General features: G+C 47.5%; 2 protein-coding genes across 4 annotated transcripts; both read right to left on the bottom strand.

Annotated features, from left to right (window-relative positions):
- Positions 1-37,739: 37,739 nt before the first annotated feature.
- UBE2V1 (ubiquitin conjugating enzyme E2 V1) lies at positions 37,740-69,289 on the bottom strand. Of its 3 annotated transcripts, none has more exons than XM_049868936.1 (4): positions 69,220-69,289; positions 51,411-51,559; positions 42,543-42,668; positions 37,740-41,301 (listed from the first exon to the last, which is right to left on the bottom strand). In XM_049868936.1, exons 1-4 carry the CDS (start codon positions 69,239-69,241, stop codon positions 41,155-41,157), a joined length of 444 nt encoding a protein of 147 aa, XP_049724893.1. In that variant the 5' UTR covers positions 69,242-69,289; the 3' UTR covers positions 37,740-41,154. The 3 variants fall into 3 exon arrangements, with proteins under 3 accessions (XP_049724893.1, XP_049724894.1, XP_049724892.1); XM_049868937.1 differs by lacking the exon at positions 69,220-69,289 and adding an exon at positions 68,767-69,192; XM_049868935.1 differs by lacking the exon at positions 69,220-69,289 and adding an exon at positions 65,434-68,742.
- A 10,263-nt stretch (positions 69,290-79,552) lies between these two features.
- PEDS1 (plasmanylethanolamine desaturase 1) lies at positions 79,553-115,337 on the bottom strand. Its single transcript, XM_049868931.1, has 6 exons — positions 115,148-115,337; positions 102,252-102,371; positions 88,487-88,578; positions 86,910-87,054; positions 86,392-86,604; positions 79,553-84,105 (listed from the first exon to the last, which is right to left on the bottom strand). The coding sequence occupies exons 1-6, from the start codon at positions 115,269-115,271 to the stop codon at positions 83,984-83,986; spliced, it is 816 nt and encodes a 271-aa protein (XP_049724888.1). The 5' UTR covers positions 115,272-115,337; the 3' UTR covers positions 79,553-83,983.
- Positions 115,338-143,745: the final 28,408 nt, after the last annotated feature.

The following is a 143,745-nucleotide window of genomic DNA, read 5'->3' as shown; positions in this document are numbered from 1 at the left end:
GCCTGTGGAGGGTAGGGTGGGAAGACCCCAGTTCAAACACAGCTCCCAGCCACCTGCCCCAGATGGCACCTGCTGGGTACACATCATGGTTTTCGGAGGTGATTCTTGGGTGTTCCACCCATTCTGTTGAAGCCTAGAGGGCCAGCCTGGCTCTGCTGAGTTGTGTTGGGTTGTCATGGTGTATCATGTCCATCCCATTGCATTGTTCTGCCCTGTTGTGTGTTCCATTCTGTTTTAGGGCTTTCTATTCTGTTGTGTCTATTCATTTATTCATTCGACAGGTCTTTATCGAGTACCTACTATGTGCCAGGCTCTGTTGTTGATGTTGGAGTTATAACTTTGCATAAAACAAGATCCCTATGTCCAAGCAGCTCATGGGGAGACTAGCAGCAAACAAAAGCACTACATGGTGTAGTAAGGGGAGCTGAGAGAACATCAGCAGCAAAGAGAAAGACCAGAGAATAAAAGGGGTGGGGAAGAGGGCAGGGCTGCTTTCTGAGGGGCAGGGTCATGGGGTGGGGGGTGGGCTCACTGAGAAGGTAGCATTTGAGCAGAAGTTGAAGGAGGGAGCTGTGCAGACATCTGGGGGTCTGGAAGATCATTCTGGGCAGAGGGAACAGCAAGTGCAAAGGCCCTGAGGTGGGAGTGTGCATGGTGTGTTCAGGAACAGCCAGGAAGCCCATGTGGCTGGAGCAGAAAACCAAGAGGGGGGCAGGAGGAGAGATGAGGTTGGAGAGATGGGGTGGGGGACAAGTATTCTGTGCCCGTTGGGCTGTTTAGGGACTTCCGAGGAAATTTTTGCCTTTACCACTGAATTTAGCAGCAAACCCCACCACTGAGCTGGGCCTGCCAGGCATTCTGACTCAGGCCTTCCTTATTTGGGGCCTGTTCTTGTCAAATGGTCTTCCTGCTGTCATCTTGAGCTGGGCCTGCTGCAACAGGGCCTGGGACTGGTTCATTCGTTTGCTCACTCTTTCATTCATGTCTTCATTCATTCTGCCAACATTTATTGAGCACCTTTGGTTTTTGCTGGAACTGCAAGGAATGGGACAGAACCGATCCCTGCCCACAGGAAGCGCAGAAGCCCAGCAGGGAAGGTGAAGACAAAGGATCTTCTTTCAGAAAGCGTGGGTGAAAAACCTGGAAACTCAGCTGTTCCAGAAGGGAAATGACACCCACCCCGGCTCTGCAGGAGAAAGACCTGGTAATCTGCTCTCATAAAGATTACAGCTAAGAAACCCTATTAATAAAAAAAAACAACTGTTGCCTTCGAGTTGATTCCGAGTCATAGCACCCTACAGAACAGAGTAGAACTGCCCCATAGGGTTTCAAGGGAGCTGCTGGTGGATTTGAACTGCCAGCTTCTTGGTTAGCAGCCTTAACACTTAGCCACTGTGTCACCAGGGCTCCCTATGGGGAAGTTCTATTCAACTAGGCACCTAAAAACAGGAACAACAGTAAGGCATGAGTATGGAGGGCCTGGCCCTTTTCTGAGCCTTTACAGGAATTAACTCATTAACCCTCACATCTGTGTTTGTCTCCATTTAGCAGCAATAGCACTAACAGCTAACATCCTCTGTGCTGGGGAGTCAGCACGTGGTCCCAGGAGCCAGACAGCCTGAGGTCAAGTCCAGACTCTGCCCTTTCTGGCCCTGTGACTTTGGACAATGTGCTTCTCTGTGTGTAGGTCTCCATATCCCTTAACTTGTTGGGCTGTTATGAGGACTGAAGGTGTTAATGTGTGTCAAGCGCTTGGCTTTACATAAAATAGTAGAAGTTACACCTATTACTCCCGCCTGCTGCCCGCACTAGGCTCGTTTTATAGACGACAGAACTGAGCCCAGAGAGGGTAGGGCCCTTGCCCAGGGTCACATAGCCAGGAAATGGTAGATCCAAGATTGGAGTTCCCCAAAGGGCTGACTTCTGTGCCCTCTTCCCACCACGGTCTGCAAAACGTGCCTATTGGACCCACAAACAAATCCGACTGGGAGAGGCCCAGGACTCTGCCCACACACAGGGGCGTGTAGGGTCCTGGCCCAGGAAAGGCTTTTCCAATCGGTGGATCAGCTGAGCCTGGAAAGGTCACAGGGGAAGTTCCCTCCTAGGCAGGGGTCACAAATTCCAGCGCCTCAGGGGCTGCATGTGGGAGCCCAAGTCCTTTGTACCCTAACCCTGCATGAAATCCCACCATTTGTTCTTTCTCTTGCTTTAAGCAAGGGTCAGATGACTCAAGTGCCCACAGATGCTAGCCAGATACTTAAATGAGTAAAGAGTGAGGCGATAGGGCTTGGCGGGGACTGTGATGGGCGGGCTTCATTGCTGGCCCATTGCCATGGGAAAACAGGAAGTCTGGATTTTGATGGAAATCTTGTGGGCAAAGAATTCCAGTTGTTTCAAACTCTGTGGGGGCCAAACATGACTCCTCTGTCCCTCTGTAGGTCTGACTTTGTCTAAGGGCTGCCAGTTTGCAGTCTCTGCCTGTTGGTGAAGGCCAGAGCCTGGGTGCTGGCTGTGCGCCCTGGAGAAATTTCCTATAGCCAGGCCTAGAGCTGGGGCCCCCGGGGGAGTCTGACCTGGACAGCAAAGGAGGGATTTTCCTGCCTGCAAAAGACATTTCTCACCCCCTACCCCGCCCATCTCCTGGCGCCTGGCAGGACCTTAATGAATAAAACATCCTGCTAGTGCCTGAGTGTCCCCCCTCCCCCTGCCCCCAGCATCCCAAGCTGGGCATCAACTCCAGACAAGTGGCTTTGGGCACCTGTAGGTGGAGGGATTGGGTATCAGAGTTGGCCTAAGGAGTCCCACAGCCAGGCAGGTCCCGGCGGGCCAGGGTCATCATGGAAGGCTTCCTGGAGGAGGTGGAGGGGGAAACCTGGAGGTAGCTCTGCAGCTGCTGGCCTGGGAGTCTGGAGACCTGGGCTCAAATCAGGCCTCCACAAGGTCAGGGACTGTGTCATCTCAGTCACCTATGTGTCCCCAGCTCCCAGACCAGAGCCTGGTATATAATAGGTGCTCAATAAAGATTTGTAAAATGAAAGAACAGAAAACAATAGCTTTAGAAACCACTTACTCTGTACCAAGAACTGTGAACAACACTATGAGGTGTGTGTTATTATTATCTCCCATTTTTCAGGTCAGGAAACTAAGGCACAGAGAGATAGTGTTTGCCCAGGCCTGTTGGCAAAGCTTGGTACATGTGACTTCTTTTTTTAAGATAGATTTTTAAAGTTTTGGTAAATATCTGTCATGTGACTTTTTAAATGGTTGGATCTCCCGCACAGGACTGTGAGGTCCACAAAAGTGGGCTTGTCTGATTTGGTCCCTGTTCCTCTGTTTTGACCTGGCACACAGTAGGTACTGAATAGTTATTTGTTGACTGAATTATGAATAACCTGTCTCTTCGAGTTCTCAGAGAAGTCACTTATGTCTCATCTATGCAGTGGGCACACTCTAAGTACCAACCCCACTGGGTTGTTTTGACAATGAAATGAAATAATGGAATGTGGTGAGGTATTGTGGCTGAGTAGGGAACATTCCAGAGCCAGAGCAGGGGTTAAATCCCTTCCTGTCTGTGTGACTGCAGACAAGTTCCTTGCCCTCTCTGAGCCTCAGTTTCCTCCTATGTGCAATGGGGCAGTTTGGATGCTAGGAACCTGGGTTCTCCCAGGCCCCTGTCTGGGTGGAAGTGACTGGCCCTGGGGCCGCCCCACTCCAGATCTCAGGGCACAGCAGCTCCAGCAGCAGGTGGCCTTTGGCTGTGTCTCTGGATCTGACCCAGAGCTAAGAGCTTTCCAGCTGGGGTGTGAACAGAGCCTGGACCCACAGGTCCAGGCCCCCAGGAGGTGTGAACTTCTATTGGATTAAGCAATGCCCCACCCCACTCCATCTCGAAGGAAGGAGGAAATGGGAACCTTGCTGAGTGGCAGACACACCCTCTGAAATCTTGTAACCTCCCCTTGAGGTGGGGAGCAGGCTTGTGCCCATTTTACAGATGCCAAAACTGTGGTTTCCAGAGGGGCAACAACTCACCCAAGATCGTAGAACTCAGTTCCTCCAACTCTGAGCTCTTTCCTCTGCCTGGTCCTTTTTAAGCTGGGGAGGGAGAGGCACAAGAAAGGTCTCCCAGGGCAGGAGGGGGCCAATGACCCCCAGCTGGCAGGAATGGCAGTTTCCACTCTCTTCACAGGCCCAGGGTCTTTTTGCAGCCATGGGAGCCACTGGGAGCTCAGCCTCAGTTCTGAGATGAGAAAATAGGGACCCATCTTCTGCGTAGGGAGCACCTCCTCCCCTTCCCCTTCCCTTCCCCCAACCTCCCGGGCCCTACAAGACCACCTGCCCCCTGCTCCTCTCCAGGACAGGGCCTGGCTATTCCTCACACACACCAGGCACCTTGCCGCCTTGGGGCCTTTGCATCCACAGGTCCAGCTGCTTGGGATAGCCTTTCTCCTCTCACATGGCAGCCCCTTCTCCTTCAGGTCTCAGCTCAAACCTGTCCTCCTCAGAGAGCCACCACTCTCACCGTCTGAAGTTCCCTCCATCTCATCGTCTGCATCACATTTGACATGACCTCGCTGGCTCGCGTTGCTTGCGTATCCTCCGTCTCCCCTGTTAGAAGCGCAACTCCACAGGCGGGGTCTGTCTCATTTGTGGCTGCACCCCCAGACCTAGCACAGAGCTTGGCAAGTGATAGGTTTTCAAACCACATCTGCTGAATGTATGTCCTGAATGAACTTGAGCCTGGCTAAAGCCTGGCACATAGTAGGCTTTCATCGAAGGCTGTAGTGGTGTCAGTTGTCGAAGGAGAGACAAGTTGGAGAAATAGGAAAAGCATACAAACTTGAGTTCAAATTCTGCTTGCTGTGTGAACTTGGGCAAGTGCCTTGCCATCTGTGACCTGCATTGCCTCAGCTGGAATAAGGAATGAAACAGCCACTGCCTCAGGTTTGCTGGGAAGAAGTCTAGAGAATTCTGTGAAAGCCGGAACCAGCCTTCCCCCAGCAGGTGCCCAGATGCCCCCACCCCACCCGGCCCCCTGCACCCTGCAGTACCCCATCTGGCCAGGTTGAGCTGGCTGGGGAGACTGCTGCCAATGGTGTCTTCAGGGAGATGGATGGAAAACCCCACCTGCTGTGCCCTCCAAGGCCAGAGCATATAGTACACCTGCCCCAGGTCACAGAGCTGGTTAGTGGCCGAACTCTTAACCACTACGCCACCAGGGTTTCTGTCCTGAGGGAAGAGGCAGAAAACCCACAGGAGAAAGAATGAGCAAGAAAATTCCAGAGAGTGACAGGGGCAATGAAGAACTAAGTCTGGGTTGTGGTAGAGGGTGACTGGGGTGGAGGTTGCTTCAAATGAGGAGGTCAGGGAGGAGGAGCAGCTGTGGAGCTGTGTGACCACTGTGGGCTCTGGGCAGCTGGCACAGCATGGGCAAAGGCCCTGAGGTGGGACTGAGCTGGCTGTTTTGTTTGCAGAGGAACTGCAAGGAGGCCCCCCAGGAGGGGTCTGGCCTAAGAGGGTTCTCTTGGCCTGCCCCTGCCCCTGCCCCTCCCTGTTCCCAGGGGCCGAGACCCGGGGGCAGGGCGAGGGCCAGGCTACAGGAAATGGGACCAAGACCCCAGCAGGCAGGCTCTCCTGGGACTGCTAATATCCCAAGTGCTGGTGACGAGACACAGTCCTGGGTGGCAGGGTGTGGGGGCGGGGTAGGGGCCGGGGTCTCCATAAACAGCCATGGCTCATAAAGCTGATCAAAGCAGCAGACATGTCCCAGCCCCACTGCTTCCTGCAGGGCCCACCCGAGGCCTCCAGCTTGCAGGGGGTGGGGTGGGGGGACCGAGGAACAGACTCTCAGCAAAGACTCACTTCGGGGTCTCTGTGTGTCTAGTTCCTGGGCTTGCCTGGGCATCAGTTTCTCCACTTGTCTCACAAGGGGAGCTGACTGGAACCTCTGGATGGCCTATTTCATTCCATGCCTTTGACAAGAGCTCAGCCTCTGGACCCAGAGGTCAGGGGTTTGAATCCCAGTAGTGCCACTGTGTGACCTCAGGCAATGACCGCCCCCCACCCCAGACTCTGTCTTTAGCTCTAAAATGGAGGTAATTATAGTATCCACTGTAACATCCTGAGACCATGTAACTGCACTTCCATAGTTTATAATTATAATTTATTAATTAGCTAATGATAATGGCAGTGAAAATCAGACACCCTGGGGGAGAAGCTGGCCTGAGCGGGGAGTGGAGCCAGAACGTGAGGGCTATGGGAGGATCCTGGCCCCTCACCTGCTCTGACCAGGGCAGGTCTGAACCAGGAAAAGCGCTGGAGGCGAAGGATTTCCTGTTTGAGTGGAGGCTTGTCAGTCGCAACCCCAGGCTCCAGGGTGCAGCAGTGTTTCCCAGGCCTAGGAGCCTCACTCTGACCCTGGGTGTCTCACCAGCTCTCTCTGAGCCTCTGTTTCCTCAGCTGCTAAATGGACATCAAACTCCTCCTGATTGAAAACAAACCCAGAATTCAATGAATGCTGTCTCTCACTTGCCCTACCACTCTCCTGGTCCAGCCCCATCTTATCCCTTCTGGATCACTGCAGTGGCCTCCTTCTGAGCTCCCAGCCTCCCCTTCATCCCCCACAGCCTGTTCTCCACACGTGGCCAGTGGAGTCCCGTGAAAACCTAAGTAAGACCATGTCCTTCCTCTGCTCAGAATTCTCCACAGCTCCTACCTCACTCAGAAAGCCCACCTCCCGCAGCCCACGAGGCCCAGAGTGGCCTTCCCTCCTCCTGCATGAGACCCAACTTCACTGCATAAACCTAAGATGATGTCAACGAGGGCAGCTCCAGGCGGGGCAGAACTCCTATACCCTCCCCTGCTCTGCCTTTTTCCCCCTTTTACCACTTTCTAATATACCTCAACATAAAGAAAACAAAAATCTTCACAACTGACCAATAAGCAACATCATGATAAATGGAGAAAATACTGAAGTTGTCAAGGATTTCATTTTACATGTACCCATAATCAATGCCCATGGAAGCAGCAGTCAAGAAATCAAATGACGTATTGCATTGAGCAAATCTGCTGCTACTCTGACACGCACAGGGTTGCCAGGAGTCAGAATTGATTCTGACTGGTTTACTACGCTATAAACTGCACATGTGAAGAGTGTTGAAACAGTAAATGTTCTGTTACATATATATTTACCACAATTAAAAATTTAAAAAGCACAAAAAACAAACAAAAATATGCTATATTGAACACCAACTTCTTTTGTTTACTGCCTGTCTCTGCCACAAGAATGTGAGCTCCCCTAGGGCAGGGATTTTGTCCATTTTGTCCCTAGCTGTATCCTCAGGTCCTAAAATGGTGCCTAGCACACAGTAGGAGCTTAATAAATATTTGAAAAAATTCATGGAAGGCACAAATAAATCCTTACCCAGCTCTGGGAGGCAGGTGCTGTTGTTATTTCCATTTTATGATGGAGGAAGGTGAAGTTGAGCGAGGTAGGAAGCATGGTGAGTTGCTCAAGATCTCAGCTGGGAGGTGGGAGAGTCAGAGCCTTAACGCTAATAGTAATAATTATGATAATAGTAATAATAATTTCACCTCATATGCATACGAAAGCTGGATGATGAATAAGGAAGACCGAAAAATTGATGCCTTTGAATTATGGCGTTGGAGAAGAATATTGAATATACCATGGACTGCCAAAAGGACTAACAAATCTGTCTTGGAAGAAGTACAACCAGAATGGTCCTTAGAAGCAAGGCTGGCAAGACTGCATACTTTGGACCTGTTATCAGGAGGGCTCAGTCCCTGGAGAAGGACATCAAGCTTGGTAGAGAAGAGGGTCAGCGAAAGAAAAAGAGGAAGATCTTCAACGAGATGGATTGACACAGTGGCTGCAACAATGAGCTCGAGCATAGTAAGGGTTGTGAGGATGGCACAAGACCAGGCAGTGTTTCGTTGTATTGTACATAGGGTTGCTGTGAGTCGGAACTGACTCCCCAGCACCTAACCAACAGCAACAACAATAATAATGATATCAATAGTAATAATAATGATATCAATATTAATCATAATGATAACAATGTTTTTGTTAGCTGCCATGAAGTCAGTTCCAACTCCTGGCGATTTAATGTATAACAGAATTTAACATTGCCTGGTCCAGTGCCATCTTCACGATCATCGGTATGCTTGAGTCCAGAGTTACAGCTATTGTCAGTCCATTTCACTGAGGATTCCCTTGTTTTTGTTGGCCCTTTACTTAATTGAACCTGATGTCCTTTTCTAGGATTGGTCTGTCCTGATGACGTGTCGAAAGTAAGTGAGTCAATATCTTGCCATCCTCGCTTTCTCAGGAACGTTCTGGTTTTATATCTTCTAAGTCTGACTTGTTCATTCTTTTGGCAGTCCATAGTATATTCAATATTCTTCGCCAACATCACAGACATAATAACAATAGCTAAGACATGTTGAGGCCCCACTGTTTGCCAGGCACTCTTGTAGATGCTGCAAGATAATGAAAGACAAAAGCAGGCACCCAGTAAGTGCTTTACATGGGATAACTTCTTGAATCCTCAGTGGTACCCTGTGTGGAGGGAACTTTTATTATCCCCATTTTACAGATGAGGAAATGGAGGTCCAGAAGGATTAAGTCACTTGCCCCCGTCTTTGACAACAACTGCTCCAATGACAGCCACAGTGTGCTGAGCCCTGTTCCGGGCACCAGCTTTACAGATGGTACCTCTCACTCCTACCACGGCCCTCACCTGTACTTTGCAGGAAAGAGACCCAGCCTCCGAGATTTGCTGTGACTGTATAGGATGGATTGAGGGAGCCAGAGCCCATTTTCCACTGCACACTGGGTGCCTCAAAGCCAAGGGACCCTCCCTGGCTCCTTAGTTTACCCAACTCTCTCAGGGGTCTGGGCCCCATGCTGCTTACCAGCATAGAACTGGCAGGTGGCTGGGGAGGGACTGAGGAGGTGGTGGTGACTCTGTGTGTGACCTCCTCAAGTCTCCAGCCTCACTGATTCCATGGGGCCAAGGGCTTGCTGAGAAGGCTCTGGGGTCTGGGAAGAAGTGAGGCTACTCACAAAAGGCTGGACACCGGGAGTACCTGCTTCCTGCCTGGAAAGGCCACAAAGAGGTGGCAGAGCCTCCAGCCTCACCTCTGCCTCAGGCCTGCTTCCTCTTTCCACTCTGCCCCCCATGACGCTCTGCAAGCCCCCAAGAGATGGGGTTCAGGCCTGCCTACCCTGTCCCACCCTCTTCGGGGCCTGCCTCTTCACACTGGGTAATAGAAGTAAATGACCAGGAGGCCCTCCACAAGCATCCAACACATCTCTTGAATCCACCCTCTCCCCCTGGGGACAGCACTCACTGCCACCCACCCCTGCATTCCCTTCTCCTGTCGTCCAATCCCCGCAATAACCAAGGATTCAACCAGTGTCATGGCTGTGCCTCTTTTACAGATTGGAAACTAAGGTTCCAAGAGGTATCTGGAGTGGTCCTGAGTCCCAGGAAACCAGGGATGTCAGACTCAGAAGACCACAGTAATCTTTCCAGAAGGCCAGGCTTCCCCATGGTGCCCTTGCTTGGAATAATAATGGCTCAGTTGATGTGGTATGTGCCGTGTGCACTGCCCTCCATCTGACAAAAGACAGAGCTGAGCTTCAGAGAGGGACAGCCAGCTGCCTGAGGTCACACAGCCAGGAGGTGGCAGAGCTCTTCCTCGCCCAGAGCCTGTGTCTACAGAGGGAGAGATCGAGGCGCAGAGCAGGGGAGGGCCTTGCCCAAGGTCCCACTGTCCTCAGGGGCCCAGATCCCCACCAAGGCTGTGCTGTGCTGGAAGCATGGAATTCAAGCCCCAGACTTCCCACGGCCATGGGGGTGGGGATGGAGGACTGCCTGGCATTTCCTGTTTGTTTGGGCAGGACCCAGGGCACAACCGACCGGAGTGGGGACATGGAGGGAAGACTTCCCATGGCCCCTCCCTGCTCGCAGGAAATAACCCAGCCTGAGAGGCCAGCCCCCACCTCCCCCCAGGATGCAGTGAGGGGCGGGGCCCAGCTTCCCGGGTTCCTGGTCCACTCTCCCCTTGATTATTCATGTGTGCCCCACCCCAGAGTCTTCCCATTTCTGGGTGTCCCCATTTTGGGAGCTCACCAGTCAATGAACAGGCCTTAGGAGAGCCCACGGTCAGCTCTGTCATGTATAGCCATGACCTTGGGCCAGGGCTGGATTATCCAATAGGCAAAGTAAGCACAGTGCTTCCCTTGCTTCCCAGATCATCTGTAGTGAACAATTTCACATTTTTCACCACATCAAAGATTCTGTTTCTAAGATATGGCTGGCATTTGTCTGTCTCCCAACCCCACAGCATCCTCCTACGGAATCAAAGCCTCTTTTCAAATTTACAGTCCCTGTTAGGGGTGGATGACCTAGAAACAAGGTAAGTATGGGCTTACTTGTGCTTACTTACTAATCTGTATTGAACAATTTCACCTGTTTTTTACCTTATCAGAGATGTTCTGAGACTTATATGAAATTATTCACTAGAGATTAGTAAGTACGCACAAGTGAGCCCGTGCTTACCTTGCTTGTTGCGTCATCCGCCCCACCTCAGACAGTCACTTCCCTTACCTGAGCCTCAGTTTCCTCCTCTGTCTAATAGGATTATTGTGAACGTGAAATAAGGTGGTGCTTGGGAACTCCACCACTCCACACCCTGAGTGAGGGGGGCCTGGAGCCCTGACACTGGCCTTGTGTGTCACTTCACAGAAGACGAACTGAGGCAAGAGAGGTCAAGGGACCCACGCAAAGGCATACAGCCAGGTGAGACCTCTCCACTGCCATTTCCTAGAAGGCAGTCAGACAGTGCTAAGAGGATACATTGTAGTGCCCAACACCTGGGCTCAAGCCCTGTCCCTTCCTCTTGCCAGCTGTGTGGTCTTAGGCAGGTCGCTCTACTTCTCTGAGCCTCAGTTTTCTTTTCTGCAAAATGGGGAGGAAAATAATCTAATGGCAGGACTTAATGAGCTAGTTATGCATGTAACCAGCAGTGGGGGGCCTGGCACAGGTGGGCCTTTCATTCACAGTAGGATGGTAGGTTCTCTTCCCTGAGGAGGAAGCTGTGGTTAGACATCTTAGGTCCATTCAGGAAGGAGGAACGGCCCCTGGCTGGGAAAGGTCAAGAGTCCAGCTGGGGTTGGTGGCAGGGTGAGGAGCAGTCGCTGACCCACAGCTCTGTGTAAACAGGACCCGGCTCTTCTGCATCTGACCCTCCTCGGAGCTGGCTGTGGCCTCGGCCCTGTTTATGTTCTCGGGTCTCTGGCCCTGAGAACCTTTCCCGCCTTACCCCCCAACACACTTGCTCGCTGCTGCTCTCTCCAGCATCACCAGCCTCCTCTGCGCCTCCTTCTCCAAGCTCGTTCCAGTCTCTGCCCAGATCAACCCCCTCCCTCATTTTTTCCCTTTTTTAACAGAGATTTTATTTTAACCTCTTGTTTCCCACGGAATCATTAGAACCTAAGACAAGACCTAGAATGTATTAGGCACTTAATAAATATTTGGCCAATGAATAAATGAATGAATTTTGATCTAATATGAGTCTCTGTTTTTTTAATAGGTCCATTTAACCCATTTACATTTATTGCTTAAATGGGTACATTTGGCCTTGTGTCACTCGGTGTTATCTTTTCTGTTGACTGATTGAATGAAGGAATGAACAAAGGAAGCAGAGTAAATTCCAGGTTGATGGGCTGGGCCAGAGGCTGGGGTTTGTCTAAGCTTCCCTGAGCCATCCAGGGTAGAAGGAACATGGGACTGATTCCTGACCCTTTACTCCTGCAATTATTTATTCTGCAGCCCTGGTTCCTCCGGATGAGGGCTATGTGCACCCCTCATCTCCAGTCTCCTCCTAGGTGGCCCTAGTCTCCCTCTCCCCACACCAGGGAGCGCCAGACTTCTGATCCTGGGTTCTGAAGTTAGGTCTGCATTCTCATCCCAGCTTCCCTGTTAACTGGTGGTGTGGCCTTGACTTACCTCCCAGAGCCTTCAGTTCCTCACTTGTAAACAGAGATCATAGCCGTACCTTCCCTTGCTGATTGTTGAAAGGATTAAATGAAATAATTTGGGTCAAAGGGCTTAGTGCAGTGCCTTAGAGTAAATGCTCAATAAATATTAGACTTTATTTGTTTTTATTACTATTGTTGTTGTTATTGTACCTCAGTTTCCCTCAATTGTAAAGGAGGCTGATTTGTCATTTCCTTCTAGTTGGCCTCACCTGATTCAAAGTCTGAAGTCAGAAAACGGCTTCAACCCATCTCCTCCCCAACTTCCAGCCCCTAGAGTGGATAATTTTTGAGGACTCTAGGGGTCTCCAAAAAAGCCCTGGTGGCACAATGGTTAAGCACTCAGTTGTTAATTGAAAGATTGGCGGTTTAATCCCCTGCAGTGGTTCCTTAGAAGAAAGACCTGGCGATCTGCTCCCATAAAGAGTACAGCCTAGAAAACCCTATGGGGCAGTTCTACTGTGTCCCATGGGGGCCCGTCCGTATGAGTCAAAATCAACTCAAAGGTACCACCAGCAACAGGGGTCCGCAGAGGCCTGCCCTCCCACAGGGGAGGGTGAGGAGACAGCGTGAACACTGAACAGCTTCTTCATTCCTTCCCAGCGGCCACATCAGCGATATTCCCACCACACAGACGAGGAAACTGAGACTCACTCCTCTGAGCACCTACTGTGTGCCCGGCTGTGCTGGGCCCCAGGAGGCGCCATGGACACGACTGACAAGGCCCCTCTCCCAGAGCGCAGAGCCTAGCACCCATGGAGGGCTGAAATCAAGTGACACGTCCAGAGAATTTTCCAGCATTCCTGCCTGCTAGGCAGCCTTTTTACAAGGGAGAAAGTGAGGCCAGAGAGGGGCGTTCCTGGCTGAGCCACCAGCTTCCTAAGGGTGGTGAAAGCCTTCCTGCTTGTGCACAGCGGTGGCCCTGCTGGGAACGCTCCTCCTCCAGCCGCAGCAGGTCCCTCTCAGGGTTCCGGGCACACACAGACGTCACTTCCTTAGGGTCCTTCCTGGCTGGGAGGGCGAGGTCAAGCTCTGGCACTCTTGCTCAGCCCCCAGGGGTTTCCTCTTTCGAAACGTGCTTCCTACTCACTCCTGTCACTTGCTGGTCCCTGGAGACTCCAAGTTTCACTAGGACTTGTAAGACCAGTCAGTATGTGACTGCAGGTCACCTCCTCAGGCTCCTGTAGGTCCAGTGGCTCTGCTCCAGGCACTTCCGGTAGTTGCAGCTGAGCGTTTTGTTGTGGATTCATTTCGTTGTTGTCCAGCCCCCTTTCTAGAACATCTAGCTTTATGAGAGGGACTTTTGTTTCCTTCATTGTTGTCTCCTCAGTGCCTAGCACGATGCCTGGCACATGTTGTTATTGTGTGCCATTGAGTCAATTCCAACGCATATTGACCCCATGGGACAGAGTAGAACTGCCCCATAGGGTTTCCTAGACTGTAATCTGTATGGAAGCAGATTGCCAAGCTTTTCTTCCACAGAGCCGCTGGGTGAGTTCGAACTGCCAACCTTTTGGTTAGCAGCCCATCACTTAATTGTTTGCACCACGAGGGCTCCTTGCCTGGCACATACTAGGTACTTAATAACTATCTGTGGAAGGAATAGAGGGAGAAAGGGAGGAAGGAAGGAGGGAAGGGAGCGGGGGTGGGGAGGTGGCAATTCATTTATCCAGTTTTTATTTGTTCAGTCAGCAAATATATATCAAGTGCCAACTACATTCTAGTTCCGGGGAGAGAGTGGTGACAAAAATAGACACGATTCCTGCAGCAGGGGGCTGACTTCTGGGCTAGTGAGAAGGACTTTCATGGCAAAAAGTGTCAGGAGGAAAGGTCAGGCTAGGTAAGTGCAACTTGGGCACCTTGGCTAGGCTGCTGGAAGGAGGAGTCCACTGGCAGAGGCAGGCAGCCCAGAAGCCCAGCATCCCCCTCCTGCCCCACCCACAGCTGGCAGATGTGGGGCTGTTGTAACTTGGGGCAGCCCAGGTTGCCAAACCCCACCACAGCTGCGTCACTGGGCTGGGGAGAGCCGAGGAGGTGGTGGGGCAGGGAGGGGACCCCACATCCGCTTCAGGCACGAGTCAGAGGGAGCGGGGTCAGAGGTCAGCCGGTGTACACTGACAGTCACTCTTGGTAATGTGGCTACTTGCTGGTGTTCATAGCTTATTTTTGGTTTGCAGTAAGAGTTCAGAAATGGGGCCTGAGCATCCATGTTCCTACCTCCAAGAGAGAAATAAAGGTAGTGGAGGCTGGGGAAGGCCTCTGAGCACCCTCCCATCTCAACCCTCCCTCCTCCTGAATTTGGCATCCATGGCCCTGAGCATGATTTCATGATGCTACCTTCCTGGCTTGATCGCTGAGAGTCCTGGGGCAAGTCACCAACCCTCTCTGAGCCTTGGCTTCATCTGTACAGTGGGGATAATAACAGGCCCCACCTCAGATGGTTGTGGTGAGAACTAAATGATTGAATCTGTGTAAAAGGAGCCCTGGTGGTACAGTGGTCACTACTCTGTCATATAGGCGTTGATTTGAGTCAGAATCAACTCCATAGCACACAACAACAACAACAATCTATGTGCTTGGACAACGGTCTGGCACACAGTAAGTGCTACATAAATGTTAGCTGTTATCATTACCGTCATCGTCATTGTTGTTGAGCACTTAAAACTGGAGGCGGATAGACATCCTTGTGTCGGGAACACAACCTTCAATACAAAGCTCATTTGTGGTGGTGCCAGGTTCATGCCAGTGGCTGGCTTCGGAGTGATGCTGCTGAGGTGCCGGGGCGCTAACTCTAGCTCCTTCTGTTCCACTTCCTGTTTGGTTTGCCTCCTCCATCAGACCATCAGCTCTGGAAAAACCAGGGTCCGTGCCTGGCTTGTTCTCTGCCATCACCCTTGCCCCCAACCCAGGTGAAGGCTCAGAGAAGACTCACAGGATGGGTTTGTGGAAGGAATGAATGGGGCTCAGTTTCCTCATCTGTGTGATGGGTCTGGCAGGCTACAGGAATGAGAAAGTGCCCTATGCGCGGCACGTGCTTTACAAGCCTTTCCTCATTTCCTTCTCTCCTCGGTGTACCCCTCCCGCCTCCCCCCAGGGCTAGGCCTGGACCCCGCTGCCCTCAAGGGCAGCCTGACCACGCTCTCAAAAGTGGTCAGGCAGGCAGCCCACTGACTGATTCATTCATTTGCTCATTCATTCATTCACCCATTCATCCACTCATGCTCTGCTTTAGGCCCTGGGGATACAGAAATGAACAAAATGCAAAAATCTCTGTCCTCACAGAGCTGACATTCGGGGGCACAGGGGGTGGGGACTGATGTCAGGCTGTTAAGTCACAGCGTGAACAAAGCTAAGATTTGGAGAGACATCTCAGGGGCCTGGGCAGGACGAACCAGAAGAGACACCTGCCTAAGCCAGTCTGGGGGCTTGGGGAAGTCTGTGAGCCCAGGCCTGACAAATAAGAAGGAGAAGTTACCAGATGAGGGTGGGGAGGGTGTTCCAGATGGAGGGCTAGGCTGTGCAAAGTCCTGGAGGTGTGAGAGAAGGCAATTGGGGAACGTGCCAGTGGCTCGGCCTGCGTGGAAGGGGAGCAGGAGGGAAGACCACACAGGACCTCGTAGGCAGATGGAGGGGTTGGACCTTATCCTGGGCATGGGGGGGCGGGGGGAAGGGGGTGTGAATGGGAGAGGCCTGCCTAGATTTGGGTTTACAAGGTTGACTCTGGCTGCAGCAAGGGGCGCAGGCTGTAGAGGGAGGACCAGAGGGGAGACTGGAGGGCCTGTCCACCCACCAGAGGAAGCAGGCATGCATCCTGCAGACTAAGGAGACGTGCTGGGCCGTGCTGGGCTGCCTGGGTTTCTCTGGAAACAGGCTCAGGATGTGGTAGGCACTTCTTCCTTCTCTCAGGGGCTGGATCAGGCGTCAGCAGCACCTCGTCCACCACAGAGGACAGTTGGGCAACAGCCCGAGGACAGCTCACCCCTGTGACCAGAGAGAACCCTTCTGGGAATGGAACCCGCCTCCTACCATGCAGGATGACCTCCCACTGGGGTGTTCACGGGGCACGGCTGGTGAGGGAAACAATCCAACAGCCCCTCACCAGAGGGCCCGTCAAATGTACCAGATCCAGCCATACAAAAGGAGCCCTGGTGGTCCAGTGGCTAAGCACTCGGCTGCTAACTTAACGGTCAGCGGTTCAAACCCATTATCGGCTCTTCTGGAGAAAGACCTGGAGATCTGCCCCCGTAAAGATTACAGCCTAGAAAACCCTATGGGGCAGTTCTACTCTGTTACATGGGTTCGCCATAAACTGGAATCCACTCAACAGCACCGGACAACAGTGGCCATATGACAGCACATTCTGAAGCTGTCTGAGAACGAGGATGATACAGAGGTTCAGAGCCCAGACAGGGGAGCCCATTCACTGGCTGTGTGGCTCTGGGCGGGTGCCTTCACCTCTCTGTGCCTCGGTTTCCTCATCTACAAAACGGGGTGATGATGATAGTAGAAGCTCAGTAGTAGGATCGTGTAACCCCCACAATTAATGGGTTAATCTATGCGAAGCATTTACAGCTGTGCCCAGCACACAGTAAATTCTACTTGGTTGCTGTTAGTGTTGTTGTTAAGGATTAATCCAAGGGAGAAATAGGAAGGGGTGCAGGATGGATTGGAAAGTAGGCTGCCCCTTGTAGAAAGACAAAAAGAGTAACGGAATAGATGTGTGTAGATCCTTTTAGACCCTCTTGAAAGGAGACCCAAGGAACTGGCCACAGTGGCTGCTGCTAGGGGGCGCGTAGTGGGGAGACAGGGCTGGGGAAGGGACACTGGCTTTTCTCTCTTCTCTGCTGCTTGAGTTGGTTTTTTTTCCCTAGGCACTTGTATGTATGTTCAAAACCAAACACACCAGAAAGAAATTCTAGAGGTTTTCTTCGGGAAGGCCCCAGATCTGCCCCCGCCCCCATGCATACTGGCCTGTGTGTGGCCGCGCCGCTGCCGGTTTTCAGAGCTCCAGGCCTTGGAGCAGGTCCGAGCTGGAGTACCCTGCAAGAAAGGGGGCTCCTTGGAGACCCCCAGAGCAGCCTCGGCTCCAGGCGGTGCGAGTGTGGGGGCTGGGGGAGGCCCGCTGATGAGAACTCCAAATGCTCCCCAGCCTGGGCCGCTAATCGCTTCCAGATTGGCCAGGTCAGGGCCAGGGCCGCCGCCGCCTGGTTCCATAAACAGCCCGTCGCTCCAGATGGTGGCTGGCTCCAGCCTGGCGAGCAGGTTCATGGGGGCCTGGGGGTGGCAGCAGGTGGAGGACCCCCACCCGACATCGTCGGGGCAGGGAAGACCCCTCCAGTGGCCTCAGGTACCTGCTCACCCATGCCACCCTGAGTCGGCAGAAGGGATGCTGGGCTGGAAGGGGCTGATAAGGTCGAAACCATTGATCAGAGGAGGGAAACTGAGGCTCAGAAGGGCAAGGGACGGTTCAAAGTTGGTGGTGAACAGAGATGTGAGGAGAGGTCTCCTCAAAAGTTGAAAACTGGGTTGGATTCTTCTCTGGGAATCCAGCACACAGAGGCACAGCAGAAATTTGAAGGAGGGAAGAAAGAAGGAAGGTAGGGAGGGAGAGATGGAGGGAAGGAAGGGTTATTGCCTCCTGGGTTCAAAGTCTGGCTCTGGCATTTACTCCCTGAGTGAATAAATGATTTCTGCTCTCTGGGCCTCAGTTTCCTCCTCTGTAAAATGGGGACGCTAGAGCATAGACCTCATAGGACTGCTGAAAGTTTCTATGATGTGGCTCATGCAAAGTGCTCAGCACTGTGCCAGCCGCCCATGTCACAGGTGCTCACTCTGCCCTCTCCTCCCTCTCCCTGCTTCTCCTCCCACTGGAGAGCTCAGTGGCCTCCTCCAGGAAGCTGCCCTGAAGTCAGCTTTTAATCAGACCTCTCCCCTCCCATGGCCTCTCTCACGGAGTCTCCCCAACAGCCTGACACACTGGTACAGAGGCTATTGCCCCCCTTCCCTTCCCCCTTCCCTCACAGATGAGGAAACCAAGGCTCAGGAAGGCAGCAGGATACGCTGAGGGTCCCACAGTCAGGGAAAGTCAGAGCAGGGTGTGGATCTAGAGCTGTCTTTATGGTGGCGGTGACATGGAGCCTGGCCCGGAGTCAGGAAATCCGGGTGCTTCTCCTGACCTCTGCCCACCAACCCCAGAGCCCACATCCTGGCACAGGAAGGGAGAACCCAGGCCTTCTGCTCCTAGGCTGGTACTGGGTCATGGGTCCCCAGCCTGACTGCCTGCTCCCACACCTGTTTCCAGATGGGGCTGGAACCTGGCAGTCCCCGGATGTCACTCGGGGCGGCTGGACAGAAGCCTTGTCCAGGGAGCTGGCTTCAGGGCTGGTTCAGGGTCCCCTCCTGATCATTCATTCAGCTGGTCAGGGATGTAGCTCCTCCAGGGCTGAGCCTGGCAGAGAGAGGCCCAGCAAAGCTTTGTTGAATGAGATAATGAATAGTCATAATATTGAACACTTGTGGGCCAGGCACTGTTCCAAGTAATTTGCTTATAGTGACTTGTTTAATATTCACGTAAGTCTCTGCATTTGGGGCTATTCTTACTCCTATTTTACAGATGAGCAAAGTCAGGTTCAGAGAGGTTGAGTGCCTGGCCCAAGGTCACACAGCTGGAGCTGGGATTTGAACCCAGGCCTTCTAGCTCCGGAGCCTACACTCTTAACCAACACATACCCACTCCCAGGGCAGCGGTGAACGAGAATACGATCAGCACTTAGCACGTAGTAGGTGCTTTTCCAGGGCTACCTTTTACTCTGCCCAGCGCCTGGACTCAGATTTCGGCCCCACCTTGGGGTCAGTGGCGTGTTCTGCCCTATGCCTGGGAGGAATTTTCATGGCAGCTTCGGCCCGGGTCCGAGAAGAAAGGCAGCCTTGTGGGAGAAAGGTGAGCCTCTGGGTGGGCGCAGGCGTGTTTACCCAGGGCCGGGCGTGTGGCTCGGGGTGGCGCCGCTGTCAGCCGCGCCGGCTGCCCCAGGCCTGTGCTGGCCTCCAGATGTGCGCTGGCTCCAGCCGGCCGGGCCCCCCCACCCCTTGCACAGAGGGACTTTATCAAAAGCGGCTGTGAGGAGGCCCGGGAGGCCGCCTGGCTCCAGCCTGCTGGCTCCGGGCCCCGGGCCTGCAGGAGCCGGGCGAGCTGCGCTCAGGCCTTTGTGCCTAGCTCTGCATCTGTTCCACAGCCCAGAGCCTCTGTTCTCCCTGGCCCCCCGGGCCCAGCAAGGGGTGCAGCCCCCTTTTCCAGGAAACCAAAGCTCCAGGAGCAATCTGGAGGGATGACAACACAAGAAAGCCCCCTTTTTATTTATTTTTCTACATTCCTGGGGGAAAGGTCACACGCACGGAAGAAAAGTGCAAAACTCAACACAATTTAAGGAGTGCAAAGAGCATGTCAAAGTGAAGACCCCTGTGGGAACAAAAAACTGCAGATCCGAGACAGTGGCTCCTTTGGGTGGTGTGGAAAATAACTGAGGGGGCTCACAGGGCCTCAGTTGTCTCCATACTTTTCCTTTCTTAGGTTGGGGGGTGGGTATGCTCTTCTCTCTGTTTTCTTTGTTGGCCTGAACTCTTTCATAATGATAAATAATAATAACTATAAAAAAGAAAGGAGGAAAAAACCGTCCTGCTCCTGACCCTTGGCCCCACCCTGTTAACAGTGTCTCCCTATACTTTGTAGAGATCATCTTCGAACCCACAAACCAATCCATGTGCATTCTCTTCCCTGTTTTTGGTTTTCATTTAGAAATAGTAACAAAATGTACTCTGTTTGCACCTGGCTATTTTCATGCAACACTTTATTAGAGAGTACTCTCTGCATCACTGCAGAGAACAGCCTGTTATTTTTCATAGCTGCATAGTATTCCACATGTGTATACACCATAGCCTACATTCCAGGCCCCTAAGTGTTGATGAAGGAGCGCTGGTGGCACAATGGTTAAGCTCTCATCTGCTAACCGAATGGTTGGCTCTGCAGGAAAAAGACCTGGTGACCTGCTTCTTCCATAGATTGCAGCCTAGAAAACCCCATGGCGCAGTTCTTCAGTCACATTGGGTCACTCTGAGTGGGAATCGACTCGATGGCACCCAACAACAACAAATGTTGATGGACAGTTAGGTTGCCCGTGGTTTGCAACTACAGACCACACCGAGTAGAAGCCCTGTGCATGTGCCTTTGTGGACTCAGGCCAGTCTGTTCTAGACGCCGATGATCAAGTCTTAGCAGTAGGTCTGCGGGGAGGTGTGTTTGTTTCTCTCACAGCCATTGCCAGTGGGCCCTCCCAAAGCTTGGTCCATGTATTGTCTGCCCCCTGCCCCCGCCAGCAATGAGGCTGGCAGGGAAACTGAGGCACAGGCCAGTCAGCAGTTCATAGGGTAAGCAGGAGTACCTCCTCAAGGAGTCACTCCTGAAAGCAAGCAAAAAAACTCTTCCTTGGTTTTGCTTCTTTGTAGTTGCAAAAGAGAAATACGTTTGTTGAAGAAACTTTAGAAAATACCTCCCTCCACACACATACACACACACACACGCACACACACACACACACACACACACACACACACACCCATCCCACTACCAGGGGCTGAACACAGACCCCAAATCTGGGCTCAGCCCCTGGCATGAGCTGCCCAGCTTCCTCTCCATCCCCGTGCCTGACTTGCTGTATGACCTCAGGCAAGTTACTCAGCCTCTCTGAGCCCCTCTGTCCTCATCTGTTAAGTGAGGCTTCTAACGGCACTTGTGAGAATAAAATCAGATCACAAGGGTGCAAGGGTAGCTGACAGAAAACGCTTCACAAGGGGAGGCTATGATTGTTGGTAAGTCCCCTCCTCTGCCCCCTCTGCCGTCTGGGCTGCTGAATCCAGAACATTCTCGTTGACTCTGTCCCTCACAGTAAGGTCAGGCGTTTTATTCCCTGCTGTACTGTGGCCCACACCCCAGTGACTCCCAAAACTCCTCCAGATACAGCTCCGCCCCCTCCGCCCCTCCACAGCTCTCTGCCAATCACAGAGCTCCTGCCCTGCTCCATCTCAGCTAGGGCCGGTCCTCCCAGTGGCTCAGGCCGGAAACGCTGGAAGTCAGCTTGGACTCCTCTTCCCTCTCACACCCTGTGTCCACCCAGTCAGCAAGTCCTGTCAGCTCCGCCTTCAGACTGGCTCCAGAGCCTTCTGCCTCTACCACTGCCTGCTACCACCATCCTTGCCGGGACCATTGCAGTTCCCTCCTCCCTGGTCTCCCGGCTACTCACCTCTTTCCTGATAGTCTCTGCTCCACAGGTGGCCAGAGCAGTCCTGTTGAGCCTAGCAGGTTCTCAACTGTTCTCAGCTGTCCCCCCAGGGAACACTTGACAATGGCTGGAGACATTTTTGGTTGTCACAACTGGGGGCGGGGAGTGATGCTGCTAGCATCTAGAGGGTGAAGACCAGGGATGCTGCTAAACACACTGCAAAGCACAGGTCAGGCCCCACAACAGAGAATTATCTGGCCTTGAATGTCAGCATTGTCAAGGCTGAGAAGCCCTGTGTTAGACTCAAGTCAGATCATACCCCTCTCCTCTCAGAACGCTACATGGCTCCCACCTTCCCCAGAGAAAAGCCAGTCCTCACAGCGACCACAGGCCCTGCAGGACGTGCCCCAGGGCCTCCCTGCCTCCACCTCCTCCACTCCCCGGCACACTCTGCTGCAGCCACCACGTGGCCTCCCTCTTCCGTGGGCCTGCCCCCCCCCCCCCCACAGGGCCTTCCTCTCACTGTTCTCTCTGTCCGGAAGTTTCTCTTCCCAGCGCCCTCCCTGTTGTCCTTTCTGCTCAAATGCCACCTCCTCCCTGAGGCCTCCCTGGCTCCCTACTTAATATCTTCCCTGCCCCACACTCCCTGACCCCTTCTCTGCCTTGTTTCTCCACTGCACTCGGCACCCCCTCTGCCCGACATTTTACTGATTATGTCTGTCTACCCACCTAGAAGGAGGGAGGGTCAGGACCTGTCTTATTCACTACTGTGCCCATAGTACAGCCCCTGGCACACAGTAGGTGCTCAATAAATGCTAATGGATTGACCAGTGGCCCCCAAGGTCCTGATGTCTGGGCAGTGGCTGATGACAGAAAACTTGTTTTTAATTGCCGTCGAGTCAATTCCAACTCATAGCGACCCTATAGAAGAGAGTAGAACTGCCCCATAGGGTTTCCAAGGCTGTAATTTTTCTTGGAAGGAGCCCTGGTGGTGAAGTGTTTAAGCACTCGGCTGCTAACTGAAAGGTTGGTGGTTCAAACTCACCAGCTGCTCCTCGGGAGAAAGAAGTGGCAATCTGCTTCAGTATAGATTACAGCCTTGGAACCCTATGAGGCAGTTCTATTCTGTTTTACAGGTTCGCTATGAGTTGGAATAGACTCAACGGTAGCAGGTAATCTGTCTTGGAAGGTAATCTGTGCAGCCAGAGTGCTCCTTAGAAGCAAGAATGGAGAGACTTTGTCTCACTTATATTGGACATGTTATCAGGAGGGACCAGTTCCTGGAGAAGGGCATCATGCTTAATAAAGCAGTTGTTATAGGTGCCACTGAGTTAGTTCTGACTCATAGTGACCCTATTGTACGACGTAATGAGACGCTGCCCGGTCCTACGCCATCCTCACAATCATTGTTATGTTTGAGTCCATTGTTGCAGCCACTTTACCAATCCGTCTTATTGAGGGTCTTCCTCTTTTTCGGTGACCCTCTACTTTACCAAGCGTGAGGTCCTTCCTCAGGGACTGGTCCATCCTGATAGCATGTCCAAAGTACGTGAGATGAAGTCTCACCATCCTTGCTTGGCAAGGAGCATTCTGGCTGTACTTCTTCCAAGACAGGTTTGTTCATTCCTCTGGCAGTCCATCGTATATTCAATATTCTTTGCCAACACCATTAATTCAAAGGCATCAACTCTACTTTGAACTTCCTTATTCATTCTATCTTTCACATGCATATGAGGTGATAGAAAATATCATGGCTTGGGTCAGGTGCACCTTAGACCTCAAAGTGACATCTTTGCTTTTCAACACTTTGAAGAGGTCTTTTGCAGCAGATTTGCCCAATGAAATATGTCATTTGATTTCTTGACTACTGCTTCCAGGGGCGTTGATTGTGGATTCAAGTAAAATGAAATCCTTGACAACTTCAGTATTTTCTTCATTTATCATGATGTTTCTTATTGGTCCAGTTGTGAGGATTTTTGTTTTCTTTATGTTGAGGTATAATCCATACTAAAGGATAAAGTAGAGGGTCAGCGAAAAAGAGAAAGACCCTGAACAAGATGGACTGACACAGTGGCTGCAACGGTGAGCTCAAACATAGCAACAATTGTGAGGATGGTGAGGGACCAGACCTCGTATTATTCTGTTATACAGTGGGTCGCTATGGTCAGAGCCGACTCGACACCACCTAGCAACAGCAATCTTTAGGGGAGTAGATTGTCAGGTCTTTTCTCCGGCTGAGTGGTTGGTGGATTTGAACCACTGATCTTTTGTTTACTAACTGAGCACTTAACCAGTGTGCCAACAGGGTTCCTTGACAGAAGACCAAAAAACCCCAAAACCCAACCTGTTGCCATCAAGTCAATAACAACCCTATAGGTCAGAGTAGAGTTGCCTCATAGGGTTTCCAGGAAGCGGCTGGTGGATTTGAACTGCCCGCCTTTTCGTTATCAGCTGAGCTCTTAACCACTGAGGTACCCGGGCTCCTGACAGAAGACCAGCTGGCTGAAAACTGACCTCCAGCGATCCTCCAACCACCTCCAGCATTTATGGAGCACTGACTGTATGCCCCACTCAGGGTTGGGCAGATGGAGACTGTACCTTAGTGAATTCCTGGGGATTGGGGCAGTGACCTAATCCTTGCTCTGTCCCTGGGGCCCAGCACTGGCCATTCATGTATTAAACACTTATGGAGCACCTACTGTGTAACTGTCACTGTGCTGAGTATGTCTACCTGTGGAGAAGGATGACTTATGGTCAGTGGATTTAGGGAGGGGAGACTGTTCAGGCATTTTTTTTTTTTTTTACAGAGAGCATTCCTTTTGTAAATAAATAAAACATAAACAATTCCCAAATAAGGAAAATACAACCCTACCACCTGCTGCCGATGGGAGGAAGTTCAGGGGGTCTTGGGAGCAGAGGAGGCAGCAGGCGTGGGTGGGGGGTTCAAGGGGGTTTCCAGGAGGGGGGAGGGTTGACCGAGGCCCCAGGACAAGCCACCCCAGCCCAGCTGAAGGCAGGGCCCCTCCATGGGCATATTCTCAGAGATACTTACGGTAGCCATAATGAAACTGTCATACCCACATTTATTTCTTTCTGTCCCTCTGAAGCCCCACCCCTGAGCTGGATCTCCATGAGAGCTCAGCCTGCCCCGTGTGCCTTGTTCCCCACGGCCTGAAGCACACAGTAGGTGCTCAATAAGTATAGGAATGAGTGAGTGGAGTGGAATGAATGAACCAAGAGCCCCGGCTGGTCGAGAGTGGTAAGCGTTGCCCTTACCCGAGGGCCATGGGGAGCCATGGCGGGTGTGTACTAGGACATGGCCTGGTTTGCATTCCAGGGCATTTGCTCAGGCTGTGGCCTGAGGAGGAGCTGGAGGTGGCCTGGCTGGTGAGGGAGTGGGTATGAGGTGCTCTTGAGGTCATCTGTCCTCACTGAGGTGACAAGGAGATCAGGCTGTGTGGAAGTCACGCCTCCCCTGCCAGAAGCCCGCATCCACACCTAGCTCAGATACCCAGGGCTGAGGTTTTGGGGACCACGGCTCTCCTGTCACCTTTCAAACACGCCACAGCCGGCTCTGGTCCCCAAATCCTGGATGGTCCTCAGAATGTCCACTCAAGTGGTTCCTACCACCTTCAGTTAGACCCAAGACAGGTAGTTTAGAGGAAGTTCTCCACTTGTCTGCCCTTGGTCCCTCTTGCTGTGGTGTCTGGAGGTCAGGAGATGGGAGAATGCAGGAGAAAGGGCCTTAATCCCGGCTATGTGCTGAGCTCCTACCCGAGCCTCAGTCTCCCCATCTGTAAACGGGGAAGTCACCTGACTTGGTGAATTGTTGGGGAGAATGGAGGAGATACAGGGTGTCAGGGGCTGGCCGAGTACCTGATACGTGTAGTAGGTGCTCACCAAGAGGAGGTTCTGAGGTCCTGATCTCCCAGGACCCAGTCCCAATTACAAAGGAGGGGTTGCACTTTCCTGGCCTCAGAGCATTTTAGAGCCTGGTCTCATCTCTGGAGCTCATCCAGTGGCCCTACAGGCCTCCTGCCCACCCCCCAAGGAGCTCCTGACACCCTTGGAGGCACCAAGGCTTGGATTTCATGCCCATAAAATGACTGAAATCAAAGCAGGGTTTGCAACATGGACGGTTTTGAAGTCGGCTCAAGGCAGGAGGGGCGTGACATTCCCGGCTGCCTTGGGCCCTCTCTGAGGAACCTGCCGTAAACTGGGGCCATAGGCAGAGTGTCCTGGTCAGGGAGGGGGTAGTGGCTGGGTACAGGGGGACCTGCCATTTTAGCAATGATCTGAATTCCAGCAAAGGCTTAATCATCCCAAGGTTTAGATAAGATACACGGGGAACACTCGGGTAAAAAAAAAAAAAAATCCACCTTTACCTGGTGTTCCCACCACCCACCTCTCTCTTGTACTTTGGTGGCTTGCATGTTGATGTTGGAAGCTATGCCACCAGTATCTCAAATATCAGCACCGTCACCCATGGTGAACTGGTTTCAGTGGAGCTTGCAGACTAAGACAGACTAGGAAGAAAGGCCTGGCAATCTACTTCTGAAAACCAGCCAGCGAAAACCTTATGGCTCACAACAACAGAACATTGTCCAATTCACTTGCTTTGGACATATTCTCAGGAGGGATCAATTGCTACAAGAGGACATCATGTTTGGTGAAGCAGAGGGCCAGTGAGGGTTGGGAGACCCTCAGTGAGATGGATTGGCACGATAGCCACAATGATGGTGACTGGGAGGATAATGCAGGACAGGACAACGTTTCATTCTGTTGTACATACATAGATTGCCAGCAGCTAACAACAACCTGGTGTTAGAGGTGGTGAGGGAGCCCAGTGGTTGGAACGTGGGGGGGGTCAGGCCCTGAAGTGAGGATTCCAATCCCTACTCTTCCACTTGCTTGCTGTGTAATGTTGGGCAAGTTACCTAACCTTTCTGTGCCTCAGTTTCCCCATCTGCCAAATGGGCATAATAATAGTCCCTCCCTTAAAGGGTTGTGGCGAGGGTGACCCAAGTGGCTTTATGTGGTGTGTTAGCCCAACCTCAGCGACCAATTCCTGACACAGTTACCACTATTTTTTCTAACAACACAAACATTAGTGTCCCTTTGAATAGAGGGCTTCCTGTGAGCCCGGCTCTTCCCAGACACCATCTCCCTGAATCCCCCCACAGGTTCATGAAGTGGCATCAGAGAGGTGAAGACGCTTGCCTGGCTGCACAGGCGTGATAGACAGGGTTGGGGATTTGAACCTCAGTCCATTGGGCTACACAGTCTTTGCTCATAATCACGGGGCTCATTCAGTCAGTCAGTTCTTGATGATATCAAGTGATTCTCAGTCCATGGACGCCTTACCCCCCTGAGGACCCCAGGGAAAGCTCTGGACTCAGATAGTGCCAGGTGCTGACAGTCTGAGGTTCACACCCAGCTCTGGTGAGTCACCCTGAGCTAGTGGCTTAACCTCTCCGAGCGTTAGTGTCCTCGACTATAAAATGGGGCACCAACAACTCTGTAGGATGGTTGGGAAGAAAAGGCAGCTCGTGGGTGTGAAGCACCAAGGCCCCTTTTCAGCGCTGCAGAAAGTGACTCAGCAAATGGTCCAGGGGCTGATTAATCGTTGTGGTGGTGGGGGGGGCAGGCAGTTAAGGGCACTGGTTCGGGGTCATAATGATCAGGGTTGAACCCAACTTTGTGACTCAGAACTGTGTGGTCTTAGGCAAGTCACTCAGCCCCTCTGGGCCCTGGTTTTTACCCTGTTAACACTGGAAGACCCACAGGCCATACAGGGGGCTGAGTCAGCAGAGTCTAGTTCTTTCTGTGCCCTCATCAGGAGAGACGGGAGGCTGCGGATGGCTGCAGGCCCCCTGTCCTGGTGGGCTGGCTTGCAGGAGAGAGACCTTTTCCTAATTGGAATGGAGTCACACGGGTAGCCGAAGGCCGCACCCAGTCTGGGTTCCCTTCTCTTTCCATCCACACCCACTCCTGGAGAGCTCAGACATAAACTCTATTTCCAGCTGGCCACTTTGTGTCTGTCCCCAACTGTGTGTCTGTCCCCAGCCCTGATCTGTCCCCAGCTCTATGTCTGTGCCCTGCTCTGGGTCTGTCCCCAGCCCTGTCTGTCCCCCACCCCATGTCTGTCCCCCACCCTGGCTCTCTGATGAGCTCTGGACATCATTCCCTCATGCCTCTGCTTGGGGGTCTCGTAGGCATTGCCATTTAACCAACTCATACCAGCACCCAGAGGCTCCTCCTGAGCCTCCTGGGGGCAGTGAAAGGCCTTCTGGGGCTCCTCTCCTCTCTCACCCCACATCCACCTCACCAGCGAGGCTGTGGCTCTGTCGTCTGAACATTCTGTATCTCACTGACCCTTAAGAGACCATGGAATATGATGTCAGAGACGTACAATGTGAAAAATGTGCATCCTAGAAGCGGGGAAATACCGTGTCCAGCATCTGCGTGCTTCTTACCTCTTCTCCTGTGGCCGCCTGGGCCAGCCCCCACGTCATTTCCCGCCTGGTGCCTGCTTCCACCCTCGCCCCCTGTGGTAGATTCTCCACAGGCAGTTGGAGGGACCCTGTGAAAACCTGAGTCACACCATCGCTCCTCTGCAGCGGCTCCCATCTCCCTCACAGAGAAAGTCATCTTTATGAGGCCCCCCTCCTGCCCTGCACAGCCTGCCCCTCCTCTCTCTGACCTCATCCTTCCCGGCCCTCCCCCTGCTCACCCTGCTTCAGCCACACTGGCCTCCTGGCTATTTCTCAGACAAATCAGGCCACTCCTGCCTCAGGGCCTTTGCACTGACTTACTCTGCCTCGAACCTTTTTCCCCCAGATGCCCACGTGACTCACTCTCTTACCTCCTTCAGCTGTTTGCTCAAATGCCACCTGCCCCTGCTCCAATTTTAAGTGGCACCCCAGGCCCACCCCAGCACCCGCAACCAGTTCCTGGCTTTTTTTTCTTCCAGAGCATTTATCACCATCTGACTGTCTACATAATTTACTTTTTTACTGTTTATTGTCTGTTCTCCCCTGCGCTGCCCATCACCACCCTCAGAGTATCGGCTTCACGAAGGCGAGTGTTTTGGTCTGTTCTGTTCCTTGTTATATCCCCTGGGCCTAGTGCAGTGCCTGGAACCAAAACCAAACCCATTCCCACTGAGTCAATTTCAGCTCACAGAACTGCCCCACAGGGTTTCCAAGGTTGTAACCAGGTCTTTTCTCCCACAGAGCTGTGGGTGTGTTCGAACCACCACCCTTTCAGTTAGCAGCTGAATGCTTAACCACCTGCCACCAGGGCTCCTGGGCACACAGCAGATGCTTGTTAAATAATAGCTGAATGGATGGATCTGAAAGGGTGGGTGCTGACATGTCCCTGGCCTCCCCGGGAGGTTGTAGGGGGTCCTAGGGTTTGGAGTGACCCTATAAGCTGTACACTGCAGTGTAACTGGAAGCCATGCTGGGTCAGCATGTTCTCAGCTGGTGTTTGTGGGAGGGGGCAGCGGAGGGTCCTGGGTGTTTATAGCCAGGTTCCCAGAGCTAGGCACTGAGCAAGGGGCCAGGCATGGGGGAGGCAAGGGGGTGCCTGGGCTTGGCTCTAAGCCTCTGACCGCCGTGTCAAGTTTGTGGCGTGAAGAGTCAGCAAGGCAGTGGGGGCAGAGGGGCCGGAAGTGGCTGACCGTCTTCTGGCCTGAATTATCTGGGAAGAAAAATAATCACATTCCAAGGAGCTCATGGCTTGGGCGTCACAGCCACTAAAGGGGGTGAGGAGGAGGGGCAAGGCTGGCCCAGGCAGGAGGTGGCCCTGCCTGAGGCCCCAAGACAAAGTCACTAGATCAGGGTGAGCCAGCAGGGGTAGGATTAGGACCCAGGCCAGGTGAGGTACTCCCAAATTGTGAATAGTGGGGGCATGGGGACCAGGCACATCTGCTGCACTGGGGAAGCGAGACCGCCGCTCTGGGGCTGGGCCCAGCTTGGGGAGCCTTGGAGCTGGGCCAAGCCACCGCCCTGTGCTAGGCAGTGCCCACTCCCATCCCCAGACCACAGGGACGCTGCTGATGCTGCATGCCACAGACAGAACTGAAAGGACCCACCACCCCTTCCTAGGATGGTTCTGGTGCCCAGACTTCCAGGATAATGACAATAATTGATAACAGTAGTAACAGTCAATATTGTGTGCCACTGTCCCAAAACACCTTCCTATATTTGCTCATTTAATCCTTATACCACCCTATGACCTGGCCACTATCATTGTTCCCATCCAATGGCCTACAAGACCCTGAGGGGTCTGCCACCTTCTTGCCCATCTCACTTCCTACCACAGATCCCCTTACATACTCTGTTCCAGCCACACTGGGCTCCTTGCTGCTTCTTTATCCCACCAAGCTCATGCCTGCCCCAGGGCCTTTGCACTTGCTGCTCTCTTTGCCAATCCCTTCTCCAGTCAACAGTCAGCTGAGATGTCACTCCTTTAGGTCTTCCCTGACCACCCATCTAAAGCAGCCCCCACCCTCTCTCTTCTCCATCACATCAGCCCACTGTTTTTTGTTGCACCTATCCAGTTATAAAATTATCTTGCTTGTTCTTTTGTTTCTTTACTGTTTCCCACACCTAGAATGATGGCAGTGTGAGGGAAGATTTTTTTGTCCTGTTCACTGTGGTGTTGTCCTCAGTGCCTGGCACAGAAGAGGGCTTCATGAACGTTGAAAGAGTGAGTTAGACAGACAGTCCTCTGTGTGTGCCATCCGTGGCTGGACGTACCAGCTATGCCACCTTTCAGGAGAAATCTCATCTCTCCCAGGCCTGACTCCCTGGGTGCTCCAGCCCAGGAACTGGGCGGGGGCTGGGGAGGGGCTTTCATAGCCCCCAGATCATCGCCTTCCTCAGAGGAAAGGGGTGATGTTCCTGGAACCTCCCGCCCACCAGCCTGCCCTGGTCCAGGAGCCCAGATACCAGCTCAGCTCCCGTCCCTCCACCCCGTGCCTCTGGACAAGCCACTCAGACACTGAGAGGGTTTCTGGGCCCTAGAAAACAGGGCTTAGACCTGAATGTTGGGTGGGAGAGGTCTGAAGCTGTGCAGGGCCCTTCCAATAGGAGATGGGACCGGAAACTCATCCCAGCCAGGCATGTGTAAGGCCAGCGCGTTTGTGAGGCCAGGACGCGTGCACGCGAGGCCTAGGAGCTAGTCAAAGAAACGGGGCAGCAGCAACTGGCAGCAGGCTTCCAGGCCTCAAACATACAGGGCTGTGGAGAGAGGAGCTGGGTCAAGGTTCACAGCTGAGCTGTCTGTCCATTCATTCATTCGTTCATTCATTCATTCATCAGGCATCGCTTCCCCTGTGCCCAGCACAGGGCTTGGCCCAACACATTCATGTGTACATTTATCCATCAGTTCACAGAGTGCCTACTGTACACCAGGTATGGAGTGACTTGCACACCCCCTCCCCGTCTCCTGCACACCCAGGCGCCTGGGAGCCCAGCTCAGATGCAGTCTCTCGCCTGCCCCAGTGGCCACCCTCAGAGCTGGGGGCCTGCTGGGAGCTGATGGATGGCCCCGGGCGGCGCCTTGGTCCACAACGTGCGCGCGCCCTCTGCTGGTCTAGAACAGGCGCTCAGGCCAAAACCAGAACAGGGAACCCTGCATACCAGGAGATTGGGGAGTTTTACTTTTCTCTTTAGTGAAATGGGGTGATAACAGTAGCTAACATTTACAGAAGGTTTACTGTGTGCCAAGGACTGGGGAAAGCCCCTTACACGTAAAAACTCATGTCATCCTTAGAACAATTCGGTGAAGTGGTTACTGAAAGGCAAAGAGAGGTTAAGGAAGCTACCCCAGGGCCACACTGCTGGTAAGTGGAGGTGGGGTCAGCCGGCCTGACTGGGGGCCTACGCTGTGATCAGTAAGGTAGACAGAGGCTATTGGAGGTCTCACCTCCATTTCCTCACTTGGTGTGTAGGTTCTTCCATCCACTCAGCCATTCAGATGTACCTACTGAGCACCTCCGGTATGTCATGTACCGTGTGGCACAGCAAGGGCAGGCAGTGAACTCCACAGGCCCATCCCCGTCCGCAGGCAGCTGACCTCCATGTGTCCGTGTGCGCGCACGCACACGCACCCGCACGTAGATAATAAACACAATCAGTAAACAGACCATTATGTTATGATAGAGACTAAAAGATAAGCCCACATGTGGTCCCCCAATTTCAGTGATGCACCTACCCCCATGTGACTTCTGCTATATCTGGGTCCCATCTGTACTCTTACTTACTTGGCATTTGCTTTTAGACATTGCTTTTTGACCGTAAATGTATCTTTTTAAAAGCAATTCCACATCGCTACTGCATCTGGCCAACCAGTCTCAATTGCCACCTGTTAGTATCTTGGTGGTGTTGACATAGCTATTAAAATAAAGCCATGTCCTTGGGCATGCCACCTCAGTTCCCCTGGTGCCCAGCAATGGTCTTCCAACCTGCCTCTGGGAGCCCAAGACGTGGCCGGCCCCAGCGAGCTTCAGCTTCCTCCTGAATGTGTGTAACCGCCAGGCTTCTCTCTGCCACTGCTGCTTGTGCCTTTTCTGGATTCTGCTGGTGACCCTCAAGAATTTAGAGATACAGGTCTTCCCTGGCCAAGTGGAAAGCGGTGGCTGTCATGGCTCCAGTAGTGGCTAGCAAGGGGCCCGTGGAGGGGGGCGGGGGACTTGCCCAGACCTGACTCAGAATTTCTGATATTGAAGACCAAAACCCTTAGCCAGTCTATCTGCCTGTCCCGCCACCCACCCACCCAGCTACCACGTGGCCGGGTAATCATCTAGTGAGCACGTGGCAGAGGTGGCAGGAGGCCTCACAGGGCCACAGGGACCCTTCCTGTATCACTGCTGATGGCCTGACGTGCCCAAGCGACCTGGAGAGGAAGGCCCAGGCCCAGCCCTGGGAAATCATTTATTCATTTAACACATGGGGACAGGGCAGTGAATAAGCCAGATGAGGTACCCTCCTCCATCAGGCCCACAACTCACTGAGGGAGAAAGAAAAGAAACAGCTAAACCACTAGGACTGCCATGAAGAAAATAAAACCAGGTTATGTGGACAGAGAAGGACAGGGGAGGCTACCGGAGACGGGGCTCAGGGAGGACCTCTCTTGGGAGACGGATACACGAGCCTATCCTGGTGATAGGGAGCCAGCCATGCAAAGACGAGAGGAGAGGGAAGAGCATGCTAGGCAGAGGGAACAGCAAGTGCAAAGGCCCTGACATGGGAGTGAGGTTGCTGAGTTTAGCAGGATCCCTCTGGCTGTGTGGAGAATGGCCTAGAGGGGGTGAAGGTGAGGCCAAGAGATCAGGGAGGTGACAGTGATGGGCTCAGATGGTAGCACGGGTGAGGACTGGCTTAGAAAGCAAGTTTTATAGCGTCACCTTACAGCAGCCACTTTCACGGCCTGAGTTCGCATTTTCAGAGCACTGCCTCACGGAACAGATTTCCTTATTGCCCGGCACACATCAGAAACACAGGGAAGCTGCATGCTGTTTTCCACATGGACTCACCCAAAGACCCTGAGGTGCAGAGGTAACTTTCCAGCTTCTCGAGGGAGGGACTGAAATGACCCCCACTCACCACAGGGGAGAATTTCCAACTTGAACCCACTGAAGAACCAAGCAGTCTGTTTCAGAACCATTTGATGGCTGGTAAAGATGGCCACGGAGTCCCTGGGTGGTGCCAACGGTTAATGTGCTCGGCTGCTTACTGAAAGACAGGCGGTTCAAGCCCACCTAGAAGCACATCAGTAGAAAGACCTGGTCTACTTCTGAAAATCAACTACGAAAAACCCTGCAGAGCCCCCTTCCACCCTTGACACACAGGGGATCACCGTGAGTTGGCATCGGCGCAATGGCAACTAGTTTTGAAGGATGGCCACGGATCCCTGGCCCCGCCAGGCCATTCACGAGCCATTTATTTATCCTTCAAAATGGCCTTCTCAAACAGAACTCCTTCATATAAAGCGCTCATACAAATCAGTCAGAAAAAAATAAAAATGAGCAAATGAAATAGCTGAGAGACAAAGGAACGACTTTTAAACATGAAAAATGAAAATCTACCTCAAACAGTGGAAAATGCACATGACAACTGAAACGCTACGCTCAGCTGGAGGGTGGGCAGACAGAACAGCTTGAGAACAAAGGAAGGGAAGAGAGACGGCTGCTCTCCTGTGTTGTTGGGAAGAGGCAACTGGAAAATGTCAAAATTTAGAATGTCGTGTCCCGGGACCAGCAAATCCGTGCCTAGGGCTTTTCCCCAGATACACGCACACAGACGTGCCCGAAGGCTGGTGAGTAGTAGCTAAATGGAGGAGGCCCCTCGCTGTCCGCCAGTGACGGCCTGGTCTCCTAGATGGGTTGCATCCATGCTCTGGGGGCTCAGCAGCCGCTAAGCACCACAGGGCAGTCTGCCAGGAGCACTGTGCTCTTTTAAGGACTATCTATATGGGATCAAACTGACAACAGTAACTCAAAAGGGTAGACAGAATTTTAGGGGGCAGTGAATTTGTTAATGGGGGAGGAACAACTCAGAAAAGGAGGGTGAGAATGGCCGCACAACTTGAAGGATGTCATCAATGTTGAGGAATTGAACATGCAGAAACTTGGAGTGTTTTTTGCTGTGAACAGTCTCAACCGCGCCCACCCCCCCCCCGCCCCCACACAAAAGAACCGCAGGGAAGACCTCTGGCGCTGCTCGTGGAGGTCCTGTGAGGGAGAAAAAGGTCCTGCGCAAAGTGGGAGCCACATTCCCGCTTATGGTTTAAAAAAAAAAAAGTGGGCGGGGGGAGGGGAGGAGAGGTGTGTGTTTGTTGCACACACACACTCCATGTCGGGAGGACTCCAAGACCCAGTACTCGCCTGGACACAGACACAGCGGGGTCAGAAGCTGGAGGGAACACTCCCTCCCCACTACCTCAACTTTCTACATTCAAGCATTCTCCACTTAGAAAATTAAAACGTGGTCTCCAGCTCAGATTTAGTAGGAATCCACTTGAAGGCAAGGGGTTTTAGGGTAGGGGCAGATTAATTTAAGAGGGGCTCTGATTGGTCTCTGTCCCTCCTTACTGCCAAGGTGTGGCTGCCACCTCTCACTCCTTACAGAAGCTGACAGATGCCCCCTGCTTTTCACTGGTCCTGGAACGGACATCTCTTCACGTTAACCCTCCTGGAATTGGGGTGTCTCTTACAATCGATATTGTCATCTAATTGGCAGCACGTTTTCTTTGTGGCGCATTATCCAGTGGTGTACCTTACAGAGGATGGCATCTCAGATCCAGTGCGATGAAGACTATTTCCTGAGGACTCTGTGCTCCTCAACACCTTCCACCTGTAACCACGGGCTGTGCCACCCAGGCTCAGGCCTGCAGCATGACCCAGGGTCGAGCTCCCAGGACCACAGGCCTCCTGGAGGTCAAAGGCCACTGCAATGACAATTTCGGGAAGGCCAGGGTGCAGCTAGTGACAGAGTGCCATATATGGAATCCCTGAGTGTTGTAATGCTCAGGCGTTAGTTGAACCCACCCAGAGGTGCCTCGTAAGACAGGCCTGGCAATCTGCTTCTGAAGGGCCACAGCCTCGAAAACCCTGTGGTGCAGAGATCTACTCTGCACACATGGGGCTGTCATGAGTTGAAACTGATTCGATGGCAACTAGCAACAACTGTGGTCTGCTAGCTGTGCGTGGGCCACGGGTGGGTTTACTTTGTTCTGTACGTGGCATGAACACGTCTGCGAGCTGCCACATAAATGTTGGGAGATTTCATAGGAAAATCTGCATTCATGGTGTCTCTTGAAAAATTCTACTGATCTGAGCTACTGAGCCCATGTTGCCAACACTGAGGGGCATCGTCACACTCACTGTCCCCACTCACCTGCATGGCATCACACCAGAGCCCCAACAATGTGTCCAGTGTCCAGTTCGTGGTGACAGGACCACCAGCAGCTCGGAGACTGGCCCTTGCACTGAAAGCTTCTTGTCAGAGGTCACCTCCAGCCTGGATGTGACAGCTATGACTAAATACAACAGCAGCTAACCTTATTAATCAAGAGACAGTCTCTGCGGGAGACCCTGCGATCACCACACAGCTCCGAGCTACCTACAGCCCATACTGCCATCCCAACATCTAACTTCTCTCAGGAAACAGAAAGAGTAAATGCAAGCTGCCCCTCCTAAAAGGATATCTTCCCCTGCTGAATAAGGAAAAGTACGGCCCTGATGCTCTATTCAAGGAGCCCTGGCGACACACTGGTTAAGAACTTGACTATTAACAAAAGGTTGGTGGTTCGAACCCGCCAGCTGCTCTGCAGGAGAAAGATGTGACAGTCTGTTTCCGTAAAGATTACAGCCTTTCACTAAGAGTAAAAAGAAAATCTACTGACTGGGAAAAAATCTTTGGTCCGCCAGCTGCTCTGCAGGAGAAAGATGTGACAGTCTGTTTCCGTAAAGATTACAGCCTTTCACTAAGAGTAGAAAGAAAACCTACTGACTGGGAAAAAATTTTGGTTACGACATATCCAACAAGTGTCTAATTGCTAAAATTTATAGAATACTTCAACTCAACAAAAATACAAATAATCCAATTAAAAAAGGCACAAAGGATATAAACAGACACTTCACCAAAGAAGGCATTCAGGTGGCTAACAGACACAAGAGCAAATACTATCACTAGCATTAGAGAAATGCAAATCAAAGCTACAGTGAGATACCATCTCACCCCAACATTACTGGAACTTATCAAAAAAACAGAAAATGACAAGTGTTGGAGAGGCTGTGAGGAGACTACAGCTCTTATACACTGCTGGTGGGAATGTAAAAAGGCAGAAATAGAAATACCATACGATCCAGTAATCTCTAATCCTAGGAATATATCCTAGAGAAATAAGAGCCTTCACACTAACAGACATATGTGCACCCACGTTCACTGCAGCATTACTCACAATAGCAAAAAAAAAATGGAAGCACCCTAAGTGCCCATCAACACATGAATGGATAAACAAACTATGGTACATATACACAGTGCAATACTATGCAACAATGAAGAACAATGATGAATCCTTGAAACATCTCACAACATGGAGGAATCTGGAGGGCATTATGCTGAGTGAAATAAGTTAATCACAAAAGGACAAATATTATATGAGACCACTATTATAAATACTGAAGAAAAGGTATGCACACAGAAAAAAAACAGTCTTTGACGGTTATGAGGAAAGGGATGGTGGGGAGGAGAAATCACTAACCAGATAGTAGACACGCATTAACTTTGGTAAACGGAAAGACAATGTACAATATAGGGAAAGTCAGCACAACTTCACAAAGGCAGTCATAGAAGCTCCCTAGACACATCCAAACACCTTGAGGGATCAAGTTACTAGGGCTGAGGGCTGGGGACCATGGTCTTGAGGGACATCTCGGTCAACTGGCGTAGCACAGTTCATACAAAAAATATTCTATTTCCTACTTTGGTGAGTAGTGTCTGGGGTCTTATAAGCTTGCAAGCAGCCATCTAAGATACACCTATTGGTCCCATTCCATCCAGAGCAATGGAGAATGAAAAAAAACCAAAGACACAAGAAAGATAACAGTCCAAAGGACTACCACATGAACCACAGTCTCCACCAGCCTGAGCCCAGAAAAACTAGGATGTTGTCCAGCTACCACCACCAGCCTCTCTGACAGGGATCACAATAGAGGGTCACAGCCAGAGCAGGAGAAAAATGTACAACCAAATTCAAATTCACAAAAAAGACCAGGTAACTGACAGAGGCTGGAGAAACCCGAGACTATGGCCCCCAGATGCCCTGCCAACTCAGAACTGAAGCCACTCCCGAAGCCCACCTTTTGGTCAGATTAAACAGGCCTATAAAACAAACAATAACACATGTGAGTAACATGCTTCTTAGTTCAATCAAGTACACAAGACCAAATGGGCAGCACCTGCCCAAAAGCAAAGACGAGAGGGCAGGAAAGGATAGGAAAACTGGACAAATGGACAAGGGGAACTTGAGGAAACGGGAGAGTGCTGACACATTTTGGGGCTTGCAACCAAAGTCACAAAATAATTTGTGTAGAAATTTTGAATGAGAAACTAATTTGCGCTGTAAACTTTCCCCTAAAGCACACACACAAAACAACTACAGCCTTGCAAACCCTATGGGGCAGTTCTGCTCTGTCCTATAGGGTTGTTATGAGTTGGAATCAACTCCACAGCAACAAATTAATGTTCTATCCAGAAAGCCCATGGCTGACTGCAATCAGGAGCTTCCTGCATGGGGTTCCACGACCAGGGAATGACATGAAGTAGGCAGAGGGCAAGAGGCAAGGAACCATCGGCAGGGCAGAAAGAGGAGCAAAGACACTTGTCAGGGTCTGTTCCATTTATTTGATATCATCCACATCTCTGTACAACACAATTAAAGGCAGCAGTGCAGTCCACAACACCCCCACCCCAAGGGCCCTGAACTTCTTGGGTGGGGACACAGCTCGGGCCTGCCCTCATCCCAAGATAGGGAACGTCTGAGGTCACTGGGCAGTGGAGGCCTGTCACTCGTTTGCTGTCAACCAGAGGGGCACTTTCTACACTCACTTCCTCACCCAAGTGTCAGGTCACCAATGGAGATCTCCTCAAACCCTCACCTCTAAGTTCTATGCAGTGAAAAAGAATAGCGCAAACATCTTCTCTCAGGAGCAAAAACCTGGCAGGGGGCTGGGGGCCGGAGGTGGGACTCAGGGAAGTCCGCTGGGCAAAGTGGCACTCTCTCTGACCCTCAGGCAAGCATTCTCTTCTCTGCCCTAAATTTAGGCCTAAGTCCCCTCTACAAACCTTTGATGGCCTAAAAAACCAGCACTAAGGATAACTGTGGGACGATAACCACAAGGTCACAGATTCAAACTGTTGCCAGAAGAGGGCTCTCTTCGGGTGTTAGAGATTCGGGAGTCCTGAACTCAGTTCCACAGTCCCCTAAGGTAAGAAGTGTGAAGATCTGAGACAGGACTTCCTTTCCTCTCTGGAGGTCACTTAGCACAGAAGAGGTGCCACCTTTAGACTTAATCCTGAATTTGCTTGGGGGCTTCCCAGCAGCATTTTGAAATATTTTTAGTACCTCACCTGTCCTCTGTTGGGAGTGTGATCTTGGGTGGCAAAAACCCCACAAATGTCCCTGGCCCGCTCCCTTTCAGGGGCACTGAGGGTAGCCATTCACTCCAGAGGGCTCAGCGGGAGAAATGGGCAGGAATTCAGGTGGAGTTTTCTGGAGGGTGGCCTGTCAGGAACAACCTGGCCCTGTCCTTGCAGTCAGTTCTCTGCCATCTGAGCTGGCCCTCCACGGCTGGCTACGGCCCCAACAGTCAGAAGGGACCAGCCTAGCTTCTGCCACAGGACACTAGGTCGTGCCTGTTGGAGGTTGGGGCCATAGCTGGAAATCAGAATCCTGGGTCAAAACAGCCAGACACATTTCCACTTGTCACTCAGTAGACGGTAGACACATTTATCAATCATGGATGGGAATTCTTCTTTCAAACATCAGAAATACATGGGAAAAACCTATGATGGCTTTCCTTTCCTAACCGGCTACTAAGTCCAGCTAATAAACAGCTTTTAGTGGAGACTGAATAGCTAAAGAGACCCACAAGGATAGTTAAACCAAAGGAAGTACCTTTTTTTTTTTTTTAACTACAATCTTTTAGGTGAGGGGTTGGCAAACAATGTATGGCCCAAGGGCCAGCTCTAGCCTACCACCTGTTTTTGAACAGCCTGGCAAATGAAGATCAATTTTTACGGATGACCATCTGCAAATGATCTGATAACAGGGCAGTCACTTTGAACTCAATTAAACAAAATGTTATTTAAAAAAATCCATTCTTCTTACTACAGGCCTGTATGTAGCATTACAAAAAACAGTACTCAATTATTGTATTTTGAATTCCATTAGACATTGGTAGAAATTTTTCTTCTCTCGTTATATATGTACTTATACAATAGCCTCAACTTGGCCTCTTGGCCCACCAGGCCTAGATATTTGCTAATTTAGGCCCTTTCCAGAAAAAGTTTGCCAACCCTGCTTTAGGATAATTCATCACGAAGCATCCAGAACATTAAATTCTGTCCCTAAATTAACATGCCAAGAGGAAGAAGAGCAGAGCCTCTTAAATAGTAACGCACACTTTTTTTTTTATTATATTAAAATCAGGCAATGGTCTGACAATAAAAAGGCTGCTTATGGAATACTGTTAGGTTCAACTTCACTTACAGGACGTTAAAACCTTAGAACTAAGGTTTCCCCAGAAAAAGATTAAAGTCGACATCAATTGCTTTTCAGACTTGAGAGCTGCTGCTTCAAAAGGTGCTTTTACTCAAATACTAAATTAAAAAAAACAAAAAATAAAACCTGTAGAACCAATGAATTGCTTTTATTTCCGTATGCATCCACATTTCAGCATTTAGTGGTCCTGAACAGAAAAGTGGACAAACGCAGCAATTTGCCAGGAGGCCAAGCCCGCCCATCTTGGGGTCTGCCGTGCACACCGGGTTCTTTCTTAATCCCTGCTGAGGATCGTGAGAAAGCCGCAGCACCGAAATCAAAGTATGCACCGAATTCAAGGTTCTTTTTGTTCCAGTTGTCAGACTCCAAACTAGACCCAAATGGATTGCAAGGATGACCAAATGAGAGCCCTGCTGGTTTAAAACTTCTTCAATTTTTAAAAGCAAAGAAATTACAGGAAAAGAAAACATTCAGAGGGATCGTATGTGCTTACAGGTGTCTTCCTGTGGCCTTTCTCCAAGTTTAACCATCAAGGACTCTGAGAGCTGGCAGGTCTGGTAACCCTGGTGACTGTTCTGGTCACCACCATCAAAACCTGAGCTGAAACAATGCATCAACTAACAGTGACAGCAGAGGGTGGCAGGGCTGGGGACCTCATAGTCGTGTCCCAGGCTGGTAGAGAGTAAATCAACGTGGTTACAAAACTAAATGAAGGAGGTCTAAGCCTCTTTCCAGCCATACCTGATGGCTCCTGGCCAAAGCAAGGAAGTGTCACGGACAGTGTGGGGTGGTGACGGTGCAGGAAGGGGCTTTGGGAGGAGGAAGGAAAAAGCAGCACCCCTCGATCAGGTGGTGGGGCGGGAGAGAAGATATGGGGAAAGCCCTGAATTCCTCACCAAAGGCCAATTTCAGAGGGGAGCAGCAGAGGGGATTACAATCTATGCTTCGGCCAAGGGCAGCAGTGGCAGAGAGTGGGGAAGGACAATGGCTTGGAATGGGGGGCATCCTTTAAGACTTAAGCACCCCACACACCCAGCAGTAGTCCCATAGGCTGTGACTCGAAACCTTCACATCTAGTCTAACAAGCCACCCCAAGCTGGAGGGCTGTTGCAGGGAGAGAGGGATGAAGGCAGGGGGAAGGGAAAGGGGAGAAGGCAGAGACCCCAGGCCATGTAATCAGCAGCAAGGTGATTGTGTGATGTGTCTTTTCACAGTTGAGTTAGATGTGCCCCACCAGTTACGATGGGGATCAATTTAAATATACTTTCTTGATCCCAGGAGTTCAGCTACGTGGACAGTGGTTACACCTGACAGGATGATTTGTTATAGCACAACTTATATGTTTCAAATGGACACAAAATTAGTATCATTTACAGTATCTTAAGATAATTGCATTTGAATGGGAGCTTCCTTCCCAGTACTTTGAGGTCTACAAGACGTAATCTAGAAAATTTACTACTGTGGAAATGAAGACTGCTTACATCGAATGGGGGGAAGGGGAGGGCCTGTGGTTTTTCTTTTTGATTAATTGCTGTAACACTGTCCTTCAGGCGGCTGGGGGAGTTTCATATTTTCTTTAGACATCATTAGGCGCCGGAGCTCTTGCAGGACAACTTTGATGCTATATGAATTCTGCCATTTTGCTAGCACTGATATGGCTCTTGGGTCCACCTATAAAACAAGACAAAAACACATGACTGTCAGGCTCCCAAACAAAAGAAGAGCTGCCTACCAGGGTGAAGCTCCAGTACAAACGAGTCAAATGCATCTGTTCAAGTTGAACATGCTAATCTCACAACTGGTCTCTGCATGCAGAGTCCTTGCATATCCCCTCCCTTCAGTCGTCCTGTTTGTCCCCTTTTGTCCCCCAAATCCTCACTGTTTGGGAAAAGTACAGTCACCTTTAGAATTTTAGAGAAATGGTCCTGACACCTGGTAAGACTTAACCCAACTCAATCTGGTTCTACAACAAGGACCCGCTGCCCCTGCCTGACTGATGACAAAGATATGCGGTGGAGGGTGGCCAAGGCGTGTGGTGGCCGGGACGACACTGTAGTGACAAGGGCCTGCATAAGCTACATGCTCTCAGGTTAGTGAAGTGCTTCCAAAGCTTGAGTCATGTTCTGGGTTCCTGACTTTAGGTGGCCCCACAGAACAGAGCAATGAGGCTTAGCTCTTCCAAATATCTCAAAGACAGAGGCTCAGTGTGACGCCAGTGTGTCGCCCCCCCCCGCCCACTGGAGGAACCCTGGTGGCGCAGTGGCTAAGTGCTCAGCTGCTAACCAAAAAGGTCAGAGGTTCGAACCCACCAGCTGCTCTGCTGGAGAAATGGTGGCAGTCTGCGTCTGTAAAGGTTTACAGCCTAGGAAACCGTACGGGGCAGTTCTATTCTGTCCCATTGGGTCACTGTGAGTCAGAATCGAGGAAACACGACACTTGTTGATCTCCCTTTTGAACAAGAAAGAAGCAGGCCTCAGGCTGAAAGCCTCTGGCAAGCAACATATGGAGTAAGAATTTGTTTGTTTTTGTAACATTTATCCTTGCCTCCTTATGACAAGTGATACTGGTTTTCTATTTACAGTAGTGAAAATAAATTTAAAAAGGAAGGCCATTAAAGGAAAAGATATTATGTACCAGTGGTATACAAATAAGGCTGAGGAGGTAAAGGTGACTAACACTAGTTAGCTATGTGACCTTGGGCAGCCTGGTGCAAGTGCTGTCTGAGTGGTGGTAAAACACAATTAGGAAACAGGTCTACACCTCAAATCTGCTAACATACGTACTGCGATATATTTTATCATGAAACAACCAAGGAACATATATATGGAATCAGGCCCAAAGTTCCCCTGATGTTAAAGCACAAAGTAATTCTCAACCCCAAGGAACAAGTGGGGCCAGAAAAAACAACTTACCACTCCATTAGAACTATTAACTCCATTCATATTAATTTTTGTTACAAATCTTACAAAGGGGGGTGCTTCTGGGTATTTAGGTCCACATTCTATTTTAAGGCTGTATATCCGGTTTTCATAAATCGTCTGGGGAAAAAAAAGGGTACAGAGATGTCAGACAAAGGCTGGACTACCAATTACAAAGAATTCATAAAGGTAGAGCTTTGAAACCCTATTCCTGACTGCAGGACTGGTGCATGTGCTTCCATTATATAAACCTGTTATTGATCAGTTATCATGAACTAGTCCTCACACCAGCTACGTGGCTTCTGGGCCTTGGGGGAATAAAAAGAAGACAGAAAATTTTAAGCCAGTATCCCTGAAGTGTCCTGTGCGGCACAAAGAACTGTTCTATGTAGACAGTGACATCTAGTGGTCTTTGGGGGAATAAACCGCAGTGGCCTGTTCCCAACAAAAAGCTGGAATGTATTTTAAGATTCAGATTGCGTTCGTAAATACCCATAAAAACCTTTACTGCCCACTTAGCAGGGATCCCAAACTGTAACAAGACTCAATTCAACGATAACCAAACTCAACTCTGGATTTCCACCTACCCTCAACCTGCTCCTCCTGTTCCTTGCCAGGATGTGGTACCACCATCTACCCAGTTGGTTAAAACAAAAATCCAGAAGTCGGCCATGATTCCCTTCCCTTCGCTCCAACCTTCCAACCATCAGAAGGTCCCACTGCTTCTACCTCCAAGAGAGCTCACATCCATCCAATTTCCTCCATCTCTTCAACTTCCAACCTCCTCAGTGCCAGCCACCACGGTCACCTCATCCCACAGCAAGTCTCTACTTTCTCTCTTGCTCCCTTACAGTCTGCTCTCCACACAGTAGCCGGACTGGAAACTGTCTCTGCCAGCTTATCCCCTTGTTCAAGCTTAACCCCTCCAATAGCTTCCTGGTGACCTGAGAAAGAAGCCTAAGTTCCCAGATCTGACCCTGTCAACCCCTGACCCTTTCTCCTTCTATTCTCTTCCCTTCCATGTTCCAGCTGTCTGGACCCCTTAATTCTCCTCAAACATGCCAAGACACCAGCTGCTCCCCATGCTCTGCAGCTCTCTGGCTCAAACACACACCCTCTCAGAGGAGTCCAATTGACAAGTATTAGTCCTCTCTCACAAAACACAAAACAAGGAGGGCAGGGGCCTCCACACAACTAACATTCAGAAGTTTGTTGAAGGAATGAATATTACTCTTGATACTTTTATAAAATGAACACCTAGTTTCAATTAAGGTGTTTCATCAGAGAAAAAAAAATCACCCAGTAAACAGACTAAGTAGGAAACAAGGTGGTGATTTACATACAAATTTACTGAAGGTATTACAGAAGGTCTATCTTTAGCACCTAGCACAGTCTCTACCAACTTCTACATACTCAGTATGTATCTGAATGACAGGCCCCACATTCATTTCTGGGTGTGTCCAGCATTCATGCTCAATGACTTTATCACAGAATTTCTTAAAAAAGCCAGGCATAATTACTCTTTCTGGGATGTGGGCTCGTGGTAATTATCAAAGTCATGAAGACTCTGACATCCTAATTTATTCACCTGCCAGGATATTATGTTGCTTATCTTTGTTGATAGGATTTCACTGATCATTCTATTAACGATAGTGTCAAAATGATTAAGAAGGTGAGTGGTTTATCACATACACTAAATGTTAACAAGACTCTCAACACCATAAAGACAAACTAAAAACATCTACGCTCTGACCAATTAAAGAGAAAAAAGAAATGTCAGGAATTTCTGATCAACTGGCAGTTTCACTGGCGCACAGTAAAAAAATGTGTTAAGCGATCAGACAGACACCTGAAGGGTCATTAAAAGGCCCATAACAAGACTTTCTTTTGTAGAAAACAGGGTTTCTGGTTTTTGTCTTTTATTTTGTTTAGGAGTGCTCCAGGATCTGCTAAAAAGGTTTCAGTGAAGAAAGGAAATGTGCCTGCAGGAGAATTGCTGGAACATTCTGTCTCTGTGAGGAACACTGCTCTTAAAATTCATTATTTGATCATGAAACAAGTATTATCCACTTTTTTACGTGGCTTATGCTTCGTGGGGCAATCTGGTAGTGCCTATCAAATGCGCCACAGGCGTGCTCAGACCAGACTCAGACAGACTCCTATCTGTGTGTATAAACGTGAAGCATTGTCTGCCACACACACACACACGATACAGCTCTTGGTGAAACAGCGAAGTTGCAGGATCTGTTGCAAAAGACCTCCTTAAAGTGTTAAAAAGCAAAGATGTCACTTTAAAGACTAAGGTGCGCCTGACCCAAGCCATGGTATTTTCAATCGCCCCATATGTATGCGAAAGCTGGACAATGAACAAGGAAGACCAAAGAATTGATGCCTTTGAATTATGGCATTGGCAAAGAATGTTGAATATACTTGGACTACCAGAGGAACGAATAAATCTGTCTTGGAAGGAGGACAGCCAAAATGCTCTTCAGAAGCGAGGATCCTGAGACTTTGTCTCACACGCTTTGGACATTTTATAAGGAGGGAACAGTCGGGAGGACATCATGCTTGGTAAAGTAGAGGGTCTGCGAAATGGAGGAAGACCCTCAATGAGATGGATTGACACAGTGGCTGCAACGATGGGCTCAAGCATAGCAACAATTGTGATGATGGCACAGGACCAGGCAGTGTTTGGTTATGGTGTACGTAGGATTGCTATGAGTCAGAATTGACTCGACAGCACCTAGCAACAACATCCCATTTCTATAAGGGGTAGACACCCTCCTCCAACCCTGGGTATATTTATGCATACATAGGCTGTTTTATCCATTAGGTACTACAGGCCCAGGATCTAGAGATTACAAGCTTTTCCTGGGCCTAAAAATATATGAGACAAAGGAAAAAGGCAGTTCGCAGAGTCCCAGCCCCAGCACCCAAAGCAAGGTGGATTTGGAGCTTAATACCAAGCATAGTCTACTCCTCTGCCTAGTCAGCACCTGGACACCCCCTTCTGCACACGTTCCAATGTACAACAGTAGTACCTTTTGCTTCTACCTGACAAGACGCAACCATCCTCTTCCTAGCCGCCGTGGTGTCCTTCTCTGAGTGAGCCCTAGTACCAATCTCTAGGCAATATTAATCATTCAGCTCTCTAATTCTATAACCTAATGACAAATTTGCCAAGTTAAACACACCATCCTAAGGTGAAATAAAAAGGGCAAAGGAGGCACTTGCTCCTCCCCGTCTGCTCGCCGTTCCTGTCAGTGTAGTGTCACTGCAGCACTGGGCCCTCATCTAGGTGGCAGCAGCAGCTGGTTCAGGTCTCCAGCATCTCTCAGCACTCTCCCAACTGGCCTCGCTGTGCCCCCACAGGTGCCAGCGGTAGAGGGTGGGCGACTCACTCCCCATCAAATGCCAGGTTCTCCCAGCACCAGGGGTGGTGACTGTTTTCTGCAGTGTTATCTTTGTCCTCCCTCAGGGTGCCCCAATTTGACCAACTTTCTATACTATCTCTGTTGAAATATTTAGTATTGTTTCTCTTGACTGATACAAAGAATTATGGAAGACTCTTATTCTATACACTCTGTATTGTTTGTAATTTTTATGAGAATATGCAGGTAGTCTCTGACTTATGATGTGGTTCTGTTCTGACGATTCCGACATAAATCAGTTCTGAGCTAAGTCAAATACCTCTTCTTTTTACATTTTCATTATTATTGCCTTTTATTATCAGTATCTCTATAAATCTGATCTTTATTTGTCTTTGGGGGTTGGACACATTACATATAAACACCTGAGAGTATCTGAGAATAACATCAGCAAACTGCACTGCAACACTGTATGTAGTATGTGTTACTGACGATAAGATGCACACACACAAAAAAAAGCCAGTCGTAAGTGTGGTTCATCGTAACTCGAATACATCCTAAGTCGGGGACTACCTGTATTCACATATCAGTCATATAACTTAAAGCTTTTAAAAAAGACACAGGTCAATATGCGCTGATAAGAAAAATGTCCACCATTAACTGGAATAAAAAATGGAACACAACATTATACACAGCAAGGTCTCATTTTTATTAACTAAACATACATACTTATGTTTGTGCAGCCACAGCAAAAGCCAGGGGAAATATACCGCATGCCAACTTACCAGTTCTCATTCTCTGGGGAGTGGAATGAACTAGAGAGATGATCACTTTCCTTTTACTTCATATACTTCTGTAATTATGTTTCGTTCTTTTTAAGCAAGTGTGAGGTACTTTTGGGCAAGTATGTGTTTAAACGCTCACATATAAAACCACTATCTCAGGGAACCCCAGAGGCATAACAGTGCTTCTCAACTGGGGCAATTTCTGCCCTCCCCCTCCAGGGGACATTTGGCAATGTCTGGAGACATCTGTGGTTGTCACGACTGGAGTGGTGGTGGTATTGCTACTGGCAACTGGTGGGTAAAGACCAGGGATGCTGTTAAACATCCTACAATGCACAGGGCAGCCCCGCTCAACAGAGAATGATCCAATATGCCAATAGTGCAACTACTGAGCAACACTGTTCTATAACCTGACTGCTGCCAGCACCCCTAGAGTCACAGTGCAAATACTGCATGTCTAATGCTGTGGAGAGCGGATGTTTACCAGGAATTCTGTAGGGGGCACCTGGGTGGGAAGCTTTGTTTTTAGGTTTGGAGGACTTCCTCTTCTTTAAAAAAGAAGAAAATAAGTATTCCGATAACTAACACACACAAAGGGCACAAAAAGGGATATGGTTTAAGAAAAAAAGTCTCCTTTCCACCTCCACCCCCAGTCAGCCAGGTCCCTTCTGATGAAGGCAATCACTGTCATCAGCTTCTTTTATGTTCTTCCCAAGGTATTCTAAGCACACAGAAGCATACGTTCATATATAATCTCTTTCTTTCCCCCTTCTCTTCCTCTGGCCTCAAGCGGTAGCATACCATTTATATCTTTTTTTTTTTTTTTTCCACTTAAATGTGATCATGGAGATCATTCCATTCCAGGACATATAAATCTGTCTCATTCTGTTCTGCTAAACAGTACCTAATATGGTCTATTGACAGACATAAGGTTGTTTCCAATATTTCGCTACTAGTGAAAATGCTGCAGGAAGTAATTCTGTGCACAAGGCCGTTGGGCAATACACTCAAGAAAAGCTGGAGAATAGATTCCTAACAGAACTGCTGGATCGTATGGTATACACCTTTTAAATTCTGAGGGAAGATGATTTTCTCTTGAGTAAAACAGTAACAAAAATCTATTAGGGAGACTACTCGAATGGCCCATTTAGATACTTCAACGACTGTCGATATCCCAGATGCGTGCACAGCATATGCCTTGTATGTGTTAATCATAAAAAAGCCTGGTCACAGGAAGCTCCTAGAAGCAGAAAGTCCCTCTTATGACTGCTTTTAACCCTGAAAAGTTAGGGCAGTCAAAACTCTAAGGGTAAAAAGACAGGCAAGAACAAGTGTTAGCAAAGATATGGAGAAATCAGAATCCTCATATGTGGCTGGTGGGAATATAAAATGGTATAGGCACTTGGGAAAACAGTCTAGCAGATCCTCAAAACGTTAAACATAGAGTTATGCGACCCAAGAGTTTCACTCCTAGGTATATACCTAAAAGAACTGAAAACATCTGTCCACACAAAAACCTGAACACAAATGTTCTCGGCAGCATTATTCATAAGAACCAAAAAGTGGAAACAACCTAAATGCTCACCAGCTGATGAATGGATAAACAAAATGTGGTGCCTTTACACAATGGAATATTGTTCAGCCATGAAAAGGAAGGAAGTACTGATACACGCTATTAACACGGATGAACCCTGAAAACACCATGCTAAGGGAAAGAAGCCAGTCATAAAAGACCACCTACTGTATTACTCTATTTACGTGAAATGTCCAAAAGAGGCAAATTCAGAGAGACAGAAAGCAGATCAGTGATTGTTAAGGGAGTGGAAACTGGGAGTGACTGCTAGTGGGTCCCAGGTTTCTTTTGGGATGATGTCATGGATTGAATTATGTCCCCCCAAAAACGTGTGTATCAATTGGGCTGGGCCACCATTCCGGGTATTCTGTGATTCTCCTATATGTTGTAAATCCTGCCTCTATGATGTTCATGAGGGAGGATGGGCAGCAGTTGTGTTAGTGAGGCAGGACTCAACCTACAGGATTGGATTGTGTCTTGAGGCAATCTCTTGAGATGTGAAGGACAGAAGCAAGCAGAGACAGGGGACCTCATACCACCAAGAAAGCAGCACCAGGAGCAGAGCCCATCCTTTGGACCCAGGGTCCCTGCACCTGAGAAGCTCCTGGACCACGGGAAGATTGAGGACAAGGACCTTCCTCCAGAGCTGACAGAGAGAAAGACTTCCCCTGGAGCTGACGGCCTGAATTTGGACTTGTAACCTGCTAGACTGTGAGAAAATAAATTTCTCTTTGTTAAAGCCATCCACTTGTGGTATTTCTGTTATAGCAGCACGAGATGACTAAGACAGGTGATGATGAAAAATTCCTGAAATTAACGATGGTCGCACAACTCTGAATACTCTAAAAAAATCACTGAGCTAACCGTATGCTTTAAAAGGGTGAATTATATGGTATGTGAATTACATCTCCATAAAGCTGTCATTTTAAAAAATGTATGTGCATCTCTTTGTATATTACAGCTACTTATTACAAGTTAGGCCCCTTTGGAAAGAGACAAACTGAAATTTGGGGTAACCCAAGGTGTTTTAAATACAACAGAACTCACTAGTTCATGCTTAATTTGTTAGAACCTGGCAAAAAGTAAGTTGATCAACAGATGTACTGAACAACTACCCTGCTCTGAATCATTTCCAGGTGCTCTGGGGACTAAGGAGGTAGGAAAGGACAGTTCTCACTTTCACAAAACCTAAACCGTTTTTAGGGAGAAAGGAAATCAAGTGAATGAAGCCATCACCATCCAGCGGGCTTTCAGAGACAAGAAAGAAGAGTATCTCCACGGAGAAACAAGATTCCTAGGTTGGGCTTTCCTCAATATTTAACAGATACAGAAAATCCTGGTTTTCAGATGAAAAAAAAAAAATTTTGAGTAAAAATCGATGAACAAAAAAACCCTCCACATAACTACAGGATCACAAAAATGACTCCAGAAGCAACGTTAAATGGCAAAGCCAGTCATGTTCCACGAGTGTTAATGACGGTCTAAAAGGAACATGAGGTTACCCTAACACTTACTGAGTGCGACGCTCTTCCTGGGTTCAGCCAGGGTCATGTTCTGTGTGTCTACTTCCCACAGCGTGTGCAGAGCCTTGCACGTAGTGAGAAAGATGAATGGACTCCATCAGCGTTAAATGCAAGCAGGGAAACAGGCCTGTGACACTCAGGCCGACTCTCCTACTGCTTGCCTGAAACGAGTGTCACATTATGGGATTCTATTTCTTGACTCCTACATACAGTTACCACTTAACACTGTGGCCAACCCTGTAATGATAACAAACGAAAACTCCAGATGTAAACAAAAGGGAGGCAGTGTAGCATGGTGGTTAAGAGCACAGGCTCTGGAGTCAGACAGACCTTGTTTGGGAATTATCAGCTACGTGACTTTGGGCAAGTGACTTCCCGTCTCTGAGTCTGTTTCCTCATCTGTAAAATGGAATGCAACAACACAACAGTAGTAGCTAACAATGGGTTCTTGTGAGAATTAAATGACATTTCTTGAGGGCCCACTATTACCTGTCCTCAAAAGAAGGCTAGCTAGCATTAGGAAGACTAAGAATGCTCACAAATCACAAAGCTCTAAAAGAGAGGTCAACTTTTCCATCTCCATTGTCTTGGTCTTCTTTGCAAAGGCCTCTGGGCCTAACAGGCCAGAGCTGACCAGGCAAGCAATAAACCTTTGCTGTACTTGTAGGGCTTGTTCTGGTTTCACTGAAATGCCATCTAATTATAAATTAGGCGCTTTTGATGAGATGAAATGTGCATCTGACAGTGGGAAACTTCATGGGCTTCTATCATGTAGATGATAATATATGGATACCTTTACAAGGTAAGAAGAACAGAATATTTTTCTCCTTTGACTTGGGTTTTATCCCTGTATACTGCACAAATGAGAAAATTTCCATATCTCCATCAGAGTAATATACTTGCTTTAATTCTTAAGCGTAAGTGAACAAGATATAAAAATATACACTAATTACTTGTGAGAGATGTTATTTAAAGCTATTTTAAATGTGTTTTTATTTGTAAGATATTACTCATTAAAGAAATTGGCTATTGTACTATTCTAATCTGGTGGCAAAAGAATTCTTAAGAATTTGCAAGCACCTTAGATTTTCAAGACTGAATGAGAGAGTACACTGTATAACCATCCTGCGGTTCCTCTAGTGCAATACAATAAAACCCTGGAATTAAAAAAATAAACCTTTGGTGAAAGGTTCAATAAATGAGGATATAGGTGCATGGCAGAACTGTGGGACAGTGAATAAAAACCACAACCGTGAAGGCTTTGGAGACTGTCTTCAGGAATGCTGGCTGTACCTGCAGCCTTGTTATTTGATAAGCCCAAGAGATTATTCTAAACTACATCTGAGGATGCAATTACCTCAAACCTCACTGTCTACACTGTCATATAAATTCACACTAGGAGTCTAAATAGGTTTTTGCTTACCATTTAGAGGGGTTAAACAGCATCAGAGGAGGTTCAAATATATAAACTGAAACTGGTCAAAAAAGAATAGCCACATTTCAGAAAATATACCATTGGTGAACTTTTCCGTGATAAGGCTAATGTTTTTTTTTAAAAGGAGGCACAGTGAATTTTAAGACATTGACATTTATAGCCGCAGCTCGACGCTTACTCTTGGAGGCCCAATTATCATCCCTGTCCATCTTGTAAGTGTCATGTCTTCGTCATCTTCTAGACCCCAGCTAACTGTGCCATCTCCTACTCCTTTCTGGCCTTCTTCGAGTTCTTCCAACAGTCGGAAATTGCGAGGGACTTTTACTCCTAAAATAAATGGAAAGAAATTCAAGATAACTAGCGACTCCAGGGGAACCTGTAAGCCTAGAGCTAACTGCTAATGATTACTACCTGAGAACAGAGATGCTAACATGCAAAAAAACTGCTGAAACCTGTCCCACCACAAACTTGCTGCTTACAAAGCTCTCTGTATCAATCACCCAACCAGTGGAAAGGGGGCACACGGTATTGTTATAGGGGAAATGACTATTAAACCAGAGCTAGATAAACTTAAAAAAAAAAAAAAATTAGAAAGACACTCCATCCCACACCCCAACATCTCTGACAAACTTAACAAAGGGTTTTACATTTCTAAATGTTGATTAATTTGGGTCCATTTGAGATGAAAACCAACACTATCAAGTGCTAACAAAAGTACCTTGGAACAGAACAGGCTAGTGCCTTTGTTTTTCTATTAAGGGTGTGCTCATTTGTTGGAATGACTCTCAGGCTACCTTAGGTGGCTTTTTTGTTTGTTCGATCAACTAAGAGTCAGCTGAAGGTTGTCAAAGGATAAAATTTACTTCAAGGATATATTCTTAATACACAGTTAATATTTCAATGATTAAGCCATAGTTTCTCTCTTAACTTGTGAAAAAGTTAAAAGATGATAGCTGGCTCTCTGATTTACATGTTCCCAGAAATCCCAAAGCCTTGCAGGTGGCTCATGAAAGCAACCATGCCTCACAGGGTCAAACCATGGAACCTGAGTTCAGGCTGAGGCTGTGGGAGGCAGGGAAGACCAACTTTCTTCCTATTTTGGGGCACAGAGCCTAGGGTTGGCTCTCCCAACCTATTCTGACTGTCCCTCTCTCTTCCCCTCTTTCCATGGCATTAGGATTATTGTCTCTGGAAAAAACTCAGGATCCAGGAGTTACAAGCTCCTTTTGCTTTAAATGCTGAACCCCACGTTCCCAGACTCTCAGAGGCAAGCAACACGACCATGTGGACTGTGAAGAAGACCTACTGAGGGGCCCAAGGCTATAGGTGTTCTCAGTGTATCTCAGTATTTCCCAAAGTGTGGGACACATGCCACCCTTAATGCAATCAGATCAAATATCTGAGCGCCTACTATATGTCAGACACTCTTCCAGGCACTGGGGAGCAAGCAGTGAGCAAAACAAACAATGCCCTCATGGAGCTTACATTCTAGTGGGAGGGATATAATCTACAAAATAAGTAAGTTATGTGACAGATCACGGTGTTCTGAGGCAGAGCGTAGCGAGGGGTGGGACAGGGGAGGTACGATTTTAACTAAGTTGATCAGGGAAAGCCTCACTGAAATTCAGTGTCAGGACTAGACCTGAAGAAGGTGAGGGAGCATGCCTTAAGAGATGTCTGGGGGAAGAGTCTTCCAGGCAGAGGGAACGGCAAGTGCAAAGCCTATGAAGTAGGACTTTGCCCAGAGTGTCAAAGAACAGCAAGGACGCCAAATGAGCTAAAACCAAGGGAGCAAGATGAAGAATAGGAGATTAAGGACCCTGCCTGTAACTGAGTGTGACAGGAGAGTCCACTGGAGTATTGAAGAGAGGAGTGAAATGATCTGACTTGTTTGTAATTGGATCCCTCTGACTGCTGTGTGAAGAACAGGGAATAAGGGCAGAAGCACTTAGGCTACTACAACAATCCAGGCAAAAGAGAATTCTGTCTTGGACCAGGGTAATAGCAACGAAGGTGGTGAGAAGTGGCACAATTCTAGATATTCTGGAGGTCTGAGCCAACAAGGTTTACTGTCAGGTTGGCTATCAAGTGTGAGAGAAAAGGAGTGAGCTATAGCTCCCAAGTTTTTGGTCTGAGCAACTGGAAAGATGGAGTTGCCAGTGGTACATCAGATGATTTAATGTGGTGCATGAGTGAATATTTTACAGTCCTGTATTTATTTTTGTAAGAGTAACTTGTTCAGGGCAAGTAGTAATACACTAACTTCTTATTTACAACAATGGTAGAAGTTTTCTTTTAAAATAAATTCAAGCAAATCAATCAGCTGATTGAAGAAAAATTATTAGTAAATAACAAACAGCACAGATGGTGCTTGAAAGAAAACAATAAAAACCTAAAAGCACACTTGAATGACTTGTTTGGAAAACACTGACATTTTTCAACTACAGAACAGCCAACTGGATTATCCAGCTATACTGGATCAAGACTCCTCTAGCAAACACAAAACTGAGGAATGTTTGTAACGCTATAAGCAAAAAGCCAGCCAGCAACATGAGGATTTCGGTAGAGAAAGTTAAATCTAAATCTTTAATAATCCTAGTTTGTCTTAGGGAAAAAACAAACCACTGTGCATTGTTATTGCTACTACTGTTGGTAACTCAAGTTGATTCTGACTCATAGTGACCCTACAGGACAGGGTAGAACTGCCCCATAGGGTTTCCAAGGTTGTACCCTTTACGGAAGCAGACCACCACATCTTTCTCCCACAGAGCGGTTGGTGGGTTTGAACCTCCAACCTTTCAGTTAGTAGCTAAGCGCATAACCACTGTACGACTGGGGCTCCCTGGTAATTTATTAATCTGCACTAAGAAGAATGAATACCAAAAAGAGCACAGGATCATACTGATTGGAAGCTGATGAATATCTGAGGTACTCATTCATTATGACATCTTAAGAAGCTTATGAAGTTGTAAAGGATATAGACCAAGATGTTAATGGCGGTTATTGCTAGGTGCAAGGGTTATGTGTGATTTTTTCCCCCTTTTCTATATTTTCTCATTTCTTTTACCAAGATTCTACAGTATTTACATAACAAAACAGGAAAATTTAGGAACTATGTCAACTACACTCTAGGCAATGTACCCAAGGGGCCTTTGTACTTGCTGGTCCCTCCTTTTCCAGCTATTCACAAGTCAGGGTCCTTCACCTTCTTCAGGTCATATGACACCTCACCTTGATAAGGATCAAGGATTCTCCAAGAGTGGGAATCTCACTTAATGGTATTCCCTCAGTGACTAATTTTGAGTGGCCTGTTTTTTTAATGTTACTAAAACTTGCTCAGGCTGTTGAATGAATAATGTCAAAGTTCAATACCTTCTATAGCTAAGCCCCTCATTACTGCATGGAAGTTGTTGCATGTGTGACCTCTATTTTGAGTTCTTTTCGGTAAGATAAAAAAATGTGCTGCTTTCATGTGTCAGGTATTTAAAAGTCAGTAGGACTATTCCACTTGTAAACTTTTAAGCAAAGAACATCCTTATGGCTGCAAATATTACCTCTTCATCTAACAGCCAGATCTGAATAGGAAATCCTAACACTCAAATATTCCAAACTCATTGCTGTTAGTTTCAAAACACAAAGTGAATTCAAGTTACATTTTTCTGATAATTTGATTTTTATTTGTAAAGCAGGGCAAAATATTATATTAGGAATTAATTACATATTTTCAACATACATTTCCACAGGATCAGACATTCAACTACTTAAAAATGAAGTGTGTAAAACCCACGAATACAAATGAACCAAAGAGCTAAGGAGGTCAGTTCAACCTATTTTAGGTTAGTACTCGGAACCCTCATGACTCAGAATCAACTTGACAGCAGTGGGCTTGGTATTGGGAACAGTAACAAAACACAACAGAGGAGCAAAGTTAGCTTTTTGTTATTATTGTAATGTTGGCATTATAGGATGATTTAATTTTGGTATAAGTTGTAAAACAGGCATTGGAGATAGCTTAACAAATAGGCAGTCTAGAAATATTCCAAGCAGGAGTTAGAAGGTGGATATATATAAATACCAGAATAATTATACTGGCCCTATAATAAACCAAAAAACCAAACCAAACCCAGTGCCATCGAGTCAATTCCGACTCACAGCGACCACACAGGACAGAGTAGGACTGCCCCATAGAGTTTCCAAGGAATGCCTGGCGGATTCAAACTGCCGACTCTTTGGTTAGCTGCCGTAGCGCCTTATCACTACGCCACGAGGGTTTCTGGCCCTATAATAGCATTAAAATAATTACAACAAGTATTTCTTTTGAATGACAATTCTCAAACTTTTTTGGTTTCAAGACCCTTTTACACTCTTAAAACTTACTGAAGACCTCAAAGAGCCTTTCTTTACGTGGTTACGGCTATTAATGGACATGAGGTGAACTGGAAATTCACATCTTGTCTAAAGGGGGTGGTCACTCCTTTGCTCCGGCTAAATGTCTGTGGACTAGATTCAGCTCATGGAACACCAGTGCGTAACATCTGGGGTAACCTATTCACTCCCCCAAATCCCTTTGAGACCTGATACTCTAGGCTTAGCACAGAGAATATTTAAAACCCTTTCTTCTGTCAGATGGGTAAGTTAACGACTGGTAAATGTGATTATCTGGCATTAGACAGCTGAGTACTCTGTTAACCTTGATTTAACTAAATCTTGAAGAACTTAAGTCCACAGACTTTGGATAGCTCCTCAAGCAGACCGCTAATCTTTCTTTTTTCTAAGTCATAAACTTTTACCCAAAAACAGATTAAAAGCAAAGTTTGGGGGATAATAACAGCTAGCAGAACTCAGAAACTATTAAAAAAAAAAAAAAAAAAAAGATTTACAAATTGCAGTGTGGCTCATTTCATTTTTCCTGATGTACAAATAACATAATTACCACCTGGTTAGCTGGTATACCGAACTCTATTGTGCTTAAGAACATAAACATCTTGGTAAGGGGCCGTTCTGGGGCTCATCGTATTTAATGTGTGTAAAACGACTTATCCAAGGACTCCACATTTACAAGCAAAAAAAATCTACACACTTTAGAACTGTAATTAAAAAAAATTTGCTAGACTTCTCAACTGTTCGTCAACATTTCCCTATACATAAATTTATCAGTAACGTATATGCACACACACACTCTTCTTTCAATGCAACAATTATTCAACACTTATTTAGCACTATGCTAGACATTATAGAAACTATGAAAGAAATAAGAATGGGAGTCTTGCCATCAGAGTATAAAGTCTCACTGTGGAAACAAGATACACACATACCAAACCACTTCCCGTCGAGTCGATTCCGACTCAGTGATCCTATGGGGCAGAAAAGAACTGTCCCACAGGGTTTCCAAGGAGCAGCTGGTGGATTTGAACTGCCAACCTTTTGGTTAGCAGCTGTAGCTCTTAACCACTGTACCACCAGGGCTTCAAATACACATACAAAATCAAATAAAGCAACAGTATGAGAGAAATGTTCCTACCATAGGACATTTCTTAGCCTTGAAGGGGTTATGGACCCCTCTGAAATTTGTTGAAAGCTAAAGATTTTATTTCCCAGACAAATGCAGAGGTATAAAATCTTACATACCATTTCAAGGCTGGACTATCCTGGGAAAACTATAGGCCACCACCACCACCAGAATCTCAGAAAAGGGAGAGAATATGCGCTTTATCTTGTTTGTGCCTGTCAATCTTCAAAGTACGATATTATGACTTCCACGTAGCAGAAGAAATTGAGGCAAAGAGAGGTTAGGACATTTACCCTAGGTCACCCAGCTAGTACTGGGATGCCAGGATTTAACTAGAACTGTTCAGGTCCAAAACACATTTTCTTATTATTTCTTCTTCCTTTCCTCCATATGAAAATAATGCAGACTCCAGCAGGTGGTGAAAGCTTTGGTGTTATGAATGAACTGTGTTCCCCAAAAATATGTACTGTAAATTTTAACCTCTATGTCTATGGCTATAATTCCATTTGCAAATGAGTTTTCTGTTATGTTAACGAGGCAGGATTAGTGTAGGGTGTGTATTGAGTGACCTCTTACAAGAGATAAAAGGAGCAAGCAGAGATGGGGCAAGAGAGATGCCAAGCCAAATGAAGACAGCCCAAGAGCAGAAACTCAAAGAGACAAGGGCCTTCCTCCAGAGCCAATGAAAGAAAGCCTTTCCCTAGAGCCAGCACCCTGAATTTGGTCGGACTTTTAGCCTCCTGAACTGTGAGCAAATAAATTCCTTTGTTAAAAAGCCACCCACTTGTGGTATTTCTGCTATCACAGCACTAGATAACTAAGACATCTGGGGAACAGCTAAGATCTGAGTAAGCTGCTGGAAGACTGTATGCTGGGACAAGGGGAGGTGAAAGGCATTCTATTCTGTTAGCACAATTGCCTCCTTCTGGTAGTAAGGCCTGACTAGTTGAGAGAGAAGGCCACGGTTGGGAAGCTAAGTAGACAAGGGGTGAGGCCTATTATTAAAAGGGACTAGCCTTTATCCCGAAGGAAACCAGTAGGGAGCGCTGCAAAGGCTGAGTAGGGCAAGAGATAAGACAAACACAAGTCAGCTGGGTAATGTTCACGATGGACTGACTGGAAGGGCTAGAGGTCGGGTTAGGGATGTGCGGCCACTAATATATCAGGATATAAAACCAGAAGCATTTGCTTACAGCAAATACTGTGAAAGAACACCTGATATCAAACTTCTTATAGACCCGAGTGGTGGGAAGCAAAAATGTCAAGAAACTTAAAGGAGCCCGTATTAATTTGCACAACTGTCGTGGTACTTACTATTTTTACAATGTGACATAAAAACGTTTGGTCTGTGTACAATAAAAAAAAAAAAAAATAGGCTTTAGATAAATATTTGTGGAAAAGTAAAAAAAAATTAAGCAAAGAAGGATAAAAAGGTTTAAAAATTCCTTTTAATAGAAAATAAACATGAAGTCTACCCAGTTCCCCGTTATGTGTATATTCACATAAATGATTTTTGGATGCCCTCGATGTAGAATCACAGAATTTAAGAATATATGGTCTACCACTCTATTTTAAAAAGGTGGGTTATCTCCCACAAATAAGAATCAGAATATACTTTAGAGAAAATTCTGTAATTTTTCAGCAGAGGATCAAGAGTATAGACCTTGGATCAAGTTTTGGCTCTGCAACATCCTAGCAATCTAGTTGCATGATTCTCTCCAAGTTACCCTGAGCCCCAGTAAACCAGGGATTACGATGCTTCCTGTCTCTACAGGTGGTCAGAAGAATAAGTGAGGTAAAACCTGTAAAGCACTTTGTATAATACCAGGCATATACTACAGTCCCCTGGCCTCTGCTTTTCTGTCTGCTCTGCTCCCCAAGTGATTTTGCCAGATCAAAGCTCCAAATAGGCTGATGACTCCAATCTGCATTTCCATATCTAACTGCCTAACATCTCCATTTAGATGCCTAATGGGCTCTCAAGGGAGCCCTGGCAGCACAATGGTTAAGTGCTCAGCTGCTAACCAGAAGGTCAGCAGTTCAAACCTACCAGTTGTTCCACAGGAGAAAGATGTGGCAGTCTGCGTGCTAAAAATTAAACTCAAAAAAAACCAAACCCATCACTGTCAAGTCAATTTTGACTCACAGGGACCCTACAGGACAGAGTAGAACTGCTCCATGGATTTCCAAAGAGCAGCTGGTAGATTTGAACTTCCGACCTTTTGGTTAGTAGCCGAGCTCTTAACCACTGTGTCACCAGGGCATCCTATCAAGTTACAGCCTTGGGAGACCCCATACCACCAAGAAACAAGAGCCAGGAGAATAGAGCATCCTTTGGACCCAGGGTCCCTGCACTGAGAAGCTCCTCGATCAGGGAAGACTGATGACAAGGACCTTCCCCCAGAGCAGACAGAAAGAGAAAGCCTTCCCCTGGAGCTGGCACTCAGAATTCAGGCTTCTAGCCTCCTGGACTGTGAGCGAATAATTTCTCTTTGTTAAAGCCCTCCACTCGTGGTATTTCTGTTACGGCAGCACTAGATACCCCAGGCACATGGTCTGTATCATTCACTGCCGAATCTCCAACGCCTCAGGGTGCCTTACCAGACAAGAGTATGCGCTCACATGCTTGTGGAATGAATGGCTGGCTGGAAGTTAGCTAGGGATATTATTTCAGAATGAATAATCCTCAGTGTCACAACGTGCTAATTCTGGTTTATTTCTGAAAATACAGCAGGGAAACATTCACGCATCACCGAAAGGGAGTCTGGTATTATGATCAAAGGGGCTTAGTATGTTCTTTAAATAGCCCAAGAAAAGGTTTACACTAAAAGTTGAATATAATGATCTTAAAAAGGAACGTAAAGTTTCACATAAGTTAAGCCAGGCAGTCTGCAGAGGTGCTCTTGGCGCCCCCTCCCCCACGGGGACCTTACTCCAGCACAATGCCTATGCTCTACCTTTTCCTTTTCTTCTCCTTTTTTAATTGTCTGACTCCCTCTCTGAGCTTTTCAAGTCAGGACTATGACCCATCCAACCCTGCCTCCCCAGCATCTGGAATGCTGCCAGGCACACAATAGTACTCAGTCAATGCTTCCTGGCTGACCAAGCAGCAGTATCTTGCTTTTGCTTATTGTAAACTCTAACACGGTCTACTTGGCCAAAATACTGGTCACCGATACCATATTAACTGAGATACCTAAGGTTTTTTATTTTGAGATAACTGAATTTTGATAACTAAGTTTTAGTTTTTAATGAAATGTAATTGAGACTTTTAGGGAAACCTTTATTTTTCAGGAAAAATAGGATTCTTATCTAAATCACATAAGCAAAAGGATTCTTCACTATAAAATGAAGCTTGTTTCATAAAATCTGTAGAAAGCACATTGCTAATACCCCCAACCATTTAGAAACTGCAAAGTTTCTACAGAGTTTCAATATTTTCTACAAAGTAAAAGAGCATTTAATTCCAAACGGCCTGACCATGCCCTAGGTCTAGAACTTCAGTGGCTGCTCCAGGGACAAAAATCCAAATATCGGTGGAGTTAAGAGATCCTGCAAACCTGTGGGCATTATCAGTACAAAAAAAAAAAAATACTATCAGTACAAGTGAAGACCTTATTCTAACCCAAACGGAGAGTGTAAGTTCAAAACCAGTGAATATATTAAAAATTTATATATATTTAATATATTAAAAAATTAAATCCAGATATGCTAAAGAAGTGAAGTAGATGAGAAGAACCCAAGGATACTCAAACATATGTTTTATTCCCATGGCATTTTAATCCAATGAATTAACCGAAAGTTTAAGACTCCCCATATTTCTGCTGAATCTGACACTGAAAAGGCAGCTGGAGAAAAACGAGACAACATGGAAGACAAAAAAAACGAACTCATGTAATCTTGTAAAACCATGAGAACTACAAATTTTCCAATAGCTAGAAAGTATTCTAGGAAAATCCACATCTAAGAATTAAATATAATTAGATAGGCTAAAACTATTACAATGTTAACCATGAAGATGTTAAGATAACTTCACCAAGGTGCTAAAATATCACAGTTATCATGGTAATCCAAGACTTTCTGTTACTTCGGGATTCTTCTTTCTAGAAGAATTTTTCCTGGATCTGTGTCAGTACTGAAAGTCAGCCAGTTATTCTCTTGGCTAAATATAAACTGAAAAGTCAGCAGCTGTAGGATATTACAAAGAAAATATGGACTTAGGGTGAAAAGCATGAATATTTGATAGGGTTTTACACTATGTCATAGTAAAACATTTAATGCAGTAACTTGGAACAGTACCATATGAAAATATTTGTAGCACAAAAAGCATTCTGAAGCCTTCTGAAACAACTTTTGGGAAAATCACAGCCACAAAGCAGCAGCTATTACAGCATGCCAGCCCTGGGAAACCCTAGCCTGGCCTTGGTCTTTATTTAAAATGACAGAGCCTCACAGGTGTCTCCTGAAAAGAAAGCTGCTAGTAAAAACTGGTTTGGTTGCCCATTCAGAGAAGACAGTGAACTGAGCTAGAAATCTGTGGCTGTTCCCACTTCTGTGGATAAAAGGGACTGGAAGGTGACGCACAGGGACTTGAGGCTCCCGAAAACTGGATAGAGTCAGGGCCAGGAAATTTCTTTCTGGGCAACCTACTTAGTGCCTGCCCAGATGAGCTGATCTTTTCTCTCCTTCCCAGAACAGTGGTTCTCCAAGTGTGTCTCCAGACTGGCAGCCCTGACATCACCTGGGAACTATTTTCAGGCCCCACCCAGACCTACTAAATCTGAAACTGAGGGTGGGACCCAGCAATAAAGCAAGTCCTCCAGGTGATTCTGATACACCAGTCTGCTAACTACTGTCCAGGGGAAGAAACAGTAGAAACCTGTCATTCTTTACAGGTCCAGACAGTGTGACAACAGGTGGTGACAGAATGCAAGTACTGTGTGCTCCTGTGGCAGGAGTGGAGACAAAGAATAAGACGCGGGAAATAAGTCAGGGAGGCTGGGGTAGGAGGCCTAACCAAAAGTCGATTCCGGCTCACAGTGACCTTATAGAACGAGCAGAACTGCCCCACAGGGTTTCCAAGGAGTTGCTGGTGGATTTGAACTGCCGACCTTTTGGTTGGCAGCCATAGCTTTTAACCACTGTGCCACCAGGGCTCCAGGGGAAGTAGAGGACACAGTCAATTCTATGGTAAAGTACCTCTATAGCTATCAACTAGGAGTCCTGGTGGTGCAGTGCTCAGCTGCCAACCAAAAGGTTAGCAGTTTGAACTCACCAGCTTCTCCCTAGGAGAGAAAGATGTAGCAGTCTGCTTCCGTACAGATTACAGCCTTGGGAACTCTGTGCGGGCAGTTCTACTCTGTCCTATAGGATTGCTAGGAATCAGAATCTACTCAAGGGCAATGGGTTTTTTTAATCAGGGTAAGACCTTTCCCTTTTGAAAGGCTGGATGGCTACTTTTGTGCCTCCCTCTTATCAGATACATTGTTTCCCAAATATGTCAAATTTATATATTTGGCTACATAACATGGGGCCCTGGATTAATTTATTCCAACATTCAACAAATATTTATAGAGTACCTACTACGTTAGGGACTGCTGGGTGCTAGGGACGTAGCAGAGAACAAGACAGGATCCTCCTCTAATCTTTCTTGAAGAAGACAAAAAATTCTCAGACAGTAATAGGTCCTTCAGAAGACAACAAAACAAGAAAATGTGATAGTGACTGAGGAGACTCTTGAAGTGGGTGGTCAGGGAAGGCGTTTTTTGGGAAGCTGAAGGAGAAGCAGTCAGGCAGGTGAAGATGTGGGGGCAGGGCATTCCCGACAGGGGAAGAGCGAGAGCAGAGGTGTGCCAGAGCAGAGATGTGCGTGATACCTTGAGAGGTCAAGGGGCAGGCAGGGGCCAAGCCACAGAGGGCCTAGTACCAAACTAAAACCAAACCAACTGCTGTTGAGTTGATTCTGGCTTATAGCAACCCTGCAGGACAGAGTAGAACTGCGCCGTAGGGTTTCCAAGACTATAAATCCTTCTGGAAGCTGACTGCCACATCTTTCTCTAGCACAGCAGTTGGTGGGTTCTAGCTGCCGACCTTTTGGTTTGCAATCGAGCTCGTTAACCACTGTGCCACCAGGGTTCCCAGGGCCTAGTAGGCCACGGGAAAGAGACTGGGTTCTAACCTAAGTGCAGTGGGAGAGTTTCTGCAGGGAAGCGGCAATTCCTTTTTTGTCAGTAAAAGAACACTCTGCCTGCCGTATGGAGGATGGAGTGGAAAGGGCAAACCTGGAAGCAAGAAAATCTGTCAGGAGGCTTCTGCAGTCTTCCAGGCAAGAGAAAGACAGTTCTATCCCTGATGGAGCAAGAGAAAAACGGGACACAGGACTCAAATTCTAGTAAAAAGACCAGACTCAGTGCTCTGACTGAGGCTGGAAGGACCCCAGAGGTCATAGACCCTGGACTCTCTGTTAGCCCCAAATTAAAACTATTCCCAAAGCCAACTAACCCTTCAGACAAAGATTAGAGTGGACTATAAGACATAAAATGATACTGGTGAGGAGTGTGCTTCTTAGCTGAAGTAGACACATGAGACTACGTGGGCAGCTCCTGTCTGGAGGTGAGACAAGGCAGAGGGGGACTGGAGCTGGTTGAATAGACACAGGAAATACAGGGTGGAGAGAAGGAGTGTGTTGTTGCATTGTAGGGAGACCAACTAGGGTCATATAACAATGTGTGTGTAAGTGTTTCTATGAGGCACTGACTTGAATTGTGAACTTTCACTTATAGCACAATTAAAAAAGAAAGAGAGAAAGATGGCTTAGACCAGGATGACAACAGTGACGGAGACAGTAAGGAGGAGGATTTGGGATATATTTTGGGTATACTCATAGGATTTGTGATGGGGTGGATATGGGGATAAGGGAAAGACTCCTACTTGAGGGTCACTACTAATGTACCCATGAATGAACTAAGTCCCCTTCAACCAAGGCAGAAGTATCAACAGACATGCCAAGGGTTGAAGGAACCTGAGATGCGCAGCCTGGAGAACAGGCAATGGAGGCTGGAAGAATGATAATATGGCAAACAGCATGTGTCCTGCAGTAAAAGTGTCCCGGTTCAGCACCCTGGCTCTGCAACTCACTGACTCTGAGCCTCAATTTCCTCATCTTCACAATAGATACCTGCCTCAAAGGTATGTATTGTTGTGAAGAGTGAGACGATGTATTTAATATGTCTAGCACATAGTACATAAGTCCTCTTAAGTGCGGCTGAAAAAGAAGTCTGAAAGGTTTACATGTAAATGAAGATGAGGACTGTTACGGATTGAACTGTGTTCCCCAAAAGTATGTGTTGTAAATCCTAACCTCTATGCCAGTGGTTATAATCCCATTTAGGAATGGGTTGTCTTTTTACATTAATGAGACAGGATTAGTGCAAGCTGTGTCTTAAACCAATCTCTTATGAGATATAAGAGATTAAACAAGCAAAAAAAAGTAGCAGAGATGGGGTTAGAGAGATGCCAAGTAACATGAAGATCACCCAGGAGCAGAACTCAAAAGGGACAAGAACCTTCCTCCAGAGTCCACAGAGAAAGCCTTCCCCTAGAGTCGCTGCCCTGAATTTGGACTTTTAGCCTCCTAAATTGTGAGGAAATAAATTTGTTTGTTAGAGCCACTCACTTGTGGTATTTCTGCTATAGCAGCACTGGAGAACTAAGACAAGGGCCTCCTCTGACATGACATGTGGGGGCCCAAGTCCAATGAGTGTGAGTTGTTCAGTATAAGGTATAAGCAAGGTTTTCATTAAAAAATGGCCCTCACTCTCGTTGGCCCGTGTGTTATCCAGAAAGGTCCAGAGTGGTCAGGGAACATAAAAAGGGTTCCTGCAATGGGTGGCAGGTGTGTCTCTTTAGTCCTTTTCCTCACCCAGGGTGAATGCTCCAAGACCTAAGACAAGCATATGCTGCAACTCACATCTTCTCCCTTTCCTTCCTAATGTACTGTAGCAGGCTGGGGAGGGAACTGGAGTCAAAACCTCTGAGCATCACCACTCCCTCAGCCAGCCACCAATCTCTCTCAGCTTTTGGCTCTCCCCTCAGTCACACTGTGGTGACAATACTTTGCCTGGTTAGCTCAATAGGTCCTGGAGAGTTAGATGAGATGATATGCAGGTAAGTTAAAGTACTTGAAAAACTCTAAAGCACTATACAGAAAATAGTATTAAAATATTTACTTCACTGCGGACTTTCAGAATTAAACAGGATTTCTGACTTTACATTTTGTATTCCACTTTTACCAAAATTGTAGAACTAAAATTCAGGTGGAAGAAAGGGAGGGAGAAGGTGAAGGTGATAGAACGGAAGGGGAAGGAGAAAGAGGGTAGGGAACAAGGGAGGGGAGAGGGGAGAGGAAAACAGAGGGGGAGGAAGAAAAGGAGAGAGAGGAGTCGGGAGAGAGGAAAAGATGAGGGGAGGGGAGGAGAGGGGAAAGGAAAAAAAACCACAGTGGTGGGAAGAGAGTGGTTTGAAAGTGATAGAGAAGGGGAAAATTGACCTTGGCAACTCTTTAGAGGAGCACTAGGTTATACTAGCCCAAAGAGTCAATCCCCCTCCATCATAAGTTGTTGTTAGTTGTGCCGGAGTGGCAACCCCATGTGTGCAGTGTAGAACCGCCCCGTAGGGCTTTCAATGCAGTGACCTTTTGGAAGCAGATGGTCAGGCCTGTCTTCTGGAGTGCCTCTGGATGCATTTGAACCTCCAACTCTTTCAGCTAGTAGTTGAGTGCTTAGCCATTTGCACCACCCAGAAACTCCTTCCGTCATTAGAGCAGACTGCTATTTCTCTGGCTGAAGCACTTCTCTTGAATGTAGGGCCCACGATGTTTAAAAGAAAAAAAAAGGGCACTTAACTACGATCGCACAGAAGATGCTCACATTGTGAAACAACACATGGGCACTGAGACCAGCTAAAGGACTGCAGGTTCTCACCTCCCATCTCCAGCTGTCACTGGGGAACACCCTAGAATGGAATGGAAGACTACTTAACCTCTATTGCTCATGGGGTTAAATTCCCATAAGTTGAATGTATATATGAGGCCACTCTGATGTACACAAATTTAAAATCATGCCCAACCAGGGTTTACCCTTCTGGCACTTGGTTTCTGATTAACTGTCAGGGAAGTCCAAGGGATGCTGGGTGAGAGGAAGGTCCTGGCATCCAAGGGGCACTTTTTGGGGTTCTACAATCCTGGACAAGGCAGAAGGAAGTCACCTGTGACAGCACGGGCATCCTGAGGGCTTCTGGTGGGCTTTTCACAGTACCACCCTCTAGGATCTATGCAGAAATCACACACTGTAGAACCACAGGAGGTGGGGGAAGGTGTTGCCGCCAAGTGCTGGAAGCGGTGACCACAGAAAACTAAGTTCAACCCTTACAGGAACTCAAAGGCTTCACAGCTGTTTCCTGGCAAGCAGGAACACAGATTAACCAAGAGGCTTACTCTAAACTCAACTAAGGAAGGTCTCAGGGCCTGACCACACCTGAAATACGGAGGGTTAGAAAGTGGAGCAGTGTCTGTACTCATTTTACTCAGGTCTCTCTGCTTCCACTCTCAAGACTCTGTACTCATTTAACTGCCTAGGGGCACAGTTCAGATCCTGTCACTCCTCTGCTCTTTAAAACTCTCATTCATTCATTCGACAAATATTTACTGAATATCTACTTCGTACTGGGTGCTGTTCAATGGCTTTCCCTCACTCTCTCCAATGCATCTCCTTTTCAAGCCTTCCTTGCATGTTACAGCTTTTTGGTCTGTTTTTTCAACATGTCAAGCTCCTTCTTACCACAGGGCCTTTGCACTCACTGTTCCCCCTCCCCCGCCTGTGACACTCTGTAGGTTGGCTCTTTCAATCACTGTCTCAGTTCAAATGCCGACATGTTCTCAAAGAAGCCTTCCCTGACCACCTCTCTAGACACCCTCTATCACACAACACAACTTCTTTCATAGCACTTACTGCTATCTGAAACATCTTATTTTCTCTTCTAAGGCCTTCTTGCCCCACTAGAACGGAACCTCCTCAAGGACAGGGACTATGCCCCTGTTGTTCACTACTCACAATGGGACCTAACAGGCCCTCAGTAAATATTTGTTGAATAAACAGACAAAGGAGTTATGGGAAGCCCATTTTAGGGCATCTCCAAGCCTGTTCTATGTTACCTAAGCCACACCAAGTACTCTTATATTCCACTAGACAGCTGCTGACACTGTTTCATCTGACTGCCACAGCATTCATGAAGCACTCTTCAACTGGCAGGGCCTCAAGAAGTTAGAATTAAGTAGCTGTTAAACCGGATAATAGGAAGCCAAACTCCAGAGTGACTGCAAACAGGGCTGGGTTGTGATACCACCATAACTAGCTGGCTGCCACAGGCACCACTGTACCCCCAGTTCATAGCAACCTGGCAGGGGCATTATTCTGATGAGAAGTTATCCACAGCTGTCTAGCCTGACCCAGCCTCCCTCTCCTGGGAGTGTCTGTTGCTAGCGTCTTGATCAATGAATTGACTCAGCACTGTTCAAACTGAAACCAAAAGCTAGGAAAGGATGTGCGGTATCCTCTATCCTCCAGGGAGACCCGAAGACCCCCCAATGCTTTAAGTGTCAAGGGCAGCTTGTGATGGGTCACTTCAGTTAGATTCCCTCCATCCAATTCCTTCTACTCTCCACCCTAACTATCAGAGAAGGATGGCTTCCTGGAATACTAGAGGAGCTTGAGAGAACAGCAACATCATGGAAAGATGGACTCCCCCACACTGTTCCACTTAGGTGACCAACCCTTTCCCAATACTACTGCTGCTAGTGCCTTGAACAGCCTGAAGATTTCAGTAACCATGCTGCAGGCCTTTAACTCCCTTCTCTCCTGTGGCCCTCTTTGCCACCTCTATCAGGGGCCTTCCAATCTCACCCCATGTGGGAGAATCTCCTTGGACAACTCCTCTACCAGGCATCTCAGGGTACAGCCTCATCACCCTAAGGGGGTCACTGAGTCTCCCCCAAAGCCTGCACTTTCACAGTCTGACTCTCTTGCCTCTGGAGAATCTTCCCTAGTCACTCCTTACCCCATGTTAACCCTGAAACAGACCCTTTGGGGCCTGATCCTCTGGTTTATCTTAGAGTAGTACAGCAGGAAACCCAGTCTCAAAATAAGTGCTACTTCCTTTGACCTCTCTAGGGACTGAAACACTTTTGTTCCACCCATAAAGTGTAGCCCTTATTTCTCTCCTGTCCTTCCAGAAGAAGTGGGGGTTTGCTTAGCTTCCCTTCCCCAAAAAGCCACCACAGAGCTCCCATTTCATTTATTCCTCTCCCCACTTCCACCTCCAGCCAATGGGGGAACTTCCAAGCTGAACCCATATCTGTCCCCAGTATCCAAAGATGTGGAAAAGAGTGACGCACAGTCTCCACAAAAGACACTTCTAGGGTATACTTCCCTCACCCAAACAGGGAAAGGTTTTTCTTCTCTAAAGGAAACATCTCTGGAACCTAACCTTTTCCCATTCTCACCCGTTGCAGAGAGGCTCCCCTCAGGTGACAATCCCCCAAGCAGGTACCCCAGAGCTCCCAACTCACTTGTTCTCCCCGACCCGATGTTGGAGGCTTCTAACTCCAACTCAGAGCTTACCTCCTAAATTCTAACTTGGAGGAACCCATTTGTCTCCTCAAATAGGTGTCTAGTAACGATGGGGCCATTTCGTATCAGTCGCCTGGACCAGATTCCTCTGGAATCTGACTCCGTTTCCCCCTCTCGTTCATCCTGTGGCGATGCCCTTAATCCTCCCCAAAAGCGGCCAACCCAAGGCTCCCTCTTCTACTCAACATGGAGATTTCCTCTGCTAATCCTATCCCCAAAGCTGACGCTGGAGCCGTCCCCCTAACCAGTAGGGTATCCCCTCAGTCAGTCCCTCAGGATTCTGTTCCCTCTTCCCACCCATCCTGAGGGGCTTCTTTGACGTCCTCCCCAAACAGACATACCAAGGCTTCCCCCTCACCAGGACCTCCCGCACCCAGTAGTGGACTTCCGTCCGCCCTGGGGCGCCTCCTCGTCCCCTAGGGAACACCTCGATCTCCCCAAAAAGGCCGCCAGTCTCGGCTTCCTCAGCAGTGCCCTCCGGGCTCGCCCGTCATCCCCACTCCGGCTCTGAGCAGCGCCGCAGTGCACCGGCAGTCCTCCGAGCGGGCCCCTCACGCCACCCGGGGGAGCTTCTGGGTCTGGCCGCGCCGCCCACAGGCCCCTCAGGCCCCCGCCCGTGCTTCCGGCCACCGCCTGCTCCTCCTCCCCATCAGGCCTCCCCGTTCGCCGTCGCGAAGCCCGGCGGACCGAGGCAGCGCAGAGAACCTGGCCCGGCCGCGAGGACCTTTGCGGGTCCTCGGTCCCGGCCCGAACCCGCGCGCCCTCGGCCGGCCGGGCCCGGCACCCCAGCTCACCCGAGCCCGTGGTGGCTGCCATCTTGCGTCGCTGTCGCTCGAAGGCCGGCCCCTTCTTCACCCCCCAAACCCGTCCCCTGGCCCTTATGCGCAGGCGTGCGCGCACGCGCAGACGCCGCCACTGACGCCTGCTCGTAGGACCCGTGCGGCCCTAAGCCGGGAAGATTTTTTTTCCCTTTGCTTTTGCTTTTAGAGAGGAGTTATTTGCTTGGGCGACGATTCGGGAACCTTCAAATCCCTCCGGGCTATGGTGCGAAGGAGGTATTGAGGTGCTTGGTGAGAAGGCCAAGGGGGATCAGACTTAAGACAAAAAGTTAATTCCTATTTGTTTTCGAACATTTTCCTAACTCTTTGGATCCTTACATCTATATCGGGTGGGGGTGGATGTAAAAAATGAAGCTGAGAGAGGTTAAACGATTTATCTATTCAGCTGTTAAGTGGTTGAGTCAGAATTTGAACCTAGGTGAGATTTGCTTCCAGGGTCGGTGTTTCCCCGGCAGAGGAGGCTTGTAGAGAAGCAGCTAAATGCTTTTCTGGGGGCATTGAGCTGGCAGATAAAGCATTCAATTACCTATCCATTCAAACGCTATTAATAAGCACCTACTATGTGGCCGCCTTGCTAGACTTTGGGGATGGACATACATCCCTGAAGAAGCAGGTCACTGCTCTCAAGAGGATTACGCTCTAGTTAGAGGAGACAGCAAGTAAATAAACAGAACATTTCTGCTCTTCATAATTATGATAAACCAGGGAAGGGGAGCAGGGAGTGGTCAGGGAGGGCCTCCTGAAGAAGTCACATTTCAAGTGAGATTTGAATGATAAGGAGATAGAGGAGACAGCAAAGGCCCTGGGGACGTATATTTGCAAATAAATACTGAATCCCAGAGGCTCCTCCTTTTTCAGAAGCCCTTATATGGATGTGCAAACAGGCTGAGAGGTGAAGGGACTGGCTCAAGGTCACAGCTAAACACTGGTGGAGCAAGGACCAGGACTCTACCGAGGAGCAAGGAAGCTGGAAGAACCTCGCCCAGCACAGCCACCTTGTCCTGACAGCAATGTTTCCTGAGCCTCTCTCTACTCCATCCATTTCTCCCATTCAGAGCAGGCTGCCCTTGTCTCCCACTTGGAGACAAGGCCTTCATGGTCCATTCTCCATATGGCAGAAGAGTTCTGCTAAAGCTTTCAGTGGCTCCCCATTCCCTCTGGATAAAAGACACTACAAGTTGAGTGACCATAAAATTAGTTTTCAACCAAGACACTCATCAGAATGAAATGGGGCCTATTATAATCTCATTGGCACAAGCAGGAACCCCGACTCTCCCAGAAAAATGAGGATGGACGTCCACCCTACCCTCAAGGGCCAGGGGACGAGGGTGTAGCCAGCAAAGACCGTGCTGTTGTTAGGTGATATCAAGTCGGTTCCGACACATAGCGACCCTATGTACAACAGAATGAAACACTGGCTGGTCCTGTGCCATCCTCACTATCGTTATGCTTGAGCCCATTGTCGCAGCCACTATGTCAATCCATCTACCTGAGGGTCTTCTTTTTTGCTGACTCTTTACCAAGCATGATGTCATTCTCCAGGGATTGATCCATCCTGATAACATGTCCAAAGCACACGAGACTTAGTCTCCCCATCCTTGCTACTAAGGAGCATTCTGGCTGTATTTCCTCGAAGACAGATTTGTTCGTTTTTTTGGAAGTCCGTGGTATGTTAAATATTCTTTGCCAACACCAAAATTCAAAGGAGTGAGTTCTGTCTTCCTTATTCATTGTCCAGCTTTCATATGCATATGAGGTGATTGTGAAGATGCTAGGGTGCCATATTTAAGAAGGCCGTCCCTCTCAGGTCTTGACCCTGCATTTGCATGACCCCGAGAGTGAGTGCCTCAAAGTTTGCACCCTAGGCTCCTCGCCTTACCCTAGCTCCGGCCCTGCCTACACCTGAGTCTTGCTGGACTTCTCCAGCTACATTAGCCCTTTCGGAGGTCTCTGGAACACAACATGTCTTCTCCTTCCTCAGGGCTCTTTGCCTGTGCTATTTCCGCTCTTGAGTTCTCAGATCCAGCATCCCTCCCTCAGAAAAGCCTTCCTGATTTCTCCAACCAGGTCAAATTCAGCTATAATTGGCTCAGAGCACCACATGAGTCTCCTCCCCAGCACTAGCCACACGCAATGCAACTTAATGGTCATCCATGTATCACGTAACTCAAGCCTCCCTTGCCCTAGACTTTGAGTGACGCCAGAGTTTCAGCAGGGAACAGAAACATTGGGCTTCTAAGGTGGACTCATCTCTGGAGTGAAATTGCCAGAGTTCGAGTCCTTCGCCCCTCCCTTTCCTGTGTGACATTAGGCAAGAGACTTGAACCTCTCCTGGACTCAGTTTTACCATCCGAAATGGAGGATAATAGTATCAACCTCATTGGGTTGATGTTGAAATAAAACGCTTTCACGTAGGGAGGGGGAGGGGGGCCACTAGAAGAGTTGGCATTTACCAAGCCATTATACTATGCCGCTTTTGTTGCTCACAAGAACTCGATGTGGCAACTCCTAGGAACATTCCCATTTTAGAGATGAGAAAACTGAGACTCAGCACTAACAGGTGAAGTGAGAATTAAAACACAAGCCACTTATCCACGATAATCATAAAGGTCTACTCGCGGAGAATCCTTGGTTCTTGTAGATTTCCCGCAAGCAAAATTAAGAGAGAATTCCTGTGCAGGGAATCCTACTAGCTTGTTCCCAAAGGCTGAGGCCTTCGCAAGAAGAGGTTAAGCGGGACGCCCCGAAGCATGCTGGTTATTGTAGTCCATCGGCGGCGCGAAGCCTATTGGGAGTTGTAGTCCTCCATGTGCTCACGCTCACTCGGCAAGGCTCCGCCCCCCACCCCAAGCATCTTCAGCAGTTCTCAGAATGGGATTGCTTCTCGGCGCGTGTGGCCCATCACATCTCTGCATTTAGCCTGGTAAAAGTAATGAGGATAACGGAGTTTTGCATTTAGCCTGGTAGATTTAGTAATGAGGATAACGGAGTTTTGTTTTATCGGATTGTAGGGAGGATTAAAATGGTTAATAGAACTAAAGAATTTTGAAGAGGGCTTATTTAATCCTCCATGACCCAAAGTACCTGTTATCATTTCCATTTGTCAGATAAGGAAACTGAGGCTCGGAGGAGTTGGAAGACTTCCCCAGGGTCACACAACAAGGAAGGAGTAAAATCAGGAATGGAACTCAGTTCTCTTAACCCTGGGGCACCACCTGTGGGACCTGGGAGGTTGCAGGCAGGACATGAGCTGGTTTGCGTTTTTTAGAGAGTACAGCCTGGCTGCCTCAGGAGACTGGATCAGGAGGCTGAATTGGGCGGCAGGCAGCAAGTGGAGGCGGCGAGTCCAGAGTGGAGGTGTGGAGGTCGTTGACTGCCAGTCTTAACCGCCACATGCCTGCCCTCCCTCCCTGGTTTTGTTCAGGAGGCAGGTCCCGCTCCAGGCACGAGTCACGATTGGTCCAAGCCAATTCCCGCAGTGCCACTCCTTTCGCCAGTGATTGGTCCAGTGGTATGCTTGTGACCCAGTTCTGGCCAATGGATTGGGGAGAGAGCAGAGGTTGGAAAATTTCCCTCCCGAAGATACAAAAACAAAACAAAAAAACAACAAAAACCGTTGCCATAGAGACCATTCCGACCCTTGACCCTTAGTAGCCATATATGGGAGGGTAGAACTGACCCATAGGGTTTCCAAGGAGCCGCTGGCAGGTTCAACTTTTGGTTAGCAGCTTGAACTCTTAACCGCTGTACCACCAGGACTGAGAGAAATTCCTTCTTGTCCCCTTCCATCCTTCCTACCATATAAAGTTGTGATGCTTGGAGCTGTGGCAGCCAAACTGAGACCATGAGGTACAAGCCTGAGGCCAAAAAGATACACACTGAAGACTGTAGCCCAGAAAGATGGCAAGAGCCAGGTCATGGATGATGTGGTTAAACTACTGAATTAATTTTGGGACTGGCTTCCTAGACAGGTAATGTCTTTATTGCTTAAGCTGCTCTTAAAGGTAGGTGTTACCTTCAGCCAAAAGCATACCTAACAGATACAGGAAGCTGGCACATTGAGGCAGTGCAGAGAGACATACAGGCCTGGACTGTTCCAAGGTATTCATTCAAAAAGTCTGTTCTCAACGAGGTGGGAAAATACCTGGCTGTTCTGGAATCTCTAGGGTCGCTATGAGTTGGAATCAACCCGACGGCACTGGGTTTTTTTAGGATGTGAAAGGCGTGAGTACTTTGAAAAAGTATGTTCAAAACAGAAATATATTCGCTATATTTGTATTATAAAAAAACCCAGTGCCGTTGGGGCGATTATTTGTATTATAGTCTACATAATCTTCAATATAGTTTATAAAACTTGTATCTTATTTTTTACAGCAATGGTTTCCAAACTCTGTGCACAGCAATCACTAAAATGCAATTTTTTTTATGCAGATTTTGATTATGTGTGTGTGTAGAGGAAGGTCGCTGAGACTCTGCATTTCTAACAAGTCCCCAGAGGATGCCAATGTTAATCCAAAGATTGCAAGGTTATGGATAACATCATATAATTTTATGTTTATATTTTGTATTTATAGTTAAGGGAGGAAAAAAAAACCCAATGGAATGCTCTGGCTTTTTAAATGCAAACTAAAGAAAGTAAAGCTGACAAACTGTTGACAGGAGAGGTCACGGGCACCTAGAAGACCAAGAGTAAAATCCCTGGGAGGGGGTCTGTGGTTGTTAGGGTGTGTGACACATTTGCTGGTAATACCTTATGGCACACTCATGGAGCCATGTATGCCTGGGGTGTGTCTGATCCACAGCATTAAACATAAGTGTGATTTTCTCTGAGAAATGAGTAGATATTTTATTTGAAGTTAGATCTTGTCATTGTGAAAATATACTACTGAAGAAAGTTGGGAGTGTGTGGGTAGGGGGTCGTGGTACAATTCATTTACTCACTCCCCTCTTGAGGGACATCTGAGTCCTTTCCGTTGTCTTCTTCCTATACAATTTATTTCTGTAATATCTGAGTTTTGTTCCATCTGTTACTTTTTTAACAGATGGCCAGAAAAAAAGGAATAAGAACCAGGGATGGGGGGGGGGGGGACGAGAAAAAGAATAAGTTTCCTTAATTTATAAAGAGCTCTTGCAACTTAAAAAAAGAACAGCCCAAAAGAAAGTGACAAACATTTATTGAGCATTTTCTATAGTCTAGGCACATAGTGTTTTGCACATATTAATTTATTTGATCCTCGAAACAATCCTATGAGGTAAGTATCATTATTTCCATTTTACAGACGAGGAAACTGAGGCACATAGAGGTTAAGTAACTTGCCCAAAGTCATGCAGCTTGTAAGTGGTAGAGCTGGGATCTGAACCCCAAGCTCTTAACCTGCTTCCAAAGAATAAGCAAAGGACATGAACAGAATTAAGAAATTCAAATGCCTTTTAAACTCACAATAAGCTACCCAGTCTCATTCAATGTGTTGTATTTCAGTGATTCCAAGATGCAAATTTTTATAAACATCTCTGAAATCAGGATGCATCTTACAACCGATGACATCTTGTTGTTATTGTTGCTGTTGTTAGGTGTCATCGAGTCTGTTCTGACATACAGTGACTCTGTGCACAACAGAGCAAAACACTGCCCGGTTCTGCGCCATCCTCTCGATTGTTATTCTTAAGCCCATTGTTGCAGCCAGTGTATCAATCTATCTTGTTGAGGGTCTTCCTCTTTTTCACTGACCTTCTACTTTACCAAGCATGATGTCCTTCTCCAGGGCCTGTCCCTCCTGATAACATGTCCAAAGTATGTGAGACAAAGTCTTGTCATCCTCGCTTCTAAGGAGTATTCGGGCTGTACTTCTTCCAGGACAGATTTGTTCGTTCTTCTGGCAGTCCATGTAATATTCAATATTCTTTGCCAACACCATAATTCAGATGCATCAATTCTTCGATCTCCCATATTCAACATCCAGCTTTCGCATGTACATGAGGCAACTGAAAATACCATGACTTGGATCAGATGCGCCTTAGTCCTCAAGGTAACATCTTTGCTTTTTAACGTTTTAAAAAGCTCTTTTGCGGCAGATTTGCCCAGTGAAATGAGTCATTTGATTTCTTGACTGCTGCTTCCATGGATGTTGATTGTGGATCCAAAAAAATGAAATCCTTAGAGTAAAATGACATCTTAGATCCAATGAAATACGGTAAGAGAAATGCAAATCAAAACCACCTATCAGAGTGGCAAAGAACAAAACATTCGATAACACAAGGTGTTGACAAGGGTGTGGGAAAAGTTACTCTCAAACGTTGTTGTGAGAGTACAACTTCTCACAGCTTCTGTGGAAGACTATTTGGCATGAGCTATCAAAATTTAAAACACAAACACCCTCTGGCCCAGCAATTTCGTTTCCTAGGCACTGGCCCTTTAGAATCTGCTGGCCCTTATGAGTGAAGACTTAAGCTCTCTGGTGCACATAATAGCAATTTATAATACCTGAGCCTGAAAAAAACAATATTCAACAAGAGATAGGTTAAAAAATGATGTTCCATCCTGAGGTGGTTATGCAGCTGTCAAAAAGAATAAGGAAACTTTCTGAGCATTGATAAAAAGATATCTCCAAAATATAAGTGAGAAAAGGCAAGATGCGTGTCCTAGTCATCTAGTGCTACTGTAACAGAAATACCACAAGTGGATGACTTTAACGAACAGGAATTTATTTTCTCACAGTTTAGGAGGCTAAAAGTCCAAATTCAGGGCTCTGGCTCTAGGGGAAGGCGTTCTCTCTTCTGGCTCTGGAGATAGGTCCTTGTCTCTTTTCAGCATCTGTAGACCCTGAATTCCTTGGTTCCTTGGTGATCTTCATGGGGCGTAGCATATATCAAAAGAGATTGACTCAAGACACATTCTACACTGTCTCGTTACCATAACAAAGAATACCCATTCCCAAGTGGGATTATAACCACGGGTATGCTGTTTTGTTTTTAGATGCTGTCCAGTTGACTCCAACTCATACTGACCCTACGTACAATGGAAGGAAACACTGCCTGGTCCTGTGCCATCCTCACAATTGTTACTCTGTTTGAGGCCATTGTTGCAACCACTGCGTCAATCCATCTTATTGAGGGTCTTCCTCTTTTTTTTTTTTAATAATTTTTATTGTGCTTTAAGTGAAAGTTTACAAATCAAGTCAGTCTGTCACATATAAGCTTATATACACCTTACTACATACTCCCATTTACTCTCCCCCTAATGAGTCAGCCTGATCCCTCCTTCCAGTCTCTCATGACCCTTTTGCCAGTTTCTAACCCTCTCTACCCTCCCATCTCCCCTCCAGACAGGAGATGCCAACACAGTGTCAAGTGTCCACCTGATACAAGTAGCTCACTCTTCATCAGCATCTCTCTCCAACCCATTGTCCAGTCCCTTCCATGTCTGATGAGTTGTCTTCGGGAATGGTTCCTGTCCTGGGCCAACAGAAGGTTTGGGGACCATGACCGCCGGGATTCTTCTAGTCTCAGTCAGACCATTAAGTCTGGTCTTTTTATGAGAATTTGGGGTCTGCATCCCACTGTTCTCCTGCTCCCTCAGGGGTTCTCTGTTGTGCTCCCTGTCAGGGCAGTCATCGGTTGTGGCCGGGGACCATCTAGTTCTTCTGGTCTCAGGATGATTTAAGTCTCTGATTCATTTGTCCCTTTCTGTCTCTTGGGCTCATAGTTATCGTGAGACCTTGGTGTTCTTCATTCTCCTTTGGTCCAGGTGGGTTGAGACCAATTGATGCATCTTAGATGGCCGCTTGTTAGCATTTAGGGTCTTCCTCTTTTTTGATGACCCTCTGCTTTACCAAGCATACTGTTCTTCTCCAGAGACTGGTCCCTCCTGATACCAAAAAAGCAAACCTGTGGAGTTGGTTCCGACTCACAGCGACCCTATAGGACAGGGTAGAACTACCCCATAGGATTTCTGAGGAACATCTAGTGGATTTGAACTGCCGACCTTTTGCTTAGCTGCCAAGCACTTAACCACAGCGTCATCAGGGCTGCAGGTCCCTCCTGATAACATGTCCAAAGTACGGGAGATGAAGTCTAACCATCCTTGCTTCTAAGGAGGATTCTGGCTGTACTTCTTCCAAAACAGATTTGTTCATTCTTTTGGCAGTCCATGGTATATTCAATATTCTTCACCAACACCATAATTCAAAGACATTAATTTTTCTTTGGTTTTCTTATTCATTGTCCAGCTTTCGCATGCATATGAGGCACTTGAAAATACCAGGGCTTGGGTCAGGCGCACCTTAGTCCTTAACGTGACATCCTTGCTTTTTAACACTTTAAAGAGGTCTTTTGCAGCAGATTTGCCCAATGCAATACCTCATTTGATTTCTTGACTACTGCTTCCATGGGCATTGACTGTGGATTCAAGTAAAATGAAATCCTTGACAACTTCAGCATTTTCTGCGTTTATCATGATGTTGCTTTTTAGTCCAGTTGTGAGGATTTTTGTTTTCTTTATGTTGTGGTGTAATCCATACTGAAGAGTATGGTCTTTGATCTTCTTCGGTAGGTGCTTCAAGTTCTCTTCACTTTCAGCAAGCAAGGTTGTGTCATCTGCATATCACAGGTTGTTAATGAGTCTTCGTCCAATCCTGATGCCCTTTTCTTCTTCATATAGTTCAGCTTCTTGGATTATTAGTTCAACATACAGATTGAATAAGTATAGTGAAAGGATACGTCCTTGATGCACACCTTTCCTGATTTTAAACCACGCATTATCCTCTTGTTCTGTTTGAATGACTGCCTCTTGGTCTATGTACAGGTTCTGCAGGGGCACAATTAATTGTTCTGGAATTGCCATTCTTTGCAATGTTATCTCTAATTTATTATGATCCACACAGTTGAATGCCTTTGCATAGTCAACAAAACACAGGTAAACATCATTCTGGTATTCTCTGCTTTCAGCCAAGATCCATCTGACATCAGCAATGATATCCCTGCTTCTACATCCTCTCTGAATCTGGCTTGAATTTCTGGCCGTTCCCTGTGGATATACTGCTTTAGCCATTTTTAAATTATCTTCAGCAAAATCTTACTTGTGTGCGATATTAATGATATTGTTCAGTAACTTCTGCATTCTGTTAAATCACCTTTCCTTGGAATGGGCACAAATATGCATCTGTTCCAGTTGGCTGGCCAGGTAGCTATCTTTCAAATTTCTTGGCAAAAACAAATGAACACCTAGAATGCTGCATCCGTTTGTTGAAACATCTCAGTTGGTATTCTGTCCGTTCCTGTAGCCTTGTTTTTCACCTGTGCCTTCAGTGCAGCTTGGTCTTCTTCCTTCACCATTGGTTCTTGATCACAGGCTACCTCCTGAAATGGTTGAACTTTGACCAATTGTTTTTGGTACAGTGACTGTATGCATTTCTTCCATCTTCTTTTGATGCTTCCTGTGTTTGTTCAATATTTTGCCCACAGAATCCTTCAATATTGCAACTTGAGGCTTGAGTTTTCTCTTCAGTTTTTTTAGCTTGAGAGATGTTGAGCATTTTCTTCCCTTTTGGTTTTCTAATTACAGTTCTTTGCACATTTCCTTATAGGGCTTTGTCTTCTCAAGCTGCCCTTTGAAATCTTTTGTTCAGCTCTTTTACTTCATCATTTGCTTTAGCGATGCTACTTTCAAGAGCAAGTTCCAGAGTCTCTTCTGACATCGATTTTGGTCTTTTCTTTCTTTCCTTTTAATGACCTTTTGGTTTCTTCATGTATGATGTCCTTGATGTCATTTCACAACTTTTCTGGTCGTCAGTCATTAGTGTTCAGTGCTTCAAGTTTGTTCTTGAGATGGTCTTTAAATTCAGGTGGGATATACTCAAGGTTTTACTTTGGCTCTTGTGGACTTCTTTTTTTTGGTCTAAATTTTATTTTGTTGCTGCTCTTGAGAATATACACAGCAAGACATATACAAATTCGTTTCTACACGCACAATTTAATGACACCGATTACGTTCTTCGAGTTGCACAACCATTCTCACCCTCCTTTTCCACGTTGTTCCTCCCTCATTAACATAAACTCACTGCCCCCTAAGCTTCCTATTTAATCTTTCAAGTTGCTGTTGTCATATAGATCTTAAAAGAGCAAAATGGCAACTTGAAAGATTAGATAGGAACCTTAGGGGGCAGTGAATTTACGTTAGTGATGGAGGGGTAACTCAGAGGAGGGTGAGAATGGTTGCACAACTCAAAGAATATAACCAATATCACTAAATTGTACATGTAGAAATTGTTGAATTGGTGTATGTTTTGCTGTATATATTCTCAACAAAATAAAATTTAGGAAAAAAAAAAGAGCATAATGCTCAAGGCAGACCTTTTTTAATAGTTAAGCTAAACTATTGTCTAGTTTTAAGATGACTCCAGGGGATATTTTTGGTTTAAGGTTTAAAGATTATCTCGGGGCAGTAGTTTTGGGGGTTCATTCAGCCTCCATGGCTCCAGAATTTCTGGATTTCATGAGAATTTGAAATTCTGTTCTGCATTTTCCTCCCATTTGATCAGGATTCTTCTATAGAATCTTTGATCAAAATGTTCAGTAATGGTAGCTGGGCACCATCTAGTTCTGGTCTCATGGAAAAGGGGACAGGAACTTCCAAGGGTCTTCTTGTTATGATGGCCCCCAGGGAGGGGAACTGGGCACATATGTAGGAGAGAAATTCACTTTTCACTCGAGACCCACCCAAAACCAAACCCACTGCCACCGAGTCAATTTCAACTCAGAGCAACACTATAGGACAGAGTAGAACTGCCCCGTTGGGTTTTCAACATTAAATCTTTATGGAAGCCAACTACCACATCTTTCTCCCATGGTGCGGTTGGTGGGTTTGAACTGCCAACCTTTTGGTTGGCAGCTGAGCACTTTAACCACTGCACCACCAGGGCTCCTCACTGTAGACCAGAAGGTGGTAAACCTTTTTCTGTAAAAGGCCAGACAGTAAATATTTTAGGCTTTGCGGGCTATATGGCCTCTGTTGCAACTATTCAGCTCTGCCTGTGTATAGCAGCCATAGACAATACATAAATGAATGGGTGTGACCGTTCCAATAAAACTTTATTGATAGTTAAATCTGAATTTCATGTGCCATGAAATATTTTTTTTTTCTCAACCATTTAAAAATGCTTTTGGGCCATAGAAAAATTGGTGGGCCAAATTTGGCCACTGGTCGTCGTTGGCTGACCCATGTGCTAGACCATTGTGTACTGTTTGAGGCTTATTCTTTACCTTATACATGCACTACCTATTATGAAATGATGTTTAAAAGGGTAGCTTGAAATATTTAGGTGTATTAAAAGGGGTGTGGGGGCTAAAGTTGGGGGCAAGTACCCTGAGGCATGTGCCCTGACCTCTCTGTGATGGCTAATTTTATGTGCCAACTTGGCTAGGCCATGGTATCCAGCTATTTAATCAAACACGGATCTAGGTGTTGCTCTGAAGGTGTTTTTGTAGATGTGGCTAACATCTACAATCAGTTGACTTCAAGTAAAGGAGATTACTCTTGATAATGTGGGCGGGCCTTAAGAGCAAAGTCTGAGGAGGAAGGGATGGCTCCCAAAAGAAAAACAAAGGTGTTGTTACCAAAAGACATTCATGGCCATGGGACTGACAGCCAGGCTCTTTGGAGGGCCAGATGGGTGGCTTGGGGCTGCAGGGGTTGCTTTGCAAATAAATTCTGCCTCAAGTCTCCTTATTTAAGATGCCATCAACTCCCACGTTTCCAGCCTGCTGGCCTGCCCTACAGATTTCAGACTTTCCAGCCCCGTCAATCTTGTGAGTGAATTCCTTAAAATAAACCCTATATATGTATACGTGTGGTGTGTGAATATACACATACATACACACACCACACATATACATCCTATTGGTTGTGTTTCTCTGGAGGACTCACTCTGGCTGATACCCCTCTGAGAAGCAGGTCCCAACGGGGACATGTGACATCCTGTCTGGAAGTCCATCCGTGTGCCTTCCACCTACCCCGCTCAGTCACCAGACAGCAGCAGAGAGCAGCACAAACTCACCTAAATCCAGGCCAGCCCTGCACCTGGGGGGAAGTGCTGGGCAGAATTCGAGCCATACCCAAAAAACCCATTGCCTTTGAGGTGATTTTGACTCATAGCGACCCTATAGGTCAGAGTGAAACTACCCCATAGTTTCCAAACAGGAAATGGTAGATTCAAACTGCCGACCTTTTGGTTAGCGGCCATAGCTCTTAACCACTTACACCACCAGGGTTTCAAAAAATAAGCCAGTATTTAAAAAGTCTGGACTTCTGGCTCCTATTGAATTGGTGGATGCGAGTAGCAGCTGCCCTTTGGGGCCTGACGTCTCCAGGTCATCTAGGTCCCCTGCTGCTCCCATGTGTGCTGTTTTCTGAGCGGACACACGTCTCACTTGCTACCTGCCTCACTTCCTTTCTCCATACAGATGGGGACGGTGGGACAGATACGAAAGTGAAAGAGCTCTGCCACCCACCAGCAGTGTGACCTTGAGCGTGTTACATGACCTTTCATTGCTTCCCTTTCCTTATCTGCAAATGGGGCCTAATAGTACCCTCCTGACCGAGCTGCAGGGCCTGCTGGCTGACCCCTGCACACAGACCTCTTTGCATACGTGCTAAGTGTTCAGCAGATTTTAGAATCTCCCCCTGCCTGGCCTCACAGCTTCGTGGTAGCAATCCCCGATCCCACAAGTTACCCACTACTCCCAGAACTGATGCAAAACACCTTATATCAGTTTTGGAAAGTATCTTCCAGCCCTTTGGACTTGGAGCAGCAAGACAGTCTGGGTCTGAGACCTGATTCTGCCATTACTATCTGTGGAAACTTGGGCAAATTATTAAACTCTCTGGAGGTCTGGGAGTCTTTGCTGGCTCCCTGGCAACTGCCATGAGACTACCCCACCAGGGCCTGTGGGCAGGAAACCAACCCCTGCAGCCCCAAGGCTGCCTACTGGGCTCCTCCCAAGTTTGGCTGCCTGCCCTGCCAGCGACTTCTTTGGTAAGAACACCTTAATTTTTCTTTTGGGAACCATCCCTCTGTCCTCTTAGCCCCTGTGGCTTGAGAAGGGATGATCCAGGTGGGGCCAATCAGAACACATCACTACCCCCTCCCCCCAGCAAGGTGATTGGCTCACAGATAGGCACATGACCCAACCCAGGCCCTATTTCTCCAACCTCATCTCCTCCTTTTTTTTCATCTCCTCCTACTTTCCCCTCATTCCCTATACTCCAGTCACAGTTGCTGCCTCGCTGTCACAAACTCCAAGCTTCCTGCCTCCGCGCCTTTGCTGTTCGTCAGGAGGTTTCTTCCCTCAGCTCTTCCCCCACCTAACTCCATCTCCTCCTCCGGATCTCAGTTCCAGTGTCCCCTCAGAGCCCCTCCCTGCTTTTCTGATGGCTCCCATCCTGTTTGACTCTCCTTACAAATCACCATCTGTGTTTCCAGGTGCACTTATGTTTACTGTTGCTCTCTCCCCAGGGGGTTAACACCACCAGAGCAGGTCCTTGTTGGTTTGTTCATGGCTGCACCCTGGTGGCCAGGCCGGAAACTGGGACACACCAGGTGCCAGCGAACATCAGCTGAAGGAATTCAGGAACAGGGACCAGCCTTCCTTATCCTCCTCCTCATGGTCTGCTGAAGACCCTTCCTCACCCAACTGGGGAGCCTTCCAGAGTGCTGGGAGTGGGTAACATTAATCCACTGTCTCTGGTGGCCAAAGCCCCACTCTGAGCCTAGGACTGAGGGGTGCTAGGGTGGGGTGAGGCCTCACCACTGGGCCCCGTTACCACTCTTCTCCCCAAGAGCCAACCAGGAAATACCACAAGGCAGCCAAGGGTAAGTAGACTCTTGCTGCTTTGTTATAAATATATTATGTACATCCAAAACATGACATTAAAATATTACTCCGTGTTACAGAAAAGATATTAAGGCTTTCTATTATTTACATTAAACAAGCAAGCACCTTTAAAAAAAAAAAACAAAAACAAAACAAAAAAGCCCCACTCTTCCTTCCCTGACATACCCCTGACCAGAGGGGACACTGTGTCCCGTTCCAAATGACCAAGACCCTTGGCAGGGGCTGTGCCCTGTGAAGACACCTCAGATGGGAAATAATCAGCTCTGGCTGGAACCATGTGGACAGGTGGAGTGGGTTGGGGAGGAGGTCTACACTTGGTCAGGGGACTCCGGTCTCTCTTGTCCACCTGACCTCAGAGACCCTCAATGAGCTTTGCTGCTCTGGGGTCAGTTTGCAGGGCCAGCTCCGTGGACACTCAGGCATGCCAGCAGCTCCCCAAACCACTGGGGACAGAAAAAGATGACTCAATGGCCCCAACACTAGCCACATGGAAGGGCTGCCCAGTGAGTTGGGGGGCAGCTGGTGTGCAGGGGTGGGTGAGTGCCCTATCTACCCAGGGACGGGTGGCAGGGCGGGGCTCCTTTTTCTGCGGGTCAGAGGCTTGGCAGATAGAGCTCAGGTGGCTGGGGAGGGGCAAAGGAAAGAAAACAGAAAAAAACTGTCAGTGGCTCAAGTATTCTGTGTCACAAGGGGTTGACTGGGGGGCCTGGGCCCAGCCCAGGAGGCGTCCTCTCCATCGGAGGGGCTAGCGGCGAGGAGGCTGGAGTTTGGCAGATGGCTTCGGTTTGGGGGGGCTAGGGAAGGTTGGCAACGAGGTGGCAGGCTCAGAGAGTTATTTGATCTTCTGGGCCCATTTCATGTCATCCGCCCGAGGCTTCTCGCCCGTCAGGCCCTGAATGATGTCCTCCAGGCGTCGCCAGAAGCCGATCTTCTCCAGGGGGTAGTTGAGCCAGCCTGCAGGGGAACGGGCACGAGGGCTTGAGTCGGGGAGCAGTCAGGGGGAAGTTGTGAGGGAACTGGCCTTGGCTGGGGTGGAGGGCACAAGCCAGCACAGGGCAGGGGATCGGGATCCACCAGACACATTCACTTTCTTACTGAGTGCTTCCTATAGGCTGAGCACGCCAGGGGTGTTTCTTGTCACCACCTCTGCAGGGAATCCTTCTCTGACCACCTTGCTTAAGCAGCACCCAAGACCTGTCACGTCAGCCTCTCATTTCTTTATAGCCTCTATCATAACCTGTGATGATCTTCATTAATTCACTATTTCTCTGTTTCATGCTGGTCTCTGCCCCAACCTATAACTAGAATGTAAGTTCTGAAAGGCAGAAACCCTGTGTCTTTCATTGTCTTATCCCCAGTGCCCAGAACAGTGCCTGGCAATGTTAGGTGCTGCTGAGTTGATTCGGACTCGTAGCAACCCTACAGGACAGAGGAGAACTGCCCCACAGATCCTAGGCTGTAATCTTTATGCAAGCAGATTGCCACATCTTTCTCCTGAGGAGTGGCTGGTGGGTTCAAACTGCAGACCTATTAGTTAGCAGCCAAGCGAGCACTTAAACAGGGTACCACCAGGGCTCCTTTGCCTGGCAATAGTAGGTACTTAATAAATATTGCTAACAATCTTATTTATTTAATCCATACAAAAGCCTCCTTACTCCCACCATGAGGCAGATACTATTATCAGTCTCATTTTCTACAGATGAGGTTCTGAGAGGGGTCTCTTTATTAGTAGGTGGCCAATCCAGATCTGAAGCCAGGCATGCCTGAGTAGCTAACCAATCTCCCTAAAGAGCCTAAATTTTAACTCCTCCAACTGCTCTCTGACAGGCATGACTTTAGGATTTGCAAAATCTCTTTTGTGCCTCTCAGCTCTGCCTTTAAAAAAATAACAGCACCAGCTGTATTTTGCTGAGTACCTACTATGCACCAAGCACTTTGCATCTGCTATCTTGCCGTCCTCACTGCTGCCCAATGAAGGCGGCATGTGGAGGAGGTGGCTGTAGCCTCATTTTGTGGATGAGAAAAGTGACACCCAAGGAGGTTTGTGAGGCACACATGAAGGAGCTGGTATTCAAACTTCAGTTGGCCTGACTTGACAGCACCTCTAATATACTGGCCCCGGGGACGCCACATAACACCTCATGTCTCTGGCACCCCAGAAGATCTGTTCACCTCACCTCATGTCTCTGGCGCCCCAGAACACCTGCTCACCTCACCTCATGTCTCTGGTGCCCCAGAACACCTGCTCACCTCACCTCACCTCACGTCTCTGGTGCCCCGGGACACCTGCTCACCCCACCTCATGTCTTTGGCACTAGCATATTAACTGCCAACGGCATGTGACCTTCTTCACTGTTCCTGGATCACAGCAGGCGTGTTCCTGCTGAAGGCCTTTGCACTTGGACTTTTGCTTGGGCTGATATGTCTCATTATTTGGGGGGCCTCTCCCACAGTTTTTTCAGATTTCCGATCTTATGATGCAGCCTTGGAGAGACCTTCCCTGATCTCCTCACATAAACAGCTGCCCCCCAACTCCCTTTCCCCATTGCTCTCTGCCTCCCACCTGCTTTGTTTACCTCCACAGATTTACCACACCTGGACTTTGTCATCTCTCCTGTCACTCTCCCCCTCACTCCCTCTGCTCTAGCCACACTGGCCTCCTTGCTTCTGCCAAATGAGACACATGTTCCAGCCTCAGGGTCTTTGCACCTACTGTCCCCGCTATCTGGAATGCTCTTCCTCCAGAGAGCTGCCTGGCCCCCTTTCTTACCTCCTTCAGGTCTTTGTTCAAATGTCACTGCCTCAGAGAGGCCTTCTCTGACCACCCGCTTTAGAAGGGTGTCCTCCCCGACTCCCTGCTTTATTTGCCTCCATGACAGTTAGCATATCAGACAGACTATGTGTTCTATTTATTGTCTGTTTCTCCCACTAGAATGCAAACTTCCTGGGGCCAGGGATTTTGCCTATTTTGTTCGCTCCTGTATCCTAAGCCTAGGGCACTGCCTTGCACATAGTAGGTGCTCAATTAAGATCTGCTGGGTAGATGGGTGGTTGAAGGCACACCTCCAAGAGGCAGGGTAGGGGAGGGGACTGTCTGTCTTACGTACTGCTATGCCCTTAGCACCTAGAATACTGCCCGGCACATAGTAGGTGCTCAGTAAGTGCTGTTCTGGGATGGCCTTCCAGGAGGGTTAGGTCTGGCCCTGAGGATGTTGCTGAGACAGGCAGGGGCGGCCGCACCTGTGGTAATGCAGAAGTAGGTCTCGTGGGGCGAGACGTGGTGGATGCGGTGGTGTTTCCGCGGCAGGATGATGTGCCAGTCCTGCAGGAGGGTGACCCAGGGTGGCAGCCCGAAGTATGTGTGCGACCACTTGTGGATCTGGTTGGTGAAGGTGCTAAAGATCATCAAGCAGAAGACGAAGCACTCCCAGGGGTATAGCTGCTCCAGGGCTTCTGTAAGGTGAGGAGAAAGTGCTCGCAGGGCTTGTCACGTGCGGTAGGGGGACACCGTCAGCCTGGACCTCGACATATACCCGTGGGCAGCTCCTGTCCCAGGACAGCACCCAGGAGCCTTCTTCTAACCTCCCACATGGCCTCAGGTGAGCTCGGTCCCCACCCCCTGCCGGGCCTCAGTCTCCCCTTCCGCTTAGAGTTTTTTAAACCCTGTGAAGGGTCCAATGCACATGAGCCACAAAAGGAGGGGTAGTCTCTGCCCCTGACAGTCCCCTCCCAGTCCACCACCACCTGGCATGGCTTACCAGGGCTCTGGGTGCGGAACTTGTAGGCCATGTTTAGCAGCGGCAGCAGTGTCAACAGACAGTTGTCCCCATTGGTCTCAATGAAGTCGTGCCGTGTAATGGCCGTTGGGTCGATGTGGTGCTCCCGGAATGGGCGGATGAAAGCCTGGGGTCGGGGTGGGGTGGGGGTGGGGATACGGCCCAAGCAGTCACCCCATGGTGGTCAGCCGTTCTCTATGACATCCTAAACACACTCAACTCGGGCTCACCACCCTGCCCCAGGGATGCCCCAACATTCCCACCACCCTGAGGCTGACAAAGATCCCACCCAGCCTTCAGGGGCTAGGTCCAGCAACTAGAGCTGAAGATGGGTTGAAATGATCCTGGCAGAGACCTTAGGCTGGTTAATGCCCTTCCCTGGGCCTCATTCTCCCCATCTATGCTATGAGGGGGCTTGGAGATCATCTCCATGCTTCTTTCCTGGCCTGGGATAGTCAGGCACCTCATGGTAACAGGCTGGGACCTCTCTTTGCCTCTCCAGCACCCAAGCCCCTCCTTCTGGTAATAGCCCTCCCCCTTCTCTTGGTTGAAGCGGTTCTGATAGGACTGACCTCACCACCTAGCTAGGAGGTGAACACGTGACCCAGGCCTGGCCAATTAGAATATTCCACCCCCCTGGGCAGAGGAACTGGCTGGGAGATGGGCATGTGATCCAAGCTGGGCCAATGGGAATAAGCCCTGGGACTTTGGCTGTAACTAGGGGAAAGGAGGAGTCTCTGGGTGGTGCAAACTGTTAAGTCCTTGACTACTAGCCAAGAGGCTGGCAGTTCAAACCCTTCCAGAGATGCTTTGGAAGACAGGCCTGGTGATCTGCTTCCAAAAGGTCACAGCCCTGACAACCCTATGGGGCAGTTCTGCTCTGTACACATGGGGTCACCATGAGTCAGAACTGATTCGACAGCAACTAACAATGACAACACTGGAAAGGGGAAGCTCTCTTTCCACTGGGGTGACAGCTGGGAAGATGGAAGTCTAGGGCAGCTGGGGGCCATTTTGGCCACCTCATGAGGGGAAAGCCTGTCTGAGAGTGAAGCCAACAGAAAGATAAGCAGAGATAGAGATGGAGAGAGACTGAGTCTAAAGAACATCATGTCTGTCTTACTGGATCCAGCCATGCCTCAATCTGGCTCTATCCCTGACACTTTCAGTTACATGAACCAAATACTCTTGTTTGAGTACACCAGTTTGGACTGAATTTTCTGTACCAAAAAACAAAACAAAACAAAACAAAAACCTGACTGATATAATAATGGAGCACTGGAGAACACAGCCCCCAAATTCAAGGCATTCTGGTGAGACAGGCACCTATCAAATCTCTCTGGCTTTCCAGTGCCTGATGCTTTTCCTTCCAGAGGATTCCAGCAGATTCCTGGTCCAGTCTCAGGAATGAGGGTGGGGGCAGGCTGGAATGACAGTTTCCATCTTCCAGACAGGAAAACAAAGGCTCAGAGTGAAAGGGGGCTCACCCAAGGTCATACAGCCCAACCTAACTTCTGGAGGAAGTGGGCTGGGATGCAGGGTGGGGTTGACATACGTACCTTTCCCACGATGGGCAGCTCCACGGAACCCCATGTGTCGGCACCCCAGTGCACCAGGCCGGACAGAAAGTCAGCAATGAGAGCCCCTGCAACTGTGGATGAGAAGATGAGGTGGGGGTGGGGCAACGTGCATCGGACACCCTGCCTGCCCATAGCACTTCTGACCTTGATCACCCCTTTAACTTGCTCTGCCCATCTGCTTGGTGAGTGTGGAAGGAATAAACTGGGCATGCTCAGCTCAACCTTTCCCTATCAGGAGCTAGCCCCTTCTCTCTGCCCCCAAACAGCTCCATGTGGGGAAGTCCGTTCTGCTCTAGTGCTGACAGTAATAGGATGAAGATGTCTGGTTCCTTCTGGAGTTTGGTTCCAGGAAGTACCTTGCCTACAGATAGAAGCCACATCTCCCAGCCTAGCTTTTCTCAGCAATCAACACAATAATTTAGCCCTCAGCAGCCTTCTTGTCTTTGTTCTCAAATTGTTCAGAACTGAAGTGGGGAAACAGAGTGCTGGTTATTGGGTCCCCTCAGAGGCCCCGAACACCACTCACTCATTTGTGGGTTCAATATAACAGAAGTTAAGAGCTGTTAGGTCTGGGCTCAAATTCCAGCTCTGTCACTCATTAGCTGTGTGTCCCAGTTTCCTCATAAAATGAGAGTGACGATGATTAAAAACAAACAAAAAAAAGCAGCTACCATTTATTGAGCACTTTCTCAATGCCAGGCACAGGGCGTTATATACTGAATTCTCACCATCTGTTGGGAAGCTGGTACCACTTTTATTTCCATTTCACAGAAGTAGAAACTGAGGCTTAGAGAGTGGAAATAACTGAGCCAAGGTCACACAGCTGGCAAGTGGCAGAGCTGGGCTCTTCACCTGATTGATCTAACCCAGCAGGATACACCAACACCATTGTACACATGGGGAAACTGAGGCCAAGTGGGCAGCAACTTGGAGCCACCTCCCATCGCCCTTCCTCCACTCACTGCATCCCAGCCCTATTGGTTCCCTGCTGCCTCTGAGACTTTGTATTTGCTGTTCTCTCTGCCTGGAACACTCTTTCCCAAGATGTATATGTAAGCTCACTCCCTCACTTCCTTCATTGGTCAAATGTCCTCCCTGGATAGATACCTGATCTAAAACGGCACCTTCCCCCTCCTCTTCCAGCACTTTCTATCTCCTGTCCTGCTTTATTTTTCTCTAAGCACGTATCACATATAACTTCTTTGTTTGGTTTACTGTCTCCCGCTCCGCAAGATCAGGGAGTTTAGTCGGCTTTGTTTATGGCTCTATTCCTGGTGCAGTGGTTAAAAGCTTGGCTGCTAACCAAAAAGGTCGGCACTTCAAATGCACCAGCGCTCCTTGGAAACTCTATGGGGCAGTTCTACTCTGTCCTACAGGGTCACTAGGAGTCAGAACCGACTCCAGGCAACCGGCAGGGTACACAGTAGGGACTCAGGAAACGTCTGTTGAATTAATCTAGTTAGAACCCTACATAAAATGCTTGGCACATACTAAGCTCTCAATACATATCTTTGTTGCTGCTGCTATTATTATTCAGTCATTTAATCAAAAAATCAACATTCCATTAGACCTACCGTGTGCCAAACTCTACAGACAAAGATACATCAGGCTCTGAGCTTGCTGCCCACTGGCCTTTGCACTTGCTGTTCCCTCTGCCTGGCACCCCCTCCCTAAACCACCTCTGTGGCTGCTCTTCCTCAGCCTTTGAGCTCAGGGCAAAAAGCCACCCAACCCTCCACGTGGGTGTTCTTGGTCACTTCCTCCTCATTTATTTCCTTCATGTCATGTGATACTCCCTGAAATGGTCTCACATATGATTTTATGATCCCACTTCTTTGATGAAGAAAGAGGCTCAGAGAAGTCAAACAGCCATCCACCCCAGTCACACAGCTTGCGAGTGGCAATGCTGGGATGGGAAGAGACAGATGTGTAGAAACCAAACCAAAACCCATTGTTGAGTTGATTTCGGCTCATAGCCACTCTATAGAACAGAGTAGAACTGCCCCATAGGGTTTCCAAGGATGTACTATTTCTGGAAGCAGACTGCCACATCTTTCTCTCAAGGAACGGCTGGTGAGTTTGAACGGCCCGACCTTTTAGTTAGCAGACGAATGCTTAACCACTGTGCCATCAGCGGGCGCGGGGCTGGGGGGAGCTTACCACCAAAAAAGAAGCACTGGGATCATAGCGCGTGCTTTGGACCCGAGGTCCCTGCACTGAGAAGCTCCTTGACCGGGAAAGACTGATGAAAAGGACCTTCCTCCAGAGCTGACAGAGAGGAGGAAGCCTTCCCCTGGAGCTGATGCCCTGAATTTGGACTTGTAGCTTACTAGACTGTGAGAGAATAAAATTCTCTTTGTTAAAGCCATCTGCTTGTGGTATTTCTGTTATAGCAGCACTAGATGACTAAGACAGCGGTTGACATTTATGGAGCCCTTTTGTGTCAAAGGCAGCATGTGGAGGGTGTTAACAGCACACTATTGGGAAGCATAACTCTCTACTCTGTAAGTGTGGGCTGCGCTTAGGGACTTCTTTCCAAAGAAGACAGTATGGAACGGGGGAAGGGAGTAACTTTACAGCAGAGAAACCTGACAGACACTACCTCTGCCAGGTGATCATGGTCAGTATCGACGGTCAAAAATGAAGTTGATTTTTTACGATGTGATGAAAAGGGAACTTTACCTCTGAGATCTTCCTCCCCCAAACCCAGAACCCCAGTCATGAGAAAAGTCTCACACAAATTCCGAGAGGGGCATGCTACAAAATACCTGACCACTACTCCTCAAAAGCACCAAGGTCATTAAAAACAAGGGCAGTCTGAGAAACTGTCATAGCTAAAAGGAGCCTAAGGAGACATGACAGCTAAATGTACTGTGGCATCCTGGATGGGATCCTTAGACAGAAAAAGAACATTAGGTAAAATGTTAAGGGAATCTGAATAAAATATGGACTTTAAGTGAGCAGCCATCTAAGATATTCCTCTGGTCTCACCCCATCGGAAGCAAGGGAGAATGAAGGAAACCAAAAACACAAAGACACAAGGGCAAGATTAGTCCAAAGGACTAATGGAACACAATTACCACAGCCTCCGCGGGACTGAGTCCAGCAAAAGTAGATAGTAACCAGCTACCTCTGCCCTCACAGGGATCACAATAGAGGGGGCCGGACGGAGCCAGAGAAAAATGTAGAACAAAATTCTAACCACACACAAAAAAAGACCAGACTCACTGGCCTGACAGAGACTGAAGAAACCCTGAGAGTATGGCTCCCGGACGCCCTTTTAGCTCAGCTCAGTAATGAAGTCACTCCTGAGGTTCACCCTTCAGCCAAAGATTAGACAGACCCATATAACAGCACAAGACAAAATGGGCACACCAGCCCAGGGGCAAGGACTAGAAGGCAAGAGAGGATGAGAAAACTGGTAATAGGGAACCCAAGTTCCAGTAGAGAGAGTGCTGACATGTCATGGAGTTGGTATCCAATGTTGCAAAATAATATGCATACTAATTGTTTAATGAGAAGCTAGTCTGTTCTGTAAACCTTCATCTAAAGTACAAAAAAAAAGTATGGACTTTAGAACCCGTCGCTGTAGAGTTGATTCCAATTCATACCAACCCTATAGGGCAGAGTAGAATTGCCCCATGGGACTGCCACATCTTTCTCCCATGGAGTGGCTGGTGGGTTTGAACTGCCTACGTTTTGGTTTTGCAGCTGAGCACTTAAGCACTGCACAACTAAGGTTCCTTAAAGTATGGGCTTCAGGTAATAATAATGTATTAGTGACTATTTATGAAGTATGGACTGTTGCCATTAGGTGCCGTGTTGGTTCCGACTCATAGTGACCCTATGTACGACAGAATGAAACAGTGCCCGGTCCTGCGCCAGCCTCACATTTCTTGCTATATTTTGAGCCCATTGTTTCAGCCACTGTTGTCAGTTCATCTTATTAAGGGTCCTCCTCTTTTCTGCTGACCTCTACTTTATCAAGCATGATGTCCTTCCCTAGGGACTGGTCTCTCCTGGTACCATGTCCAAAGTATGTGAGATGAAGTCTTGCCCTTCTCCCTTCTAAGGAGCTTTCTGGCTATGCTTCTTCCAAAACAGATTCGTTTGTTCTTCTGGCAGTCCGTGATATTCAATGTTCTTCACCAACACCTTAATTCAAAGGTATCAATTCTTCTTCAGTCTTCTTTATTCATCGTCCAGCTTTCACAAGCATATGAGGTGACTGGAAATACCATGCTTGGGTCAGGCACTCCTTAGTCCTCAAGGTGACATCTTTGCTTTGTAAGACTTTAAAGAGGTCTTTTGCAGCAAATTTTGTCCAATGCAATTAGTCTTTTGATTTCTTGGGTGTTGACTGTGGATCCAAGTAAAATGAAATCCTTGACAACTTCAATATTTTCTCCGTTTATCCTGGTGTTGTTTATTAGTCCAGTTTTGAGGATTTTTGTTTTATGTTGAGGTGTAATCCGTACTGAAGGCTATGGTCTTTGATCTTCGTCAATAAGTGTTTCAAGTCCTCCTTGCTTTCAGCAAGCAGGGCTGTGTCATCTGAATTCCCATTCTTCACCATGTTATCCATAGCTTGTTATGATACAGGAAACCCTGGTGGCGTAATGGCTAAGCAGTACAGCTCCTAACCAAAGGGTCGGCAGTTCGAATCCACCAGGCGCTCCTTGGAAACTCTATGGGGCAGTTCTGCTCTGTCCTGTAGGGTCGCTATGAATCAGAATTGACTCGATGGCGTTGGGTTTGGTTTTGGTTATGATCCACACAGTTGAATGCCTTTGCACAGTCAATAAAACACAGGTAAACATCTTTCTGGTATTTTCCGATTTCAGCCAAGATCTATCTGACATCAGCAATGATATCCCTCTCTCCATGTCCTCTTCTGAATCTGGTATGAATTTCTGGCAGTTCCCTGTTGATGTACTGCTGCAACCATTTTTTAATTATCTTCAGCAAAATTTTACTTACATGTGATTTAAAAAAATTTTTTATTGTGTTTTAAGTGCAAGTTTACAAATCCAGTCTGTCATACAAAAATTTATATACTCCTAGTTGCTCTCCCCCTAATGAGACAGCATGCTCCTTCTCTCCACCCTCTATTTTTGTGTCCTTCTGCCAGCTTCTGACTCCCTCTGCCCTCTCGTCTCTCCTCCAGACAGGGGCTGCCCACATACTCTCATGTGTCTACTTGATCCAAGAAGCTTGCTCCTCACCAGTATCATTTTCTCTCCTATAGTCCAGTCCAATCCCTGTCTGAAGAGTGGGCTTTGGGAACGGTTCCTGTCTTGGGCTAACAAAAGGTCTGGGGACCATGACCACTGGGGTCCTTCTAGTCTCAGTCAGACCATTAAGTCTGGTGTTTTTACGAGAATTTGAGGTTCTGCATCCCACTGTTCTCCTGCACCCTCAGGGGTTCTCTGCTGTGTTCCCTGTCAGGGCAGTCATCGGTTGTAGCCAGGCACCACCTAGTTATTCTGGTCTCAGGCTGATGTAGTCTCTGGTTTATGTGGTCCTTTCTGTCTCTTGGGCTCATAATTACCTTTGTGTTTTTGGTGTTCTTCATTCTCCTTTGGTCCAGGTGGGCTGAGACCAATTGATGCATCTTAGATGGCTGCTTGTGAGTGTTTAAGACCCCAGGTGCCACTCTCCAAAGTGGGATGCAGAATATTTTCTTAATAGATTATGCCAGTTGACCTAGATGTCCCCTGAAACCATGGTCCCCAAACCCCCACCCCTGCTACGCTGGCCTTCAAAGAGTTCAGTTTATTCAGGCAACTTTTTTGCTTTTGGTTTAGTTCAGTTGACCTCTCCTGTATTGTGTGTTGTCTTTTCCTTTACCTAAAATAGTTCTTGTCTACTATCTAATTACTGAATACCCCTCTCCCTCCCTCCCTCCCCACTCTCGTAACCATCAAAGAACACTTTCTTCTGTTTAAACTATTTCTTGAATTCTTATAATAGTGGTCTCATATAATATTTGTCCTTTTGCAACTGACTCATTTCACTCAGCATAATGCCTTCCAGATTCCTTCATGTTATGAAATGTTTAAAGGATTTATTATCATTCTTTATTGATGCGTAGTATTCCATTTTGTAAATATACCATAATTTATTTATCCATTTGTCTGTTGATGGGCACCTTGGTTGCTTCCATCTTTTCGCTATTACAAATAGTGCTGCAATGAACGTGGGTATGCATACATCTGTTTGCGTAAAGGCTCTTATTTCTCTAGGATATATTCCAAGGAGTGGGATTGCTGGATCGTATGGTAGTTCTATTTCTAGCTTTTTAAGGAAGCGCCAAATTGATTTCCAAAGTGGTTACACCATTTTACATTCCTACCAGCAGTGTATAACTGTTCCAGTCTCTCCACAACCGCTCCAAATTTTATTACTTTGTGTTTTTTGCATTAATGCCAGCCTTGTTGGAGATGGAATCTCATTGTAGTTTTGATTTGCCTTTCTCTAGTGGCTAATGATCGTGAGCATTTCCTCATGTATCTGTTTTCTACATGAATGTCTTCTTTAGTCAGGTGCCTGTTCATATCCTTTGCCCAATTTGCAATTGGGTTGTCTTTTTGTCGTTGAGTTTTTGCAGTATCATGTAGATTTTAGAGATCAGACGCTGATCGGAATTGTCATAGCTAAAAACTTTTTCCCAGTCTGTGGGTAATCTTTTTACTCTTTTGGTGAAGTCTTTGGCTGAGCATAGGTGTTTGATTTTTAGGAGCTCCCAGTTATCTAGTTTCTCTTCTGCATTGTTAGTAATGTTTTGTATATTGTTTACGCCACGTATAAGGGCTCCTAGCGTTGTCCCTATTTTTTCTTCCATGATCTTTATAGTTTTAGATTTATATTTAGGTCTTTGATCCATTTTGAGTTAGTTTTTGTGCATGGTGTGAGGTATGGGTCTTGTTTCATTTTTTTGCAGATGGATATCCAGTTATGCCAGCACCATTTGTTAAAGAGGCTGTCTTTTCCCCATTTAACTGACTCTGGGCCTTTGTCAAATATCAGCTGCTCCTGTGTGGATGGATTTATGTCTGGATTCTCAATTCTGTTCCATTGGTCCATGTATCTGTTGTTGTACTAGTACCAGGCTGTTTTAACCACTGTGGTGGTATAATAGGTTTAATAGGTGGTATAATAGGTTCTAAAATCAGGTAGTGTGAGGCCTCCTTATGTGTGATATTAATGATACTGTTTAATAATTTTCACATTCTGTTGGATCACCTTCCTTTGGAATGGATATAAATATGGATCTCTTGCAGTCAGTTGGCCAGGTAGCTGTCTTCCAAATTTCTTGGTATAAATGAGTCAGCGTTGCATCCATTTGCTGAAACATCTCAACATCTAAGGTTGCGGACTTTAGTGAGTGATAATGTATCAATGACCATGATGTAGCTTGTTACATTAACTGTAACAAATATACCACACAAATAAGACATTAATAGTAAGAAAAATTGGAGGGATGGGAGATACGTGGAAGTTCTCTGTACTATCTGCTCGATTTTTGTGTACATCGGCTAAAAATTTGCATAAAAAATAAAGTCTATTTTTCAAAAAAGTGTATTATCTCATTTCATCTCCACAGTTACCGGCTCCACTGCATCCCGAGTTTCCAGAGGAAAAAACTAAGACTCCGAGGGTTAGGCCCACCCAAGGTCACACAGTGGCAAGGACAAGTCAGGGCTAGTGGCGAGTGGCCAGGGACCATTGCTATGATCATTCATGATGGTGTGGCTGAGCCTTTACATTCGGGTCTGGGAAATGGGGATATTAATAGTACTCACCTCGCTTAGAGGGGCCCTGGTGGCACAAACGTCAAGCACTTGGCTGCTAACCAAAAGGTTAGCAGTGTGAATCCACTCAGAGGCTCCAAGGAAGAAAGACTTGGCCATCTGCTCCTATAAAGATTACAGCCTAGGAAACCCTATGGGGCAGTTCTACTCTGTCACATGGGGTTGCCATGAGTTGGAATTGACTTGACAGCACACAACAACAGTATTTCTTAAGAAGCAGCTCTCCTTCCCTTTAAGGCTAGTTAGGATAGAAGCTAAATAAATAATTATACTTGCTTATGGTTTCTTTCAAGGAGCCCTAGTGGTACAATGGTTAAGAACTTGGCTGCTAACTGAAAGGTCAGCAGTTTGAACCCAGCCAGTGTGCTCCTTGGGAGAAAGACCTGGAGGTCTGTTCCCATAAAGATTTCAGCCTAGAAAATCCCATGGGCAGTACTAGTATGTTACACAGGGTCGCTACGAGTCGAAATTGACTCAATAGCACCTAGCCACAACATCTCACTTAACCTCTAGCAAGTTAATAAAATGGGTTAACGCAGGTCAAGTGCTTAGCATGGTACCCAGGACACGTGGTACCCAGGACACAGGAAGCTCTGTCAGTCGTGAATAGTTTAAGAAGTACTCTTCTCTCTGAGCCTCAGTCTTGTCATCTGTCAAATGACGAGAACCTGGCCTTCTGGGGCCAGGAAGGGAGGTGCTTTGGATAGCTGTCACGAATTATTTTAGGAGAGAAGGAACCCCCCCGGGGTAGGAAATGGGCCCATGATTCCTGGGGCTCTTCGGGTGGCTGTTTCTAAGGCACCAGTTCCAGGCCCTAGGCCAGGTGCTCAAGATCTGTTTAATGGGGGCAAGGGTGGCAGAAGCAGGCAGACAGAAGCTTCTTTGTCCCAGCTCTGGTGGCAGTGGCTGGCACTATCTCTCCCTGCGGGTGGCTCAGCTTGGTTATCACCCCTCTCTGCAGAACACAAGGGCAGGGTAGGGATGGGGGATAATGAACTCCAGGCTGCCCCGACTCGCTGGGTGACCTGGAGACAGGCCCTGGGCCCCTGAGACCTCCATTTCCCCACCCAGCTGGGACTTCTTTGCCCCTGCCCGTCTCACAGGACTGGTGTGGAGGCACAGTGGCCAAGGGCAAGCCCATGGGCTTTACTCACAAGTGGTCCTGAGTTCAAATCTTGCCTGTTATGGATTGAATTATGTCCCCCCAAAATGTGTATCAACTTGGCTAGGCCATGACTCCCAGTATTGTGTGGTTGTCTTCCATTTTGTGATCTGATGTAATTATCCTATGTGTTGTAAATCCTAACCTCTATGATGTTAATGACACAGGATTAGAGGCAGTTATGTTAATGAGGCAGGACATAATCTACAGGATTAGGTTTATCTTGAGTCAATCTCTTTTAAGATTAAGAAGAGAAGCGAGCAGAGAAGAGGAGGATCTCCTACCATCAAGAAAGAAGAGTCGGGCGTGGAGCATGTCCTTTGGACCCGGAGTCCCTGAGCTGAGAAACTCCGAGACCCAGAGGAAGATTGATGATAAGGACCTTCCCTCAGAGCTGACAGAGAGAGAAACCTCCCCCTGGAGCTGGTCCCCTGAATTCGGACTTCTAGCCTCCTAAACGGTGAGAGAATAAATTTCTGTTTGTTAAAGCCATCCACTTGGGGTATATCTGTTATAGCAGCACTAAATAACTAAGATACTGCCTTTACCACCTTTCCATAAGGCTGGGCATGGTCTGAGGCTCCATGACCTCTCTGGCCTGATTCCCCACCTCTGTACTGGAACACTTTCACCTTTGCCTGTTTGCCAGAGAACTCCTATTCACCTCTGAAGGACCAACTCAAAGCCCCCAAACTTTTCTTCAGTTTTTCTCAAGTGGAACAAATAGCTCAAGGCTCCCGTGGCCATCCGTTCCTTCATGACAATACTGTCCTTGTCAGGGTCACTACCAATGACTTCCACGTGGCCAAATCCAGGGGTCCCTTTGTTGTCCCCATCTTGCTGCGTCTGCTTGGTGGCTGTTCCTAGTTGACCCCAAGTCTTCTGAAAACACATTTTCCTATTGGGCTTTGTAACCCCTTTGTCATGCATTGAATTATGTCCCCCCAAAAACGTGTGTATCAGTTGGGCTGGGCCATGATTCTCTGTATTGTGCTATTTTCCTATATGTTGTAAATCCTGCCTCTATGATGTTAATGAGGGAGGATGGGTGACAGTTATGTTAGTGAGGCAGGACTCAACCTACAGAATTGGACTGTGTCTTGGGACAATCTCTTGAGATATAAAAGAGAGAAGCAAGAAGAGAGACGGGGGACCTCATACCACCAAGAAAGCAGCACCAGGAGCAAAGCGGTCCTTTGGACCCGGGGACCCTGCGGCTAAGAAGCTCCTTGACCAGGGGAAGACTAAGGACAAGGACCTCTTCTAGAGCCAACAGACAGAGAAAGCCTTACCCTGGAGCTGATACCCTGAATTTGGACTTTTAGCCTATATTACTGTGAGAAAATAAACTTCTCTTTGTTAAGGCCATCTGCTTGTGGTATTTCTGTTATAGTAACACTAGATAACTAAGACACCCTTCCTGTGATGGCTCCCCCACAAGGCACTCAGCCCCTGGGAGCGCCCGCTAGCCTCAGGGCTTCAAACACCATCCCTACCCCCTACTGACTTCCAGATTTCTATCTCTGGCCACTTCTCACAGGCTCCAGACTGTATTCCCAACTTCCTGTTTGACACCTCCCCTTGGCTTTCCATCTCCCTCAAGCCTGCTCCCCTGCTGCATCCCCATCCCTGCTAATAGCAGCCTCATCCCTGGTGGTCACACCGGCCCCCTCCTCTCTCACCTCCACATCCACCATTGCAGCACATTCTGGTGGCTCGCCTTTCAAAGCGCATCCCCAACTGACAACTTCTCACCACCTCCACTGCCCATCCTCGCCTGCTCCTCCCCGCCCCTCCCCAACCCATCCATCCTCAGCACAACATTAGACAGCGTCAGCTCCCCATGGGGACTCCCTGATGGCTTCTCCCAGCGTGGAGAATAAAACCCCAAGTCCCAACCACAGCCTTCAAGGCCCTAACCGTCTACCCCCACTGTGTCTCTGAGCTGCCACCAATCACTCCCGCTTTGATCAATTTTCTCCAGCCCAGTGGCCTCTTCTCTAGTCCCCAAATGCAGCAGGCACACTCCAGGCTAGGGCCTTTACACTGTTCCTGCTGCCGGGAACATCCCTCCCCAGATGTTTGTTGCAGGAACCTCTTCCTCACCTCCTTCAGGTCTCCACTCAATTCAATATCACCTGCCCACGAGGCTCTTCCCTGACCCTCTTCTCCCCCTTCCCTCCCCACCCCCTTATCTTGATTTTGCTTCCAGCACTGTATCACCCAGGTCTGTGTTTATTAACCGGGCACATTTTCAGGCCTCTGCCCTTCCTGGCTTCCAGGGCCTTCCCCATGGCACCAGAGCCTCAGAGGAGACAGTGAAGGCCATGGGGCAGGCTTAGCAGGCTGGCACAGTGCCCCTGCTGCCTGTGAGTTAACACAGAAACCGATCAGTAACTGTGCAAACACCACTATCAGGGAATTGTCTGCTCTAATCAGCCCAGGGGCTGGGAGATGACACAACAGTCGACAGTCGGTGGTTCAACAGACACAGACAGCTGTGCTGGGCTGGAGGCTAGAAGCACAGGCCTCAACCTGCGAAGGCAGGCGGTGACTCGCTTGGGACGCCCACCCTCGAACTCAGAAACCTGGGCTCTGACCCTGTCAATCCTCAGGCCACGCCAGGCTCACTGCTCAGAACACACTGTCCTCCAATGTTAACAGGAGGTCACACAGCCTGGGAGCAGGGAGTTGAGGTTTAGGAGCCAGGCAGGTCAGGACTTGCAACCCTAGACTCTCTGCTGCCCGGGTGAGGGCTACTGGGCAAGTCACTTGGCTTCTCAGAGGATAGTGACCAAAATCCCCTCACTGGTTGCCATGAGCAAGGGGCCTGGCATACAGCAGGTGCTCACAAAATTTCCATTGTTAAACTGACCAGAGACACTGAAGGCCCAAGCCTTGGTCAGCAGCCTGGTGGCTAGCATCCCCTTCCCACCTATATTCAGTCACTGACCTGACGAAATCCATGAGCCCCACTATGCGCTCAGCACTTAAACACACCACCAGCATCTTGCCCTCATGGCAGCCTAGGAGTCAGGACTGCGAGCATCCTCATTCCAAAGACATCAAAAGCGAGCATCAGAGACACAAGGGCCCTCACCCAAGGCCACGTGGCCAGGAAGCGGGGGAGCTGAGACCTGAATGCAGATCTGCAGGGACCTGTTTGTGATCACCCCAGATGAGGCTCCAAGGTCAAGCTGTCCACATTCCTGCCCTTGAAGGTGGTGTTCTGAGGCCGAGAGGCTGGAAGTGCAGGTCTCGCTCACTCCTGGGGGCGGGGTTGGGGGGGTGGTACTGCCTCCCCAGGAGTGGACAGGTTAGTCTCCTTCCCTTCCTGCCGGTCCAGTTCCCAGCACCTCCCCACCCCATCCCAGACCCAGAAGGTGCAATCAGCCGGCTGAGCACTATTGGCTTAGGCAGCCAGAATGCTTTTAATGAGATTGTGGGAGCCAAACACTCCTTCCGAGAAGGCTGGGGCAGACAGAGGACGCAGCCAGCTGGGAGCCCAGGTCAGGGGAGGGGATGCGTGCACAAGCCAGAGGGAAGAGGGGAGAGTGTCACATGGTGAGGAAGGAAACTGAGTTACCCCAGTGCCTGGGAATGGGCACAGGGAGCAAAGAACTGTATTGTCCATTTGGCTTGGAGTCTGACTTTGGGCAGATCCCTTCCTTCTTCTCTCTGAGGCTCAGCTTCCTCATTTGAAAAATGATGATGACCTTCGTATCTATCTCCCAGGTTGTAGCTTGGTGACAATCACCAATGGAAACCATCAAGCGGGTACGATACACTGCACCTTGCTCATTCATTCATTCATTCGATTACTGAGCACCTGCTGTATGCCAGGCCTTGTGCTTGGTGCTGGGGACACAGCCCTGAACGAAAGAGACAAAATCCCTGCCCTCAGGGAGCTGATGTTTGAGTCAGGGGAGTCATAACATACAAATAAAAACATATATTGTATGACAGAGTCGGGGGGAGATAGCCTATGACAGGGCTGCTATTTTTTGGAAGGACAATCAGGGAGGGCCTCCCTGAGGTGACTTCTGAGCAGAGACCTGGTCATGAGGGAATGAACCACGGGTATGTCTGCAGGAAGAGCATTCCAGGCAGAGGTAACAGCATACCCTAAGGCCCTAAGGTGAGAGTGTGCCCCACAGTCCATGTTGGAGGCAGAGTGAGGAGGCCAGTGTGGTGGAAGGGGGATGAGCCAGGGCAAAAGTGGAGCAAGGCCGTCAGAAAGGAGCAGGGGCCAGGCTGGGTAGGGCCTTGCAGACTGTGCTAAAGAGCTGGCATTTGATTCTAGTACAGTGTTCAGAGCAGAGGAGTGACATCACCTGCTTAGGTTCTGATAGGATCTCTCTGGCTATGTGTGGAGAATGGACAGTGGGGGGTGGGGGCAGGGAGGCCCTGGAGTCCAGGTGGAGAGGACGGTGCTGAACCAGGGTAGGGACAGCAAGCGGGGCAGAAGTGGTTGGATTCTGGGTGCATTTTGAAAGTAGAACTGGAAGGGTTTGCTGATGGTTTGGATGTGGAATATGTGTATGAGGGAGAGAGAGAGAAGGGACCTGAGGTTTATGCCCAGGTTTTGGCCCAAGTGATAGGAGAGACAGAGGTGCCACTGGCTGAGACGGGGAGGCAGAGTTCTCACGTCATGAAACCCGTGCACGTGTATGTTCACACACACACATGAACACGCACGTGTGCACATGCACACACACATACACACATCTGAGCGGCACAGACACCAGCTAGGTTCCTGGGCACTCACCGACGCCCAGCATGACGAGAGGCGCGTGTTCCCAGCAGGCCAGCAGCAGGAGGTGGACGAAGTTGTGGGCAATGAGGCTGAAGCACAGGATCACGCAGCACCACTCCTGGAAGCGTTTGCCTGTGGGGAGAGGTGGTGAGGGGTGAGTGCCGGCAGGGCGGAGGCTGGGGTCAAAGCCAGGCAGAGCTGGGGGCTCTTCAACAGTACTGTGGATCTGTAGTCGGGGGTCTATGGTTCTAACCCACAGGCTGAGCTCAGAGTAGGCCAAGTCGCACTCTTACGAGGGAAAGGCTCCAACCCACCCATTTCACAGATGATGCTATTGGAGCCCAGAGAAGGGGAAGGGCTTGCCCAAGGTCATACATCAGGACCAGCTACCTCCACTCACTCTGAGGGACAAAGACCCATCAATCTGCTCCCATAAAGACTGCAGCCTAGAGAACCCTATTGGGGGTTCTGTTCTATCACTTGGGGTCACTATGAGTTGAACTGACTCCACGGCACTCACAACGAAAAGTATAAGATGGAAATGTGGGCCCCTTGTTCAAAAATTAAGAATTAACCAGAAGAACTAGATGGTGCCCAGCCACAACCGATGACTGCCCTCACGGGGAGCACAACAGAGAACCCCTGAGGGAGCAGGAGAACAGTGGGATGCAGACCCCAAATTCTTATAAAAAGACCAGACTTAATGGTCTGACTGAGACTAAAAGAATCCCAGTGGTCATGGTCCCCAAACCTTCTGTTGGCCCAGGACAGGAACCATTCCTGAAGACAACTCATCAGACATGGAAGGGACTGGACAATGGGTTGGAGAGAGATGCTGATGAAGAGTGAGCTACTTGTATCAGGTGGACACTTGACACTGTGTTGGCATCTCCTGTCTGGAGGGGAGATGGGAGGGTAGAGAGGGTTAGAAACTGGCAAAAACGGTCATGAAAGGAGAGACTGGAAGGAGGGAGTGGGCTGACTCATTAGGGGGTGAGTAAATGAGAGTATATAGTAAGGTGTATATAAGCTTATATGTGACAGACTGACTTGATTTGTAAACTTTCACTTAAAGCACAATAAAAATTATTTAAAAAAAAAATTTAAGAATTATCCTTAACCAACTTACCCTAGAATGGGATAAATACAAGCAGATGACCCTTTTATGACCGAATTATTTTTTGTTGTGAATTTTTTGTTGATAGAATGGTTTTTCAGTAGCAGAATGCATGCTGAATTGCTGAGCCTTTTAAAATTTTCGTTAGATAATATGGATTTTGATAAATATTAGGTGGGACACATAGGTTCCACTCGACTCTGGTGTAGGATTGGTGGGATGAGGCATGAAAAAATCGTGTTCTCATAGCAATTTATTTTATTCTGTAAAACTTTTTAAAAAACATGGGGTAATACATAATGGCACCTCGCAAACGGCTGCCAAAAAAAAAAGGAATTATTATCCTTAATATCTTGTTACATTACGAATTTCAAGATGACAATAGTAGAGCATTAAACCAAGCTCGGGGCCCTTCTGAGCACAGCACCCTGTGCCCATGAAGCCGGCCCTGCACACACCAATTCTTTAGCAGACACACCAGTTCTCTGGAGACACTTGAGGGGACTTTAATGAGCTTTTTTTAACCTGCATCTTCAGGGCTTCACCTGTCCCCTGTCCTATGTGATTATCTGGAGGTGGAGGCTACAAACAGCCATTAATGCTGGAGGCTCAGACCTGGCCCTCCCTCAAGCAGGGCTCCAGGTGGTGAGCCAGGTATTTGTGGAGAAACAAGTCCCTAGGCACCACTCCCAGGATACCCGTCAGGAGCAGTGGGTCTCCAAGTGAGACGAGGGAGAAGAAGAGGCAGTGAAGATGAGAGGTCTGAAGCTCTCAAGGCTCTAGGAGCCAGGCAGGTGAGGTGAAAGAGGGAAGTGGGCGGAGTGGGGCAGGGGGCACCAGCACATGTGCCCCTTCTAAAGGGGTGGCCACTATCTGCCTGACTGCTGCCAAGTTCAAGTGTGGGTCCAGGGAGACTGCTCTTTGGATTCTCAAGCGAAGCCAGAAATCTGAATTTGGGTGTGAAATCTCCTATTCAAATGTTGACTCATATTTTTAAAGGGCACAGTGAGGCCAGAACAAGCTTATTCACTGCAGCTTTGTTTGAGGTGTCAAAACACTGTCAATACCTTAAGTGTCTACTGCCTGGGCATTAGCCAAATTAACTACCGTCCCAGGCAGCTCTGAGGCTGGGAAAAGCCTGGGTGGTGGTCTACGTGTGGATGTGGAGGGGTGCCCAGGTCATGTGAGTGAGTGCAAAAGCAAAGTGCAGGAGAGCAGTCATTTATGCAAAAAAAAAAAAAAAAGGCCACACAGTTGAGATTGGCTGTTTGCTTATTCCCTTTTGAAGTTAGAATTTGTGAATGTACTACCACATTAATTTTTTTTCTTTTAATTTTATATTAAAAATTTATCTTCGGTGAAGGGAAAGACAATACACAATACAGGGGAAATCAGCACAGCAGGACTAAAGCAAAAACTAAGAAGTTTCTTAAACACAACCAAACACCCTGAGGGGCAGAGTAACTGGGGCTAAGGTCTGGGGACCACGGTTTCAGGGGACATCTAAGTCAATTAGTGTAACAAAGTTTATTAAAAAAATGTTCTGCATCCCACTTTGGTGAGTAGCGTCTGGGGTCCTAAAAGCTTGTGAGTGGCCATCTAAGATGTATCAATTAGTCTCAATACACTTGCAGCAAAGGAGAAAGAAGAACACCAAAAGCACAAAGAAAATATTAATTAGCTCAAGAGACAAAGCCCCGTAAAATTCCGCCTCATAGCGACCCTACAGGACAGAGTAGAACTGCCCCATATGGTTTCCAAGGAGCGCCTGGTGGTTTTGAACTGCTGACCTTTTGGTTAGCAAGCATAGCTCTTAACTGCTATGCCACCAGGGTTTCCCAAGAGACAAGAGGGCCACATAAACCAGAGACTCCATCAGCCTGAGACCAGAAGAACTAGAGGGTGCCTGGCTACCATCAATGACTGCCCTGACAGGGAACACAACACAGAGTCCCTGATGGAGCAGGAGGAAAGTGTGGAACAGAACTCAAATTCACGTAAAAAGATCAGACTTAATAGTCTGACTGAGACTGGAGGAACCCCCAAAGCCATGGGCCCCGGACACTCTGTTAACCCAGAACTAAAACCATTCCTGAAGCCCGCTCTTCAAAGATTAGACTGGACTATAAAACATAAAATAATACTAATGAAGAGTGTGCTTCTTTCTTAGTTCAAGCAGATAATCAAGACCAAGTGGATGGCTCCTGTCCCGAGGCAGGATGAGAAGGCAGGAAGGGACAGGAGCTGGTTGAATGGATACAAGAAACCCAGGGTGGAAAGGGGGGGTGTGCTGTCACATTATAAAGGTTGCAACTAATGTCACATGACAATATGTGTATACATTTTTGTACAAAAAATTAACTTGAGCTGTAAATTTTCACCTAAAGCACAACAAAAAAAATATTAAAAAAGAAAATGAAAGAAAAACACCATGTGGGTGGCACAGAATGGTTCTCCCAGTGGGACTGGGCCCCTGGGAATGTCGCTTTGCCAGGCAGCTGGTCCCAAGGGCGTGGAAGACCCTTTAATGGCAACACTTTCATTATCATTTAACATCTACTGAGTAGTTACTACACGCCAGGCATCCTGCTGAGGTAGTATCACCCCCGTTTTACAGATGTGTAAATTGAGGGTCAGAGTGGTCAAGGAACTAGCGAATCAGCTACAGACCAGGATCCTATAGCCAGAGGAACTGTCTCCCAAGATGTACCTCCTGCTGCCTCAGGTCTCTCTCTCCCTTCCCCACCACCCTTATTGCCCCAATGACATTCTCGGGCCAACGGCCTATTCTCATCTTAAGCAATATGACTGGGCAGGCCCCTGTGACTGGTTAATGACAGATGGGGCCAGGGACCAGAGCAGATAAGGAGTCTGTCTTCTCCTCTCTCTGGGACTTTGCAAGTGCCGTTTCCCTTGTCCACAGTACCCTTCACCTCCCCTACACCTGGCTGGCTCCAACGCCTCTCCAGTAGATCTCAACCTGGACACCACCTCCTCCAGGAAGCTATCCTTGATGTCTCCTCCAACCTTGTGTTCCCCAATGTGGGGACCATAGTTGCCTGTATAACATCCATCTCACTGCCTGTGTAACATCTGTCTCCCCGACCCAAATGTGAACGTGGGAGGCCCAGGACCAACGGGATCACATCTGGGTCACTCACCAGGGACATGGTACACAGTTGATACTCAACAAATGCTTGCAAAATGAACAAATTCCCAACCGCAACCCTTAAGAGAAAACACCAGGCTTTGCCTCTGGGCACCCCTCATCAAATCACCTTGGGAAGGACATGGTAGGCTCCCCACTTTCCCTGATAGGGAAATGGAGGCTCAGAGGGAGAGGGCCTTGTCCAGGTCCCACAGCAGCCTGCTGCAGACAAAGGCTGCCTGACCTGCCCTCCCCTGCCCAGGAAAAAGACCAAGGCTGGGTGGGGGGACTACGTCCTGGGACATATCCCCTTGGCCCTCTCTGTATAGATGGGGACACTGAGGCCCAGAAAGGGCAAAGACCTTGATAGAGGTCACCTAGCGGCAGAAGTGGGCTGGGAGCCTGCTTTCCAGTCAGCAGCCTTACTGCCCCAACAGCCCCCACCTGGGGCACCATGCCCCTGCCCTAAAGTGCCTTCTCCTTTCTCGTTCCTGTTTGTGGTCAGGCCCTGGGATTGGAAGGGGAAAGCCCAGGGGAGGTATCTGGTCCACGGTGAGGGCTGTGGTGAGAGGGGCAGTGGGTAGTAAAGAGCAGGTCAGTTTTCCATGTGACCTGCCTGCCTGCCCAACCTTCGGGGATGGGGGCAGAGATCATATCACAGTGACAATAACAAAGGCTGACACCCACTGAGGCTGGTACAGCTCACATCAGAGAAGCTGCAAACTGGTACCGTTGGACAAATTTTGCTCACAGTTTTAAAAAAATGACCTATACTTTAAAAACTGGGGCATTTCGCATATAAAATTCCTAGCTTCCCACTTTCCTTGGGAACATAGGGTTCTCGCCCCCTGGGTCAGAGTAGTGGTGGCTGCCCGCATTAGCCGGGGATGATTACTTGGTTCACCCTGCTCCGTCCTCCCCCCACCGCCGTCTCACACTGGGTAGCCGCCCTCAGTAGCAGCCCTGGCCAGGCCCCTCTGGTCATCTGAGGTTTTGAGCCTGAGGTACAGTCTCTTACTCAGTCCTTAAGGGAGGAACTGTGTGATCCCATTTTCCAGATGAGGAAACTGAGGCTCAGTGGGTAAGAGGCAGAGCTGGGTTTGGATCCTGGGCTCATAATCGGGACATGCTACCCTGAACGCTCGGGGCTGTCCTGATTCCAAAGATGGCTCAGCCCCTCTCCCCGTGCCATGGAGAGCGTCCCCTAAATCTGAATATATTTCCACCTAAACGCCATCTCTTTGGCCTCTGGAAACTGGATCCTTTTGCAGACTAAGTGTCTCAACTTTAATCCATTAAAAAGCACAGAGAATGATCAGCTGTGTCACAGAGGCTGACTACGAGTCAGACACAGTGGTAAGGGTTATCATCCCTGCACCCTGTAGGTTGGGGCCACTTGCCCCACCCTTCAGAGAGGGAAACTGGGCCTAGAGATGCAGTGATTTGTCCAAAGTCACTCAAAGGGTCACCAAAGTCACTGCACAGATCACCAGCCTGGCAAGGCCTGTGGGGTTAAGCAGCCAAGATGGTGTCACTTTACAGATGGGCAGACTGAGGCCTAGGGAGGGGAAGGACATTGTTTGGAGCACAGGAGGCCCAGGCTGCCCAGTGCTGGGGGTGCTGGGGCCTTGTTTCCTGAGCCAGCTCCTGGCTTGGCAGGGTTGATGGATCTGGGCCAAGTTCCAGGAGAGAATGACTTGTTGGCCTGGGAGAGGGGGCCAGGCCTGGGAGTATGGGGTGACTGGGAGGGGCAGGGGTGGGCAGGTGCCAGGCCTCTGCCATCTCAGCTCTCCTGGGGCAGGCCGCAGCCAAAGGCTCAGCGTCAGGCCTGATTCATGCCCAAAGTCCTCTGGTTCGCCAGAGCCAAGTCCCCAAAAACCTGCACCTCTGATGCCCCTTGGGCACCGGGAGACCCTCAACCTGAGGGACATGGGAGAGGGTGTAAGAAAGGAGAGGAGCCAGAGAAAGACAGTGAGAGACACAGGGAGACAGAGAGAGGAAAGACAAAGAGCATGGCCAGAGAGGGGTGGATAACCTTGGAAAAAGACCAGGGCTGAGGGAGACAGAAAGAAAGCTGTGCCCAGAGTGTGGCAGGGACCAGGCCTAGTCAGGAAGGTACCTAAGGCCAGACCTCTGTCCACTGGCTTCAGCCAGGCCCAGGTTTGGGAGTACAGGCCAGGACCCTGCCCAGCACTCCTGACACCCCCCTGCCTTTCCCTTCACCCCACCCAAGAGTTCCTGTGCCTCCCAGTTGGCCAGGATTGGGTGGGCAGCTGGCTCCAGGGACCCCTCAGGCTTACCTCTGGTGCCCAGGGCACCAGGAGTAGCATACACATAGCTAGTTTTGGGTGTCCACCTGCCCAGGGAGGCATGCCAGCCTGCCAGGCCCTTCTCAAGCCCCTGTACCTAGGACAGGGCAGGCTGCTGCTCAGAACCCCACCTCTGGAGCACAGCAGATTGTATATGACTCTCCATGGCTCCCAGGCCCCACAGGACCAGGCCACAGCTCCTTGGCCAGACACTCAGGGCCCTTCGGGACCAGTCACTCCCACCCTTGCAACTCACTCCTCACTCACAGTTCCCCACGTGTACTAGGCCAGCTCTCTCCACTGCCAGCCCCTCAGGCATGCTGTGCTGCTGACCCAAAACATTTGTCTGCCTCCCACACCCTCGCTCCTGGCCAGCTCACTTCCATGGTGAAGATTAAGAACATGGAACTCGGAACCACCCCCCCCCCACACCTGTGTTCCGGTTCTGACCCGCTGCTGACCCGCTGTGCAACCTTGGGTAGGTCGCTGCTCTTTTCTAAGCCTCAGGAAATGTCTTAGAACTAGAGTTGGTGCTCATGCCTGCCAGGCGCCGCTAACACAAAACAGGCAGCCCCTGGCCTTGCTGACCTTCCTGTCAAGTGGGCACCAATACAGAACAGATGCTGGCCTGATCCCGGCTGGGAAAGGTGTCAGGAAGAACACAGGTAAGCAGGGACTAGGAGGAGGCTTGGTTTCTTCCTCTGTAAAATGGGGTTAATACCAGGATGCACTTCAGAAAGTCTTTTGTTGTTTGCTGTCAAGTCAATTCTAACACATGGTAACCCCACGTGTGTAGGGTAGAATTGCTCTGTACGGTTCTCAGGGAAAAAACCTTTTGGAGTAGATCTCTAGGCCTTTTGCCTGAGGTGCCTCTAGGTGGGTTCGAACTACTAACCTTTTGGCTAGTAGTCGAGTGCTTAACCATTTGTGCCACCCAGGGACTCCTCAGAAAATTGTAGTAAGCATGATATAAGAACATGCAGGGAAATGCCCAAAACACAGCCAAACCAGAAAAAAACAAACCCATTGCCGTCAATTCTGACTCATAGCAACCCTACAGGATAGAGGAGAACTGCTCCACAGGGTTTCCAAGGAGCGCCTGGCAGATTCGAGCTGCTGACCTTTTGGTTAGCAGCTGTAGCACTTAACCACTACACCACCAGTGTTTCCAAAACACAGCCAGTGGTCACTAAATGTCAACTACGTGAACTGCCATTATTATTGTTGTCAATTGTCAGCAAAAGGCCAAACCACCTCTTGCCCCAGGAATCTCAAGAATTCAGTTCTAGAACCCAGGACCTCTCCTACGCTCCTCAGCCTACAAGCCTTCTTAGTGTCCTCAGACACACCAGGCATGGTAATGCTTCAGGGGCTTTGCACTTGCTGTTCCCTTTGCCTGGAGCAATCCTTCCTGCAATGTTGTTGTTGTTAGGTGCCGTCGAGTTGGTTCCGACTCATAGCAACTTTATGCATGACAGAATGAAACACCGCCCGGTCCTGAGCCATCCTCACAACCGTTGTTATGCTTGAGCCCATTGTTGCAGCCACTGTGTCAATCCACCTTGTTGAGGGTCTTCTTCTTTTCCGCTGACCCTGTACTCTGCCAAGCATGACGTCCTTCTCCAGGGACTGATCCCTCCTGACAACATGTCCAAAGTATGTAAGACACAGTCTCACCATCCTTGCTTCTAAGCATTCTGGTTGTACTTCTTCCAAGAAAGATTTGTTCGTTCTTTTGGCAGTCCATGGTATATTCAATATTCTTTGCCAACACCACAATTCAAAGGCGTCAACTCTTCTTCGGTTTTCCTTATTCATCGTCCAGCTTTCACATGCATATGATGCGCTTGAAAATACCATGGCTTGGGTCAGGCGCACCTTAGTCTTCAAGGTGACATCTTTGCTCTTTAACACTTTAAAGAGGTCTTTTGCAGCAGGTTTACCCAATGCAACGCATCTTTTGATTTCTTGACTGCTGCTTCCATGGCTGTTGATTGTGGATACAAGTAAAATGAAATCCTTGACAACTTCAATCTTTTCTCTGTTTATCATGATGTTGCTCATTGGTCCAGTTGTGAGGATTTTTATTTTCTTTATGTTGAGGTGCAATCCATACTGAAGGCTGTGGTCTTTGATCTTCATTAGTAAGTGCTTCAGGTCCTCTTCACTTTCAGCAAGCAAGGTTGTCATCTGCATATCACAGGTTGTTAATGAGTCTTCCCCCAATCCTAATGCCCCGTTCTTCTTCATATAGTCCAGCTTCTCGGATTATCTGCTCAGCATACAGATTGAATAAGTATGGTGAAAGAATACAACCCTGACGCACACCTTTCCTGACTTTAAACCAATCAGGATCCCCTTGTTCCATACGAACAACCACCTCTTGGTCTATGTAAAAGTTCCTCGTGAGCACAATTAAGTGTTCTGGAATTCCCATTCTTCGCAATGTTATCCATAGTTTGTTATGATCCACACAGTCGAATGCCTCTGCATAGTCAATAAAACACAGGTGAACATCCTTCTGGTATTCTCTGCTTTCAGCCAGGATCCATCTGACATCAGCAATGATATCCCTGGTTCCACATCCTCTTCTGAAACCGGCCTGAATTTCTGGTAGTTCCCTGTCAATATACTGCTGCAGCCGTTTTTGAATGATCTTCAGCAAAATTTTGTTTGTGTGTGATACTATTGATATCTTTCTATAATTTCCACATTCAGTTGGATCACCTTTCTTGGGACTAGGCAGAAATATGGATCTCTTCCAATCAGTTGGCCAGGAAGCTGTCTTCCATGTTTCTTGGCACAGACGAGTGAGCACTTCCAGAGCTGCATCTGTTTGTTGAAACATCTCAATTGATATTCCATCAATCCCTGGAGCCTTGTTTTCGCCAGTGTCTTCAGAGCAGCTTGGACTTCTTCCTTCAGTACCATCGGTTCCTGATCATATTCCACCTCTTGAAATGGTTGAACATCAACTAATTCTTTTCGGTATAATGACTCTGTGTATTCCTTCCATCTTCTTTTGATGCTTCCTGAGTCGTTTAATGTTTTCCCCATAGAATCCTTCGCTATTGCAACTTGAGGCTTGAATTTTTTCTTCAGCTTGAGAAACGCCGACGTGTTTTTCCCTTTTGGTTTTCCATCTCCAGCTCTTTGCACTTGTGCTTATAATACTTTACTTTGTCTTCTCGAGCTGCCCTTTGAAATCTTCTGTTCGGTTCTTTTACTTCATCAATTCTTCCTTTTGCTTTAGCTGCTCAAAGTTCGAGAGCAAGTTTCAGAGTCTCCTCTGACATCCATCTTGGTCTTTTCTTTCTTTCCTGTCTTTTCAATGACCTTTTGCTTTCTTCATGTACGGTGTCCTTGATGTCATTCCACAACCCGTCTGGTCTTCAGTTACTAGTGTTCAATGCATCAAATCTATTCTTCAGATGGTCTCTAAATTCAGGTGGGATATACTCAAGGTCATATTTTAGCTCTCGTGGACTTACTCTGATTTTCTTCAGTTTCAGCTTGAACTTGCATACAAGCAATTGATAGTCTGTTCCACAGTCTGCCTCTGGCCTTTGTCCTGACTGATGATATTGAGCTTTCCCATCGTCTCTTTCCACAGACGTAGTCAATTTGATTTCTGTGCATTCCATCTGGCGAGGTCCATGTGTATAGTCGCCGTTTATGTTGGTGAAAGAAGGTATTTGCAGTGAAGAAGTCGTTGGTCTTGCAAAATTCTATCATTCCATCTCCGGCATTGTTTCTACCACCAAGGCCATATTTTCCAACTATTGATCCTTCTTCTTTGTTTCCAACTTTCGCGTTCCAATCCAGTAATTATCAATGCATCTTGATTGCATGTTCGATCAATTTCAGACTGCAGCAGCTGATAAAAATCTTCATATCCTCATGAATATTTCCTCCCCTTCTCCCTCAGGTCTCTGCTCAAAAGTCACCCATTCAGTGAGGCCTACCCTGCTCCCTCTCTAAAACATCACCCCCCAGCATTTCACCTCCCCTTTTCCTGCTGTATGCTTGCTCCACAGCACTTCCCACCATCTAGCCTGCAAGATATTTCATTTTTTTATTGGGCTTGTCTGTCTTCCTACTAAAATGCAATTCCATTTGTTCTGTCTTGTTCACCACTTTGCCCCTAGTGCCTAGCACAAGGACTCGTACACAGGTGCTCCATACTTAATGCACCGGATCCTCCATTTTACAGCCCAGAGAGGTCAAGGTACTTCCCTAAGGCCACACAGCAATGGGACAGAGGCAGACAGAGTGAGGCTTATGGAAAAGAATTTGGAGAAACCAGTCAGGCCAGTGCCTACCTAGTCCCTCTGTCCATGTCAGGAGGATGAGGGGATAAGGCTGTGACTGCAGTTTTGGGGCACCTTTTGTAGTTGCTCTTCAGAGAGTGACAGGCACTTGGGGAAGCCAGAACCTGATAGAGATGTAATCAGGGTACAGGGCAGAGATGGTCCCTCAGAGGCCAGGAATGCCTGATTATGATTTGGGCTGGCTGAAAGCAAGTGGTGTTGGCTAGGGAGGGCAGAGCTAGGCACCAAAGAAGAGTTCTTTGAATCCTTCCTCTCAATTCCTGGGGGGTGGGGTGGGGTGGGGGGGGATGTGGTCTGAGAGCCAGAGAGGCGAAGCAGCTTGCTCTGAGCCCCACAGCCAAAGTTAGACTGTCGGGTTAACAACGAGGAGTGCCTACTGTATGCCAGGCACTGTGCCCACGTGGCTGATCTCATTGCCTTTTCCCAACAACACCAAAAAGAAAGTAAACTTTACCTGTGCCTATTTTAAAGATGAGGAAACTGAGGCTCAGAGAGGGAAAGTGGCTTGGCCTAGGTCATGCAGCTAAGTTGTAGATTAAGATGGCAACCCCGGCTTGCCCCAGAGACAGCAATAAGGTTTAAGGCCACAGGCTGAATGCTTTGGAAACAAAGAAATGGTGGCAGCATGGAGCAGGTGCCCAAGTTATGTTTGCACAAATAGAGCACAGAATTGCAAGGCCAGGAAGGCAGCTGGTGATCATCAGCCCTTTCAGAGACTCAAAGAGAGCAAGTCAATAGCCCAAGGTCATGTAACTAGTTATGGCACTCAAATCCAGGCTAGCCCAGGCCAGAAGCCACAGGGGTGGGGGGGTGGGGGGGGGTGGCTGGTGGCCCCGTGCCCACCCCAGTCAAGGACTGTTTGGTGGTTGCCCATGGGCAGAAGATGTCAGAATGTCAGGCAAACAAAGCTTCATGTGATGGCTGACACCCAGGCAAAGAGGCCTCCAGCAGTGCCCTGTCACCTGACTCTGGAGTTCTCAAAGGCACTTCCTTAACCCCTGGGGACACCCAGCCGGCTGGGGCCAGGCAAAGAGATTCCTGAGCTGAAGCGGGAGTCATGAAGCGGGTACAGGCTGGTGCTTGCTGGAGCACGAATGGTAGGCAGAGCAGGAAGAAGCCAGGAACCTTGGCCTGGCAGAAAAGGGCAGAGCAGCCAGGTGCAAGGATCTCTAAGTTTGATCTGGTCTGGGGAGTAGTGAGCTCCACCTTCCCAAGTCCAGACCCAGCTGGCTGATATTTGTACATGGGGGAGGGGCGAGGGCTGGGGTTGCGTTTCCCCCACCCACAGGGGATTCCTGGATACTGGGTGAGGGTTGATGGCCCCCCTGAAGAGTACAGGTCGGGTAAGGGGCGGGGGTAGAAGTCTGTAGCTCCAATCTGAGGCTATAACTTTGGTGGAAGGGCTCTAGGGTACTTTGCAACTGAGGGTCCCTAAGTTGGTAGTTCCTGGAGCTAGGAGACAGATGGTCCCAGATTTGGGGGGATGAAGTCACTGTTTGTAGCCCAGGGACCTGGCTGGGGAGCAGCTGGGTGCTAGGGTGTGGATTCTGGATTTGGGGAACCCGGGATGGGGTGAGACTTTCAGGCGGCCGGAGGCAATGCCTGTAGTTGGGGGGGCTGACTCCAGCTTGGACCGGGCCTTGGGGTGGGGAGGTCCCTAAAACTAGGGGCAGTGTTTGCATCTGGGATGCCCCAAGGCTAGAACTCCTGATCTGGAGTGCGACGGGAGCTCTGTTTGTAGCTTGGGGCGCTGGTATGTTAGTTCCTAGATCTGGAGGCGCTCCTTTCAGCCAGGGAGTCCCGGGGCTGGGGTTCTACCTTGGAGTTGGAAAGGGCTTTGGGTGGGGTCCCCGGACTTGGGGACGCTATTTGCAAATCAGAAGCCAGGGCTGGAGTCCCACGTCTGGGCCCGAGGCTGGAGTTCTGATCTGGGCGAACCCACGGTGGCCGCCTGCAGCGCGAGCTGGTGACGGCAGGCCCAGAGGGGGGCATGGAGGTCCTACCTGGCGAGTAAAGCGCGGCCAGCTCGCGGGCCCCGGCGTGTTGCGCGCCCCAGCGCCGGCAAGTCGCCCCTTCGTCCTCGTCGAATTCCGGGTGCTGGCTCGGCCCATACTCGGCGCCCGCCATGGCCACTCGCCTGGCCCGCCCGGTGCGCTCTGCTGGCGGCGGCGGCGGCGGCGGCGGCGGCGCCCGGGGCGGCAGGGGCGGCAGGGCCGCGGAATCGCGGCGAGATCACGCCGCCCAATGACCGCCCAGAGACAAGCGCGGCGGCGGCGCCCGCGGGGACCTCGCCCGGCCGCGCGTCACAGCCAATCGGGACCCGCGCCGGGGCGACGACGGCCAATTGGCGGCCGCCGAGCCGCAGCCAACCGCGGTGCGCGGAGGGCCGAGCCGCAGCTGGCCGCAGCTGGGCTCGGAAATGCTGGGCGGTGGCGGGTACCCGCCCGCCCGGCTTCGCCCCGGTCGGGGCTTAACCCGGGGGAAACCCTGGGCGCGCCGCCCCCCAGCGCAGGTCTCGGTTTTCCGGCCCGTGTAGTGGGCCGGGGCCGTGCGCGCTGGGCCCAGAAACCGACATTTCGTCAGTACGCACTGCTAAGCGCCTACTATGTGCACAGACGCGAATGGAAGGCGGCGGGCCGGGGGCCAAGGACCGAGCGCTTGGTGAGCCCTTACACAGTGCCCTCAGCTGGGGCTGATTTACATTCCGCCGTTTTATCAAGCCCCACTTTACGCAGGGGTCCCTCGGGTCGTGGGTGCGCCTACTACCGTGCCAGCTCTGTGCTGTGCGCCGGAGAGGAGGAACCTCCATCCTGCCCTCCAGGGGCTCATGTTCTCCCCAGGGAGAGGGACAATAAATTGATGAAAAGAACAGTAAGAGTCGCTTTAAGATTTGTTGAGCGCTTAAATGTTTGTTAGGCGATGGGCCAAGAGCTAGCTGAGCGGCACTTCATTTACTCTTAATGCCCGGTAGTGCTGCCTCCTCAGAGAGGCCACCCCCATTACCCCGCTCAAAGTGGCCCCCTCCTCCCGTCACTGTGACATCACCCTGTTTTGTCTTCACAGCGCTTGTCATGGCCAGTGAGCTTGCAGATTCATGTCTTCCCCACCAGCAAATGAGCTTCTGAGGGCAGGGACTTGCTTTGTTCACAGCAGAACTCCGCGTCTGAATCCGTGTCTGCCTCATAGCAGAAGCTCAGTAAATACTTTTTGAGAGAGTAGGCGTTCTGTGGATAAGGGACTAAGGCTTATTTAGGAGATAATATAGGGGCCATTATTCCCTGTCCTAAAATGTGACCCAGCAGGAGCTGGACTCACAAGGACACCATTCATGCAACTGAGGTATAAAGACAATATCTAGGGCAATTTTGGAAGATTTCTTGTAGGGAAACTTTCACACAAACAAATCACCAAACAGCTTTCACAAGAGAATTTACAGTCTTATCTTTTTCTATTAGCATTTCGTGAATAGTAAGATTTTTTGGACCAATGAAGACCCGCCAGTCATTACTGAAACTTGTACCAATGATTGTAAAGAAAGCCAATTCAAAATGTAAGATTCTGGAAATTTAGCAGTTTCTAGCAGGTCTGTGAAAAGGTGAAGTTTTCAGTGGTTTTTCCCATTTGCAATGTTAATATATACTGATGATGTAATGTAATGTTCCCTGGACTCCCATGGACTTGGGCAGACAGGGCTCTAGCAGCATGCTTGTTGGTTTTCCCACATTTTTCTGTTCTGTAATATTCCTTGGATTCAGGCAGACATGGCTCTGGCACTATGCTTGTTCGTTTCCTGCTTTTGCTTCTTTAAATGTATGCTGAATAAAACTTTCTTTTTGCTTTACTAAACTTTGTGATGTTTTTACCCTACAACAGGCTCAGCCAAACGCCTCTAATAGCTCAGCAGGTAAATAACAAGGGCAGGGTTTTACCTGGGTCTGGGGGCTGACTACAAACCAAAAACACAAAAAACAAACCCATTGTTGTGGACTCACGGTGACCCTGTAGGACAGAGTAGAACTGCCCCATAGGGCTTTCAAGGAGCGGCTGGGTGGATTTGAACTGCCAGCCTTTTGGTTAGTACCCAAACGCCTAACCACTGTGCTACCAGGGCCCCAGCTGATTACAAAGTACACTATAATTGCTCACATAAGTTCTATACACTGTGATCAAATTTTTTTGTAGAGACTGTGGAAGGACCAAAGAGATGCCTGAGGGGAGCAGGGAGGGAGCAGGGAGGTAAGACCCCTCCCAGAATTTCTGAGACTCCATCCTGTCCTGGTTCTACAGCTACCAGGTCAAACCAGTCACTCGAAGAGCTGTTTCCTGAGTGTTGTGGCCCTGGGTGGCGACTGTCCCCAGCCAGGCCCACATTCCCCCTCTGCTTCTTTCCTACACCATCCAGGAAAGAAAAGCCCCTTGCATGGTGGGGAGGAGGGGGAAGCTGGCTGGCTTTGCATCATTTATTAACTGCATGGTTAGATTTTTACCTGAGGAGCTTAAGGCACTTGCCTTGCTGGAGGCTGGATCTCAGATTCCAAGGAAATACACTCCAAAGTTCTCTGTATGTGTCCTGGAGCCTCCGAGGGGCTGGAGACCCCCTCAGTAACCAGCACAGGATGCACGGTGGACAATGAACTGCCCAAAATGCATTCATTTTTTCTTTCACTTAACACATATTTATTAACCACCAACCTGGCTCAGGTGCTATTCTAGGGAAACAGCCAGCAGGGAGCACAACAGAGCCTCTGTTTTCCTGGGAATAGGGGTGGGGTTCAGGGAAGGCCCGCTCAAGAAGGTGATATTTGAGCCAAGAAGTAAAGGATGTGAAGAAGCCAGATGTGTAAATATCTGGGAACAAATTGTTCCAAGTAGAGGGAACAGCCAGTGCAGAGGTCCTGAGGCCCTGTTCCAGAAATCGCAAAGAGGCCAGGGTGACTGTATCAAGTTCAGCTGGGATTGTTGGGAAGAGGTGAAGTCTGAGAGGAAAGGGGGCGGGCAGGTGGGGTAGGGCCTTGAAAGGAGTTATAAAGTCTTTGGGTTTTACTTACAGTAAGCTGGGAAGTCTCTTCCCTGAAGGGCTTTCAACAGAGGAACGCCATGGCCTGACCTACATTTAAAAATCCGTATGTATATTTAATAGATAAAACATTCACGTCCTTTGAAATCAAGGTGAAAATCAAAAGGTATACATTGATAGATAAGTCTTGCTCCCAGCTCTGTCCTTATCCACCCCTTCCTCAGTCCACCCCTGGTAATCACTTAGTAGTTACTTGTGTATCCTTCTAGTATTTTTAATGCAAAATACAGACAAAACAAATATATCTTATTACCCTCCTCCTTTTACAGAAAAGATGCACAAAGTATCCTGCTCCTAGAGTTTCATGAGTTTTTTTATCTTAATATGCTCATTCTTTTTTTTTTTTAATTGGGAGGTAATTTACATACCAAAAAATTCTCCCTTTTCTTTTGTCAGTTTGGCCAATGGTTTATCAATTTTGTTAATTTTCTCAAAGAACCAGCTTTTGGTCTTGTTAACTCTTTCAATTGTTTTTCTAAAATTCTCCTTTTTAATGTGTACAATTCAGTGTTCTTTAATATATTTACTAGGTTGTGCAACGATCACCATGATCTAATTCTATAACATCTTCACTATCCCCAGAAGAAACCCTGCACCCATTAGTAGTCACTTCCCACTTCCCTCCTCCCCCCAAACCCCGGCAACCACTTATCTACTTTCTGTCTATGTGGATTTGCCTCTTAGGGACATTTCATAAGGAGCCCTGGTGGTGTAATGGTTAAGCTCTTGGCTGCTTCCATAAAGATTAAAATAAAGATTACAGCCTTGGAAATGCTATGGGGCAGTTCTACTCAGTCCTATAGGGTGGCTATGAGTTGGAATCGACTCAGTGGCAATGGGTTTGATTTTGGCTTTTGGACATTTCATATAAGTTGGAATCATAATATGTGGCCTTTTGTATCTGGCTCCTTTCCCTTAGCGTCACATTGTCAAGGTCCATCCGTGTTATGGCGTGTATCAATACTTCATTCCTTTTTTATGGTTAAGTATTATTCCATTGTGTAGATACACTACATTTGCTTAGCCATTCATCAGTTGATGGATATTTGCATCATTTCTAGTTTTTGTTTATTATAAATAATGCTGCTATGGACATTTGTGTACAAGTGTTTGTGTGGACATGTTTTCATTTCTCTTGGATATATCTAGGAATGGAATTACTGGGTCAAATGGTAACTTTATGTTTAACTTTTCAAGACGCTGCCAAACTGTTTTCTACAAGGGCTGTGCCATTTTACATTTCCACCAATACATGAGGGTTCTAATTTCTTCATAGGAGCTCTGGTGGTGCAGAGGTTAAGTGCTTGGCTGCTGAGGTCAGTGGTTCGAGCCCCTCAGCAGCTCCACTGGCAAAAGATGTGGCAGTCTGCTTCTGTAAAGATTACAGCCTAGAAAACCCTATCAGGCAGTTCTACTTTGTTCTATAGGGGCTTTATTAGTGAAAACTGAGTCAATGGCAATGGTTTTTTTTTTTTTTTTAATTTTTCTACATACTCGCCAACATTTGTTATTTCTAAATTTTTTTATGGCTATCCTATGTGTGTGAAGTGCTATCTCATTGTGGTTTTGATTTACATTTCACTAATGACTAATGTTGAGCTTATTTTCATGTGCTTGTCGCCTATTTATATATCTTCTCTGGAGAAATGTCTATTCAGATCCTTTGCCCGTTTTTAAATTGGATTGCTATCTTTTTATTTTTGAGTTATAAGAGTTCTATATGTATTCTGCCCCCACATGTTTGTCAGTTTGTCATACTGTGGGGGCTTGCATGTTGCTGTGAAGCTGGAAGCTATGCCACCGGTATTCAGATACCAGCAGGATCACCCATGGAGGACAGGTTTCAGCTGAGCTTCCAGACTAAGACAGATTAGGAAGAAGGACCCGGCAGTCTACTTCTGAAAAGCATTAGCCAGTGAAAACCTTATGAATAGCAGTGGAACACTGTCTGATATAGTGCTGGAAGATGAGCCCCCCAGGTTGGAAGGCACTCAAAAGATGACTGGGGAAGAGCTGCCCCCTCAAAGTAGAGTCGACCTTAATGACGTGGATGGAGTAAAGCTTTCGGGACTTCATTTGCTGATGTGGCACGACTCAAAATGAGAAGAAACAGCTGCAAACATCCATTAATAATCGGAACCTGGAATGTACGAAGTATGAATCTAGGAAACTTGGAAATCGTCAAAAATGAAATGGAATGCATAAACATCGATATCCTAGGCATTAGTGAGCTAAAGTGGACTGGTATTGGCCATTTTGAATCGGACAATCATACAGCCTGCTATGCTGGGAATGACAACTTGAAGAGGAATGGTGTATTCATCGTCAAAAAGAACATTTCAAGATGTATCCTGAAGTGTAACACTGTCAGCGATAGGGTAATATCCATACACCTACAAGGAAGACCAGTTAATACGACTATTATTCAAATTTACGCACCAACCGCTAGAGCCAAAGATGAAGAAATAGAAGATTTTTATCAGCTGCTGTAGTCTGAAATTGATCGAACATGCAGTCAAGATGCATTGATAATTACTGGCAATTGGAATGCAAAAGTTGGAAACAAAGAAGAAGGATCAGTAGTTGGAAAATATGGCCTTGGTGATAGAAACAATGCCGGAGATGGAATGATAGAATTTTGCAAGACCAACGACTTCTTCACTGCAAATACCTTCTTTCACCAACATAAACGGTGACTATACACATGGACCTCGCCAGATGGAATGCACAGAAATCAAATTGACTACATCTGTGGAAAGAGATGATGGGAAAACTCAATATCATCAGTCAGAACAAGGCCAGGGGCAGACTGTGGAACAGACCATCAATTGCTCATACGCAAGTTCAAGCTGAAACTGAAGAAAATCAGAGCAAGTCCACGAGAGTCAAAATATGACCTTGAGTATATCCCACCTGAATTTAGAGACCATCTGAAAAACAGATTTGACGCATTGAACACCAGTGACCAAAGACCAGATGAGTTGTGGAATGACATCAAGGACATAGTACATGAAGAAAGCAAGAGGTCATTGAAAAGACAAGAAAGAAAGAAAAGACCAAGATGGATGTCAGAAGAGACTCTGAAACTTGCTCTCGAACGTTGAGCAGCTAAAGTAAAAGGAAGAATTGATGAAGTAAAAGAACTGAACAGAAGATTTCAAAGAGCAGCTCGAGAAGACAAAGTATTATAAGCACAAGTGCAAAGAGCTGGAGATGGAAAACCAAAAGGGAAGAACATGCTCGGCATTTCTCAAGCTGAAAGAATTATAAGAAAAAATTCAAGCCCCAAGTTGCAATAGTGAAGGCTTCCACGGGGAAAATATTAAATGACACAGGAAGCATCAAAAGAAGATGGAAGAAATACACAGAGTCATTATACCAAAAAGAATTAGTCGATGTTCAACCATTTCAAGGGGTGGCATATGATCAGGAACCGATGGTACTGAAGGAAGAAACCCAAGGTGCTCTGAAGGCATTGTCGGAAAACAAGGCTCCAGGAATTGATGGAATATCAATTGAGATGTTTCAACAAACAGATGTAGCAATGGAGGTGCTCACTCATCTATCCCAAGAAATATAGAAGACAGCTTCCTGGCCAACTGATTGGAAGAGATGCATATTTAACCCTATTCCCAAGAAAGGTGATCCAAACAAATGTGGAAATTATAGAACAATGTCATTAATATCACACACAAGCAAAATTTTGCTGAAGATCGTTCAAAAACGGCTGCAGCAGTATATTGACAGGGAACTGCCAGAAATTCAGGCCAGTTTCAGAAGAGGACGTGGAACCAGGGATATCGTTGCTGATGTCAGATGGATCCTGGCTGAAAGCAGAGAATACCAGAAGGATGTTTACCTGTGTTTTATTGACTATGCAAAGGCATTCGACTGAGTGAATCATAACAAACTGTGGATAACATTGCGAAGAATGGGAATTCCCAAACAATTAATTGTGCTCACGAGGAACCTTTACATAGATCAAGAGGCGGTTGTTTATATGGAACAAGGGGATCCTGATTGGTTTAAAGTCAGGAAAGGTGTGCGTCAGGGTTGTATTCTTTCACCACACCTATTCAGTCTGTATGCTGAGCAGATAATCCGAGAAGCTGGACTATATGAAGAAGAACGGGGCATCAGGATTGGAGGAAGACTCATTAACAGCTTGCGTTATGCAGATGACAACCTTGCTTGCTGAAAGTGAAGAGGACCTGAAGCACTTACTAATGAAGATCAAAGACCACAGCCTTCAGTTTGGATTGCACCTCAACATAAGGAAAACAGAAATCCTCACAACTGGATCAATGAGCAACATCATGATAAACAGAGAAAAGATTGAAGTTGTCAAGGATTTCATTTTACTTGGATCCACAATCAACAGCCATGGAAGCAGCAGTCAGGAAATCAAAAGATGCATTGCATTGGGTAAATCTGCTGCAAAGAACCTCTTTAAAGTTTTGAAAAGCAAAGGTGTCATCTTGAAGACTAAGGTGCACCTGACCCAAGCCACGGTATTTTCAGTTGCATCATATGCATGTGAAAGCTGGACAATGAATAAGGAAGACCGAAGAAGAATTGACGCCTTTGAATTGTGGTGTTGGCAAAGAATATTGAATATACCATGGACTGCCAAAAGAATGAACAAATCTGCCTTAGAAGAAGTACAACCAGAATGCTCCTTAGAAGCAAGGATGGCGAGACTGCGTCTTACATACTTTGGACATGTTGTCAGGAGGAATCAGTCCCTGGAGAAGGACATCATGGCTTGGCAGAGTACGGGATCAGCGGAAAAGAGGAAGACCCTCGACAAGGTGGATGGACACAGTGGCTGCAACATTGAGCTCAAGCATACCAATGATTGCGAGGATGGCTCAGGACTGGGCAGTGTTTTGTTGTGTTTTGCATAGGGTTGCTATGAGTCGGAACCGACTCGACGGCACCTCACAACAACATATGTATTCTGAATACTAAAATATCTTTAGAATATTTTCAAATAGATTTGCAAATATTTTCTTCCATCTCTGAGACTCAAGCTTGGAAACTACCCTGAGATGGACACTTCTGAAGTGTCACAGTATTGGGGGACAGAGCCCCCATGACCTTCCCTGACTCACACTGATGCTGATCACCCCATTCATTTATTCATCAAATCTTTACTGAGGCCTGCTGTGGGCCACGGGCTATGTAAAATGCAGCAATACAGGGGTGAACATAACAGGCGAGGCCCCAGCCCTCACAGTTGTGAGAGAGAAAGACAATAAACATCTAGAAAGATAATCTAATACCAGGCAATGGTCAAGTATTTCATTCTACCTGAATTAACAATCAATGTCCATGGAAGCAACAGTTGAGAAATCAAAAGACGTATTTCCTTGGGCAAATTTGCTGCAAAAGACCTCTTCAAAGTTTTAAAAAGCAGAGATGTCACTTTGATGGCTATGATGGTTAAGGTTGTGTGTCAACTTGGCTGGTCCATGATTGTCAATGCTTTGGCAGTTATGATGTAGTTTGGCAGCTATGCAATGATGTAATCACCTCCATAATTAGATCTGATATAATGTAATTGCCTCCATGATGAGATCTGCTATGAGCAGCCAATCAGTTGAAAGGGAGTTTCCTTGGGATGTGGTCTGTATCTAGTATATGTGAACTTCCTGGTGAAACTCAATGGCTTTTACTTGTTCTAGATCTTGCAGCTGGCTCCTGACTTGACCTCTGCTTCTTGGGACTTGAGCTAGCAGCTTACCTGCCAATCTTGGGATTTGTCAGCCTCTACAGGCTGTGAGCCAGTGGCCTGCCATCTTACCTGCCGATCTTGGGATTTGTCAGCCTCTGCATCCTGTGAGTCAGTGCCCTGGTGTCTGATCTGCCTATCTTGGTTTCATCAGCCTCTGCAGCTATGTGAGTCAGGATAAGCCTCCAGCCTAACCAACCTACTTGGAACTTTCTGTCCTCTACAGCCATGTGAGGCATTTCCTTGATATAAATCTCTCTGTCTGTCTCTATACACTTTGCTGATATTGCTTCTCTAGGGAACCCACCCTAAGACAATCAATGACTAAGGTGTGCCTAACCTAAGCCATGGTCTTTTCAATCATCCCATATGCATACAAAAGCTGGACATTGAAAAAGGAAGGTAGAATTGATGCATTCTAATTGTGCTGGGGAAGAATGGAAAATATTGAGTATTCCATGGACTGCCAGAAAAACAAACAAATCCATCTTAGAAAAAATATAACCAGAGTGCTTCTTAGAAGTGAGGATGGAGAGACTTTGTCTTGATTACTTTGAACATGTCAGCTAGAAAAGGACATCATGTTTGTTAAAGCAGAGGGTCAACGAAAATGAGAAAAACCCACAATGAGATGGATTTATACAATGGTCTCAATAATGAGCTCAAACATATTAAAGATCATGGAGATGGCGCAATGTTTCATTCTGTTATGCGTAAGGTCACCATATGATTGGGCACCGACTTCATAGCAAGTAACAGCAACAACAATTGCTATCATTAGCTTTGAGCCCCTAGATCAAACCTTAGCTGGTCCATCACCTTCCGCATGGTGTCAGACTGGGACTGTGCTCCATAGGGTTTTCAATGACTGATTTTCAGAAGTAGATTGCCAGATCTTTCTTCTGAAGTGCCTCTGGGTGGACTTGAACCTCCAACCTTTCAGTTAGCAGCCGATCATGTTAACTGTTTGGTACGTTTTGGGTACGGAGAATACCTGGAAAGAAATTCCACAGGAATTTCTACTAGAAGTAGATTGCCAGGCCTTTCTTCCAAGGCTCCTCTGGGTGGACTCCGGGCCAGTCACTAGCAGGAGGATGAGATTACCCTTTGGCCCATCAGTCCCTCCTAAGAAGCTGGAGAGGGGATCATGTCCCTGAGACCCCTGGCTGCCTGGGGGAGAGGTAGACACTTGAACAAAACTAGGGGTGAGGGCCAGGATGGTTGCTGAGAGGCAACAGACAACAGGGGCAATTCCTAACCCCATGGCAACTGGTTTGGTTTAGTTTAGTTTTTTATACATAATTGGGGAGTCACTGGATGGTATAAACAATTAAGTGCTTGGCTACTAACAGAAATGTTGGCTGGAGTCCACCCAGAGAAGCCTTGGAAGAAAGGCCTGGCTATCTACTTCTGATAGAAATTCTTGTGGAATTTCTTTCCAGGCATTCTTTTTTTTTCTCTCTCTCTCTTTTTTTATTGTACTTTTTTTTTTAATTGAAATTTAGATGAAGGTTAACAGAACAAACTAGTTTCTCATGAAACAGTACACACATTGTTGTATGACATTGGTTAACAACCCCACAACATGTCAACACAATTCCTCCTCAGCCCTGGGTTCCCTATTACCAGCTGTCCTGTTTCCTCCTACCTTCCAGTCCCTGCCCCAGGGCTGGTATGCCCCTTTAGTCTTGTTTTGTTCCGTGGGACTGTTCAATGTTTGGCTGAAGGGTGAATCCCAGGAGTGGCCTCATTACTGAGCTGAAAGGGTGCCCAGGGGCCATACTCTCAGGGTCTCTCCAGTCCCTGCAGGCCAGCAAGTCTGGTCTTTCTTTTTGAGTTAGAATTTTGTTGTACATGTTTCTCCAGCTCTGTCTGGGACCCTCTATTGTGGTCCCTGTCAGAGCAGTCAGTGGTGGTAGCTGGGTACCATCTAGTTGCACTGGACTCAGTCTGGTGGAGGCCGTGGTAGATGTGGTCCTTTAGTCCTTGGGATTAATCTTCCCCTTATGTCTTCAGTTTTCTTCATTCTTCCTTGCTCCTGAAGGGGTGAGACCAGTAGAGTATCCTAGATGGCCACTCACAGGCTTTTAAGACCCCAGACACTACTCACCTTTTTTATTGTACTTTAGATGAAGGTTTACAGAACAAACTAATTTCTCATTAAACAGTAAGTACACATATTGTTTCATGACATTGGTTAACAACCCCACGACTTGTCAATACTCTCCCTCCTCAACCTTGGGTTCCCTATTACTAGCTTTCCTGTTCCCTCCTGCCTTCTAGTCCTTGCCCCTGGGCTGGTGTGCCCCTTTAGTCTTGTTTTTGTTTTATGGACCTGTCCAATCTTTGGCTGAAGGGTGAACCTCAGGGGTGACTTCATTACTGAGCTGAAAGGGCATCTGGGGGCCATACTTTAGGGTTTCACCAGTCTCTGTGAGGCCAGCAAGTCTGGTCCTTCTTTCTGAGTTAGAATTTTGTTCTATGTTTTTCTACAGCTCTGTCCAGGACCCTCTATTGTGATCTCTGTCAGAGCAGTCAGTGGTGGTAGCCAGGCACCATCTAGGTGTACTGGACTCAGTCTGGTAGAGGCCATGGTAGATATGGTCCATTAGTCCTTTGGATTAATCTTTCCCTTGTGTCTTTAGTTTTCATTATTCCTTGCTTCCAAAGGGGTAAGACAAGTGAAGTATCCTAGATGGCTGCTCACAGGCTTTTAAGACCCCAGACACTACTCACCAAAGTAGAATGTAAAACATTTTCTTTATAAACTATGTTATGCCAACTGAGCTAGATGTTCTCTGAGATGGTCCCCACCAGCTCTCAGCCCAGCAATTCAGTCCCTTGGGAGTTTGGATGTGTCTATGAAGCTACCATGACCTTGTCTAGGTATTCTTGGTACAGTGAACACAGAGGATCTTCCTGCCTGCTACACTTATACTGAGAACCTTTTCTGGGAACCTTAGGACTGTGCCCTAAATAGGGCCCAGGTCCTCAGCACTATCATGCAATTATTTTTCCTTTTTCTGAGAGCAGGTGGGAATAGATTAAAACCATGATTTAAAAACTAGAATAAAATGTGACCAAAAAACAAAAACAAACAAAAAGAAAAATTTCTAAATTGTTTTGAAATAATTTAGTTTCTTACAACTTGTCTATAATCTTGAAACTAAGTAGTATCATAAACTTGCATGGTCCCTTCACCCAGAACCTCAAATTGTCAACATTTTGCTACGTTTGATTTATCATTCTTTCTGCTTCTGTAATTTTTTTCTGAACCATTTGACTGTCAGTTACAGACACGATGCCCTTTTACCCTAAATGCTTCAGTGTGCCCCCCCTAACAACAAGGATGTTCTCTTACTTGACCACTGTAGAGTTTTGAAAATCAGGAAATTTAACATTGATACAGTGTTATAATTTAATTTCTATTGCCCATATTCAACTCCTGCCGTCTGTCCCAACAATGTATTGAAACAATTATTCTCAAACTAGTGACTACCAAAGTCATTGTTCCATCTTCCAAGAAGATAAAACATGTATCTGTTTAAAGACAGGAAAATCATTAATATTTTAAGTTACAACTATTGGTCTCTATATGTCTGGAGCAAAAGAAAAAGAAGGAAACCAAAGACTCAAAGAAGAAACTAGTCTACAGGACTAATAGTCTGCATGATCCATGGCTTTACCTACCTTGAGACCAGAAGAACTAGATGGTGCCCAGCTACCACTACTGACTGTTCCAACCAGGGACACAATAGAAGGTCCCAGATAGAATGGGAGAAAAATATAGAACAAAGCTCAAATATCTGAAAAAAGTCCAGACTTACTGGACCAGCAGAGACTAGAGGAATCCCCGAGACTATCACCCTAGAATACCCTTAAACTTGGACCTTGAACCACTCCCAGAGGTTACCTATCCGCCAAAAGATAGAGTGGCTCATAACATATATAATATCACCCGTAAGTACTGTGCTCCTCTATAAACAATCATCTAAGTGAGACCTAATAGTCAACAGTTACAATACGCTTGACCAAAGATGAGAAGGTAAGCCGTGAAAAGGAAGCTAGATTAACGGAAACAGAACAACCTGAATGGAAATAATGACAATGCTGGCATGTTGTGAAAAGTGTAACCCATGTCACTGAGTAATATGTATAGAAATTTTAAGTGAGAAACTAATCTGCTATGCAAATTTTCTCCAAAATCGCAAGAAAATATTTTTAAAAGAAATCATTAACATCCACAAATCTGCTTAAAGATTCTATACTTAGAAACCCTGCATATGGCTTGTTCATCCCAAAGAGGGCTTCTCAACAGGGAGCCATTGTGCCCCCAGGGGACATTTGGCAATGTCTGGATACATTTTTTATTGTCACAACTAGGTGTGTGGGTGGATGCTACTGGCACCTAGTGGATAGAGGCCAAGGATACTACTAAACATCCTACAATGCACAGGGCAGCCCCCCAAGACAAACAATGATCTGGATTAAAATGTCAGTAGTGCGGCGGTTGAGAAAAGCTGATCTTTCAGCAAATTGAGGAGAAACGCCTCCTTCTGCATGGAAATAACTTGCAATTGGAGCACCTCATGGGTCTGCAGTTCACCCCAGCAATTTCATTTCTCCTCAGCTACCCTGGAATAACTCACCCATGTGGGTGGAGGGAGACCCAACCAAGTCTATTTACAATCGCACCAAACTGGAACCAACCCACAGGCTCATTAGGAGACGGGTGAAATGAAACGGTGTAGTCATGCTCTGCTTATGGGTCTTCCCTGGACTTTGTTTTCTCCTCTGAGAAATGGAGCTGGGGAGGTAGGATTGGAAGGACTCTTAAGAATCTTGGGCCCAGCTGCTACTTTACAGCTTATAAGCTTAACTGCCTGTGACTCATGCATGATTGACTCTTTGGGATTATGTGGTGACACACCTCTGGGCTTTTATCGACATGAGGCTGCCCCGGAATGTGCCCCCATAGGAAGCAAGAGTGGAGCCTCTGTTGAGTCATCTCTGGCCCTCGGGAGCCTCAGGCAGGGTCTGGCATATTTGAAAGGCAGCTTCCATTCCTTCAGTACCAGCTATCCACCAGGCTCGAAGCTGAGTCTACATTCTGACTTTTCACGATTCCTGCGTGTAATGAACGCACATATTCTCTTATCTCCATTTTACAAAAGAGGCTACTGAGACTCAGGTGTGTGAGAGCATCCTAAAATTGAGGCACCTGGCATGACAAAATGGCTAACTCAGGTTTGAATCAAATTCCATTTTGTCCCCAGCTCTCGCTTCTGTCTTAAAATAAGTGTTCCAACCTGGTAAAACTTTAAATGAAGATAAAACAAGAATGTGGTTTGTGGAAGTTCAGGATATGCTTGTCAGAAGATGTTTATCAAGAATACACAGCATGACCCAAGAATAATGTATGTTTAAAATAGGTTGCTGATGTTAAGAGAGACTGTGATCATGTGACCGCCTTGCAGCTATAATCACATACTCCTTCCCCACTTTACTGTGTAAAAGGCTTACCCTTTTTCCAATGAGTTGTAACGCTTTGTGACTCCACATTGTGTTTCCCAGCTGGGCTGTTCTATTCGCTGAATAAATCTCTGTTGATTTCTTAATACAGAGTTTGTGTTGGTGGTCTTTTGTGCTTTGACAGAGGATAATGACACACAGCTGGGAAAGGCAAACACGGGATTCAAACCCAGGATGTGTCAAACTCCAATGTCTGTGCTGTTTCTAGTCTGTTGTACCTTCTCCCATACATGGTAGGGGCTTGGTAAACATGGCAGAGAATGGACAATATCCATTCTCCCGTTCCTTGGTGATAGCACCCCTGAATTTTAGCAGGGAACATGGTTACCTAGCCATGTTAGTTAATGACTGCCCTTCCTAGCCTTCCTTACAGTAGAGTGTGACACGTGACTAATTCTGACCAATAGAATGAGAGTGGAAGTGATATGACAATTCTAGTTCTTGCTTTTAAAAAGGCCGGCTTCTACTTCCTTTTCTATACTGCCCACTAGCGGAAATGTGAATGTGATGGCAGGTACCTGGCCCATGAGATGGAAACTGTGGGTTGAAGATGGAAGAACTACAAGATATAAAGAGCCTGGGTTCCTGACACCATAAAACCGTCATCCAGCCTCAGATTACTTTCATTCAGATACAAGAGAGTAAAATAAACAATTTCATTGTCTACGAGATACTGTTATTTGAGCTTTTCTTACAGCATTGAGCCTATTCCTCACCCATACATTTTGTTGAATGGATGGATGAATGATTGAATGATAGAAGGAGCAGTCAGATCCGGGCTCCCACATGTATATAAACACACAAAGACTGCATTTGAGCCCAGGTAGAAACCAGGTCCAAGTGCAATGGAAAAATTCGTGGCCAGAGGAGCCAGTTCTAATCCTGGCCCTTCCACCAGTTTGCTGTGTACCCTTGGTGTTTTAGCCGTCTAGTGATGCCATAGCAGAAATACCACAAGTGGATGGCTTTAACAAAGAAATTTATTTTCTCACAGTCTAGTAGGTTACAAGTCCAAATTCAGGGCGTCGGCTCCAGGGGAAGGCTCTGTGGGCTCTGGAGTAAGGTCCTTGTCCTCAATCTTTCCCTGGTCAAGGAGCTTCTCAGGCACATGGACCCTGTGTCCAAAGGATGCATCAAGGAAAACTGGAAGTTTTCAAAAATGGAATGCTTGAAGATCAACATCATAGGCATTATTGAGCTGAAATGGACTGGTATTGGCCATTTTGAATTGGACAATCATATGGTCTATGTCTTTGTCATCCAGTGCTGTTATAATAGAAATACCACATGTGGATGGCTTTAACAAAGGAAAGTTTATTCTCTCACAGTCTAATAGGCTAGAAATCCAAATCTGGGGCGTCAGCTCCGGGAAAAGGCATTCCCTGTTGGCCCTGGAGGAAGGTCCTTGTCATCAGTCTTCCCTTGGTCTAGGAGCTTCTCCATGCAAGAACCTCAGGTCCAAAGGACGCGCTCTGCTCCTGGCACTGCTTTCTTGGTGGTATGAAGTCCCCCCCTGCCCCTCTGCTCACTTCCCTTTCCTTTTATCTCTTGTAAGAAAAAAGGTGGTGCAGGCTATACTCCAGGAAAACTCCCTTTACATTGGATCAGGGGTGGGACCTTAGTAAGGGTGTTACAATCCCACCCTAATCCTCTTCAACATAAAATTACAATCACAAAATGGAGGACAACCACACAGTACTGGAAATCATGGCCTAACCAAGTTGACACATATTTTTGGGGGACTCAATTCAATCCACGACAGTCTACTATGCTGGAAATTACAGATTGAAGAAGAATGGCATCACGTTCATTGTCAAAAAGAACATTTCAAGATCTATCCTGAAGTACAACGCTGGCAGCAACAGGCTCACATCCTACGCCTACAAAGAAGACCAGTTAATACGACTGTTCCTCAAATTTATGCACCAACCACTAAGGCCAAAGATGAAGAAATTGAAGATTTTTACCCACTTCTGCAGTCTGAAATTTATCAAATATGCAGTCAAGCTGCATTGATAATTGCTGGTGATTGGAATGGGAAAGTCAGAAACAAAGAAGGATCAGTAGTTGGAAAATATGACTTTGGTGATAGAAATGACGTTGGAGATCACATAATAGAATTTTGCGAGACCAATGACTTATTCATTGCAAATACTTTTTTCAACAACATAAAATGGCAACTATACATATGGACCTCACGGGATGGAATGCACAGGAATGACTACATCTGTGGAAAGAGACGATGGAGGAGTTCAATATCACCAGTCAGAGCAAGGCCAGGTGCCGACTGTGGAAGAGACCATTAATTGCTCATATGCAAGTTCAAGTTGAAGTGAAAAAAAATTAAAACAAGTCCATGAGATCCAAAGCACAACCTTGAGTATATCCCACCTGAATTTAGAGACAATCTCAAGAACAGATTTGACATATTGAACACTAATGACCAAAGACCAGACAAGTCATGAGATGACATCAAGGACCTCATACATGAAGAAAGCAAAAGGTCATTAAAAACACAGGAAAGAAAGAAAAGACCAAAGGAGAGACTCTGGAACTTGCTATTGAATATAGAGTAATTAAAGTGAATGGAAGAAATGAAGTAAAAGAGCTGGACAGAAGGTTTCAAAAGGCAGCTCAAGAAGACAAAGTAAAGTATTATAATGAAATGTGCAAAGACCTGGAATTAGAAAACCAAAAGGGAAGAATATGCTTGGCATTTCTCAAGCTGAAAGAACGAAAGAAAAAAATCAAGTCTCGAGTTGCAATATTGAAGGATTCTGTGGGCAAAAATTGAACAATGCAGAAAGCATCAAAAGAAGATGGAAGGGATATACAGAATTACTGTACCAAAAAAAAATTGGTGGATGTTCAGCCATTTCAGGAGGTAACATATGATCAAGAACCAAGGGTACTGAAAGAAGAAGTCTAAGCTGCATTGAAGACATTGGTGAAAAATAAGGCTCTAGGAACTGATGGAGTCCAGTTGAGATGTTTCAACAAATGGATGCAGCGCTGGAAGTGCTCATTCGTCTATACCAAGAAATTTGGAAGACAGCTACCTGGCCAACTGACTGCAAGAGATCCATTCATGTTCATTCCAAAGAAAGGTGATCCAAGGAATGCTGAAATTATTGAACAATATCATTAATATCACAGACAAGTAAAATTTTGCTGAAGATCATTCAAAAGTGGTGGTAGCAGTACATTGACAGGGAACTGCCAGAAATTCAAGCTGGATTCAGAAGAGGATGTGGAACAAGGATGTCACTGCTGATATTGGATGAATCATGGCTGAAAGCAGAGAATGCCAGAAGGATGTCTACCTGTGTTTTATTGACTATGCAAAGTCACTCAGTTGTGTGGATCAATACAAATTATGGATAACACTACGAAGAATGGAAATTCCAGAACACTTAATTGTGCTCATGCAGATCTTGTACATAGACGAAGAGGCAATTGTTTGAACAGAACAAGGGAATACTGTGTGGTTTGAAATCAGGAACGGTGTGCATCAGGGTTGTATCCTTTCACCATACTTATTCAATCTGTATGCTGAGCAAATTATCCAAGAAGCTGTACTATATGAAGAAGAATGGGGCATCGGGATTGGAGGAAGACTCATAAACAACCTGTGATACACAAATGATACAACCTTGCTTGCTGAAAATGAAGAGAACCTGAAGCACTTACTGATGAAGATCAAAGACTACAGCCTTCAGTATGGGTTATGCCTCAATACAGAGAAAACAAAAATCCTCACAAAAATCCTCACAGCTGGACCAGTAAGCAGCATCATGATAAATGGAGAAAAGATTGAAGCTGTCTAGGATTTCATTTGACTTGGATCCACAATCAACACCCATTGAAGCAGCCATCAAGAAATCAATTGAAGTATGACATTGGGCAAATCCGCAAAAGACCTCTTTAAAGTGTTAAAAAGCAAAGCTGTCACCTTGAGGACTAAGGTGTGCCATGGTATTTTCAGTTGCCTCATGTACATGTGAAAGCTGGACGATGAATAAGGAAGATCAAAGAATTGATGCCTCTGAATTAAGGTGTTGGCGAAGAATATTAAATATACCATGGACTGCCAGAAGAATGAACAATTCCGTTTTGGAAGAAGTACAGACAGAATGAATGCTCCTTAGAAGCGAAAAATGGCGAGACTTTGTCTCACGTACGCTGGACATAATATCAGGGGGGACCAGTCCCTGGAGAAGGACATCATGCTTGGTAAAGTAGAGGGTCAGTGAAAAAGAGGGAGACCCATTGCCACAGTGGCTGCAACAATGGGCTCAAACATAGCAACGATTGTGAGAATGATGCAGGACCTGGCAGTGTTTTGTTCTGTTGCACTTAGGGTCACTGTGAGTTGGAACTGACTGAACAGCGCCTAATGAGAACCACAACATGCAATTTAAAGATGCTCTTTGCAGTTCCACTTCTAGGCATCCATTCGCAGAGAAATTTTCCCCTCAGTACCCACGAACACGTATGCAAGGGTGCAACTGAAGTTTGGTATGTGAATCAAAAACTTAATCAAAACTTTAGTTAATCACTCCTTAAAGGTAATTAAACTATGGTATGCTCATGGTCTGGCGTGTTAAACTCCTGAGTGTGGTTATGAAGAATTCTCTGCTGATTCCTACTGGCATAAAGTGATACTGCAACCCAGCTTGCCTACCATACCCATAGCTGTTGCTGTTGAGTGGATTCCAACTCTTAGCGACCCTATAGGACAGAGTAGAGGTGCCATATAGGGTTTCCAAGGAGCGGCTGGTGGATTGGAACTGCCAACCCTGTGGTTAGCAACTGAATTCTTAGCCACTGTGCCACTGGGGCTCCCAGCTTGCCTAGGTATTGGGAATTTCCAGAACAAGAGAGGTTCAGGGTAGTTGTGAGTGTAGTTGGGGAAGCCATGGGGCAAGGGGGGCAGGGAAGGAATCACAAGGTCAAGGCAAGGAGATTGGTCTGGTAGGGGCAGTTGAGAACACAGGCTCTAGAATCCACAGACCTGGGTTTGAATTCCAGCTTCACTGCTTAACTAGCTTGATGAGTTTGGGCAAGTTTGGGACTTTCTCTGAGCCTCAGTACCCTTCTCTATAAAACGAGGATCATAAGGGATACCTTATAGATGTATGGTGGGGATTCTGTGAGAGAATTCATTCATTCAATCACTTATTGAACTGATACTGAATAGCTGTGATGTCAATGATTGGTTGATAATCTAATCTAGGTGCTAAGGATATAGCAGTGAACAAGACCTGGCTCCTGCCCTCAAGGAGCTTACAGTCTAATGGGGAGAATTTCAGGTATTGATAAGTGCTGTAAAGGACAATAAAGCAGATTTGTGTGGGTGGAAGCATAATTACAGATAGGGTGGTCAGGGAGAGCATCTCTGAGGAGGTGACGTTTGAGTAGAGGCCTGAAGGAGATACATCCCATGTGTACACAGAGTGCATATAAAATGCCAGCTGGAGAGCCTGGTACGTGGTAAATGTTCAATAAATGGTGGATTATATTATTATTCCTGGGTGGCACAAATGGTTAAGCATGCGACTACTAGTCAAAAGGTTGGTGGTTGAAACCCACCCAGAGGCACCTCTGAAGAAAGGTCTGACAATCTGCTTTCAAAAGGTCACACCCTTGAAAACTCTATAGAGTGCAGTTCTACTCTGCACACATGGAGCTTCCATGGATCAGAACTGACTCCATGGCAACTAATAACAATAACATTATTATCACACAAATCAGAGGGAAGAAAATTAAAGAGAAGACCGGGATCTACTTTCTAGGATCTGAGGCAGTCACAGAAAGTGAGAGAGAAGATTCCTTGGGGCCTGGCAGCTGGAGAACCAGTCCTAGCTTATAGGGTGGTGGAACAGGGTGGAGGGAACAGAGCTCAGGCCTGAGGAAGTCACTGTCTCGACTCACATTTCCTCATTTGGAAAACAGTGGCCGCCCTTCCTTGGGGGGCTGGAGGTGATGTATGCATACCGGCGGGCGCACAGTGGGTCTCAGCAGAGGCTGGTTTCCTTGGCTCAGAGCCACAGCCACATTGAGCCTTTCAGCTGAGCCTAGGGCCTGACTAGTTAATACCCAGCACCCTGCAGGCCTCATCATCAGGCTTAGGCTTGCTGTAGTCACACTCCGACAGCCTGGCCCACACTGGGCTTACTGACTGGCCCTGCCTTAGGGACCCAGCTCACTCAATTCCTGCCCTCCTCTGTGGTTCATTCTCAGGCAATTTACAAACTTCATGTATACCACTCTGGCCAGCCTATCGATTATGGTAGAGTTGTGTATCACCCAGGGCCCCGTCTAGAAAATGGAAACCACCCTAGGTATTTCAAACAGAAGGACTAAATACAGGGGATTGGGTATCCAAGGGATGGAAGAGCTGAGATGCCAAATGGGCAGGGTGAGGCACCCCCAGGATTAGCAACAACTGGAGGTTGCCCCCACCTTAGGCCAGATGGGTAGAAGGAGGAGGTGGAATCACTGAATCCAAGAAGCCAGGGCTGGAATCATAGTAGAGGTTGCCTGGTGGGAACTGGGACCAGGAAAGGAGGCCTGTTGGGCAGAAGTTAGCCCTTTTTGTACTTAGATCCATTGCCTGCCTGTCCTTGTTCTGCTCTGTATTATCGGGGGGCTGACTTTTGCAGACTGTGTTTCCCAGGCTCCTTTGGTCAGCTGACTTCCCACTAGCCAATGGGAGGCCCTGGTGGGAGATTGGAGGGTGGGAGGAAGGGAGAAGTGAGAGTATTTCTCCCCGCCTTCTCATACCTTGAGCTACATCTCCATCAATGACTGAGTCTCCTCTGCGGCTCCAGCTCCCACAGGATAGGCCCACGGTGTTTCCAGCTTTGCTGAGTGACCACATTCCCTGGGCTACTGTAACACTGTTCCCTCCCATGGTTCCTCCAGCCTAGAGTTGCCATGGCCTCCTGATGCTGCTAGGCCTATGTTGGCTTCTTGGCTCCTCCATCATCTCTGTTAACCAATTCCCTGGAGGAAAGTCCCTCTGTTTAAACACTCAAGTCTTTTCCGTTTCCAGGTTAAACACTGACGAATACAGGGAATAGACCTGAGAGCAGATTGGCAAGTGACTGGCCCAGCAGGCCTCTCCAACCCCTTCCTTCTCTTTCAGATGGAAACATGGGGGTCTACAGGTGGGAGAGGCAGAGCTTGTTTTATCCTAGCTCCGCCACTTGCAGCTCTGTATACTTCCCCTCTCAGAGGCTTCAGTTTCCTCATCTGTCATGTGGGCATAAGGATTGTACTTATTGACACAGGACCGTTAGGAGGATTTGGTAAGCTGCCCATGGAAAGAATTTAGCCACAATCTTAAAAATGGATGGTAAAGAGGGCATCTCTCCTCCTAGTTGTTAAAAGACACACGGGCATTATAATAAAAATAGTGGGATACTGACGTAAGGAAACAGGCCAATGAGACAGAACAGTGGGGTTGGAGCAGTCCTGTGGCTTTATGAGAACTAAGTATACAGTAAAGGCAGCACCAGAATCCACTGGGGAAGGAGAGATTTTTCAGAAGTTGGTGTTGGGAAACTGGCCTCAGGTCACACTTGATCCCTACCTCATACCACAAAGGTGGACCCTTGATGGATTAAAGACTTAAATGTGAAATGCAAAATTATAAAACTTAGTAGAGGAAACATGTCAGAAAGTATCTTTATGTCTAGAGATGGGAAAAGACTTCTTAAAGCAAACTTCAAAAGTACAAATATATAAAAGGCAAAAAAAAATTTTTTTGATTACATCAAAATTAAGAAATCCTGGACAAAGAAGGATACCATGGACAAAGTTAACGGGCAGATGACAGAGTGAAAGATGACATTGCAGTGTCTAAAACTGCAGTGTTTAGACCATACAAGAAATTCTCGCAAATCATCAACAACAGAAAAACTAGCTGCCTCAATGGAAAAAAGGCAACAGATGTGAGCAGCAGCTTATAGAAGAGGAAAACCACAAGTGTATATGAAGGCTCAACCTTGTTAGTAACAGAAAATGCAAACTGAAACAATGAGATGTCACTTTACATTTTAGATTGGTAAAAGTTCAAAAGTTGGATAGCACCCAGATTTTGGTCTCCAAATGCCTGTCTTGGTCATCTAGTGCTGCTATAACAGAAATACCACAAGTGGATGGCTTGAACAAAGAGAAGCTTATTCTCTCACAGTCCAGTAGGCTACAAGTCCAAATTCAGGGCGTCAGCTCCAGGGGAAGGCTTTCTTTCTCTGTCGGCTCTGGAGGTAGGTCTTTGTGATGCATCAATCTTCCCTTGGTCTGGGAGCATCTCAGCTCAGGAACTTCAGGTCCAAAGGACATACTGTGCTCCCGGTGTTGCTTTCTTGGTGGTGTGAGGTCTCCTGTCTCTCTGCTCTCTTCTCTCTTTTGTATTTCAAAGAGATTGGCTTAAGGCACTATCTAATCTTACATATCTCATCAGTATAACTGCCACTAATCCATCTCATTTCATCATGCTGATAAGGTTTACAACACATATGGAAATCGCATAAAATGGTGGACAATCACACCATATTGGGACTCATGGCCCATCTAAGTTGACATATTTTGGGGGGACACGGTTCAATCCATGGCAATGCCATTCTCGCTAAAATAAACCAGGGATACTTGGAGGAATGGCAGATTACAGGCTGGGGTAAGAAAAATAGACATTGAACCGGAACATATCACTGTGCCAGAAAATAAGAAAATGCTCAAAGAATGATGAGGACATGTTGAAAGGACACAGGAGCCAGCCTAAAGGGCTCACACTGGCCAAACCTGGGGCAATTTGAGCATCAAAATAAATAATGGTAGTAATGACTTATAACCCATGAAATAAAATTAAATTCATGAGTCCAAGCTGATATAAATGAGTAAACAGATAAATGGGGACGGGGGGTATGTGTGGTGGTTTTAAAATATGTCTACAAATTATTTGAACATGCTTCAAAAGGTGGAGTCTAATCACTCCCACTTGAATGGAGGTTAGACTTAGTGACTTGATCCTAAGGAATAGAATATGGCAGAAGTGATGCTATGTGTCACTTTAGAGACTAGGTCATAAAAGGCATGCGGCCTCCTATTTGCTCTCTTTCCTGGATCACTCCCTCTGAGGAGAAACAGCTTACATGTCATGAGGTTACTCAAGCAGTCCTATCAAGAGGCCCACATGGTGAGGAACTGAGGCCTTGAGCCAACAGTCATGGGACAAACCAACCCCGTGTGTCTCCTGAGAGGCTGCATCAAGGACATGGTGGCACTTCTGTGGCTCCTGACCAAGACACATAACCTGGGTCCAACCATGAGGAAACTCCAGACGGATCCATGAGGAGGGATATTCTGTAAAATAACTGTCTGTCCTCTTCCAAAGTGTTAAGATCATGAATGAAAAAGAGAGGCTGAGGAACTGTTCCCAATGAAAAGAGACCAAAGAGACAGGACAACTGAATGCAGGTGTACTGGACCCTGAACCTATAGAGGACATTACGGGGACAATTGGTGAAATTTGGGTTTGAGCTGTAGATTAGATAATAGTATAGTGTCAGTGTTAATTCCCAGATAACTGTGGTTATGTAAGAGAAGGTCCTTATTCTTGCAAAATATGCCTGAGGTATTTAGGGATAAAGCGGGGGCATGATGTCTGCAATTAACTCTCAAAGGTTCAGAAAAAATTGAGTGTGTATGTGTAAGGAGCCTTGGTGGCACAATGGTTAAGTGCTCAGCTGCTCATTGAGAGGTTGGCAGTTCTAAACCAGCCAGTGGCTCCTCGGTAGAAAGACCTGGCAGGCGATCTGCTCCCATAAAGATCGTTGTTGTTGTTAGGTGCTGTTGAGTTGATTCCGATTCACAGTGACCCTGTGTACAACAGAAGGAAACACTGCCTGGTCCTGCACCATTCTCACAATTATTGGTTATGTTTGAGCCCATTGTTCCAGCCACTGTGTCAGTCCATCTTGTTGAGAGTCTTCCTCTTTTTTACTGACCTTCTATTTTACCAAGCATGATTTCCTTCTCCAGGGACTGGTCCCCCCTGATAACACGTCCAAAGTATGTGAGACAAAGTCTTGCCATCCTTTCTTCTAATGAGCATTTTGGCAGTACTTCCTCCAAAACAGATTTGTTTGTTCTTCTGGCAGCCCATAGTATATTCAATACTCTTCACCAATGCCATAATTCAAATGCATCAATTCTTCTTTGGTCTTCCTTATTCATTGTACAGCTTTCACACTGCATATGAGGCAATTGAAAACACCATGGCTTGGGTCAGGTGCATCTTAGTCCTTAAAGTGACATCTTTGCTTTTTAAAACTTTAAAAAGATCTCTTGCAGCGAATTTGCCCAATGCAATGCATCCTCTGATTTCTTGACTACTGCTTCCATGGGTGTTGATTGTGGATCCAAGCAAAATGAAATCCTTGACAACTTCAGTCTTTTCTCCATTTATTATTATGTTGCTTATTGGTCCAGTTGTGAGGATTTTTGTTTTCTTTATGTTGAGGTGTAATCTATACTGAAGGCTATGGTCTTTGATCTTCATCAGTAAGTGCTTCAAGTCCTCTTCACTTTCAGCAAGCAAGGTTGTGTCATCTGCATATCACTGGTTGTTAATGAGCCTTCCTCCAATCCTGATGCCTCATTCTTCCTCACATAGTCCAGCTTCTCGGATGATTTGCTCAGCATACAGGTTAAATAAGTATGGTGAAGGGATACAACCCTGATGCACACCTTTCTTGACTTTAAACCATGCAATATCCCCTTGTTCTGTTAAAATGACTACCTCTTGGTCTACGTACATGTTCTGCATGAGCACAATTAAGTGTTCTGGAATTCTTATTCTTCACAATGTTACCCATAATTTTTTATGATCCACACAGTTGAATGCCTTTGCATAGTAAATAAAACACAGGTAAACATCTGTCTGGTATTCTCTGCTTTCAGCCAGGATCCGTCTGACATCAGCAATAATATCCCTGGTTCCACATCGTCTTCTGAATCTGGCTTGAATTTCTGGCAGTTCCGTGTCTAATGTACTGTTGTAACCATTTTTGAATGATCTTCAGCAAAATTTTATTTGTGTGTGATATTAATGATATTGTTTGGTAATTTCCGCATTCTGTTGGGTTACCTTTCTTCAGAATGGGTACAATTATGGATCTCGTCCAGTCGGTTGGCCAGGTAGCTGTCTTCTAAATTTCTTGGGGTAGATGAGTGAGCACCTCCAGCTCTGCATCCATTTGTTGAAGCATCTCAATTGGTATTCCATCAGTTCCTGGAGCCTTGTTTTTTGCCAACACCTTCAGTGCAGCTTGGACCTCTTCCTTCCGTACCATCAGTTCTTGATCATATGCTACCTCCTGAAATGGTTGAATGTCCACCAGTTCTTTTTGGTACAGTGACTCTTTGTATTTCTTCCATCTTCTTTTGATGCTGCCTGCGTTGTTTAATGTTTTCACCATAGAATCCTTCAGTATTGCAATTTGAGGCTTGAGTTTTTTCTTCAGTTCTTTCAGCTTGAGAAATGCCAGGTCTTTGAACATTTCATTGTCATACTTCACTTTGTCTTCTTGAGCTGCCTTTTGAAATCTTCAATTCAGCTCTTTTACTTCATCATTTCTCCGTTTCACTTTAGCTACTCTATGTTTAATAGCAAGTTTCTGAGTCTCTTCTGACACCCATTTTGTTTTTTTCATACTTGTCTTTTTATTGACCTCTTGCTGTCTTCATGTGTGATATATTTGATGTCATTCCGCAACTCGTCTGGTCTTTGGTCATTAGTGTTCAATGTGTCAAATCTATTCTTGAGATGATCTCTAAATTCAGGTGGGATATACTCAAGGTCATACTTTAGCTTTCGTGGACTTATTCTAATCTTCTTCAATTTCAATTTGAACTTGCATATGAGCAAAGATTACAGCCTAGAAAACCCTATGAGTCAGCTCTACTCTGTCATATAAGGTTGTTATGGGTGGAAAATCGACTTGACGGCACCCAACAACAACAACAAGTGTGGAGGGAGGGAGAGAGATTGGGAGAGGCGATGATAAAGCAAATGGAGTAAAATGATAACATTTGGGGGAATTTGGATGAAAATTATATGGGAAATATTTGGTCTATTTGTAGCTTTTCTCTAGGTCTGAAATTATTTTAAAAAATACGTATATATGTTTTCAGTGAGAAGGTGGATAGTGCCAAATTTTGGTAGGGGATAGATACGGGGATATACTAACCCTTGGGCACAGCTTGTAGGAGTGTGGGGTGTGGGCAGCCTTCTTGTACAGCAACCTGGTGGTACTTAGTCAAGTTAAGTACCCTCATATCCTGTGGCCCAGCAGTTCTATTCCCGGGTAAAAGTCCCAGAAAAATCCTCACACAAGCTCATGAGGGCATATGAAGGAGGAGGTTTACTTTATTTGAGGTGAGGGGGGGTTGGGGTCAGGTGCCCCCCTTGGGAATGTGGGGGACACTCACAGGAAGGACTGGGCAGCTGTTTGAGCAGCGGCTGCCTGTACCCAGCGCCACATGGATGGATCCTAAAATCCTACCACTGAGCAAAAGTGAAAGGGTGAGACGCATACACAAAACTCTTTACCAAAATTAGACATTCATGTCACATGTTTTTCAGGAAGACTGTCAAACAGAAGGAAACCCTGGTGGCGTAGTGGTTAAGAGCTATGGCTGCTAACCAAAAAGTCAGCAGTTCAAATCCACCAGGCGTTCCTTGGAAACCCTGTGGGGCAATTCTACTCTGTCTTATAGGGTCGCTGTGAGTCGGAATCAACTCGATGGCAATGGGTTTGGTTTTTGGTTTGGTCAAACAAAGACCTAGAACAATAGAATGGGTGTCCATGAGTGGGTCTGGGGAGGAGGCGGATGGCAGGTACAGGAGATGAGAGAATAAATGTGTGAAGAAGAAAACCAAACCCCCCTGGCATGATGTCTGGGCCCGTGGCAAGTGCCAGGAAGCAGAGGCCAGGTCCCTCCTGCGGCTGATGACAGGGCTGGGATTGGCACTAAGCTGTTGGCTTGTTGCTGAGTGCTGTTGAGTCAGTTTCAACCCCATAGGACAGAATAGAACTGCCCTATAGGGTTTTCTAGGCTGTAGTCTTTACAGGAGCAGATTGCCAGGTCTTTTGCTGGGTGGGTTTGAACCACCAACCTTTCTGTTAGCGGCTGAGCGCCTAACCACTACGTCACCAGGGCTCTTTGAGAAGATGAGCTAGCAAAGGAGACCAAACTCTTTTGTCTGGAGGGTGCCAGACAGAGGGTGTCAACACCTGGCAAACATCTGGTGCTCCACAGACTAGGGCATTGTATTTGTCTCCTAGTGCTGCTGCGTAACAAAGTACTATAATTGGGAGGCTTAGAAGAACAGAAATCTATTGTCTCACCATTCTGGAGGCCAGAAGTCCACATCTAGGGTGTCGCCAGGGCTGTGCCCTCTCCAGAGCTCCAGAGGAAGATCCTTTATGGTCTCTCTCGGCTTCTGTAGCCCCAGCTCTCCTTGCCTTGCAGCTGCAGCATAACTCCAGTAAGGGGATTAAGCCTCGCTGCTCTCCTTCTGTGTATCTGTGGCTCTTCTCTTTTATAGGACAGCACTCAGATGGGACTTGGGCCCCTCCTACTCCAGCAAGACCTCACATTAACTGGTAACATCTTCAAAGACCCTACTTGCCAACAAGACCACAGTCACAGGTCCCGGGGTTAGGACTTCAACATGTCTTATTGGGAGACACAGTTCAACCCATAATAAATTTCTGTTGTTTTCAGCCACCCAGTTTGTGGTACTTTGTTACGACAGCCCTAGGGAACCAAGGCAGACATTTACTGTCACCCCAGATCTGCTTCACACCTTCTCTGTCATCCCTATACTCCCAGCTTGGGGGAAACGCTGTTCTGGTATTTTCCATCATAGATTAAAAAAATCAAACCTATTGCTGTCAAGTCAATTCCGACTCATAATGACCCTGTAAGACAGACAGAACCGCCCCATAGGCTTTCCAGGGTGTGGCTGGTGGATTCAAACTGCCAGCCTTTTCGGTTAGCAGCTAAACTCTTAACCACTGCCCCACCAGGGGTCCTGTGTGTTTATTCCTGGGCTTCCCATCAATGGAGCCAGGTGGATGCACTCTGGTGTCTGGTGTCTTTCACTCAGCACAGGATTTTGGAGACTCATCAGGAGGCTGCATCTGTCAGTGGCTGGCATGCCTATAATCAAGGCCAGTTTGCCT

This window comes from Elephas maximus, chromosome 25 (assembly GCF_024166365.1).
Source record: "Elephas maximus indicus isolate mEleMax1 chromosome 25, mEleMax1 primary haplotype, whole genome shotgun sequence".
Classification (NCBI taxonomy): domain Eukaryota; kingdom Metazoa; phylum Chordata; class Mammalia; order Proboscidea; family Elephantidae; genus Elephas; species Elephas maximus.
Note: the sequence above shows the minus strand (reverse complement) of the source record. Positions and strands in the feature narration are given on the sequence as shown.

What these genes read in the sequence shown, in the direction of transcription:
- PEDS1 (XM_049868931.1), bottom strand. Translation starts at nt 115,271, where the DNA reads ATGGCGGGCGCCGAGTATGGGCCGAGCCAGCACCCGGAATTCGACGAG. An exon ending in GGCCGCGCTTTACTCGCCAG is followed by an intron (nt 102,372 to 115,147) that starts GTAGGACCTCCA and finishes CTCTCCCCACAG; the next exon opens with GCAAACGCTTCCAGGAGTGG. An exon ending in AGCTGCCCATCGTGGGAAAG is followed by an intron (nt 87,055 to 88,486) that starts GTACGTATGTCA and finishes CCCCGACCCCAG; the next exon opens with GCTTTCATCCGCCCATTCCG.
- UBE2V1 (XM_049868935.1), bottom strand. Translation starts at nt 65,557, where the DNA reads ATGACGGAAGGAGTTTCTGGGTGGTGCAAATGGCTAAGCACTCAACTA. An exon ending in TGACCATCTGCTTCCAAAAG is followed by an intron (nt 51,560 to 65,433) that starts GTCACTGCATTG and finishes CATTTATTTTAG; the next exon opens with GAGTAAAAGTCCCTCGCAAT. An exon ending in TGATAATTGGGCCTCCAAGA is followed by an intron (nt 42,669 to 51,410) that starts GTAAGCGTCGAG and finishes TTTTTTCCCCAG; the next exon opens with ACGATTTATGAAAACCGGAT.